The sequence below is a fragment of the Schistocerca nitens genome, chromosome 3 (genome assembly GCF_023898315.1).
Source record: "Schistocerca nitens isolate TAMUIC-IGC-003100 chromosome 3, iqSchNite1.1, whole genome shotgun sequence".
Lineage (NCBI taxonomy): Eukaryota > Metazoa > Arthropoda > Insecta > Orthoptera > Acrididae > Schistocerca > Schistocerca nitens.
In genome coordinates, this window is record NC_064616.1 from 55,461,468 (window position 1) to 55,605,646 (window position 144,179).

Consider the following 144,179-nt stretch of genomic DNA (forward strand, 5'->3'; position numbering starts at 1 on the left):
CAAAAATATTGGCATACTTGAAGCACTGAGATTTCATAGTGCATATAACAAAGGAAATGCTAATACATAACTAATTCCAATCACAAAGCACATTCAAATACATGTATTATTATTTTCCTCCTCTGTTGAATTTTCAAGTTGGCAAGTTAAAATTTCACCTGGAAAAAAATCTGCTGAAACAAGTTTCTAAGTCCCAAATCTGCAAATCTGTAATCACTCGAATGAGGCTGTACACAAATGAAAGACCAAATTAGATGTATGTAAATGCAATACAAGTGATCCAACTTCTAAATTTAGGATTCTCTCTCTCTCTCTCTCTCTCTCTCTCTCTCTCTCTCTCACTCACACACACACACACACACACACACACACACACACACACACACACCACTTGTAAGTAAAAAATTGACTATCAGTATGTCTCAAATTTGAGTTTATTCAGATTGGTGAGTTGCATGTGTTTATGGCAGTTTTGTTACAATATGTTCACACCTGGTACAATTAATTAAAAATAAATTGCCAAATCACAGTGTGATTTGGATTCCATGACTAACAACCCTCCATGTTTCTTGTCGAAAAGTGGACTTTAGCTGGAGCCAGTAACAGGGACACTATAATGTCTTTAACAGGACCACGATGATTAAAACGCACATTTACATTTTCAGGGATAGCTTTACAGACAGGCACATTAATCTGACAGCAGTGGCTGGTTCCCAATAAATGTTTTATTTCAACTAACAGCTTTTTATTATATGTAAAATTGCTTTACAAATTGAAGAGTGTCAGTTTTTTTAAATTTGAAATCAATAAATTAATGCACAATATAAATATTTTTAAAGATAATCGGAAGCTGTGATTTTATTCATTTGGTCTTATAGTCTAATTTCTTAAGAGCTTTTATTTTATTTTTACTGGTTTAAATTCAAAATGTTCGGCTTGTAATAAAATGCATGTAGCACCACTATAATTCCATACACGTGCAGGAAAAGTCAACAGATTTCAACTGATAATTCCTGTTTTAAAACAGGTTGTGAATTTGAATGAGAATTGTTTTCTTTCATAAAGATATACATTCTGTTTAACTAGTAATAGTTGTCACCAGGCTTTCAGAGACCACAATAATCAAAGAGGATTGAAATGTGAATTTGTGACAACTGAAATACAGGAATTGAGTACATTAAATATTTTACATGATATGTAACTTATCCAGTAATTTTAAGGAATGGTTAAGCAAGCTGGCTGCCTACATTACTTAGTGCACAGCTCTTTTTTTATGTTGTTAGTATTCTACAATAGTTGTCTATTTGAACATACATTTGAAATAACACCATACATTTTCTTAGATGATAATTGGTGTTTCCAAGAGGAGGTCACTTGCTGATTCTATATACACTTTTTTTCGGCTATATAAATGTAGTTATGTCCTAAAAGTCTCTATGATTACATTCCTGGCTAAAAGTCTAATTGCAGCCAAGTTCTGGTGCTACGTTTAAGACATCTCACTTAAACGTGTATTTTGACCTGTTATGTATCCAAAATTCATTCACTGCTCATTGCCTTGTCCTACACACGTAACATTGGAACTAACAACCAAATTCAACAGTTTTAACTGTTCTTCAGAGGCAACGATGTGTTAACAGCTCCAAGTTTCATTTTACTACATATATGATTTGTAGAAGTCATATTTTTATGTATGGACAAAATGATTTAAATGTCAGTTAATGACAATAGTGACTCTGCAGTGTAATAAATGGATATCTGACCATACAAGTATGGGTTGACGTATGTCATTAGTATCTGTACTTTTTAATAAACAAGTAAGTATAAATGAGAATAGTTTTGATGTCTGATTTAATTTACTATGTAGTAGTATATTTACTAAAATAGATATTTTTCAACTTAGTTGTACACAATGCAATGTCAGCAGAAGTTATGTTTAAATCATTAGATCCTTATAGTAAACACAAGGTGAGAAAAAGTAATGGAAGAATATCTTACCATTTAGCTTGTATTTGGAATAAAATGTAATTTCAGTTGCATAGAGTTTTGAATGAACATAACTTTAGTATTTTATAAAATGTTTTCTGTGAATTAAACCTTTAAGTACCATAAGGCATTGTCATACAATTTTTTTTTTAAGTACAACTACATTCATCACTTATTTTAGATTACAGGAAATGATTTCCCTTATATGTTATTTTGAGATTCTTGTGCCACATGATACCTTCTCTTAAGTCATTTGGCCAGTGACTAATACAGCAAACTTTGTTTATGGCATTAGTGTAATCTATTAATTTTATATTTGTTACAAATATTCTATAGTATTCTATATATGCAATATATAGCTTTTATTATAAACATAAATCAAACCTCAGCATGCATTATGATTCACATTTTAAAACAACAACAATTCACTGAATTCTCAATGAAAAATATTTATCACAAAACAGACACATTCTGTTCACATGCGGCAAATACAATCGGGTGGTCGCCTGTTGCTCTCTCTGTGGAGTCGGCGAGTGGTACTGTCTCCAAACTGTATTCCTGAGCCAATTCTTTCTGGATCCACTTCCCCTGAAAAAGTGTTAATTCAATATGCTATCTGCCAAAATTTTCTCTCTCTCTCAAAGTTATCTGTTCATTCTTCTGAGTCTGTAGTACTTTCATTAATTGAACTTAAGCAGTGGTACAAGGATTCACATACCTCCGGAAGGTAGACCTACCCCTGGGCATACGTGAAGATATCTCAACAGGTATGACAAACTTAAAATAAGCAATATACATATTCATTTAATTATGCACTAAATATACATTCTCCTTTTCATGATTTAAAACTGATTAATATATTGCTGTGGATTAAGTCATTAATGCAATTAACATCCAGTTAAGCTGATGCATCACTGGGGATACAAAACTGAGTATGAAAGTGGTATGTGAAGAAGAAAGAAATACTGACATTTTTCCAACTGTCTGCATTCTGTTTCACTGAAAAGGTGTGAGGATGTCCATTAATTAAAAATAATTTGAATCTAGTCTTTAAACACTTATTCAGCCACCTATTTGTGTAGAAGGTAAATATATTGTGCAGAAAATTATATTACTTTTTATTTGCATACAAATCATACCCATGCACACAAACCTGTTTACATTTGACAGCCTTTGAAAAATAGCAGGTATAGTATTTCACAGACATGAAGTATTATTCACATTCACACATTGGTGCTTAAGTCTCACAGTTAAGCCTATCTTGAGCCATCACTGTAAACAGTCTGCAACCACATTTGCACCGCTCTGGACAGCTGGGAGCAACAATTGAAGTCTCCTGGTCCCCAACACATTCAATTCGAAGTTGAAATATTTGATTGTTTTACCACCGTGAAATCATTGTTGACTACGGCACTCGTCGTCTCCTGTCCTCACTGTTGTTCTGATATTTGCTTTTTACTGAGTGCCAATAAGTAGCTTTTAGTTCGGTTCTTCATCCACACTCATGAATAGGCATTTACTTAAAATAGCAAACTTAAGTGTCTGGATCAGAATGCCTGAATACCCAGTAGCATGGGATTGGAAAAATCATATGACTGGATTATAAGTGGTTGGTTGGGGACCAAACTACTAGGTCATCAGTCCCTCCATCGTCGGACAGACTAGTCTATGTGACAGTACATTAGAGATGGTTGGTTGGTTTAAAAGAGGGGGACAGGGACCAAACTACGCGGTCATCGGTCGCTTGTTCCTAATAAAACAATGCCACAAGTGTGAGAATAAAACAGGTGAGACATAGAACAAAATGGAAAGAAAGAAAGAAACGAACACTGAAAGGAACAAAACAGGACAAGAAAACAACAGAGAGATGCAAAAAACAGTTAGAAGAGAGTAAAACAAGAAAGCAGATTCCAGTGGCTGGCCAACCACAGAAATAAGAAGGAAAAGCCAGCCACTCTGCAACACATTAAAACCTCCACCCTAAAACCTATAGGGTGGAGGACACAGAGGGACAAAGGACATGCGTTAAAATGCAGATAAAATGATAAAACCCACCCTCACAGATGGAATGTAAAACCAAATCAGATGATGAGGCGTTGTCTGCTAAAATCAATGAAAACGAGTCTGGCAACCAAAGGTGAAGTCTCAGGACAGCCAAAGAAGGACAGAGCAGAAGAATATGGGTCACTGTCAACAGGGTGCCACACCGACACTGAGGTGGGTCTTCACAGCACAGGAGGTCCCTGCGATAGGCCCTCATTGAGGACTTCCACACATTTGTGGTCCCATTAATGGCTCTTAAGTTTGTTCTGCATAATGATATTTTGTCATTCCATTTCCCAAAGCTGAAAAACCTTGCAGTGTAATAACGAACGCAGGTCAGTTGCAGGGATGCCCATCTCCAGAAGTGGTTTCCATGTAGCCTGTTTGGCCAGCCTGTCAGCAAGTTCATTTCCTGGGATTCCGACGTGACCAGGGGTCCAGACGAACACCACTGAATGACTGGACCATTCCAGGGCATAGACGGACTCCTGGAAGGACGCTACCAAAGGATGACGAGGGTAGCACTGGTCGATAGTTTTCAGGCTGCTCAAGGAGTCAGTACATAAAAGGAAAAGACCCCCCAGGGGCATGAACAGAGATACTGAAGTGCACAAGAAATGGCTACATACTCTGCAGCCATCAGGTAAGGAATGCTGTTCAATATGGCCGCCGTCAACATAGGCAAAGCCTACATGACCATCAGTCATTGAGCCATCAGTGTAAACCACTTCAGAGCCCCGGATGACTTCAAGAATCAAGAGGAAGTAACAGTGGAGAGCCGCAGGGTTAACGGAGTCCTTATGGCCACGTGACAGGTCCAGACGAAGATGCGGCCAAGACATATGTGAATGGATCGCAAGTAGAGGGGGTAAAGTGAAGGACTCCAGTTTAGAGAGAAGGGACCGCACACAAACCGCAATCATTAGCCCAGACCTGGGCCACTGATGTGGGAGATGGACTGCCGCAGGCAGGAAAAGGAGACAGCAATTCGTATGCTCAGGAGAACTATGAATGTGTGCTGCATAACTGGCGAGCAGTTGCACACGTCTGATCTGCAATGGAGGGACCCCAGCCTCCACCAGTACGCTGGTCACCAGACTCCTCCTAAAGCTCCTGTCGCTAGTCGAACCCTGCAGTGGTGCACAGGGTCGAGTAAATGCAATGCTGAGGGCACTGCCAAACCATAAACCACACTCCCACAGTCAATTCGGACTTTTTTTTTTTTTGGGCGCAAAACTGCTATGGTCATTAGCGCCCGGTCTGTGGCTTAGGAAACGGTAAAAAACGAAAATGGAAGGCAGCAGCAATGGGAACGAAACTCAAAAAATTGGAGAAACTAAAAGCAGAAGGAAAGCTTAAAAATCCACTACAGAAAGGAATTGGTTGTCCCCAGAAAGAGCTTCAAATGACTGACGTCATCTCACTGGCACTAATGAACTCGAGAACGCGATCGGCCGAGCACGTGTCATCCGCTAAAATGGACGATATATCAGGCGACAGCTGTAGACGGGCGCGTAACGGAGTAAAATAGGGGCACTCAATTAAAAGGTATCTTACCGTCCACAGATGAGAGCAGTGGGGACAGAGTGGGGGAGGATCGCCACTTAAAAGATGTCGATGGCTAAAAAGACAGTGCCCTATCCGGAGTCTAGTTAAAATTAGCTCCTCCCGACGACGCGTTCGGGAGGAAGAGGTCCAAGCACAGGGAAGAGCTTTCACGTCCCGCAATTTATTATGGGGAAGTGTCGACCAATGTGCGTGCCATAAAAGAACAACACAACGACATAAAACACTCCGTAGATCGGCGAAGGGAATCGATCGAATAGCTGGCCGAAGAAGAAAGACTGCAGCCTTGGCCGCTATATCGGCTGCCTCATTGCCACAGATACCAACATGTCCTGGGAGCCAGAGGAATGCCACACACAGAGACGCCCCCCAAATGGAGCAAGTGGAGGCAGTCCTGAATCCGGTGGACCAGAGGGTGGACAGGGTACAGAGCTTGGAGACTGAGTAGAGAGCTGAGAGAATCTGAACAGATAACATACTGTATCTGCTGATGGCGGCGGATGTAGTGGACAGCCTGGAGAACAGCGTAAAGCTCCGCAGTATAAACCGAACACTGGTCGGGAAGCCGAAATCGATTTGGGGTGTCACCAACAATATAGGCACTCCCTACACCTAATGATGTTTTCGAGCCATCAGTGTAAATAAATGTGGCTTCCTTCATTTGTGCACATAGAGCATCAAATGCCCGACGATAAACAAGTGAAGGGGTACCATCGTTGGAGAATTGACAAAGGTCACGGAGCAGGCAGATCCGGGGACGGAGCCAAGGCGGTACTGTGCCCCAAGTTGTCAAGAAGGTTTTAGGAAAGCGGAAGGAAAGAGAATGGAGCAGTTGACGGAAGAGGACTCCCGGTGGTAGTAGGGAGGAAGGGCGGCCTGCATACCCTACATCCAAGGAGGCATCGAAAAAAATGTCATGGGCCGGATTAGCAGGCATGTAAGACAGATGGCTAGCATAACGACTCAGAAGGACAGCTCGCTGATTGGACAGCGGAGGTTCAGCAGTCTCAGCATAGAGGCTTTCCACAGGGCTGGTGTAAAAAGCTCCAGACACTAAACGTAATCCACGGTGGTGGATAGAGTGGAGACGCCGAAGAATAGACGGCCGAGCAGAGGAGTAAACTATGCTTCCATAGTCCAATTTCGAGCGCACTAAGGCGCGATAGAGGTGGAGAAGGACCACTCGGTCCGCTCCCCGGGAGGTACCATTCAGGACATGGAGGGTGTTGAGGGATCGCAGACAGTGAGCCGAAAGATAGGAAACGTGGGAGGACCAGCACAGTTTTCTGTCAAACATAAGACCCAAGAATCTAGCGACGTCCGGAAACGGAAGGTTGACAGGTCCTAGATGTAAGGAGGGTGGAAGAAACTCCTTACGTCGCCAAAAATTAACACAAACGGTCTTACTGGGAGAAAAATGGAAGCCGGTTTCGATGCTCCAAGAGTGGAGGCGATCGAGACATCCTTGAAGACGTCGTTCAAGAAGGCTGGTCCGTTGAGAGCTGTAGTAGATTGCAAAATCATCCACAAAGAGGGAGCCTGAGACATCAGGAAGGAGACAATCCATAATCGGATTTATGGCAATGGCAAACAGTACAACACTCAGCACGGAGCCCTGGGGTACCCCGTTTTCTTGGGAGAAAGTACGGGAGAGAGTGGTGTTCACCCGCACTCTAAATGTGAGCTCTGCCATAAATTCATGAAGAAAAAGGGGCAGCCGACCTCGAAAGCCCCAAGAGAACAGTGTGCGGAGGATGCCTGTCCTCCAACAGGTATCATATGCTCTCTCCAGATCAAAAAATATTGCTACTGTTTGGTGTTTCCGGAGAAAATTGTTCATGATATAAGTGGAGAGAGCAACAAAATGGTCAACTGCAGAACGATGCTTTCGGAAACCGCATTGGGCAGGTGTTAAAAGACTGCGGGACTCCAGCCACCAAGCTAAACGGCAATTCACCATACGCTCCAAAACCTTACATACACTACTCGTGAGAGAAATGGGGCGATAGCTAAAGGGGAGATGTTTATCCTTTCCAGGTTTCGGAACAGGAACGACGATAGCTTCCCGCCATCGTCTGGGAAAAGTACTATCGGTCCAAATTCGATTATAAAGGCGAAGGAGGTAATGCAGACTATGGTATGATAAATGCAGCAACATTTGGATGTGGATACCATTCGGTCCTGGGGCAGAGGAGCGAGAAGAAGAGAGTGCATGTTGGAGTTCCTGCATGGAGAAAACAGTATTGTAGCTTTCGCGATTTTGAGAGGAGAAAGCAAGAGGTCGCACTTCCGCTGCACGTTTCTTCAAGAGAAACGCTGGCGGATAATTTGAAGAGCTCGAAATCTCAGCAAAGTGTTGACCCAATGAGTTAGAAATTGCGACGGGGTCCACTAATGTATCATGTGCGACAGTGAGCCCAGAGACCGGGGAGAAACTAGGCGTGCCTGAGAACCGTCGAATCCGACTCCAAACTTCCGAGGAGGGAGTGAAGGTGTTAAATGAGCTAGTAAAGAATTTCCAGCTTGCCTTCTTGCTATCGCGGATGACACGACGGCATTGCACTCGGAACTGTTTATAGCGGATACAGTTGTCCAAAGTAGGATGGTGGCGGAAAATGCGAAGAGCACGTCGCCGCTCACGTATTGCGTCACGGCATGCCGCGTTCCACCAAGGAACTGGGGCGCGCCAGGGCAATGCGGAGGTGCGTGTATTGAACGTTCTGCAGCTGTAAGAATAACGCCTGTAATATGTGTGACCTCATCGTCGATGCTAGGAAAGTGACGGTCGTCGAATGTCGCTAGAGACGAAAAAAGTGTCCAATCGGCTTCGCCAAACTTCCAGCGTCGCGGGCGCATATATGGCAGTTGAGGCTGCAGTCTAAGGACACATGGAAAGTGGTCACTCGAGTGTGTATCATCAAGGGCGAACCATTCGAAGCGCCGAGCTAGCGGAACAGTACCGACCGAAAGGTCCAAATGAGAGAAATTTGTCGTGGAGGCAGACAAAAATAGGGTCCCCAGTGTTGAGGCAAACTAGATCCGCCTGGTGGAAGACGTCTAGCAATAGTGAGCCACGCGGACAAGGATGTGGAGATCCCCAAAGCGGGTGGAAGCTGACCAAGAAGATGAAGATCAGCTCGTGCCATTGGTGTGGACGATGGAATGTATACAGTACAAAGAGAAAAGGTATATTCAGGAAGGGAAAGACGGACAGCGACAGCTTGGAAGGAAGTGTTTAAGGGGATTGGGTGATAATGGAGAGTATCATGGAGAAGAATCATGAGTCCTCCATTTGCTGGAGTGCCTTCAACAGAGGGGAGATCAAATCGGACGGACTGAAAATGGGGGGGAACAAAGCGGTCATGGGGACGCAGCTTTGTTTCCTGAAGACAGAAGATGACCGGCGAGTAGGATCGTAAGAGGATCGACAATTCATCCCGATTGGCTCGAAGGCCGCGGATATTCCAGTGGATAATGGACATAGGGTGAACAGAAAATGGAGGAATGTGACCAAGGTTGCCGTCAACTCAGCGACTGCTCAGAGCTTGCGACCGACAGCATGGAATGGCATTCAGCCGAAGGCAGAAGATCCTGATCCATAGGTTGTTCAGGAGCAGCTCCTGCCACCAGCGATCGGCAGGTTGATCGGCCGCCAGCAGTGCACCTCGGCGACACAGAAGATGGCCGAGGGCGATTACCGCCAGGTGGTGCTGTAGATGAGACACGCCTTGGCAGAGAAGGAGATGAACTGGGTTTCTTACTAGCCTTCTTGGAAACATGATGTTTAGATGAAGGAGGAACCGATGGTTGTGAAGTTGGGGTACGTAAAAAAATCTTCACGAGTATGCTCTTTTTTCGAAGTCTTGGTGTCTGACTTTTGGGCTCGAGATTTAGCAGAACCTGATGAAGGGTGAGCCATAGAGTGAGCAGGCAAAAGTGGGGAGGTTGAACGGGCGATCTTTGCGCTGGCCGATCTGACGACCGTGGCACTAAAGGTGAGGTCACAAGTCTGCGTGGCCGCCTCCTTTGTTGGCCGAGGAGAGGCAAGGACAGTGCTGTATTTTCCTGTCTGAGGCACGGTGGGCTGTCGACTGGCGAATAATTTTCGAGCAGCAAAGGTCGACACCTTTTTCTTCACTCTGATTTCCTGAATGAGCTTTTTGTCTTTAAAAATGGGGCAATCTCGAGAGGAAGCAGCGTGGTCACCCATACAGTTGATGCAACGAGGGGATGGAGGTGGACAAGCACCCTCATGGGCATCCTTGCCACACGTAACACATTTGGCCGGATTGGAACAGGACTGGCTGGTGTGATTGAACCACTGACACCGATAGCAACGCACAGGGTTTGGGACGTAAGGGCAAAAGGAAATTATCTCATAGCCTGCTTTGATTTTCGATGGGAGTTGAACTTTGTCAAATGTCAAGAAGACAGTACGGGTTGGAATGATGTTCGTGTCAACCCTTTTCATGACTCTATGAACAGCCGTTACGCACTGGTCAGACAGGTAGTGTTGAATTTCCTCGTCGGACAATCCGTCGAGGGAGCGTGTATAAATGACCCCACGTGATGAATTTAAAGTACGGTGCAGTTCCACCCGGACAGGGAAGGTGTGTAGCAGTGAAGTACGCAGCAATTTTTGTGCCTGGATGGCACTGACTGTTTCTAACAACAAGGTGCCATTTCGTAATCTGGAACAAGACTTTACAGGACCTGCAATTGCGTCGACAACTTTCTGAATAATGAAAGGGTTGACCGTAGAGAAGTCGTGACCTTCGTCAGACTGAGAAACAACAAGGAACTGTGGCAACGATGGAAGGGCTGTCTGTGGCTGAGAATGATTGAACTTACGCTTGTGAGCTGACATAGTAGAAGATGAGGAAACCATTGCGAAAGTATCCCCCATGATTACCGGCGTCTCCGATGGCGCGCTCCTTCCTTGTGGGGCCCCCCCTCTGAGGGCACTCCCGCCTTATGTGATTGTTCACACCTCCCGCCAAACGGACGGAGGGACCAATCGGCACTTTTGGAAGGTATCAGCTCGGGTAATCACCCCTCCCTGGGCCTGGCCGGTACCAGGGGGTACGTACGTGTCCTACCTGTCTACCCGGGGCGGGGAATTATGCGTTACCCCGTCACCGGAAATGCGTGGGTCGGCCGTCAGACACGCACAGGGAGGAAAAAAGAGAAAGGGAAAGGAAAGGAGAGAGGTCTCAAACACCGCAGCGGAGAAACGGGCAAAGAGAAGAGGTAAGCAAAAGAGAAGGACAAGGGAAGGATGAAGACTTGCAAGCGGAGAAAGCAAAGAATTTGTTACAGCTTCAAGCGTCCGTCTCCAGATGTAGGCACAAAACATACTCCCAGAGGGGGAGAAAGGGAAGGAAAGAGGCGGAGGTGAGGGGGGGGGGGGGGGGCGCGAAGATGGGGGATGGGGAAGGATGCGGAAAGGGAGGGTATGCAGCCCGGAAAGGAAGGAAGGCCACATTAGCTCAGGGTGCCGTGCTCACTACGCACGTATCCACAAAAGAGTTGTGGACCCTCTGGGGGGGAATTCGGGACTGGACAAGGGCTTTGTAGAGCTGCAGCAGCGTAGAGCAATCTGCACCCCAATTGTTGTTGCTCAGGCAATGGAGGGCATTGAGGTGCTGCCAGCACTTCTGCTTGAGCTGAAGAAGATGAGGAAGCCAAGTCAACCAAGTGTCGAAAACCAGTCCTAAGAATCGATATGTCTCCACTACACTACAGTGAGTGGATCGTCATGAAGGTAAAGTTCTGGGTCCGGATGAATGGTATGCCACCGACAGAAGTGCAAGACGTCTGCATACAGAGAAGATGAGATGGATGGCCTGACAGCTGCTGCTAGACCATTAATGGCCACTAAAAAATAGACACACACTCAATACAGAGCCCTGCGGGACTCCATTCTTCTGGATATGGATGGAACAATGGGAGGCACCAACTTGGGCATGGAAAGTACTGAGCAACAGAAAGTTTCGGATAAAAATTGGGAGTGGGCCCCAGAGACCCCACTCATACAATGTGGCAAGGATATGATGTTGCCAGGTCGTGTCATATGCTTTTCATAAATCAAAAAAGACAGCAACCACGTGTTGGCATTTGGAAAAGGCTGTTCGGATGGCAGACTTGAGGGACACACGATTATCAGTGGTAGAGCGACCGTGGCGGAAGCCGCCCTGACAGAGCCAGTAAGCCACATGACTCCAGGACCCGACCCAACCCAACCGCCGACACACAATACGTTCCAGCAGTTTACAAAGAACGTTGGTGAGGGTGATGGGCCGATAGCTATCCACATCAAGTGTGTTTTTACTGGGTTTGAGCACCGGAATGATGGTGCTCTCCTGCCATTGCGATGGAAAGACGCCATCACACTAGATCCGGTTGAAGATGACGAGGAGATGTGGCTTGTAGTCAGATGAGAGATGTTTAATCATTTGGCTGTGGATCTGATCAGGCCCAGGAGCTGTGTCGGGGATTATGCAAGGGCACTGAAGAGCTCCCACTCTGTAAATGGGGAGTTATAGGATTCACTGTGGCGTGTAGTGAATAAGAGAACGTTCCCTTCCAGTCACCGTTTGAGAGTGTGAAAGGCTGGAGGGTAATTCTCCGATGCAGAGGCTTGAGCAAAGACTCGGCAATTGCGAACGCGTCAGTAAAGAACACACTATTTCTGGTCACACCGGGAACACCTTTTGGGGTCTGCAACCCAAAAAGACATTTGAACTTTGCCAAGACTTGGGAATGTGACGTATGGCACCCAATGATAGAGATGTATCTCTCCTAACACTCCTGCTTCCGTCGTTCAATAAGTAATTGCTTCAACGACTTCCGGCGACCACCAAGGGACGTTCTTACGACAGGGGCACCCTAATGAGCAATGGATCGTGTTTTCTGCTGCAGAAACAATTGTTGTAGTCACCTGCTCAACCATCACACTGATGTTACCATGTGGGGGAGATTCAATGGTGACAGCAGAGGTGAAAGTTTCCGAGTCCGCCTTGTTTAAAGCCCATCTGGGCAGGCGTCCGTGGGCCTGACGCTTGGTCAGTGACAGGAAGACAGGGAAGTGGTCACTATCACACAGGTCGTCATGTGCTCTCCAGTGGATAGATGGGAGAAGACCTGGGCTGCAAAGTGATAAATCAATGGCCGAGTAACTACCATGAGCCACACTGAAATGTGTGGCAGCCTCAGTATTTAAGAGGCAGAGGTCGAATTGAGGCAGTAAATTCTGGCATCTCTGCCTCCGCCAGTAAGCACGGTGTCACCCCACAAGGGGTTATGGGCATTAAAATCTCCCAAAAGTAGGAAAGGTTTAGGGAGTTGATCAATCAGTGCAGCTAACACATTCAGGGGTATTGCACCATCTGCGGAAAGATATACATTGCAGACTGTTATATCCTGCGTCGTCCTTGACAGCCACAGGTTCAAGAATGGTTTGAAGGGGTACAGTTTCACTACAGACTGAGTTTAGGACATAAACGCAAACTCCACCTGACACTCGATTATAGTCGGTATGGTTCCTCTAATATCCCTTATAGCCAACAGACGGCAGGGGTCTGCATTGCTAGGAACCAGGTTACCTGGAGGGCAATGCAGATAGCGTGTGTAAAACTTAACAGGGGAGGACTTCACTGGTTCAGTCTCCGGGACTGAAGATGAGTGTGAAGCCCTACGACCAGCTGCTTTTGGGCTCTTCAGCCACTGGCGGGTGTTGTTTCCTCACTAGCAGAAACCTGGGAAGGGAGTGACCCAAGGGACCCCTTGCTAGTGAGAGAAGCCAAAGAAGGCCTATCCTTCTCCAGTTTAGAAGTGGGGACGGACGTCCCTGATGGTTGGGGGGGGGGGGGGGGGGGGGAGTGTTGCTACCGAAGTAGGTGGCGCAGACGATGTCATACACACAGGATGCAGGTGTTCAAATTTTCTCTTAGCCTCAGTGTAGGTCAGTCGGTCCAGGGAGAATCCTGCAGTCTGGCGATCAAGGCGTTTGGTGCTCTCTGCAGTTGACACAGATGGTAGGTGGGGCACATGGAGTATTGGGATGCGATGGGGGGTCCGCAATCTTGACATGTGACGCTCTAAGTACAGCAGGAAGACATATGGCCGAACTTCCTGCACTTAAAGCACTGCATCAGGGGAGGGGCATAGGGTTTTACATCACAGCACTACACCATCACCCTGACTTTCTTGGGCAATGTATCACCCTTGAAGGCCAAGATGAAGGCACCGGTGGCAACCTGATTATCCCTCAGACCCTGGTGGACAAAATGTACACCTCGCCACTCTAAACTGGTGCGCAGCTCATCATCAGACTGTAAAAGAAGGTCCCTGTCAAATATGATACCCTGGACCATATTTAAGCTCTTATGGGGCCTGATGGTTACAGAAACATCCCTCAGGTTGTCACAAGCAGCTCCTGTAACTAGACAGAGGATGCTGTTTTGATCAAGACTGACCCAGATCTCATTTTGGACAAGCCCTCCACCTCCCTGAACTTGACCTCTAAATGCTCAACAAAAAGCTGAGGCTACATCGTCATGATAGATTCTCCATCAGCTCTTGAACATACAAGGTAACAGGGCAAATAAGATCCGCTGCCATCCTTAGCCTGACGTTCCTCCCATGGTGATGCCAGGGAGGGGAACGATTTGGGGTCATGCTTCTGTGCGTTGAATTGAGCTCGTGAATGCTTAGAGACTGTTGGTGTTTCACCACAATCAAGAGATGATGGACTACACATCATCGATTGTTATTTGCCCTGCTGCCACCCACTCTGACCAGGGGCCCTCCCCATGGGCACCACCCAGCCACAGCAAAGGCCACCTGGCATGATGGCCATTGCCAGGAGTCCCGGTACCCCAGGGGGATGGGCATCTACCCCTTGGCATACGTGGGGAGTTAATGGTGCAGGCATCAGTAGAGTGATCCCTGTGTGATTAGGGGGCTACAACCAATAGGGTACATGGTAGCCCCACCACAACGGACTGGCTACTGTGCTGGATATCTGGTGCAAAAAAGTCCGGGGTCATCGTTGACGCAGAAAGCGACACTGCATAGTCCATGGTGGAAAATGCACCCGGGAATGTGTCCTCACCCAAGAGATGGAGAATGGGTGGGACTTCAGTTTGACGATGAGAAAGTGGGCCAAAGATCTCAATGCATGATGGACACAATGCACCATGTAAGGGGCCATTCCCCAATTGGCTCGCTCTTCGGGACAATTTTGAAAAATGGAGGTCAAACCCTAGAGGGACTATCACATAAAGGCCGAAACATGTGAAATTCCTTTTAGTTGCCTCTTATGACAGGCAGGAATACCTCCTGCCTATTCTTACCCCCGGACCCGCAGGTGGGGGGGCATTACAGATGGCTACTGTCAAAAATCCAGGAGAAGAAAAGTAAGTTCTACCAAATCTGAATAATGCCTAGGTAAGGGACAGGGAAGAAGGGAGACATAGGAAGAAAAGCAGTTGAGGTGCCCATCTACGGAGCAGCAGGAAGGCCCTCGAAAGCATTGAGCAACGAAGGGACATAAACCATCCCCAGCCCCGACACACAAAGAGGTACACCACTCACAAATTGCTGCCTTGGAAAGACTATCAACACAGACAGGGCAAGAGAAGCACAAAGAGACAAAACGTGAACAAGTCTTCAGATGATGTGAGAGGGGGAAGAGTAGATAGGATGAGGATCAGGTAGGACCAGCTGCAGCCCGGTCTGGGCAGAAGTGGCAACAGAGTGTTCTGCCAACCTCTCAATGGGCCGATATGGTTAGGAGGCCTTCCCTTAAAGAGTGCTAGAAACCCCTTCACGAATAAAATGTAAAACTAAGTGAGCTGGAGATATTGTCTCCTAACACTGGGAGTAGTGATGAATCAGGGAGTTTCAAATGGTTCAAATGGCTCTGAGCACTATGGGACTCAACTGCTGAGGTCATTAGTCCCCTAGAACTTAGAACTAGTTAAACCTAACTAACCTAAGGACATCACAAACATCCATGCCCGAGGCAGGATTCGAACCTGCGACCGTAGCGGTCTTGCGGTTCCAGACTGCAGCGCCTTTAACCGCACGGCCACTTCGGCCGGCCAATCAGGGAGTTTATAAGTGTGTGTTGCAGGGTGGTAGGTTGACACAGTCCAGTAAAATGTGGACCACCGTCAAACGGGAACCATAATGACAGTGGGATGGGTCCTCACGATGGAGGAGATGACCATGAGTCAGCCAAGTATGGCTGATGCAGAGTTGGCAAAGGACAGTAGAGTACTTGCGAGAGACCTTCATGGAGGGCCTCTATAAATTCGTAGACTCCTTTACTCTCCATAGTTGTTTGGTGAATTCAGAGTGAGCCATTCCATATTCCAGATCGCTAAAACTTGATGGCATAATACCGATCTCAAGAGTCGGCCTACTGGTAGCCAGTTTGGCTTGGCTAATCAGCGACTTCATTCCCCGGAATCCCAACGTGGCCCAGGATCCTGACAAATGTCAGAGTCCACATTGTTCAAGGGCATACAGGGAATCCTGGATAGCCATGACCAAGGGACGGTAAGGGCTTGCAAACGGCTCAAGGAGTCACTGCAGATGGGAAAGGACTCACTGGTGCAGGAATGGATATGCTTGAGAGCAAGAGAGATGGCTACCAAGACTGCATTGAAAACATCATAGCCATCCGGCAAGTAGTGCAGTTCAGTATGTCCCACGTGAGTATTCGGGATGAATCAAGTCTTTCAGCCCTTGTGATAAGTCCTGATGAAACTGTGGCCAAGGGATGAACCACAGAGACATATGTGAGTGGGCCCAGAGGAGAGGTAAAGGAAACAACTGGAGTTCAGAGAGGAGGGATCGGATGCAGATTGCGATCATAAGCCCCAATCTGGGCCGCTGTTGCTCAATCTTTGGAAAGAGATGGCTTTAGTTTGGATGCTTAGGGGAGCTACAGACATGAGTAGCATAATTGACTAGCTGTTGTTGGCACCTGATCCACAATGGAGGGACCCCAGCCATCATGAGTAAGCTGTTCACAGGGCTAGTTCAAAAGGCTCCTGTTGCGAGTCAACCCTGCAGTCGTGTATCGATCCAGTATCCACAACGCTGAGGGCAATGCCGAACCACATGCCAGCCTACCATAATCAAGAAAGGGTTGAATCAGGGCTTTGTAATGCTGCAGAAGGATAGTGTGATCTGTGCCCCAGCTGCTGTTACCCAGGCAGTGAAGTATATTAAAGTGCAGATAGCACTTTTGCTTAAGCTGGTGAAGCTGGGGAATCCACATCAGCCGAGCATTGAAGACCAGTCCTCAAAAGCAATGAGTCTCCTTCACATCTACTCTACATCTACATATACATCCATACTCCGCAAGCCACCTGACGGTGTGTAGTGGAGGGTACCTTGAGGACCTCTATCAGTTCTCCCTTCTATTCCAGTCTCGTATTGTTCGTGGAAAGAAGGATTGTCAGTATGCCTCTGTGTGGGCTCTAATCTCTCTGATTTTATCCTCATGGTCTCTTCGCGAGATATACGTAGGAGGGAGCAATATACTGCTTGACTCCTTGGTGAAGGTATGTTCTCGAAACTTCAACAAAAGCCTGTACCAAGCTACTGAGCGTCTCTCCTGCAGAGTCTTCCACTGGAGTTTATCTATCATCTCCGTAACGCTTTCACGATTACTAAATGATCCTGTAACGAGGCGCGCTGCACTCCGTTGGATCTTCTCTATGTCTTCTATCAACCCTATCTGGAACGGATCCCACACTGCTGAGCAGTATTCAAGCAGTGGGCAAACAAGCGTACTGTAACCTACTTCCTTTGTTTTCGGATTGCATTTCCTTAGGATTCTTCCAATGAATCTCAGTCTGGCATCTGCTTTACCGATGATCAACTTTATATGATCATTCCATTTTAAATCACTCCTAATGCCTACTCCCAGATAATTTATGGAATTAACTGCTTCCAGTTGCTGACCTGATATATTGGAGCTAAATGATAAGGGATCTTTCTCTCTATGTATTCACAGCACATTACACTTGTCTACATTGAGATTCAATTGCCATTCCCTGCACCATGCGTCAATTCGCTGCAGATCCTCCTGCATTTCAGTACAATTTTCCATTGTTACAATCTCTTGATACACCACAGCATCATCCGCAAAAAGCCTCAGTGAACTTTTGATGTCATCCACAAGGTCATTTATGTATATTGTGAGTAGCAACGGTCCTACAACACTCCCCTGCAGCACATCTGAAATCACTCTTACTTCGGAAGACTTCTCTCCATTGAGAATGACATGCGTTCTGTTATCTAGGAACTCTTCAATCCAGTCACACAATTGGTCTGATAGTCCATATGCTCTTACTTTGTCCATTAAACGACTGTGCGGAACTGTATCGAACGCCTTGCGGAAGTCAAGAAACACGGCATCTACCTGTGAACCGGTGTCTATGGCCCTCTGAGTCTCGTGGACGAATAGCGCGAGCTGGGTTTCACACGATCGTCTTTTTTGAAACCCATGCTGATTCCTAAAGAGTAGATTTCTAGTCTCCATAAAAGTCATTATACTCGAACATAATACGTGTTACAAAATTCTACAACTGATCGACGTTAGAGATATAGGTCTATAGTTCTGCACATCTGTTCGATGTCCCTTCTTGAAAACGGGGATGACCTGTGCCCTTTTCCAATCCTTTGGAACGCTACGCTCTTCTAGAGACCTACGGTACACCGCTGCAAGAAGGGGGGGCAAGTTCCTCCGCGTACTCTGTGTAAAATCGAACTGGTATCCCATCAGGTCCAGCGGCCTTTCCTCTTTTGAGGGATTTTAATTGTTTCTCTATCCCTCTGTCGTCTATTTTGATATCTTCCATTTTGTCATCTGTGCGACAATATAGAGAAGGAACTACAGTGCAGTCTTCCTCTGTGATCCACCTACCGCTTTGACATAAGACCAAAATTTCTTAGGATTTTCTGCCAAGTCAGTACATAGAACTTTACTTTCAAATTCATTGAACGCCTCTCGCATAGCCCTCCTCACACTACATTTCGCTTTGCGTAATTTTTGTTTGTCTGCAAGGCTTTGGCTATGTTTATTTGGTTATTAAAGTACAGTTATGGTTGTGGGTGAAAGGCACAACATCGACAGAAGTGCACGATGCGAGTCTTGGCAGCTGAAAACCGAAAGCCATGGGCAATTCCCCATGCCCATGCCTTTTATATGGTGCCTTGCAGTTCACATTCAGTGACATCCCCACCAGAGGAGCAGTAGTAGAGGCAAAAGTCTTCAGCATACAAGGAGCGTGATACTGAGGACCCCACAGCTGCTGCTAGACCATTGATAGCTGGTACATAGAGGGTGACACACTGTACAAAGCCCTATGGGACCCCATTCTCTTGGATATGGCGTGAGCTGTGGGTGGCATCAACTTCAACATGGAAGATATGATGAGACATGAATTTCAGTAGTGGAACAGTCTTGGCAAAATCCACCCTGGGAAGCAGCCAGTAGACCTAGAGACTCAAGGAGCTACTAGCTCACCACTCTTTCAAGGCACATACAGAGAACAATGGTGAGATGAATTGGGCAATAACTGTCCAACTCTAGAAGGTGCTTACCCAATTCCAGTACTGGGACCATGATACTTTCTTGGCACTGCTATGGGAACTCACCCTCGCTCCAGATGCGATTAAGAATGGGAAGGATATGATACTTACAATCCACCAATAGGTGTTTGAACATTTAGTTGTGGATGCAGTCTGGCCCTGAGGCAGTATCAGGGGAGTGGGCTAGGACACTGACAAATTCCAACTTGCTGAATGAAGCATTATAGGATTCCAGATGGCGTGTAGTAAAAGATAACTACTTTCACTCCACTTACTGTTTTAGGACGTGGAAGGCAGATCGATAATTCTCAGATGCAGAGGCTTGAGCATAACACAGAGCAAAATGTTTGGTGACAGCATCTGGGTCAGTGCAGACAGTCCCATTGAATGTAATACATCTACATCTATATTTATACTCCGCAAGCCACCCAATGGTGTGTGGCGGAGGGCACTTTATGTGCCACTGTCATTACCTCCCTTTCCTGTTCCAGTTGCGTATGGTTCGCGGCAAGAACGACTGCCGGAAAGCCTCCGTGCGCGCTTGAATCTCTCTAATTTTGCATTCGTGATCTCCTTGGGAGGTATAAGTAGGGGGAAGCAATATATTCGATACCTCATCCAGAAATGCACCCTCTCGAAACCTGGACAGCAAGCTACACCGGGATGCAGAGCACTTCTCTTGGAGAGTCGTGCCACTAGAGTTTGCTAAACATCTCTGTAACGCTATCACGCTTACCAAATAACCCTGTGATGAAACGCGCCGCTCTTCTTTGGATCTTCTCTACCTCCTCCGTCAACCCGACCTGGTACGGATCCCACACTGATGAGCAATACCCAAGTATAGGTCGAACGAGTGTTTTGTAAGCCACCTCCTTTGTTGATGGACTAAATTTTCTAAGGACTCTCCCAATGAATCTCAATCTGGTACCTTCCTTACCAACAATTAATTTTCTATGATCATTCCACTTCAAGTTGTTCCGCGCACACACTCCCAGATATTTTACAGAAGTAACTGCTACCAGTGTTTGTTCCGCTATCATATAATCATACAATAAAGGATCCTTCTTTCTATGTATTCGCAATACATTGCATTTGTCTATGTTAAGGGTCAGTTGCCACTCCCTGCACCAAGTGCCTATCAGCTGCAGATCTTCCTGCATTTCACTGCAATTTTCTAATGCTTCAACTTCTCTGTATACTACAGCATCATCCGCGAACAGCTGCATGGAACTTCTGACACTATTTACTAGAGTTCAATTCTTTTATCTTGGCGGCTCGCGCATGCCCGCCCAGACGCGGGAGACTGCTGTGTTGCCAGTTGCACACGACGCACGCGCCAAGAGAAGCAGCGCCATAGTATAACTTAGTCTGCAAGCTTACGTTTAGGGGGGAACGCGTAGTTCATGAAGTAAAGCCACCACGGCCGCATTAACCCTTTCGCTGCTACAGAGACGTGCTCCCCGCATTCCGCGCTGTGCGCGATTTTGTCACTGCACTGCTTGCTTGTGCTGACACATGGTGTTCCGACTGCTTTGACACTCTTATCATTCGATTCCACAAAAACTATTTGGCCCAAAAATTATATTCTTACCCATCTTCTTGACTGATACCTTCCCCCCATAAGTGACTTAATTTTGTTTCGATGTTCAACACAGTTATTATGCAGCATTAAATACAATAAACCATTGCACGAAATTTTGAAGAGTTTGCAGAGGCAAAAGTCTATAGAGTATACTTTCCGTATGGTCGATTTTAGTTGCCACAATGTTGAGAATGAAATGTGGACAAGATACCTAAATTTCATATAAAATTTACTGTATACCAATATCTCATTTAATTTAAGTACCACATAGGTGTCGTATGTAATATTGAGTAATATTCCGTCTTTCATTGATTGAAGTGCTTTAAAATAAAGCCAAACGTGCCTGGTGTAAATAAAACTTTTATTACAGTCGCGAAAGACGGAATATTTCTCAATATTACATATGACGCCTATGTGGTACTTAAATTAAATGAGATATTGTTATACAGTAAATTTTATATGAAATTTAGGTATCTTGTCCACATTTCATTCTCAACATTGTGGCAACTAAAATCGACCACACGGAAAGTATACGCTATGGACCTCTGCAAACTCTTCAAAATTTCGTGCAATGGTTTACTTCATTTAATGCTGCACAATAACTGGGTTGAACATTGAAACAAAATTAAGTCATTTATGGGGGGAAGGTATCAGTCAAGAAGATGTGTAAAAATCAAATTTTTGGGCCAAATAGTTTTTGTGAAATCGAATGATAAGTGTGTCAAAGCAGTGGGAACACCATGTGTCTGCACAGGCGAGCAGTGCAGTGATGACAAAATCGCGCACAGCGCGGAATGCGGGGAGCATGTGTCTGCAGCAGCAAAAGGGTTAATGACGAGACAAAGCACTAGAAATTTCAAGAAACTACATTCAAACGAATAAAATTCGTAAAGTAAGACACTTCGATATTGTTTTTAAATAAAGAAAATTTTACGCACCACACAAGGTTTGAACTCTATACCTTTAGCTTATAAATCCATCGCCTTAACCGTTACGCTAACACAGCTCACCGTGCAATGTGACTACATGAGGACCCTAACATGTCACGCAAAATTCTGACAAACATTGTTGGTATGACTATGAATTACTCACACTTCGTCGAAGTACAATAGGAAATAAACAATTACCGCTGTTCTTTATTGCCAAAAAGCGGTTCTTGAAATTGATACAAACACCTTTCCTTGCTATCGCCTGAATTAGGAGTCGTATTGCTTGTTTGGTTTAATTAATTAATAGAATATGAAGCAATTGGTATAAAGAATGCTTTTTCCAAACTTTCTATACAACAAAGTCTGCTATTAAGACATTGCTTTTGTTCTATTGCTTTATTTATGACTGAACGTTTCTAAAACTGAAGACACTCGTCCATGCTCTGCTCTGCAGTCGAGATCTAGCAACGTCGTTCTCTGTTCATTGGCTGACTGTTTTTTGTGACGTCAGATGCGCAGAATGAACCTAAACTCGGCCGCCAACATAAATGATGCGCACTTTAGGTCATTTATATATATTGTGAAAAGCAACGTTCCCATAACACTCCCCTGTGGCATGCCAGAGGTTACTTTAATGTCTGTAGATGTCTCTCCATTGAGAACAACATGCTGTGTTCTGTTCGCTAAAAACTCTTCAATCCAGCCACACAACTGGTCTGATATTCCGTAGGCTCTTACTTTGTTTATCAGGCGACAGTGCGGAACTGTATCTAACGCCTTGCGGAAGTCAAGGAAAATGGCATCTACCTGGGAGCCTGTATCTAATATTTTCTGGGTCTCATGAACAAACAAAGAGAGTTGGGTCTCACACAATCGCTGTTTCCGGAATCCATGTTGATTCCTACAGAGTAGATTCTGGGTTTCCAGAAACAACATGATACACGAGCAAAAAACATGTTCTAAAATTCTACAACAGATCGACGTCAGAGATATAGGTCTATAGTTTTGCGCATCTGCTCGACGACCCTTCTTGAAGACTGGGACTACCTGTGTTCTTTTCCAATCATTTGGAACCTTCCATTCCTCTAGAGACTTGCGGTACATGGCTGTTAGAAGGGGGGCAAGTTCTTTCACGTACTCTATGTAGAATTGAATTGGTATCCCGTCAGGTCCAGTGGACCTTCCTCTGTTGAGTGATTTCAGTTGCTTTTCTATTCCTTGGACACTTACTTCGATGTCAGCCATTTTTTCGTTTGTGCGAGGATTTAGAGAAGGAACTGCAGTGCGGTCTTCCTCTGTGAAACAGCTTTGGAAAAAGGTGTTTGGTATTTCAGCTTTACGCGTGTCATCCTCTGTTTCAATGCCATCATCATCCCGGAGTGTCTGGATATGCTTTTTCGAGCCACTTACTGATTTAACATAAGACCAGAACTTCCTAGGATTTTCTGTCAAGTCGGTACATAGAATTTTACTTTTGAATTCACTGAACGCTTCACGCATAGCCCTCCTTACGCTAACTTTGACATCATTTAGCTTCTGTTTCTCTGAGAGGTTTTGGCTGCGTTTAAACTCGCAGTGAAGCTCTCTTTGCTTTCGCAGTAGTTTCCTAACTTTGTTGTTGAACCACGGTGGGTTTTTCCCGTCCCTCACAGTTTTACTTGGCACGTACCTGTCTAAAACGCATTTTACGATTGCCTTGAACTTTTTCCATAAACGCTCAACATTGTCAGTGTCGGAACAGAAAATTTCATTTTGATCTGTTAGGTAGTCTGAAATCTGCCTCCTATTACTCTTGCTAAACAGATAAACCTTCCTCCCTTTTTTTATATTCATATTTTCTTCCATATTCAGGGATGCCGCAACGGCCTTATGATCATTGATTCCCTGTTCTGCGCTTACAGAGTCAAAAAGTTCGGGTCTGTTTGTTATCAGTAGGTCCAAGGTCTTATCTCCACGAGTTGGTTCTCTGTTTAATTGCTCGAGGTAATTTTCGGATAGTGCACTCAGTATAATGTCACTCGATGCTCTGTCCCTACACCTGTCCTAAACATCTGAGTGTCCCAGTCTATATCTGGTAAACTGAAATCTCCACCTAAGACTATAACATGCTGAGGAAATTTATGTGGAATGTATTCCAGATTTTCTCTCAGTTGTTCTGCCACTAATGCTGCTGAGTCGGGAGGTTGGTAAAATGAGCCAATTATTAACCTAGCTCAGTTGTTGAGTGTAACCTCCACCCATAATAATTAACAGGAACTATCCACTTCTACTTCATTACAGGATAAACTACTACTAACAGCGACAAACACGCCACCTCCGGTTGCATGCAATCTATCCTTTCTAAACACCGTCTGTGCCTTTGTAAAAATTTCAGTAGAATTTATCTCTGGTTTCAGCCAGCTTTCCTTAGCTATAACGATTTCAGATTCGGTGCATTCTATCAGTGCTTGAAGTTCCGGTACTTTACCAATGCAGCTTCGACAGTTTACAGTTACAATACCGATTGCTGCTTGGTCCCTGCATGTCCCGACTTTTCCCTGCACCCTTTGAGGCTGTTGCTCTTTCTGTACTTGCCCGAGGCCATCTAACCTAAAAAACTGCCCAGTCCACGCCACACAACCCCGGATCTTTCAGACTGAGGGGCAACCTCTGGAACAGGACAAGCAGCCATGTCCGGCCGAAGATCAGTATCAGCCGGAGACAGAGCCTGAAACCGGTTCGTCAGACAAACTGGAGCCTTCCGTTCAGCCCTCTGGAATGTCTTTCACCCCATGCCACACCTTGAGACGACCTCCCACTCTACCACAGGTGAGGGGTCGGGCTCAATGTGGGCAGTATCCCGGGCAGCCACAGCCGTAGTCTGATTGGGGGATGCATGGGACGAGCTGGCCGTCCCCGACAAACCCCCATCCAGACCTCCACAGTGATGCCCATTGGCAACAGGTACACCTGCAGGGTCTGCTATGTGTAGAGACATCTGACCTTTGGCAAAACCTGCAAAAAAGAGGTACCTGGTCCGATGGTTGAAACGTACTATTCCCAGCAGTCTCGCTTCTGTTGTTTTATTAGGTGGCAGACCTGGGCACAGAGATGCTCCATCGATGGATGCTGCTTATGACGTTTTAGAGACTGCCTATGATCTCAAATGGCCTTTGTGATTTCTGATGACTGTCTTCCGTTGGAGTGGTCGCTAAATCAGCTGCCGAAAGAACGGCTGTAGTTGTATTCTGGACTGCTCCACTGGTATCTCCATGTCATGGGGAGCCAAGGGGGACAGCAGAGGCGAAAGCACCCAGTTAACACTGTTGAGCCTGTCTGAGCAGGTGTCCAGGAGAGTAACGCTGATGGAGGGACAGGAAGATTGGTTGGTTGGTTGGTTTAAAAGAGGGGGGGAAGGGACCAAGCTACGAGGTCATCGGGCCCTTGTTTCAAAGGAAACAATGCCACAAGGGTGAGAATGAGAGAATGTGACTTACACCACAAAACATAATGAAAGGAAAAACCACAACAATGGCTGAAGGGCAACATACACGTAAATGGACAAAAGAGGACAAGAAAAACACAAAGATGGAAGAAACAGGTAGAAGAGGTTAAAACCAGAACACAGGTTACCATGGTTGGCTGACCATGAGGATAAAAAGGAAAAGCCAGCCACTCTGCAACACATTAAAACCTCCACCCTGAAAGCACTAGGGTGGAGGACACACAGAGACAAAGGGCATGTGCTAAAACTTGATAAAACTCACCCTCGCGAATAAAATGTAAAACTAAAGATGCTGTTGAGGCATTGTCGCCCAACACTGAAGGTAGGGTGCTGGGAAAGTTAAAAGTCCACCGCAGAGCAGCAAAAAGTGGGCAGTCCAGCAAGAGATGGACGACCATCATTTGTGAGCCACAGCGACACCAAGGTGGGACCTTTTGATGGAGGAGGTACCCATGCGTCAGCCACGTGTGGCCAATGCGGAGCTGACAGAGGTCCACAGAGCCCCTGTGAGAGGCACGCCCTGAGGTCTTTCACACATTCGTAGTTTCCTTAATGGCATGCAGCTCGTGCGTACTGCGGTTATGCCATTCTGTCTCCCAAAACCGCCAAACCTTGCGGTATAATACTGAATGCACGTCAGTTTCAGAGAAGCCTATCTCCGTAAGTGGTTTCCGCGTAGTCCATTTGGCCAGTCTGTCAGCAAGTTCATTTCCTGGGATTCAGACATGACCAGGCGTCCAGACGAACACCACTGGATGACTGGACTGTTCCAGAGCATAGATGGACTCCTGGATAGGTGCTAGCAAAGGATGACGAGGGTAGCACTGGTTGATAGTGTTCAGGTTGCTCGAGGAGTGAGTAAATAAAAGAAAAGACTCCCAAGAGCATGAACGGAGATACTGAAGTGCACGAGAAATGGTCACAAGCTCTGTAGTGAATACAATGCAGCCATCAGGTAAGGAATGCTGTTAAATATGCCCACCGTGAATGTAGGCAAAGCCTACATGACCATCAGCCATCGAGCCATTGGTGTAAACCACTTCAGAGCCTCGGATCACGTCAAGAATCATGAGGAAGTGACAGCAGAGAGCCGCAGGGTTAAAGGAATCCTTAGGGCCAAGTGAAAGGTCGAGGCGAAGGCGAGGCCTAGGTGTGCACCATGGAGGTGTTTGTGAATGAACTGCAAGTATAGGTGGTAAAGGCAAGGACTCCAGTTTGGAGAGAAGGGATCTCACACAAACTGCAGTTGTAAGCCCTGACTATTGACCGCCGATGAGTGGGCGGGAAAAGGAGACGGTAATTCGAATGAGCAGAACTACAAATGAGTGCAACGTAACTGGAGAGCAATTCCACACGCCTAACTTGCAATGGAGGGACTCCGGCCTCCACCAGAACGCTGGTCACCGGACTTGTCCTAAAAGCTCCCGTTGCTAGGCGAATGCCACAGTGGTGCACTGGGTCGAGTAAACGCAACACTGAGGGTGTATGAGGAGATCAGAGCCACAGGACATAGGCACTCATATTTTCTCTTAGCCGCAGTGTAGGTCAATCGGTCTAGAGTCTCGTATTCCATGCTCTTCCTCACTTCCTGTAAAATCCTACAGTCTGGCGAGCAAGGTGAATGATGTTCTCTGCAGTCGACAGAGATGGGAGGCGGGGCACATGGATTATTGGGATGTGATGGATGTCCACCATCTCGACATGTGATGCTGGATGTACAGCGGGAAGACACATGGCCGAACTTCCAGCACTTAAAGCACCGTGTCGGGGGACGGATATATGGCTTGAAATCACAGAGGTAGACCATCACCTTGATCTTCTTGGGTAAGGTGTCACCCTCAAAGGCCAAGATGAAGGCACTGGTGGCCACCTGATTATCCCTCGGACCCTGATTGATGCGCCGCACCAAATGAACACCTCGCCGCTCTAAACAGGCGCGCAGCTCATCGTCAGACTGAAAAAGAAGGTCCTATGGAAGAAACCCCCCATGGAAGAAACCCCCCATGAACCATGGACCTTGACGTTGGTGGGGAGGCTTGCGTGCCTCAGCGATACAGATGGCCGTACCGTAGGTGCAACCACAACGGAGGGGTATCTGTTGAGAGGCCAGACAAACATGTGGTTCCTGAAGAGGGGCAGCAGCCTTTTCAGTAGTTGCAGGGGCAACAGTCTGGATGATTGACTGATCTGGCCTTGTAACATTAACCAAAACGGCCTTGCTGTGCTGGTACTGCGAACGGCTGAAAGCAAGGGGAAACTACAGCCGTAATTTTTCCCGAGGACATGCAGCTCTACTGTATGATTAAATGATGATGGCGTCCTCTTGGGTAAAATATTCCGGAGGTAAAATAGTCCCCCATTCGGATCTCCGGGCGGGGACTACTCAAGAGGACATCGTTATCAGGAGAAAGAAAACTGGCGTTCTACGGATCGGAGCGTGGAATGTCAGATCACTTAATCGGGCAGGTAGGTTAGAAAATTTGAAAAGGGAAATGGATAGGTTAAAGTTAGATATAGTGGGAATTAGTGAAGTTCGGTGGCAGGAGGAACAAGACTTTTGGTCAGGTGATTACAGGGTTATAAATACAAAATCAAATAGGGGTAATGCAGGAGTAGGTTTAATAATGAATAAAAAAATAGGAGTGCGGGTTAGCTACTACAAACAGCATAGTGAACGCATTATTGTGGCCAAGATAGACACAAAGCCCATGCCTACTACAGTAGTACAAGTTTATATGCCAACTAGCTCTGCAGATGATGAAGAAATTGATGAAATGTATGACGAGATAAAAGAAATTATTCAGGTAGTGAAGGGAGACGAAAATTTAATAGTCATGGGTGACTGGAATTCATCAGTAGGAAAAGGGAGAGAAGGAAACATAGTAGGTGAATATGGATTGGGGGGAAGGAATGAAAGAGGAAGCCGCCTTGTAGAATTTTGCACAGAGCATAGCTTAATCATAGCTAACACTTGGTTCAAGAATCATGAAAGGAGGCTGTATACATGGAAGAAGCCTGGAGATACTGACAGGTTTCAGATAGATTATATAATGGTAAGACAGAGATTTAGGAACCAGGTTTTAAATTGTAAGACATTTCCTGGGGCAGATGCGGATTCTGACCACAATCTATTGGTTATGAACTGCAGATTGAAACTGAAGAAACTGCAAAAAGGTGGGAATTTAAGGAGATGGGACCTGGATAAACTGAAAGAACAGAGGTTGTAGAGAGTTTCAGGGAGAGCATAAGGGAACAATTGACGGGGATGGGGGAAAGAAATACAGTAGAAGAAGAATGGGTAGCTCTGAGGGATGAAGTCGTGAAGGCAGCAGATGATCAAGTAGGTAAAAAGACGAGGGCTAATAGAAATCCTTGGGTAACAGAAGAAATATTGAATTTAATTGATGAAAGGAGAAAATATAAAAATGCATTAAATGAAGCAGGCAAAAAGGAATACAAACGTCTCAAAAATGAAATCGACAGGAAGTGCAAAATGGCTAAGCAGGGATGGCTAGAGGACAAATGTAAGGATGTAGAGGCTTGTCTCACTAGGGGTAAGATAGATACTGCCAACAGGAAAATTAAAGAGACCTTTGGAGAGAAGAGAACCACTTGTATGAATATCAAGAGCTCAGATGGCAACCCAGTTCTAAGCAAAGAAGGGAAGGCAGAAAGGTGGAAGGAGTATATAGAGGGTTTATACAAGGGCGATGTACTTGAGGACAATATTATGGAAATGGAAGAGGATGTAGATGAAGACGAAATGGGAGATAAGATACTGCGTGAAGAGTTTGACAGAGCACTGAAAGACCTGAGTCGAAACAAGGCCCCGGGAGTAGACAACATTCCATTAGAACTACTGATAGCCTCGGGAGAGCCAGTCATGACAAAACTCTACCATCTGGTGAGCACGATGTATGAGACAGGCGAAATACCCTCAGACTTCAAGAAGAATATAATAATTCCAATCCCAAAGAAAGCAGGTGTTGACAGATGTGAAAATTACCGAACTATCAGTTTAATAAGTCACAGCTGCAAAATACTAACGCGAATTCTTTACAGACGAATGGAAAAACTGGTAGAAGCGGACCTCGGGGAAGATCAGTTTGGATTCCGTAGAAATGTTGGAACACGTGAGGCAATACTGACCTTACGACTTATCTTGGAAGAAAGATTAAGAAAAGGCAAACCTACGTTTCTAGCATTTGTAGACTTAGAGAAAGCTTTTGACAATGTTGACTGGAATACTCTCTTTCAAATTCTGAAGGTGGCAGGGGTAAAATACAGGGAGCGAAAGGCTATTTACAAATTGTACAGAAACCAGATGGCAGTTATAAGAGTCGAGGGGCATGAAAGGGAAGCAGTGGTTGGGAAAGGAGTGAGACAGGGTTGTAGCCTCTCCCCGATGTTATTCAATCTGTATATTGAGCAAGCAGTAAAGGAAACAAAAGAAAAATTCGGAGTAGGTATTAAAATTCATGGAGAAGAAGTAAAAACTTTGAGGTTCGCCGATGACATTGTAATTCTGTCAGAGACAGCAAAGGACTTGGAAGAGCAGTTGAACGGAATGGACAGTGTCTTGAAAGGAGGATATAAGATGAACATCAACAAAAGCAAAACAAGGATAATGGAATGTGGTCGAATTAAGTCAGGTGATGCTGAGGGAATTAGATTAGGAAATGAGACACTTAAAGTAGTAAAGGAATTTTGCTATTTAGGGAGTAAAATAACCGATGATGGTCGAAGTAGAGAGGATATAAAATGTAGACTGGCAATGGCAAGGAAAGCATTTCTGAAGAAGAGAAATTTGTTAACATCGAGTATAGATTTAGGTGTCAGGAAGTCGTTTCTGAAAGTATTTGTATGGAGTGTAGCCATGTATGGAAGTGAGACATGGACGATAACTAGTTTGGACAAGAAGAGAATAGAAGCTTTCGAAATGTGGTGCTACAGAAGAATGCTGAAGATAAGATGGGTAGATCACGTAACTAATGAGGAGGTATTGAATAGGATCGGGGAGAAGAGAAGTTTGTGGCACAACTTGACTAGAAGAAGGGATCGGTTGGTAGGACATGTTTTGAGGCATCAAGGGATCACAAATTTAGCATTGGAGGGCAGCGTGGAGGGTAAAAATCGTAGAGGGAGACCAAGAGATGAATACACTAAGCAGATTCAGAAGGATGTAGGTTGCAGTAGGTACTGGGAGATGAAGAAGCTTGCACAGGATAGAGTAGCATGGAGAGCTGCATCAAACCAGTCTCAGGACTGAAGACCACAACAACAACAACAACATGGAAGATAATACCTTGGACCATATTTAAGCTCTTCTGTGGCGTGTTGGTAACAGAAACATCCCCCAACTTGTTACAGTAAAGTCTGTGACTGGGCAGAGGATGCTGTTTTTATCACGACTGACTCAGATCGCATTTTGGACAAGCCCTCCAAGTCCTCAAACTCAGCCTCTAAATGCTCTACAAAAAAACTGTGGCTTCATCGAAACAAAGGAGTCCCAATCAGTTCTCATACATATGAGGTTCCGGGATGAATAAAGTTTGCTGCCATCCTTAGTCTGGCGTTCCTCCCATGGTGTGGCTAGGGAGGGGAATGATTGAGGGTCGCACTTTCTTGCATTGTACTGAGACTTGGAACGCTCAGAGACTGCTGGTGTTTGATCACCAGCAAGTGACTATGTGATACGCTTCATCGTGTGTCATCTGGTCTGATGTCACAAGGCCAACTGGCCGGATGGCCACTGCTTGGAGTCCTGATGCCCCAGGGCGACAGGCATCTACTCCTTGGCATATGTGGGGAGTTAAAGGTGCAGGCATCAGCAGAGTGATCCCTGTGTTGTCAGGGGGCTACAATCAACAGGGTACATGGCAGTTACACCACAATGTACTGGCTACCATGCTGGATATCAGGTAGAAAGAAGTCCATGGTCATCGTCGGCGCAAAAAGCGACACTGCATGGTGGAAAACACACCCAGGAAGGCATGTTTGCCCAAGAGATGGAGAATGAGCTGGACTGCAGTGCAACAATGAGAGAGTGGGCTATAGATCTCAAGGCATGATGGACACTATGCACATGTAAGGCGCCCTCCCCCAATTGGCTTGCTCTTTGGGAAAATTTTGAAAAATGGAGTTCAAACCAAACAGGGGACCATCACATAAAGGCTGAAACATGTGAGACTCCTTTTAGTCGCCTCTTACGACAGGCAGGAATACCTTGGGCCTTTTCTGATCCCCAAACCCGCAGGAGGTGGACATGAAGATTGTGATGTGATCACTACCGTACAGGTCATTGTCGACTCCCCAGTGGATGGATGGGAGAAGACAAGAGCTGCAGATGGAAAGGTTAAAGGCCAAGAAAGTTCCATGCACCACACTGACGTGTGTGTGGGCACCAGTATTCAAAGAGGCAAAGGCCACGTTATGCCAGAAAGTTTTTGGTCAGTGTTAATTGTTCCACCCCATAAAGGGTTATGGGCATTGAAATCAACCAAGGTTAGGAAAGGTGAGGGGGAGCTGAGAAACCAATGCAAACAATATGTTCTGAAACACTTCACCATGGGAGGGAGGTAAACATTACAGATGGTAATATCCTGAAATGCCCTTACCCCAACAGCCACAGCCTCCAAAGGTGTACTCAGAGGCACAAGTTCACTACATAGTGTGTCCAGAACATATGTGCAAACATCACCCGACACACTGCCAAAGTTAGCACAATTCTTATAATATCCCCAGTATCCAAGAAGGGCTGGGGTCTGCACTGCTGGAAACCGAAGTCTCCTGAAGGGAAATGCACAAGGCAGGAGAAGTGCTCAATAGATGTCATAGCTCAGCCACGTGGTGGAAGAAACCGCAACAGTTCCACTGGAGAATAATGTTGTCAATGTACTGTGAGGCCATGAAGGGACCAAGGAGGCAGGTTATACCCTAGTGGTACCTGCTGTCACTATTTGAGGGGTTATGGCCTCAATGTACAGAGGTTCCTGGTTCCATTGTGTGGTGCAAATCAAGGCCTCATGGGCCACCAGAATCTCAGCCTCAGCCACAGCAGTGGAGGGTTTTTTTTTTATTTTATTTTTTTTTATTTTTTTTTATTTTTATTTTTTTTTTTGGGTTTTTAGGGCACTCAACTACTAAGGTCATTAGCACCCAGTCACAAATGTAAGTGCACATACAATCTGGTAAAACTCAAGGAGGGGGAACACCAGAAAGTTCTTACAAAGATGCAGATAAAATAATTAAAAGAGTTAGATGTCTTAGGACAAGTTCGTCAAAGTAATAAAACGAAGAACACGAGCAGCTGCTCGAGCGTCATCAGCTAAAATTTCCTGTAAGGTAGGTGGCAGAGACATGCCAACACGAGATTGATTAAAACAGGGACACGACAATAAAACATGGCGCACTGTCAATGCATGACCACAAGGGCACTGCGGGGCGGGCTCATCGGATAGCAGGTAGCGGTAGCTAAACCGACAATGCCCAATCCGCAACCTGGCCAAAATGACCTCCTCTCGCCAAGATGGTTGGGAGGAGGTTGTCCAAGGCTGTTGGGAACGGTTTTATGGCCCGGAGCATATTTTCTTGAAGTGACGACCAAGTATCCCACCATAATGACACAAGCCTCTTACAAACAACCCCACTAATGAAACTTCCTGGCAGATTAAAACTGTGTGCCCGACCGAGACTCGAACTCGGGACCTTTGCCTTTCGCGGGCAAGTGCTCTACCATCTGAGCCACCAAAGCACGACTCACGCCCGGTCCTCACAGCTTTACTTCTGCCAGTATCTCGTCTCCCACCTTCCAAACTTTACAGAAGCTCTACTGCGAACCTTGCAGAACTAGCACTCCTGAAAGAAAGGATACTGCGGAGACATGGCTTAGCTACAGCCTGGGGGATGTTTCCAGAATGAGATTTTCACTCTGCAGCGGAGTGTGCGCTGATATGAAACTTCCTGGCAGATTAAAACTGTGTGCCTGACCGAGACTCGAACTCGGGACCTTTGCCTTTCGCAGGCAAGTGCTCTACCATCTGAGCCACCGAAGCACGACTCACGCCCGGTCCTCACAGCTTTACTTCTGCCAGTATCTCGTCTCCCACCTTCCAAACTTTACAGAAGCTCTCCTGCGAACCTTGCAGAACTAGCACTCCTGAAAAAAAGGATACTGCGGACACATGGCTTAGCCACAGCCTGGGGGATGTTTCCAGAATGAGATTTTCACTCTGCAGCAGAGTGTGCGCTGATATGAAACTTCCTGGCAGATTAAAACTGTGTGCCCGACCGAGACTCGAACTCGGGACCTTTGCCTTTCGCGGGCAAGTGCTCTACCATCTGAGCCACCGAAGCACGACTCACGCCCGGTCCTCACAGCTTTACTTCTGGAACGTGGGAGACGAGATACTGGCAGAAGTAAAACTGTGAGGACCGGGCGTGAGTTGTGCTTTGGTGGCTCAGATGGTAGAGCACTTGCCCGCGAAAGGCAAAGGTCCCGAGTTCGAGTCTCGGTCGGGCACACAGTTTTAATCTGCCAGGAAGTTTCATATCAGCGCACACTCCGCTGCACAGTGAAAATCTCATTCTGAGCCCCACTAATGTCAGACGATGGGACACAAAGGGAGGCTGGCCGAGGCAGGAGGACTGCAGCCTTGGCCGCAGCATCAGCAGCCTCATTCCCAGACACTCCTACATGGCCTGAAACCCACATAAAGCTAACAGGAGAGCCATCATCAGCAAAAGAATGGAGGGATTGCTGGATCCGTTGCACCAAGGGATGGACCAGATATGGAGCTCCAAAGCTCTGAAGAGCACTGAGTGTATCAGAGCAGAGTACATACGGAGAATGGTGGTGGCGGCGGACATATTGAACGGCCTGAGAGAGAGCAAATAGCTCGGCTGTAAAGCTGGTACACTGGTTGAGGAGCCGGTATTTAAAGGTGACGTCCCCGGTGACAAAGGCACAGCCGACACCATAGCCAGTTTTGGTGAGTCGCGCACGAAGTTCGACAAACCGTGAGCAATACACTGCATCCAGAGTACCCTCCTTCGGGAGCGAGCTGAGGTCAAGATGAATGTGAACTAGAGCCTGGAGCCAAGGTGGTGTCGGGCTCTCACCCTCTCTGAAGGTGGTAGGGAGGGCAAAATCCAATTGTCGAAGCAGGCGACGAAAGTGGACTTCAGGGGGCAACAGGGCAGACACATACAACCCATACCGACGATCGAGAGAATCGTCTAAGGAGGACCGATAAGAGGGGTGGTCAGGCATTGACAACAGTCGACAGGCATACCGACAAAGCAGTACGTCGCGCCGGTAGGTCAATGGTAATTCGGCAGCTTCAGCATAAAGAATCTCGATGGGACTAGTGTAGAATGCTCCGGTCACAAGATGTAACCCTCGATGATGGATGGAGTTGAGACGGCGTAAGAGGGATGGCCAAGTAGACGAGGCTCCCATAATCCAGCTTTGATCGGACTATGGACCAATATAAGCGAAGCAGGACAGTGCGATCCGCTCCCCAAGAACACAGAGGACATTAAGGGAACGTGTACAATGGGCAGCCAAATAAGAGACATGCAGAGACCAACTAAGTTTCCTGTTCAATGTGAGCCCTAGAAACTTCGTTGTCTCCACGAATGGGAGAACAACGGGACTGAGATGTAAGGATGGTGGAAGGAATGCTTTATATCGCCAAAAGTTGATGCAAACCGTCTTCTCTTCAGAGAACTGGAAGCCAATAGCCACACTCCATGAGTATAGACTGTCAAGACAACGCTGAAGGCAGCGCTCCAGGAGGCATGTTCTCTGGGCACTGCAATAGATCGCGAAGTCATCGACGAAAAGAGAGCCTGAGATGTTAGGTGGAATGCAATCCATAATTGGATTGATCGCTATGGCAAAAAGGGCTACACTCAAAACGGAGCCCTGAGGCACTCCATTATCCTGGAGGAAGGCGTCGGACAATACGGAACCCACACGTACCCTAAACATTCGATCTGTTAAAAATGAATCAATAAAAAGGGGCAGGTGACCACGTAGGCCCCACCTATGCATAGTACGGAGGATACCTCCTCTCCAACAGGTATCTTAAGTCTTCTCAAAATCGAAGAACATAGCTACCATTTAGCGCTTTCGCAAAAAGTTGTTTATGATGAACGTCGACAAGGTCACAAGGTGGTCAACAGCGGAGCGGCGTCGACGAAAGCCGCATTGAACATTGGTAAGTAACCGTTGAGATTCAAGAATCCAAACCAACCGAGTGTTAACCATGCGCTCCATCACCTTACAGACACAGCTTGTAAGGGAAATGGGGCGGTAACTAAAAGGAAGGTGTCTATCCTTCCCGGGTTTGGGTATGGGAACAACGACGGCCTCACGCCAACACATGTGGACCTGACCTTCGGTCCAGATGCGATTATAGGTACGAAGAAGAAAGCATTTGCCTGCCGGAGAAAGGTGTGTCAGCATCTAAACGTGAATGGCATCTGGCCCCGGAGCAGAGGACCGGGACAGTGCAAGTGCACATTCGAGTTCCTGCATGGTAAAGGGGGCATTATAATCTTCCAGATTCAGCGAGTGGAAGGAAGGTCGCCGAGCCTCTTCTGCCTCTTTTCTGGGAAGGAAGGCAGGGTGGTAATGGGCGGAGCTTGAAACCTCCGCGAAAAAGCGGCCGAAGGCGTTGGAGACATCCATAGGGTCCACAAGTACCTCATTACCTGAAGTCAGGCCAGGTATTGAGGAGTGGGCCTTAATGCCTGACAGCCGGTGCAGGCCACCACAGACGACAGAAGAGGGAGTGAAACTGTTAAACGAGCTTGTGAAAGAGGCCCAACAAGCTGTTTTGCTGTCTCTGATGACTCGACAACATTGCGCTCTGAGTCGTTTGTAATCAATGGAATTCGCCAGCGTAGGATGGTGGCGAAAGGTGCGTAAAGCACGTCGTCGAGCATGGATAGCGTCTCTGCAAGCCTCATTCCACCAGGGGACTGAAACGCGATGTGAAGAAGAGGTAGTAGAGGAATGGAACGTTCGGCAGCATTGATGATAACAGCCGTGAGGTAGTCAACCTGACTGTCAAAGCTGAGAAAATCTTGGTCCAGAAAGGTCGCCAGGGAGGAGTAAAGTCCCCAGTCAGCTTTCGGTATGTTCCAGATTGAAGGACGTGGGGATGGGGTATGGTGCAGGAGACGAATGACACAGGGGAAATGGTCGCTCGAATAGGTGTCAGAAAGGACATAACCGACGGGCAAGAGTGGTAGAACAGATCGAGAGGTACAAGTGGGAGTAGGTATGAGTAGAGTCCGAGAGGAAAGTCGGGGCGCCATTATTGAGGCAGACAAGATTGAGATGAGAGATTGAGATTCGCAGAAGAGCTTCTGTAAAGTTTGGAAGGTAGGAGACGAGATACTGGCAGAAGTGAAGCTGTGAGGGCCGGGCGTGAGTTGCGCTTCGGTAGCTCAGATGGTAGAGCACTTGCCCGCGAAAGGCAAAGGTCCCGAGTTTGAGTCTCGGTCGGGCACACAGTTTTAATCTGCCAGGAAGTTTCAAGATTGAGATGGTTGAAAACACCCACCAAGAGGGAGCCTCTCTGACAGGATGCAGAAGAACCCCAAAGGGGATGATGGGCGTTGAAGTCGCCAAACAATAAAAACGGCAGAGGAAGCTGAGCAATCAGGTGCATCATGTCAGCCCGCCTAACTGCGGATGATGATGGAGTGCAAACAGTACAAACAGAAAAAGTAAAGGCAGAAAGAGAAATACGGACAGCTATTGCTTGGAGTGGGGTGGTCAATGGGCTGAGATGGTAATAGACATCGTCCCGAATGAGCAACATGACCCCATCATGAGCTGGAATACCATCCACAGGGGTTAGGTCAGATCGCTCGGAGGTATAGTGGGTAAAAGCAATACGGTCAGTTGGGCGTAACTTCGTTTCCTGGAGACCAATGACGAGCGGACAGTGCAGGTGGAGGAGCAGTTCTAATTCCTCCCGATTAGATCGAATACCTCTTGTGTTCCAATGTAACAGAGCCACCGCGAATCAGAGAAGGGGGAACAAAACGGGTGAAGAGCTGGTCACCTCAACGGCCGTGGAGGGCCATGTTTCGAGGAAACATCGCTACAACCGTCGGGAGGCGGATCCTGTTCCATCGAGTCGTCGCCAGCTGCGGCCACATTCCTGGGTTGCGCAGGAGGGGCAGCATCGTCCGCTGATGACAGGCCAGCTGAGCGCCTGGCAGCAGAGCGTCCCGGCGAAACTGAGGACGGCCGGGAGCAGCGACTGTCGGATGGAGCATCAGACGAAACACGCCGGGGTGGAGAGGGGGATAAAGACTTCTTCTTGGGGGATAAAGACTTCTTCTTGGGGGATAAAGACTTCTTCTTTGAGGCCTTCTTGGAAGACCAATGAGTCACAGGGATGGTGGGCTGTGGGGACTGGACCCGAAGAAAGTCCTCACGCTCGGGGTCCTTTTTGGAATGCCGGACCTCGGAAGCCGGGGTCCGTAACATATCCCCGATGGACGCCTGAGAAGGGGATCGCTTCTCAGGCAGAGGAGGAGGAGGAGGAGGAGGAGGAAGGGTGGCCCCTGGGGCAGGGGGGGGGGGGGGGGCAGGGGCTGCGAGGGAGGAGAATTTGGAAGGGAGGGATTTGGGAGATGGAGGCATAGACCCCGGATGGGGTGAGGAGGTGGAGGGGGGACAGAATAGGGGTGAGGATACTGCGGAAGGAGTGGACACGACCGAAGCAAACGACGTTGTCAGCATCACGGGATGGAGGCGGTCATATTTCTTCCTGGCCTCAGAATAAGACAGACGGTCCCAGGTTTTCAATTCTTGTATCTTCTTCTCCTACTGATATGCGGGGCAGTCGAAAGATCTAGGCGAGTGGAGGCCAGGATAATTGACGCACCGAGGTGGTGGGGTGCATGTATGTCCCTCACGAAGAGGACGTCCACAATCGCCACAAAGGGGCTCAGTTTCACACCGTGACGACATGTGCCCGAAGCGCAAACATCGAAAGCATTGCATAGGAGGCACCGCTAGCATATCACCTTTACCTTCTCCAGGAGAAAATCCCTCTAGAAGGCGAGGATAAAGGCCCCAGTGTCGACGCAACGATCTTTGGGGCTGCGCTGGACTCGCCGGACGAAACGCATGCCATGGTGCTCCAGGTAGGCCCTGAGCTTCTCATCAGATTGCAGCAGGATGTCTTGATGGAAAATAATCCCCTGCATCCTATTGAGCGCCAGATGTGGGACAATGGACACTGTGTAGCGGAGGTGGTCTTTATGAGAATGGACCCCGAACGCATTTTACCAAGAGCCTTGATTTCTCCGAAGATATCCTTGATATGCTGTACACAGAACATGGGCTTGGAGGTGGCGAATGTCCCCCCATTGGTCCGAGAACAGACTAAATAGCGGGGGAAGTATTTCGCCCCAAGCCGGCAGGCCTGTCCTTCCTCCCAGGGAGTGGCCAAGGGGGGAAAGGCAGAAGTACCAGTACCAGTACCAGTACCAGTACCAGAACCAGAACCAGAGACAGAGACAGAGACAGGACCTTTCCTCTTAGAAGACGCGGCCGCAGAGCGACCTGATGCATGTTGACGTTTCATCTGCGAAACGTCCACCCCAATACCACCCACTCCAACCAGGGGCTCTCCCCATGGGTGCCACCCAGCCTCAGCAAGAGTCACCTGGCAGGATGACCGTTGCCGGGAGTCCTGATGCCCCAGGTAGACGGGCATCTACTCCTTGGCTGACGTGGGGAGGGTGCAGCTCAGGTATCGGCAGTACGATCCCTGTGTTGTCAGGGGGCTACAACCTAGAGGGTACATGACGACCCCACCACAACGGGCTGGCTACCGTGCTGGATTTCGGGTGCCACGGAAAGTCCATCATGATCGTAGGTGCAGATGGGGACGCACTATGGGCATAACTTGTGCAACCCATCAGGTGTGTAGGCCCAAACTGATGAACAGTGGGTGCAGTTATGACGACGTTACGATGAGTGCCTAGGTCTTAGTGCACTGAGGACCGGTGATACACCACGTAAGGTGTCCTTCCCCAAAAGGCTCGTACTTCTGTAGAATTTTGAAAAATGGAGGTCAAACCCCAATGGGGACCATCACATTGAAGGCCGAAATGGTTGAAACTCCTTTTAGTCGCCTCTTACGACAGGCAGGAACACCTTGGGCCTATTCTTACCCCGGACCCGCAGGGGGAAGCAGGCGGGATCTGGTGGCATGAGGGCCACCAGAATGTCCTTGTTGGAGGGGGCCGGCCGCGGTGGTCTAGCGGTTCTGGCGCTGCAGTCCGGAACCGCGGGACTGCTACGGTCGCAGGTTCGAATCCTGCCTCAGGCATGGGTGTGTGTGATGTCCTTAGGTTAGTTAGGTTTAAGTAGTTCTAAGTTCTAGGGGACTTATGACCTAAGATGTTGAGTCCCATAGTGCTCAGAGCCATTTGAACCATTTTTGTTGGAGGGCTTTTTCTTGTCTTTCCTCTACTTAGAGGATTTCGTTGATTGCAAGGGTTTCTCTGAATCTATTTCAAGTAAAGATGATGACCACAAAGTGCTGTGCCGTGACCAGCAGCCTGTGGTTCCTTCAGCCACTGACTACTGTCCAGTTGCAGACTGGCAAAAACCTTGAAAGTAAGTGTCCTCGGGGACCCCTTCATGGTTAGAGAAGAAGCCAGAGGAAGGTGGTTCGTGTCTGGCTGGAGGGAACCAGCAAGAGGTGAGCCCCCAACCATCAGGTGGGCAGGCATGGTTGACCGACTCTGAGGCGGCCACTATAGAAGTTGTAACAGACAGGAGTATCATTGCCAAAGGCGGCGACAGCGACATAGCTGTAACATATGACACTGTTATACACGCTGGGTGCAACTGCTCATACTTCCTCCAGGTGTCTTGATAATTTAGTTTGTCCAGAGTCTTATATTCTTGAATCTTCTTCTCTCTATGTAAAACAGTGCAATCTGGTAAGCAGGGAGAATGGTGCTTTCCATAGCTGACACAGATGGAGGGAGGGGCACAAGGAGCATTCACATGCAATGGTCATACACAACCTCTACAGATGGGGCTAGCATTGCAATGCAAAGACATGCACAAATTTCAAGCACTTGAAGCATCACATGGAGGTGGTGGTGGGGGCTGGGGCGGGGGGGGGGGGGGGCAAGGGAGCTTGGGAACATACAGTTTCATATCGCATCAGTATATCATCAGCTTGACCTTTTCAGGCAATGAATCACCTTCGAATGCCAGGATGAAGGCAACAGTAGGAACCCTATTGACCCTTGGTCCCTTGGTCCTCTGTGAACACAGTGGACAAACTGCACACCCCGTCACTCCAAGTTGGCACATAGCTCATCATCAGATTGCTGAAGCAGGTGTCAGTGGGAAATGAGGCCCTGAACCATATTTAGACTATTATGAGGAGTGACAGACACCAATATGTCCCCAGCTTATTATAGACGAGCAGTGCCCAACTGGGAAGGGGATGCTGTTTTTATCAAAATTGACTCACTTTTCCTTTTAGAGATGGCTGCCACTTCCCCAAACTTGTCTTCTATGTTCTCCATAAAGAATAAGGGCTATGTGGTTCAAATGGCTCTGAGCACTATGGGACTTAACATCTGAGGTCATCAGTCCCCTAGAACGTAGAACTACTTAAACCTAACTAACCTAAGGACATCACACACATCCATGCCCACGGCAGGATTCGAACCTGCAACCGTAGCGGTTGCACAGTTTCAGACTGAAGCGCCTAGAACTGCTCGGCCAGTCCGGCTGGCTAAGGGCTATGTGGCCAAGAGCAAATACTCATCAGACCAAATATTGGGGGGGGGGGGGGGGGGGTATTTCTCTGCTTGCCACTGAACCCTACATTCCTCCCATGGTGTAGTCAGGGAAGGTAACTTTTTAGAACCGGATCTCTCTGCATTAAAAGAGGACTTTCCTTTCACAGAGACTGTTGGGGCAGTATAGCCACCAGCGGGAGATAACTTCATCTGCTTCATTTGCATTTCATATGCAATGGTCCCACCCCCTCCAAACGGGGCCTCCCCCCATGGGTGCTACTCAGCCTTAGTAATGGCTAGCTGGCCAGTAATCGATTGCTTGGAGTCCCTGTGGCCTCACAATAGGTACATACTCCTTGGCATATATGGGGAGCTTTCACCTCAGGCGCCAACAGTGTAATCCCTGGATGGTACGCAGGTACGAGGGTGGTTTGAAAAGTTCTCGCAACAAAATAAAAAAAAAAAGTACTTACATCACTGAAACTTTTTTTTGTTTTTCAATTTAGTCTCCTTGTAGATTAATGCACTTGGTCCAACGATGTTCCAGTGTCCTGACCCCATCTGAAAAACGTGTTTCCTCCAGGCCTGCAAAATAGTTGTCAACTCCAGCTATCAATTCTTTATTTGAAGTGAATCTTCACCACCAAGAAAAATTTTCAGGTTTGGGAAGAGATGGAAGTCTGACGGGGTCATATCAGGTGAATAAGGTGGGGGTGGCAACACTTCATTCCTTAGTTCGTGTAATTTTGCCTGGCGATCACATGCATTTTTTGATCCAGCGTCAAGAGTTGCGGCAGATAATTTTTTCATTTCTAATTCTTCAGTTAAAAGGTGATGTACCCTTTCAGATGACAACTAGCAAGCATGAGCAATTTCACGCACTTTCAATCAGCGATCCTCCATGACCATTTTGTTCATCATTTGCAATGATTTCTGGAGTAGAAACATCTGGGCTGACCATGCATGGATCATCATCTAAGCTCTCCCGACCAAATTTAAATTCACTTGTCCACTTGGCAACAGTTGCATATGAAGGAGCAGAGTCCCCCAGTGTATTATGGAAATCAGCATGAATGTTCCTTGCTGTCATACCTTTCTTTATGAAGTACTTAATCACTGCTCAAATCTCAATTTTTGCCATCTTCGCAAATCGCTACATGGGAATAACAACAGAGCCACATCACCGCCACCGCTCTCTTCCAAGAGCACTGATGTGGCATGTGTTTACAGGCAACAGTCCAATGAATATCACGAGAACAACTCGTCGCGCTAGTGCTGACCTCTCGTGGTGATTCTGAGAACTTTACAAACCACACCCTCGTACATGTTAGAACACTCCATCTTTTTGAATTTTGTATTTGCTAAAACATTCAACAACTTTAAGAGCTTAAATCATTAGAGATGTTCAGACAATGAAGAATACAAACAGAAAGATCAGCAGCTATTGCAACCAACAACAAAGGAAGCAATAAATAAAACTGGAAATAAAATTGGTAGCACTTGATGAGTATGAAACATGTTAAATCCATGTAAATTGAAAAAAAAGGGAAAAAATCTTCTGAAAGAAAATTAAATGGGAATCGCCAAAGACTTATTAGAAACCTCTCATGTATGTCACATAACTTTTTTAATATTATACAATACGCATTGGACTTAAACTGTACAGGTAAAGAAGTAAGCTAACATCTGCATTAGAGGTCTGGCACAGTACATTCTTTGACTTGTTATAGATCTTCCCTCTTTCTTATCAATGTAAACACTGGCCTAGTCCCCTGTTTCTTCTTAAAACACACACTGTGATATAAGAAATAAACAGTCAATGGTAAGTTACAGGCACCAATCTTTCCCAATAGTAAGTTCAGACAACTTACATTTAGAGTGTGCAAAAGTGGTACACATTGGTAGGCTCAGAAAAATTGATTATTATATTAAAATGCACAAATTTTTGTGGAAATTATGACACCAATTCATGGCACAAATTAGGTGCATGACAGTGCACAAATTATTAGAATTACACAACGATATATGATCTCCAATGTTGAGGGCCCAGAGTGGTGTGAAGTAATCACAGAGCCTCTAGAGGTCACACCAAATATATAAGACATTGACAATCTTAAGACACTCGCGTATGGTTTGTATGCGAGCCCGTCAAACCATCAACAGTGGCTGCTGGGGGACTGTGACGAACATGTTACCAATAAACCATATCCCACCCATGTTTGTTGGTTGCTATAACAAGTGAATATGCAAACCACAACAGCAATGGTGCACGATGTGTGCCTGCAAATTACCTGCTACACGTGGAAGGGCATCGCCCTGCAGAAATGCATATGGAATTTGCTGAAGGGGGCACACTATTTTGAATTATAAAACCTGCATATTGCTGTGGTTTTTATACAGATTGCTCTCAATATGTAAGACTCAAAATCATATGTTATAGCCAATCTCAACACCAAGCAATAACACTTTGTTTTCATCTGCTATGCCACTCAACAAGGCAGGCTACAAGACTGCAGTCACCATTATAGCAACAGACTGTCGTCACTACCACAGGTTAAAGCAGGGCTTGTCCAAAACACATTTTGCCACCTAAGCATGACATAAAAGATGTTCATTCACCAAATGAAGCATCTGTAGTTTCTGAACAATGGAATCTCATGCACTGGGAAGCATGCCACCAGTCTAATCTACAGAACATGATGTCGCACCGCCAACAAAGACACATCTATGGTAGTTGCAATACTTCAGTGTATGGTTCATTACAGGCATATAAAAAAGCAAACCATCATCCTATGTTTTGGTCAAATTTCAGGGTCAAATGCACATACTGTGTCTTTTGATTTCAATGGACCATACTGAACCTTGCTTTCATTCTTTCACTTTGTTTAGCAGTTCTTTGCAGACTAAGCCTGGTATAGCAATGGTCTTTCTGGCCACAAAAGAGAGAGCACAGGTGGGGGCCCACATTTATAAATGTCATCTCTCTGCAATCTAAATTACTTATTATTGGTGCATAGTTCCATCCATCTCTCAAGTTTGGATTCACTTGGGCCATTCATTCTGTATGTTCCAATCTTCTTCAAACATTGGTTTCTAAAAGTTTATGGTGCACTCTTAATCTGCCAGTGGTTAAGATGAATAAGCAGCTAGTGGAATAATGGCACATTTCTTATTTTGAATAGAAAAAGATGATTACATGTAACAGGCTTTTGTAAATACCCATTCATGTCTGCAATAAGAAGATTCTATGTAACAGGCTTTTGTAAATACCTGTTCACATCTGCAGGATTCGGTCGTGACATATTTGCTTAATTTCTTTGTAGAGAAGTAGTTCTGTGTCATACAATACTGGTACTGCAAACTTTATTAACACATATACACTTATAATTAAATCGAAGACTGTCACTGTTAATAAATCTTGAAACTTACTAACCTCACAACCCACTAGTTTTACTTCTGGAAACATACAAATTCTGATCCCTATCACTGATAACCTCTACCATCTGAAGCAAACAAGTAACATTAAAAATGTGGTTCCCATGCTAATTTTGTTGAATTTTTTTATCATGTGCTTTTATGTATGAGGGAATACAATAAAATTCAGGTGATCCATATAGACAGTTTAAAATGCTATGACAACATTATATGAATACATACCAGTCTCAATTTTTGCCAATATGGATTTTGAGCATTTAAGAAATGCTTCTTCAACATTTTCTCCTGTTCTGGCACTTGTTTCAAGAAACATCAGCTCTGAAACATTTCAAAGCCATTGTATTTTATTTGCAAAGCAGAAAATTTCTCACTTTTTCCTTTAACAAGTTATAATAATAATAATAATAATAATAATAATAAAGCATTATCACTGGCATGATAACTACTGAAAACTATTGAACTTCATTAACAACTAGAATCACAGTTGTACTGAAGGGGGGGGGGGAGGGGGGGAGGCTTGGCAAACTGGGCAATTGCCCAGGGCTGCAGGTTTTTTAAGGGGGGGCAGCAATATTTGGACAAAATTGTTTGAAAACCATGGACATCATACAAGTTCCTATACTTTAAATCTCCCACTCACATGGGTAAATTAACTGACACACATTAACAGTGCTGATTGGTTTCCATGCCACGTGCATATTCCTAAAATTTAAATCTCCCACTCACCAGGGAATATTAGTTGACATACACATGCAGAAGGGTGTTACATAGTGTCATTTATTCTCGATATTAGTAGCAAAGGTAGGAAATAGTTTGATATAGTTCTGTTAATTAGTTATTTTAATAACTTATGAGCGAATGTCCTCATATGTTTCATTTTTGATTGATAATTATGTTAAACTGTGGTTAAATGGAGTTAAGGTACATCCACACCAGTGTTAATTTGTTAACTTCATCTGAACAGAACATCAGTCTGAGATACCGCCATAGTTGACGTCAACAATGAAGAAGCTGAGTAATCCTCAGTTGGGTCCCGAATGGCGGCTGGTCAACAGCTCATTGTTGGCGCATTCATTGTTTTCCAGTAAGTAGATTTTTCGTTATTGTTGGTCTGTGAGACCGTGTTCTGAAAATGTGCATTCTCTTCCCAGTCTGACAGATCGGGTGATCCTAAAAGTGTCAAGTTTTTGCCAGTCTCTCTGACTGCGTGTTCCCAAAGGTGTCATGTATTTGTTGGTCTTTTTGACCAGTGTTCCCCTCTTCCAAGAGTTTTGTTTTCTTTGTTGCAACATTTCATCAATTTGATTGGAAGTTTTGCTTTTACACTACAGTTAATATTTTTGTATTCATAGCGGGACAAAAAACTGTAACAACTCCCATTTTAAGTTTTAAATTTAAGTGTTCCATTATTCACACACGTAATCCAATTTACTATGGAAACTTGCTACAGCAATAGAAATATCTCCATTAAAATTCATTAAAATACATTTTTCCTGTTTTCCATACAGTTTTACAATGGAAGGTCTGAAATATGTTTCAAATTGGTTGAAAAAAATTGTAGCCTTTGCACTCTCTCAAGATTACTTTGAAAAATCTGACTCGGAAGTAGATTCAGATGAGTCATACATTCCGAATGAGGACCTAACTATCCTAGATCCTCATAATGAAACAGATAATGATGATGACTCTCCCAATGATGATGATCATGGTGATGAAACTATTTGAGAAATACTTGAAGTAGAAAATACACCATTCCGCGAAGAAATCGGAGAACAATGACAGCCTGACACAAGTTCTAGCGGAAGCAGACTTATCACTCCACAGCTGCCTACTGATGTTTCCAGCTCATCTATGTGTTCAGACCATGACAATCAAGATGAGAGTTGTCTTCCAGTTTCTTACTATGGCAGAAATAAATGTTTCACATGGTCATCAGTTCCTGTACGTTCTAGGACATGAACAGCAGCATCCAACATCATAAAAGTACGGCTATCCAATACACAAGGTCCTGCCCTCGCTGTGGGAAAAAAAAACCAATGCCAGGTAAGTATGGCACCTTTTCTTTACCAACAACATGACAGACGACTGTAATTCATACCAATGAAAAGTTGGCGAAAATGTGTTCTGCTATTGAACTAAAGGAAAGTATAGCATACAAAGACACTAACTGAAGTGAATGCTGTGGTTGGACTCTCAGTTCTTTGCACCATATTCAGATCAGCAAGGGAGCCTATGAACTTGCTGTTTTCCACTTCAGTCTTGGGCAGGCCAATTTTTTGACCAATTATAACAGAAAAGTGATTAAGAGTATTGCTTAGAGCATTTCAATTTGATGAATCGGGCACGAAGAAACAGAGGGAGAAAAATGATCCAGCTGCTGCTATTACAAAAACATTTAACAAGTTGATTCGGAACTGTCAGCAAATTTATACCCCTGGAGCACATTTGACAGTTAATGAAACTTTGGTGCCTTTCAGAGGGCTGGTTAAATTCTGTATATACACTATGTGATCAAAAGTATCCAGACATCCTCAAAAACATACATTTTTCATATTAGGTGCATTGTACTGCCACCTACTATCAGGTACTCCATATCAGTGACCTCAGTAGTCATTAGACATCGTGAGAGAGCAGAATGGGGCACACTGCGGAACTCACGGACATCGAACGTGGTCAGGTGATTGGGTGTCATTTGTGTACTACGTCTGTACGCAAGGTTTCCACACTCTAAACATCCCTAGGTCCACTGTTTCTGATGTGATAGTGAAGTGGAAACGTGGAGGGATACGTACAGCACAAAAGCGTACACGCTGACCTTGTATGTTGGCTGACAGAGACCGCCGACAGTTGAAGAGAGTCGTAATATGTAATAGGCAAACATCTATCCAGACCATCACACAGGAATTCCAAACTGCATCAGAATCCACTGCTAGTACTATGACAGTTAGGCAGGAGGTGACAAAACTTGGATTTCATGGTTGAGCGGCTGCTCATAAGCCACACATCATGCTGGTAAATGCCAAATGACGCCTCGCTTGGTGCAAGGAGCGTAAACATTGGACCATTGAACAGTGGAAAAATGTTATGTGGAGTGATGAATCACGGTACACAATGTGGCGATCTGATGGCAAACTGTGGGTATGGCGAATGGCCGGTGAACATCAACTGCCAGTGTGTTTAGTGCCAACAGTAAAATTCGGAGACGGTGGTGTTATGGTGTGGTGACGTTTTCCATGGAGGGGCCTTGCACTCGTTGTTGTTTTGCATGGCACTATGACAGCACAGGCCTACACTGATGTTTTAAGTACCTTCTTCCTTCCCACTGTTGAAGAGCAATTCAGGGACGGTGACTGCATCTTTCAACACAGTCAAGCACTGTTCATAATGCACGGCCTGTGGCGGAGTGGTTACGCGATAATAAAATCCCTGTAATGGACTGACCCGCACAGAGTCCTGATCTGAATTGTACAGAATGCCTTTGGGATGTTTTGGAATGCCGACTTCATGCCAGGGCTCACAACCGACATCGATACCTCTGCTCAGAGCAGCAGCACTCAGTGAAGAACAGGATGCCATTCCCCAAGAAACCTTCCAGCACCTGACAACGTATGCCTGCGAGAGTAGAGGTTATCATCAAAGCTAAGGGTGGGCCAACACCAAATTGAATTCCAGCATTACCGATGGAGGGCTTCACGAACTTGCAAGTCATTTTCACCTAGGTGTCCAGATAGTTTTGACCACATAGTGTATATGTGCCCAAAACACCCACAAAACAGCATGAAAGTCATGGGTCTGGCAGATGTACATAATGCATATAGTTAAAATGCTCCCATCTACTGCAGCAAAGGATGTGATGGAGCCACACTTTCTGTAGCAGAAAAAAAATTTAGCATCCTCACTCAATCTGTAATCCGTCCATCTAAAGGGCTCTACGGCACAAAGAGAAATATCAGTTGCGACGACTGGTTTGTTCTTCAGAACTTGCTCAGGAGCCACTAGCTCACAATTTGACATTAGTTGGGACACTACAAAGGAACAAACCCCAGATACCAGCCGAATTTCAAGCAACAAGCGCTTGTGAATTACGGCTTTACAAAAGACATGACCGTGTTTTCTTATGTCCCCCAAAAAATAAGGCAGTCCTACTTCTATTGACAATGCATCATTCCAATTACACTGACATTGCAAATGGTAAACTTGAAATCATATCTTTTTATAATGGCACAAAAAGTGGAACAGACACACTAGATATGGAGTGCAGTGTTGATTCTGCTAATCGTAAAACAAGAAGGTGGCCGTTGACAATTTTTTATCACATAGTGGCCATGGCCAGACCAAACGCAAGTATTCTTTATGGACTTTTTGAAGAAACAAAAACCGTATCACGTTTTGATTTCCTGAAAAGAGTCTGCTATATTTGGTCCACAATTTCGTGAAATCCTGACTGGAAACCTCCAACCCGCCTCAAGAGCTACGAAATATTATTTCATCTGTAGAGGAAGATGCAGCAAAAGAAAAACAAATTGTTAGCCAATGCAATACATTTTTAGTTTTGAGTTGATAACACTTCATGTCCAACGGACATGCTTGAGAAAAGAAAAACTTGTCGATTTTGTCCATATCAAAAAAAAGAGGAAAACTGCATACAAATGTATTTGTTGTGAAGAGCCAATGTGCTTGGAGTGTTCATGAAAAGTGTGCAAAACTTGTGCCATGAAAAATGAATGTTAAATTTTGTTGCTGCATTACTTGTGAGTATTCAGTTTCTTTACAAGTAATTGTCATAATGTTAAACACAAAAAGTTTCCAAACAAGTAAAATGTAAACAACCAAATACTGCAGACTGAAGTTCTTTCCAGTAATAATTTTGTATTTGTTGGTAACATAACAAATTTTATGGTTTAAAAACTTAGTATTATGTTTATTTATGCCTTAAGGATTGATAAAAACGATTTGGAACAGCGAAAAGTTCAAAAATGGGGAGAAAAATGTAGTTTATAAGTTCTAGCGGTCTACGATACTGATGTTCCACCTAACTGCCGAATAAAAGATGTCCTAGTTAGAGGGTTAATAAACTCTAAACAAAAGATATTGATGCTTTTTTCCCCGTTCATAAATAAAACAATGTATTTTTGAAACTTTCCAGGCAGTTTTATAAACAGATATTTTTAACTTTTTGAGTCAAATGATGAAATAACTTATTGTAATTTTTTTTTAACTTTCTTACATCGCACATGCATGTATAACAGCAGCAAGTAGTAGATGTACTCTTTATGATTTTCATATGGATGACTAAATACAGCTTGCTTTAGTTCATTAAATCAAATGACAAGTGAATAAGAAATGTAATAGGAAAACAAAAAATTCTTTGATGGATCCGATTCAGACACTGAAGAAATTAATGAATCTGATGAGATGACGATATCCTTCCTTTTGATTTTGGATAAACTGATTGAACAACTGAACAAGAGAGTTTCTTCTTATAAGGACTTCAATGAACCATTTACATTTTTGTCAAACATGAGTAAGCTAAGTCCACCTGAAATCTGGAAAGTGTCATCCAGCCTTCAGCAAGTCTACAATTCAGTTCCTGAAGACTCAGTTTACACTCCAAAAGCTACATCTCTGATGTAAACAATAAAATATGAGTCATACTCTCTTCCAGAATGATGCAAGATGCTAAAAGGTAGCAACTTAGAGAATGTTTACCCAAATTTGAACATAGCTCTTCAAATATACTTAAATACTCCTGCTTTCAGTTTCTCACAGAAAGATCATTTTCTGCTGTAAAACATGTAAATAATTATTTAACATCACAAAAAGAGGACTGTCATAGTTATCTTTGTGTCCTTGCAACTGAACCAGACCTGACAACAAAACTGGACTATGAGGAAATCATATGCTTGTCTGGAAATGACAGGGCAAGGAAAAACACTTTGTTATTTCACTGATCAGTGTTTTGCCTGTGGTATCTTTCCAAGTGTAATGTAAGTTGTTTGCACTGCTTCTATTTAATTTTAATGAAAGGGCAATTATAGTGTTTGCATTTACATTTACTGTGTGACACTTTATTAAGTTTTAACAAAATTATGGAAAGGATAGTTGCTACTTGCATATAATGGAGATGCTGAGTCACGTACGGGTACAACAAAAACACTGCCAAAAAATGAGCTTTCGGCCAAGAAGGACTTTGTTGGAGATAGCGCATGCCTACACCCACACAAGCAATCACACACACATGACCACAGTCTTTGGCTGCTGAGGCCACAATGTTTTTTTTTATAAAAGCATGGTTTCAGGTTCGCAACTCATAGTTAAGTATTACACACACAAAAAACATCCCCACATGTTAGACAAACTTTTATAAATATCTGTATTTCAGGTGTTTTTTATTTTTATTTTTTGGAGGGGGGGGGAGGACAACAGAGATTTTTGATCAGGGGCATCAGGAGTCCTAGAGTCAGGCCCTAATCAATGACAAAATATATTGACTATAACAGGAAGAGGGGAAAATCTGATGGTAAAAGGTTCAAATGGCTCTGAGCACTATGTGACTTAACTTCTGAGGTCATCAGTCGCCTAGAACTTAGGACTAATTAAACCTAACTAACCTAAGCACATCACACACATCCATGCCCGAGGGAGGATTCGAACCTGTGACCGTAGCGGTCGCTCGGTTCCAGACTGTAGCGCCTAGAACTGCACAGCCACTCCGGCTGGCTGATGCTAAAAGATTCTTAAGTATATCTTTGAATGATACACTGTAACACACGACCAATAAGGATACTTACTACAACCCTGTGTACAGACTATTACTCGAAATATGCTGAAGTCCCCATAATTTAAAATCACACAAATTCAAAACAACGACAAAGGCACACTCTTTTCGAAAAAATTCACTAGCTAACAAATTTCTGTTTCATTCCATTATTATTAGAAATACACACAAACTATATAACTCACTTGGACACTGCAAAACTGTTCTGTACATACACACATCAGTACCATAATTGCCAGTAAAGCATGCACAGAACTTTTCAGTCTCTCTACAGTCAAATAGAACATATCTGTTATCCACCACCATCACGTTTTTCAGCCTTATATGATTTGCTGTTTGTTACAAATCTACTGTTATACCACAACAGCTATTACATAACAAATGATACTTTTTGCATACGGAAAATTGGCCTTTGACTGAGAAAACTAAATATTTGACACAGTAACACTGTTGACGCACAAACCAAACAAATCCAGGTTTTTCAAATAGCAAATTTAATTCAATTGTTCACATATGCACAACATGTTTTCTTTAACCACAACTGTACACAGCTGGAGGTTTGGTCATCTGTGATTGTGTAAAATGGTGTTAGTAAACCAGAAAGTTATTCACAACCTGATACAAATTAGTACATTAATACTGTGCAATATGTTCAACATTTAATACCTCATCTCTGGATTGGTCTTTGATTGATGTTCCTGTGGAGTTTCATCAGAAAGTACTAGAATTACAAAAGTGTGTAAGTAAAATTATCACTGTGGAAATACCAAAATTTCACTTCAAATTTGGTTTTCATACACATTTCTGTTCCTAAGTTAACCAATACACTAGTATTGGGGTTTATAACTGTATATACACCACATGATCAAAAGTATCCAGTAGACATTAATATGGCATGTATCCATCTTTTGCCTTTAGCTCTGTTGGGGAACCCTTTCAATGAGGTGTCTAAATGTCCACAGAGGAATAGCAGCCTATTCTTCCTCAACAGCTGAAACCAGAGAAGGTGCTGCGCAGTTTGATGTGTCACATCAGGGATCGCGCGGCCCCTTCCGCCAGAGGTTTGAGTTCTCCCTCAGGCATGGGTATGTACGTTGTTGTTAGTTTAAGTAGTGTGTAAGTCTAGGGACTGATGACTTCAGCAGTTTGGTCCCTTAGGAATTCACACAACACATTATACTAGCAGAAAAGGTAGTGATACTGCATGCTGGGCTCTTGAGCGAAATATATAACTCATCCCAGAAGTGTTCCATTGGGTTCGGATTGAGACTCTGGGCAGGCAAGTCCCTAACAGGATGTTATTGTCCACAAACCATTACCTCCCAGGTGCTGCTTTATGACACGGTGCAGTATCATGCTGATATAAACATTCATGATCTACAAATCGTTCCTCTACTGTACACAGTTCACAAAGCTGTAAAATGTGTTCCCTTCATTGCAATATGGGAACCACATCCTAACCAAGAAAGATAACCCCATCCTGTAACACCACCTACTCTCTACTTCACTATTGGAACTACATATGATGGCAGGTAACATTCTCCAGACATACGCCAAACCCAAACCCTTCTACTGTACACTATTCTTTTTAACTCCCGACGTGCAGTCATTGTGACAGCTGGTTTGCTGGTAGCACTTTGGAACTCACGAGTGACTCCTCCTGCTGATTTCATGTGATTTTTATAACCATACTCTTCAATGCTTTATGGTCCCTGCCTGGTCTTTGTTCAGTTGTGGTTGTTCCTTTGTGTTTATACTTCACAAACACATCAACGACAGTCAAACTTGAGCAGGTTTAGATGGGCTGAAATGTCCCTGATGGATTTGTTACTCAAGTGGTGTGTGTGTGTGTGTGTGTGAGAGAGAGAGAGAGAGAGAGAGAGAGAGAGAGAATGCATGTGTAAGAGAGAAATAGTGGAAAACCGTAAGCGGGCTAAGTGCACAGAGAATGTGGTTGGAGCAAATTTGGGAGGAAGCCATCAGACAGGGTAGCCTGTTGGTGACAATGAATAGTCATTATCAGCTATTCCACAATCACATAAGCAAGCACACCCCATGCACACATGACTGCTATCTCTGGCCCCTCTGGAGAATCTACGAGGCATGTTGGAACTCTATGTTAATGTTTAACAACCCAAGTCCAGGATAATGAACTTGTAAACACATCATGGCAAAATCCTTGATTAACTGTGGTGCAATAGAAACCTACTACTTATCACACTTATGCTGGCTTTCAAAGGATGGTCTGCAAGCAAGTGTGTGGCTGTCAAGGGGAAACTCTGTGATGATCATCAATTCTACCAATTAGTGTTTGATGGGGAAATACCTATCATGATCCCATCAGTGCGAGCGATTAATATCTTTCTAGCATGGTCAGTCTCCTATACGGTTGTTAGCTACAGTGCAGGAGTGATCTGAAGAACAGTATGAGATTTCTCATCTCATCCCACATTAGACCTCTGCCCTATTTAAATCACATGTGTGGGGACAAACCTGACCACATGAGAAAACTGGTCTGACCCTACATCAAGAACCCCTCTCTCCCCACCAATGACCTTTGGGATGTTGCCCTAGCTGCCTGGGAGGAGGTGGCAGAAAAAGAGTTTTATGACTCACCCTGCATACTTTTTGCCCTGGTGGAATGCAATGGTCATTTAAGTGGAAGGCTTCTGGACTGCAAATTAAGTGAAGAAGAAACCACATGCTGAATCCTTTTGAGGGCCAAAACAATCTTATTAAGAACCTTGAACTGTTTTTCCATCAATTTTGTATTTTTATGCATTAAACATATTAATCAAATAAAACAAAAAAATAATTGCCAAAAGTGGGGTTCAATCCAAATCCTGCTATTGTGCAGTTGTTTATCGGCCTGTTGACTATATCATCAAACTGTGAAGTCCATATACTAAGTACTGCAATATTGAGGTATTTCTTATTATCGATCTGCCCTTGACTTCACCTCACAACTTCATGTTCCTTTTCTACATTTGAAATGCAAGGAATGTCACCGAGAAGATTTTCTTGAGTCTTTTATAAAAGACTTGGCTTTCTGCCAAGTGTCAATAAGGCATAAACTCCTTCAATTACATACAAAATTACAGATTCCATTATGTTTATGAGCACTAATGTAAGCTCTGTAAAGTGATTGGCTAATGTGGTATGTGGAGGGCATCTACATCTACATACATACTCTGCAAACCACTGAAGTGCTTGGTAGATGTAGATGATGATGATGATGATGATGATGATTTGAGGTCAGGGGCGCTCAACATCGTGGGCACCAGCGCCCTGACGAAAAGTCAGCATGCCAATCCCATGAGTGGGGACGAAGGCTGTCCCCACATGTAGAGCAGGTTATAATATATTAAAGTCTGCCTCCCTTCCCCACCAATTTAGGGATAAGGCCTGACAGTTCACAAAATTTCACAACTTTTGTAACACTGGAAACAGTATCTGCATGGATGGTGGGCAGATCTCCATTAAGACTCAGGGCTGCCCTAATATCAGTACATAGGGCACACGTGGCCAAAATATGCTGAACTGAAACTGGCATGCCACAAACTTCACACAATGGTGGAAGCCACGTGTTAAAGGGCTACGGCCGATGCGCAGTCTGGTAAGCAGAATCTCCTTCCAGTGGTGGGGCTGACATGAATTCTGCCATGCCTTTGCAGTCAATTTGAGTGACTGCAGTTTGTTTTCTGTCATCTGCAACCATTCAGTCTCCCACTGACACATAATGTGTCCGTCAGAAAATGAGATGATGGCATGCAAAGGGATGAGATAGTGACGGACAGCACCATCCCGACATGCTTCCTTGGTGGCTTTGCCGGCCATGTCGTTTCCCTGTATCCTGATGTGGCAAGGTACCCAGCAAAAGTTCACCTCCTTGCCATGGTGTTGGAGCCACTGTAAGGAGTCATGGATGAGCTTAATCAGCTGGTCTACTGGATACAGTTGGTGCAGTGCTTGCAGTGAACTAAGTGAGTCGGAACAGACAAGAAATCTTGTATGGTGATGTCTGTGAATCCTTTCCAGTGTCATCAGAATGTCATATAATTCTGCATTATAATTTGTAAATTGTTCGGGAAGACACACTTTAAAAACCCAATCGGGGAAAACAGCAGAACATCTGAGGACATTCTCTTGCTGGGATCCCTCTGTCTAAACAATGATAAAACTGTGGTACGTACATAAAATGGACAAAAACAAAGCTATAAAAACATAATCTGGAGTACAAGTTTTTTTGTAGTGTGTAAAGTTTAAAATCACTTTGAGCCTTTGAAGACACCAAGGTAGCAATGTTGTTTCATCACTGGCTGTGTATTTTGATGTCTGATAGGTCCAAATCCTTGAGACAATCTGTAGCACATATCCCAAATGGCTTGGTTGCACAGGGCCAATTCCTGAACAACCATTCAAAGGTGGGTTGGACCACTGCACTAAATGCCAATGACTGAGGTGACACTGAGATTTTCAGTGCCTGTCAAGCCAAAAGGACACAGCGCCGAATCCAGAGTGGTGATTCACCAGCCTCTGCACACAGACTCTGAACTGGGCTGGTCCGGGAGGCTCCAGTCGATATCCAAATACCCTCACAGTGGACAGCATCTATTATCTTGAGGTAGGACGTATGGGCTGATCCGTAGACCACACTGCACGAGGTGGGACCCTCCGCTAAGGCACTACAAAATATCCAATGACTGGAAGCCCTTTGTTCATAGATCATTCAGGTATGGGAGCAAAGTTAATTTCAAGTCAAATAATAAACCCAAAAAGTGCACAGTTTCTTGAAAACGTAAACTATTGCCCCCCATTGCGAGCACTGGCTGGTTAAAACTTTGACTCCCACAGCACATTGTGTGCATTGAAGTCCACCACAAGGAGGAACGGGCACAGGAGTGCCTAGAAGAGTTCTGTCGGTGCTTCTGCATCCAAAGCATCATTAGGTGGAAGATACAAAGAACACACTGTGATATTAAAGGGTACTAGAACTTTCACAGAAATTTTTTGTATGGTTGTGGTAAGAGGGACAGGAGAGGAGAGCATCTGTCATCAATGAAAACAGTCACTCCATCTTCAGCTCTGTCTCCAGTAATATCGTCCTTCCTGTCTGGGTGGTAACCCCGCAATGCAGGTGTGTTGGTGACTTTAAGATGCGTTTCTTGTAAGAAGATGCAGAACAGTTTCTCCTGGACCAGGAGCTGTAATTCTTCCAAATGTGAGAACATTCATTTAAATTCCACTGAAACACAAAAGTCCTTGTGGAAGCCACTGTTTAGTGAAGGCTGTTTGTGTCTTTCTTCCTTGGAGGTGTTGACATACCAGGGAGGTCAACGGGAATGTTAGCTGGTTCCTGGCCCTCCAGTTACTCCGACTGGAAGTCCATATCCTAAAGAGCAAATGTTGGTTGGTTGGTTTTAACGAGAGGGGAAGGGATCAAACTATGAGGTCATCGATCCCTTGTTCCTAACAAAACAATGCCACAAGTGTGAGAATAAAACAGATGAGACATATAACACAAAACGGAAAGAAAGGAAAAACCACAAGAAGGCAGGAAAGCCAATGAACACTAAAAGGAACAAAAGAGGGCAAGAAAACAACAGAGAGATGCTAGAAACAGAAGAGAGTAAAACAAGACAGCAGATTACAGTGGCTGGCCAACCATGAGAGTAAAAAGGAGAAGCCAGCCACACTGCAACACATTAAAACCTTCACCCCAAAAGCACAAGGGTGGAGGACACAGAGGGACAAAGGACATGTGCTAAAACTTAGATCAAATGATAAAACCCACCCTCACAAATAAAATGTAAACCTAAATCAGCCAATGAGGCATTGTCAGATAAAATGAGTGGCAACGAGTCCGGTAAACCAAGATTTTGTCGCTGGTCAGTCAAAGTGGGACAGTGCACCAGAACATGGGCCACTGTCAACAGGGTGCCGCACCAACACTGAGGCGGGTCTTCAAGGAGCAGGAGGTAACCGTGGGTCGCCCAAGTGTGGCCAATGTGGAGCCAGCAGAGGACAACTGATTCCCTGCGAGAGGCCCGCATGGAAGACTTCTACACATTTGTAGTCTCTTTAATGACACGCAGTTTGTTCTGCATACTGTTATGCCATTCTATCTCCCAAAACCAAAAAACCCTGTGGTGCAAGTCAAAACGCAGGTCTGGTTCAGAGATTCCCATCTCCAGAAGCAGTTTCTGCGTAGCTGTTTAGCCAGCCTGGTGGCAGGTTCGTTGCCTGGGATTCCGATGTGACTTGGGGACCAGAAAAACACCACTGATTGAATGGACCGTTCCAGGGCATAGATGGACTCCTGGATGGTTGCTATCAAAGGATGACGAGGGTAGCACTGGTTGACAGCTTGTAGGCTACTCAAGGAGTCAGTACACAGAAGAAACACTTCCACAGGGAATGAACAGATGTGCTCAAGAGCACGAGATATAGCCACCAGCTCGGCAGTGAAAACACTGCAGCCATCGGGCAAGGAAAGCTGTTCAATATGTCCTACATGGACATAAGCGAAGCCGGCATGAGCATCAGCCATCGAGATGTCAGTGTAAACCACTTCATGGCCTCGGTACTTGTCAAGAGTCGAGGGGAAGTGGCAGCCGAGAGCTACGAGGTTAACTGAGTCCTTAGGCCATGTGAAAGGTCCAGGCGAAGCTGCAGCCTAGGTGTACACTATGGAGATGTATGTGAATGGACCTCAAGTATAGGTGGTAAAGGCAAGGATCAGAAAGAAGGGATCGGACACGAACTGCAATTGAAAGCCCTGACCTGGGCCGCCGATGCGGGAGTTGAACTGCTGTGGGTAGGAAAAGGAGACGGTAATTCGGATGCGCAGGAGAACTATGAACATGTGCAAAATAACTGCCCAGCAGTTGTGCATGCTTAACCTGCAATGGAGGCACTCCGGCTTCCACAAGGACGCTGGACTGGACTCATCCTAAAAGCTGCTGTCACATTAGGCGAATGCCACAGTGGTGCACTGGGTTGAGTTAACGCAACGCTGAGGGCGCCACCGGACCATAAACCAGACTCCCGTAGTCAAGGCAGGATTGAACAAGGGCTCTGTAGAGCTGCAGCAGTGTAGAGCAATCTGCAACCCAGTTGGTGTTGCTCACGTAGCAGAGGGCATTGAGGTGCTGCCAGCACTTCTGCTTAAGCTGACAAAGGTGGGAAATCCAAGTCAATCGGGCATCGAAAACCATTCCTAAGAATCGATATGTCTCCACTACAGTGAGTGGATCATCATTCAGGTAAAGTTCTGGTTCTGGATAAACGGTATGGCAACAACAGAAGTGCATAACACACGACTTTGTGACCGCAAACTGCAAACCATGTGCTAGAGCCTATGACTGCCCCTTGTGGATGGCTCCCTGTAGGCACTGCTCAGCAACACCAGTACCGCTGGAGCAGTCTGAAATGCAGAAGTCGTCTGCATAGACAGAAGGTGAGACGAACAGCCCTACAGCTGCTGCTAGACCATTAATGGCTACTAAGAATAGAGAGACACTCAATACAGAGCCCTGCCAGACCCCATTCTCCTGGATATGGGCAGAACTATGGGAGGCATAAACTTGGATACAGAAAGTATGAAGCAACGGGATTGAGCCTCGGAGACCCCACTCGTATAATGTGACAAGGATATGATGTCGCCAGGTCGTGTCATACGCTTTTTGTAAATCAAAAAAGACAGCACTGAAAGACCCAAGTCGAAACAAGGCCCCAGGAGTAGACAACATTCCATTTGGACTACTAATAGCCTTGACAGAGCCAGCCCTGACAAAACTCTACCATCTGGTGAGCAAGATGTATGAGACAGGCGAAATACCCTCAGACTTCAAGAAGAATATAATAATTCCAATCCCAAAGAAAGCAGGTGTTGACAGATGTGAAAATTACTGAACTATCAGTTTAATAAGCCACATCTGCAAAATACTAACACAAATTCTTTACAGACGAATGGAAAAACTGGTAGAAGCCGACCTCGGCGAAGATCAGTTTGGATTCCGTAGAAATGTTGGAACACATGAGGCAATACTGACCCTATGACTTATCTTAGAAAATAGATTAAGGAAAAGCAAACCTACGTTTCTAGCATTTGTAGACTTAGAGAAAGCTTTTGACAATGTTGACTGGAATACTCTCCTTCAAATTCTGAAGGTGGCAGGGGTAAAATACAGGGAGCGAAAGGCTATTTACAATTTGTACATAAACCAGATGGAAGTTATGAGAGGTGAGGGGCATGAAAGGGAAGCAGGGGTTGGGAAGGGGGTGAGACAGGGTTGTAGCCTATCCCCAATGTTATTCAATCTGTATATTGAGCAAGCGGTAAAGCAAACAAAAGAAAAATTCTGAGTAGGAATTAAAATCCATGGAGAAGAAATAAAAACTTTGAGGTTTGCCGATGACATTGTAATTCTATCAGAGACAGCAAAGGACCTGGAAGAGCAGCTGAACGGAATGGACAGTGTCTTGAAAGGAGGGTATAAGATGAACATCAACAAAAGCAAAATGAGGATAATGGAATGCAGTCGAATTAAATTGGGTGATGCTGAGGGAATTAGATTTAGTAAATGAGGTTTGCTATCTGGGGAGCAAAATACCTGGCGATGGTCGAAGTAGAGACGATATAAAATGTAGACTGGCAATGGCAAGGAAAGCATTTCTGAAGAAAAGAAATTTGTTAACATCAAGTATAGATTTAAGTGTCAGGAAGTCGTTTCTGAAAGTATTTGTATGGAGTGTAGTCATGTATGGAAGTGAAACGTGGACAATAAACAGTTTAGACAAGAAGAGAATAGAAGCTTTCAAAACGTGGTGCTACAGAAGAATGTTGAAGATCAGATGGGTAGATCACATAACTAATGAGGAGGTATTGAATAGAATTGGGGAGAAGACAAATCTGTGGCACAACTTGACTAGAAGAAGGGATCGCTTGGTAGGACATATTATGAGGCATCAAGGGATCACCAATTTAGTATCGGAGGGCAGTGTGGATGGTAAAAATCATAGAGTGAGACCAAGTGAAGAATACACTAAACAGATTCAGAAGGATGTAGGTTGCAGTAGGTACTGGGAGATAAGGAAGCTTGCACAGGATAGAGTAGCACGAAGAGCTGCATCAAACCAGTCTCTGGACTGAAGACCACAACAATAACAGTCTACTTTTACCAGCCACTATTTATTTATACCCACAATATGTTTCTGAGGGACCAAAATCTCTGGAATCCACAATAAGAGTTGCTGCTGCTGCTGTTGTTGTTACTTTAGGGTGCAAAACAGTTGAGGTCGTAAGTACCCATGTCATATAACTTTAAATAGTAAGTTACCAGATGCAGTTGATACTCAAGGCCTAATACTCAGAGCCTAGTCAATGAGAGTAGAGGGGTAGCTTAAAACAATCACTTCCCCTTTGAGGAGGGTGCTCAAACGGTTGAAAACTAAATTTCCTTCACCATATTACTCTGACAAATAAAAAGCAAAATGTGATCTACAGCTCATGCTGTATCTGCTAAAACATCTTAATTCAGATTACAAACATATATTAAAACATAAACAGTTATTAAATTTGCATTGGGTCAGAAAATAGCACACTGTCAATGGTTGGTTGCAGTAAGCACAGAGTAGTGCAGCATCTCCATTTAACAAATGACAGTGACTGAAATGACAATGCTGAATACACAGCAGAGCTGAAAGTATTTCCTCATGACAGAAGGGGCGAGAGGAAGTCATCCAAGCTGTTGGGAGGCATTTAATTTCCCAGAGATTGTTCCCATATGGAGAAGACCAGTGTTCATGCCAGAGGGACACAATGTTCCTACGTGCAGCAACACAGAGATCATCTGAAGGGACAGAATAGCTAAAAGGCCTAGGTAATCAGACTGCAGCTTTGGTAGCACCATCGGCAGCTTCATTCCCCGACGCTCCAACGTGACTAGGGACACAAGTGAAAATTACATTGGCTCCATAATCAGCGAGCGGCTGGAAGCACTTGCATATTTGTTGTGTAGGACACAGAGGCTCTGGAGGGCAGTAAGTGAATTTGAACATAATACACAATTGAGAAGCCTATGTCATCGGACGTACTCAGTGGCCTGATAGAGGGCAGAAAGTTCTGCAGTAAAAATTCAGCACTGGTCTAGAAGCCAGTATCTAAAATGTTTGTTGCCCATGACAAAGGCGCATTTGATACCACGGAGGATCTTAGAACCATCAGTGTAGATGAAGGCGCTGTCTCCAATTTGCGTGCAAACTTTGAGAAACTTACAGTGATATGTCGAATCTCGAATAATGCCCTTGGGAAGCAAATTAAGTTCAAGATGAACACAGACCCTGCATGACGCCAAGGTGGTGAAGGGTTTTCACCCATAGAGAAAGTGACAGGTAATGTAAGGTTAAGCTTCCAAAGCACTATATGAAAGCGAAACCTGAGAGGCAAAAAGGAGTTAAGCTTACCCCATATTGGCAGTTGAGGGAGTCATCAAGAGAGGAGGCATAGGACGGATGATCGGGCATAGAGGACAGACGGCACGCAAGCACCAACTCGAACCCAGAACACATGGTGCGGTAAGAAGTTCTGGATAAAAATTGGGAGCTTTTGGTGTTGCAATGTGGTGTCATAAGCCTTTTGCAGATTGACACAGACGCCTATGAAGTGTTGACGTCAGGCAAAAGCTGTTTGGATGGCAGACACCAGGTAAACCCGATTATCAGTATCGGAACAGCCTTGGTGAAACCACCCTGGGACGGAGCCAGAAGACCCTGATAATGCTTTCTCATCATTGCAATCTGAACTCACCTTCGATCCAGATGCAGTTAAAAAAAGGCACAGATATGAGGCTGACAATTCACTGGTTGGTTCTTGATCATTTGGTCAAGGATGCAGTCTGGTCCTGAGGCTGCAGGCATCAGGACAGTGGGCTAGGACATTGACGAATTCCCGCTCACTGAATGGAGCATTATATGGCTCCAGGTGAGGTATAGTAGAAGACAACTGCTTTAGCTCCACCCGATGGTTTAGGACAAGAAAGGCAGGTTGATAATTCTCATATGCAAAGGCTTGAGCACAACGCAGAGCAAAATGCTCAGCAATGGCATCTGGGTCAGTGCAGACAGTGCCATTCAAGGTATCAGGAGCACCTGCTGTGCTCTAGCATCTGTAGAGATGTCTGATCTTTGCCCAAACCTGCGAATGGGAGACACATGGTCCGATGGTTGAAACTACAATTCCCAGCATTCTTGCTTCTGTTGTTTTATTAGGTGATGGACCTGGGAATAGAGCCATTTAAAAGCAATGAGATGCTCCAGCAATGGGTGCCATTAATGGTACTGGACAGCTCGCTTACAATCTCTAATGGCTTCTGAGATATCAGATGCCCACCAAGGTACTGTCTTTTGTTGAGGCAGATCCAATTAACAGGGGATCAGCTACCGAAAGTGGCGGAAAGTCAGCGCCGGCATGCCAGTCGGTAACGACAGAGAAGAGAAGGCTCAGAAGAGGTCAGCCAATTGCACACTGACCGACCTCCCTCCAGGATAACAATGCAACAGCAGCGGCCCCTAGGTGAAGACAACATAAGCGCCGCACCTGACTGGTGGCAGCCCACTTCGATAGCAGCTTCAACATTAGCCACTATGATAGCAGCTTCAATGTTAGCCACTTTCATAACCGACGCATTGTAGCTTCTTCAGTAGTAATCTCCGCGTAGCTCAGTTAGAGCTCAGCAGTCACTGCAGTTCAGTTTACAGATTTTGTTAGTAGCCGTCACTAGGGCCAGAAGTGTTACTTGTGTTTGTCTATTCTGCATAAGACAATATTTCGTAGGTCGCCTTTTGCTTGCGAGACATCTGTGTAGTTACACTTGTGGATGATCAAGTACAAAGGACTACAAGAATTCTCAGATCAAAGTTAAGTATTTGTACTTGTTGTAATGAAACTCATTAATACGAGTTGTTTGATTGATTGTCTAGCGAACCGAGTATGTAGGACTCCTAGACACAACACAAAGAATGGCTGTAGTTGTATTCTGGACTGCCTCACTGATCTCTCTGTGCAACAGGGAGCCAAGGGCAACAGCAGAGGTGAAAGCATCCCAGTCAACACTGTTGAGAGCCCATCTGGGCAAGCATTAACAGGAGAGACACTGAGTGAAGATTGAGAAGTGGTCACTACCACACAGGTCATTGTGGACTCTCCAGTGGATGGATGGGAGATAACAAGGGCTATGAATGGAAAGGTTAATGGTCAAGAAAGTTCTGTTTACCACACTGAAGTTTGTGGGGGTACCAATACTCAAGGGGGCAGAGGTCACATTGTGCCAGTAAGTTTTCAAGGTCTTTACCACAGCCAGTGATCATTGTTCCACCCCACAAAGGGTTATGGGCATTTAAATCTCTCGAGATTAGGAAAGGTGGGGGGAGCTGAGAAACCAATATATGTTCTGAGACACTTCACCATCAGGAGGGAGGTAAACATTGCAGATAGATGTCTTGAAATGCCTTTACCTCAACAGTCATAGCCTCCAAAGGTGTATTAAGAGGCACAAGTTTGCTATAAAGAGTGTCCAGAACCTATGTGCAAACTCTGCGCAACACCATGTCATAGGTAGCATAATTCTTATATTATTCTTGGTATCCACAAATGGCTGTGGTCCACGTTGCTGGAAATTATGTCTCCTGAAGGGCAATGCACAAGGCAGGTGAAGTGCTTACAAGCTGTCATAGCTCATCCGGGTGATGGAGGAATCCACTACAATTCCACTGGAGAACGATGTTGTCGATATACTGTAAGGCCATGAAAGGACCAAGTGGACAGGTTATGCCCTATGATCACCTGCTGCCACTTTTTGAGGGGTTATGGCATCAACACATGTAGGATCTGGGATCAGTGAATTGGGGCATCAGGGGTCACCGGAATCTCTGCCGCAGCTGTGGAACAGGTGGGAACTGGTGGCATCAGGGCCTTCTTGGAAGACTTTTTCTTGTCTTTCCTCTACTTAGATGATTTCAATAATTGTGAGGGCATCTCTAAATCACTTTCAATGACATATGATGATCACGACGTCTTGTGATCAGCAGCTAGTGACTCCTTCAGCCACTGGCTGGTGTCCAGTTGTAGACTGGCAGAAACCTTCGAAGAAAGTGTTCCAAGGGGCCCCTTCCTGGCAAAAGAACCCAAAGGGAGGTGATCTGTCTCCAACTGTGATGTGGGAACCATTGTCCCTGGTGGGTGGGAAGCCATCAATCCCAAAGTAGGTGTGGGGGAAGCAGCAAGAGGGGACCTCCCAACCATCAGGGGGACAAGCATGGTTGAGCAGCCCTGAGGGCCTACTGTAAGAGGTGTAAAGGGCAGGAGTACCATCACCAAAGGGGGCATCGTCACCATAGCTATAGCAGATGACACTGTTTTACATACTGGGTGCAACTGCTTGTACTTCTTCTTGGCCTCTTGGCAAGTTAGTTTGTCCAGAGTTTTGTTTTCTGGTATTTTCTTCTGTCTCTGGAAAACATTGTAACCTGGTGAGCTAGGAGAAAGGTACTTTCCACACTTAACACAGATGGATGCAGGGGCACAAGAAGCATTCGTATGCAGCTCTTATCTACAATCTCTACAAATGGTGCTAGCATTGAAACATGTAGACATGAACCCAAATTACAAGCACTTGAAGCAGCTCATGGTGGGGAGGAACATATGATTTCGCACTGCATCAGAATACCATCACCTTGACCTTTTGAGGCAATGAATCTGCCTCAAAGGCTAAGATGAAGGCACCAGTAGTGACATTATCGTCCTTTGGCCTTCTATCAACACAATGGACGAGATTAACAACCCATCGCTCCAAGTTGAAGTGTAGTTTGTCATCTGATTGCAAGAGAAGGTCTCAGTGGGAAATGAGGCTCTGAACCAGATTTAGACTATTATGGGGAGTGACAGTCACCAGTACGTCACCAGTTTGTTACAGGTGAGCAGCACTCTTGACTGGGAAGGGGATGCTCTTTTTATTGAAACTGAGGTACTATTACCAGTACAGTCTTTACAGATGACAGCATTCTCCTCCTTGGTAGCAAACATGATCATGAGCTTCAAGAAGACACAAATGAAGGTACAAACAAGTTGGCTGATTGGTTTCGCAGAAATAACCTAATAATCAACACAAAGAAAAGTGCCTTACTGAAGTGTCATCTAAGAAGCAGGCAAATCGAGCCAAAGATGAAAATTCATGGCAATAGAAACAAGATTTTCCAGCCTGTGGATACAGGGAAACTGAAAATGAAAGCACACATCAGCAAAAACAAGTAGAGAGCTGAAGCAGCATGTTATTCCGAGGCACACTCTTGTACAGCAGAAGCCTGGAGACTGTTCGCACTGTTTCATGGTGTAACGCAATACAGTCTCATATTCTGGGGAGTCTCTCCATGTAGCTCAGACATTCTCCTCACTCAGAACAGAGTTGTGAGAGTGAGGCATTATACGAAGCCAACAGGAACACACAGATTTCTCTCCAAATAACTTCTTGGCAGCGTTTAAATATTGGAAATGTGTAAGATTATTAAAAGTAGCATTACTAAATTATCAACAATGTGAATGTCTACAATAATGGTGCAAGACATAAAATAAAACTATGTTCAAACAATGTGAACATCTGTCTTCAAAAATTCACCCTTTAACCATTAAGTTTCTGTCCTTGTATCACAAAAATCTGCAAGCATTCACGCTTGATCATTGTCTCTACATTGTACCAGAATTTTTGGCCAATGTGTATTCAGAGAAACACAAAATCAAATGCAGACATAAATAAAGCTGAAATTGAATTGTGTTCGGAGCAAATGGACAATGGCAAAATTAAGGATATATACTCATATTTTGCAGTAATAGTTCCATGCGCTTTGCGAAGAATTCAAAAATCAGTGAGTTTAGGTCAAAAGTATAAGTAGGAGTATATAAAACAGACCTTTCATGAAAAAGCAATTCAAATAGTGGTACAACTTTTTCATTCCTCTGCTTGCAAACAGCATCATAAATGCATTTATCTTTTACAAGGAGATGCAAAACACTGACAAAAGGAAAAATGAGAAATATAACTTCTCCAAGTTGTATATAGAATTAGGAAATTCTCAGGGTTGCAACACAATCAAGATACAGAAGTTTTTTCTTTCTTAGGTCTGCACAGATTTAGTAGCAGGCATTTTGCCACAAAAACTCACCACCTATTGTGGAAAAACTGCAGCACCAGACATGTGCCTGCCAATGTAAGAAAGAACCACAAAGGAAAAGTGTTCTGAAAAGAAACGTCTTTGTGGTGTCCAAATTATGATGATGTTCTCTGTATGCCAGAGTGTTTCAAAACACACCACGTAGAAGCATATTATGTGCAAAATGTCCAGCATATCTCTTGATGCTTGTTAATTAAGGTTACTGTATGGCAGTAAGTACTGTAACTTATTGTTTCAAATATGTATTTATACAGGATCGTCAAAACAGTCTGAGATGTCTGTAAGGGTGTTGAAGGGTAGCTTGTGGTGAGAAATAACTTTAGAAAAAATTTTGAAATGTTGCACCATATCTGAGTTAATTAGCCACGAAATTAGTCAAGCAGGATGTTAAGCGTGCAAATTCATGCAGCCTGGCAGAGACAGTGTTGCCAAATGCGTTCTTCATTTGGTTTCTCTAAAACCAAACAAGGCAGCGATACAAAAATTAGACATGGGAAATTAGCAAGGATCAAACCTGAGCCAAAGGCTTAGCAGTCTTGTGCACTATCATCTACAATATGGGAACAATTCAGACTGACTGCATCTGGTAGGCCGCTTGAATTTGCACGTATATCAGCTTGACTGGCTAATTTCAATGCTAATTAACTCAGAAATGGCACAACATATCAATTTTTTCTTAACAACTGCTTCTCAGCAGACTGTTTCTGACCACCCTGAAAATGTACGCATGTATTAATGTTGTACACTGAGGCTGTTATTCCCCTGGGCAGCAATATCTGTGATTATGTCTGGTCAATGCTGTTAAGTTGGCAGTACGAGTGGTATCGCTGACTGATGAAAGTTTTAACTGTAACTTATGTTTAAAATAGAACAGGAAGCTGCTCAGTAACATGACTGATTAAAGTAGACTGTGTACGTATATATATATATATATATATATATTTCGTGAAATATATTCACAGGAACCAGTGCTGTGTGTGTAACTTTTTCTTAAAATGCTGAATGTTGAAAAAGTCTACATTCTCTGATATTTCTCAAGTTGGCACCAGTCAAGTGCTGACAACAGCATTGTTCTATTCATCAGCTTTGTACTGCTAGCAGTGATTACAGAAAGGGCTTTCATTACTCTGAGTTTAGTGGTTTTAAATTTGGGGATGCTAGGGACGGGAGGGGGGGGGGGGGGACTAAATGTAACTAGACATTGTATAGAAAACTATACTATATTTCAGACTTCGCATTCATGAACTTCAGTTCATCTAACATCATTTCATTGTCATGGTCACGGGAGTTTGCATTTGGGTGTCTGTGTGGTTGTGCATGTGAATGCATGTACTTTTACTAGAAAAGACCAAGAGGATGAAAAGCAGTGCAAATAATGTCTCCCATTACATGTTTCTACGCTCCACACATCAGTCTGCTGTAAGTGAGTACTTGGCTTCCCCTTATTTTATGTACTCTTTTACCTAATTTTTAATCTGAGAAGGTGAATACCAACTCTCTTTCATGAAGTTAAATGATAAACAAAAGTTCTTATCAGAAAATGGTTATTTGATATAATTTGGAGTGTCATGAAGTAGTTAAATATATTTTCAACAAACTTTGTAACAGATATGTTATGCGACATCATTAATTTTTAAGGTTCACATGAACTATTATAGTGCCATGAGCAAATGCCAAACTTACCATTCTCCTGAGCAAAACAGCTGGCTTCCAGGAAGGTAACTTCTCTTTCAGCATCAAGGTCCTTCTTATTTCCAACAAGCAAAATAACTATGTTTGGACTGGCAAGTGATCGTGCATCTGACAGCCAGTCTGCCAAAGCATTGAACGAATCACGATTTGTGATATCGTATACAAGAAGAGCACCAGCAGCACCACGGTAATAGCTCCTTGTAACTGATCTAGAAAGAGATACAGTTTGTTGGTTTCATATTTCAAAAGTAAAATGAAGCTGATTAACTTAAATACAGGGCGTTACAAAAAGGTACGGCCAAACTTTCAGGAAACATTCCTCACACACAAAGAAAGAAAATATGTTATGTGTACATGTGTCCGGAAACGCTTCATTTCCATGTTAGAGCTCATTTTATTACTTCTCTTCAAATCACATTAAGCATGGAATGGAAACACACAGCAACAGAACGTACTAGCGTGACTTCAAACACTTTGTTACAGGAAATGTTCAAAATGTCCTCCGTTAGCGAGAATACATGCATCCACCCTCCGTCGCACGGAATCCCTGATGCGCTGATGCAGCCCTGGAGAATGGCGTATTGTATCACAGCCGTCCACAATACGAGCACAAAGAGTCTCTACATTTGGTGCCGGGGTTGCGTAGACAAGAGCTTTCAAATGCCCCCATAAATGAAAGTGAAGAGGGTTGATGTCAGGAGAGCGTGGAGGCCATGGAATTGGTCCGCCTCTACCAATCCATTGGTCACCGAATCTGTTGTTGAGAAGCGTACGAACACTTTGACTGAAATTTGCAGGAGCTCCATCGTGCGTGAACCACATGTTGTGTCGTACTTGTAAAGGCACATGTTCTAGCAGCACAGGTAGAGTATCCCGTATGAAATCATGGCGGTGAATCGAGGAAGTACAGTACATACTGACAAAACTAAAATGAGCTCTAACATGGAAATTAAGCGTTTCCAGACACATGTCCACATAACATCTTTTCTTTATTTGTGTGTGAGGAATGTTTCCTGAAAGTTTGGCCGTACCTTTTTGTAACACCCTGTATAAGTACAGATTGAATTAGAACCGCTGAAATACAATGAGTGAAGTTAATATGAACGAAATTAAGGATGATGCACGAGGAATGTGATCTGCACATGGATGTCAGGATTGTGGCTAGGAGAGATGCTTCCAGTGGCTAGCTGTTAACAGGAGCCCAGATGTGTGAAGGTGAAAAAGAGTCCTGTGCAGGTGAGGACTAATTTAATGGGAGATAATTTATTCTCTTATGGAAGTTTTTGAGAGACAGAAGTGAGCGATTATTATGCACGAGAAAGAGTTTTAGATGGGAGTGTTGAAAAAAATGTTTTACTGTAGTTTCTGACACTACAACCACAAGTTCTCTGAAGTATTTTATGGGAATATCACCAGTGAGGGAATGGATTATATGGAGGACTGTGGCTTACCCTTCCATGTATACTAACTGAACTAAAATCACTGAAATGGAATGAATGAAGCCAATGGAGATTAAACTAATGAATACGCAATGGCATGAAATCCATTCCAAAAAGGATGAATGCCTCTAATGATTCCTTCCTATTACTTCTGAATACTGTAGTCAGATACTATCCCACACGATATGCAGAAATTGTACCACCGCGAATGGGCTTTAGAGCAGACTCAGGAATGTTAATATCTCAGGAACATTAACACCTCAAACAAATCTGTTCAACCAGTGACGCTATTTCCACATACCCTGTGAGAGAACCTCTTCTTATAGTTTACTTTTTGATCTTCTAAGAAATTGTCTTCAGATCTTACATTCCTTCATCTACAATAAGAATAAACAACTTAAATGTGATCGTGAATGTGTGAACTGAAACATGTTACAATATTATAGAGATCGCTGTTTTTCCTGGAACAATGTTCCAAATCATTTCTCTGCTTGAAGTATTTGGAAGTAATAGAAAGTAACATCTGTGTCACTGAAAATTCGAAATGGCATTATAGGTGTGCCTGGAACAACTAAATGGTTACAGCAACCACTTGAAATAAACGGCACAGCGACCACTTGAAATAAATGGCAGAGTCCTGGTCTGCCACAAATTTTTGGGTGTCATCACATATTGAATAAAATTTCTGAAATTTTTTCACTGATTCCATTTCACACAACTGAATCTTAATTATATTTCATTCCCTATTGACTCAGCCTGCGAAACAACTCTACTACCACCAATGTACATCTCATGTAAGGATCATGAAGACAACATAAGAGAACACAGGACTCCTGTGGAAGCATATAAACAGTTGTTCTATTTGTGAGTGGAAGAGGAATGGAGCTGGCTAGCAGTGGTACAATGTACCCTTGCCATCCTCCTATGATCACTTGTGGAATACATATGTAAATGTAGAATAAATGTTTACTATCAAACAGTTTATAGCAGCTAAGTAAGTCACTAGGTGGTGGAACATGTTGCTGAATACAATACTGATGACTGTTTCCTTAACAGTGTCTGTTGATCCTTCTTCAGCCAAATAGCTACTTTGAAACGCACACGATGGAGATGGAAGATAAAAACGGACAATCTGATGGCTTTCTAAGTGTAGACACGGAAAGAGAGCAGGTTACCTGACTCGCCGAGGCCAGCGTGAGGCAGCTTGAAGCAGCATGGAAAATTTCTCTCTCTCATCTAATGAGGCAGCACACAATGGCAGCCAGGTGGCAGCGCCAACTGGTGCAGAACCGTGCCTGCCGGCAAGCCAGAATGTATGAAACATTGTTTGCCAGCCATTGGTGCCACAGGTTGGTGATGCTCTGCACTAACAGAATCATGGTGTACACCCTGCAACATTTCTCAAACAATTTTACAGAAACTATTCAGGGTAAACAAATGATTTTCATGTTACTTATAGCTTTGTATGTCAGCTTCATGATGAAGTGTCTATTATTTCATTAATGATCATAATTATTGTGATTTTTCACATTTAAGTAAAACAATGAACAAATTCTAAAAGTTTGTAATGAAAGGTCACGATGATTTTGCATTAGGTGCATATTACATCATACATTGCTTTGTATAAAATTTAGCTAACATACCAAATTTTTCTTTAGAACTGGGAGGAGGTTTCTATCTCCAATACCAAGAAAATTTGTTATATGTAATACACTCAGTCTCAAGCACATGCGCCCGTTGTTTGGTTGGTTGGTTTAAAGGAGAGGGGGCAGGGACCAAACTGTGAGGTCATCGGTCCCTTGTTCCCAGTAAAATAATTACACAAGGGAAAGAAGAAAAGAAAGGAGACGTACAGCACAATAACAGGAGAATGGAAGAACCAAAAGAACGACAGAAGGACAACCAACACTACTATGGACAAAACAGGAAAAGAAAACCACAGAGAGACGCAAGAAACAGGTAGAAGGGATAAAAACAAGAGAGCAGATGACCATGGCTGGCCAACCACGAGAATAAAAAGGAAAAGCCAGCCACTCTGAGACACATTGAAACAGCCAGCCTAAAAGCATTAGAGTGGACAACACAAAGGGACAAAGGACATGCGCGAAAACTTATAAAACGTAAAACTAAATTAGCCAATGAGGCGTTGTCAGCTAAAATTAATGGCAACGAGTCTGGTAACTGAAGAGTTCGTCGCAGGGCGGACAAAGACGGACAGCTCAACAAGATATGGACCACTGTCAGCCGGGTGCCGCACCGACCTCAGTAGCCATGTGTCACCCAAGCGTGGCCAATGCAGAGCTGACAGAGATGCCCGCGTAGAGGATTTACACACATTCGTAGTCTCCTTAATGGCACGCAGTTTGTTGTGCATACTGAGGTAATGCCACTCCGTCTCTCAAAGCTGCAAAACCTAGCGGCATAGTACCGAATGTAAGTCAGTTGCAGAGAAGCTGATCTCCATCAGTTGCAGAGAAGCTGATCTCCATAAGCGGTTTCCACGTAGCCTGTTTGGCCAGCCTGATGGCAAGTTCAATGCCCGGGGTTCCGATGTGACCTGGGGTCCAGACAAACACCACTGAATGACTGGACTGTTCCAGGGCATAGATGGACTCCTGGAGAGTCGCTACCAAAGGATGACAAGGGTAGCACTGGTCACCAGCTTGTAGGCTGCTCAAGGAGTCAGTACACAGAAGAAACGACTCCCCAGGACATGAACGAATGTGCTCAGGAGCATGAGATATAGCCACCAGCTCGGCACTGAAAACACTACAGCCATCAGGGAAGAAATGCTGTTCAATATGTCCTCCACGGACATATGCGATGCCGATGTGATCATAAGTCATTGAGCCGTCAATGTAGTGTAAACCACTTCATGGCCTCGGTACATGTTAAGAATCGAGAGGAAATGGCAGCGGAGAGCTGCGGGGTTAAATGAATCGTTAGGGCCATGTGAAAGGTCCAGGCAAGGTCGCAACCTAGGTGTTGCTGATGCAGGAGATGAACCACCAATTGGTGGGAAAAGGAGACTGTAATTTGGATGTGCAGGAGAACTACAAATGTGTGCAACATTACTGGCCGGCAGTTGTGCACGCCTAAGCTGCAATGGAGGGACTCCGGTGTCCACCAGGACGCTGGTCACCAGACTTGTTCTAAAAGCTCCTGTCGCTAGGCGAATGCCACAGTGGTGCACTTTGTCAAGTAAACGCAATGCTGAGGGTGCCGCCGAACCATAAACCAGACTCCCATAGTGAAGGCGGGATTAAACAAGGGTTCTGTAGAGCTGCAGCAGCGTACAGTGATCTGCACCCCAGTTGGTGTTGCTCAGGCAGCGGAGGGCATTGAGGTGCTGCCAGCACTTCCACTTAATCTGACGAAGGTGAAGAAGCCAAATCAATCAGGCGTCGAAAACCAGTCCTAAGAATCAATATGTCTCCACTACAGTGAGTGGATCATCATTCAGGTAAAGTTCTGGTTCCGGATGAATGGTATGAAGCGAACAGAAGGGCATAACACACAACTTTGTGGCCGAAAACTGGAAACCATGGACTACAGCCCATGACTGCCCACTGTGGATGGCTCCCTGTAGGCGCTGCTCAGCAACATCACTACTGCTAGACCAGTACGAAATGCAGAAGTTGTCTGCATAGAGAGAAGGTGAGATGGACGGCCCTACAGCTGCTGCTACACCATTAATGGCTACTAAAAATAGAGATACACCAGAGCCTGCCAGACCCCATGCTCCTGGATATGGGGGGAACTATGAAAGGCACCCACTCGTATAATGTGGCAAGGATATTATGATGCCAGGTCGTGTCATATGCTTTTCGTAAATCAAAAAGATGGCATCCAGGTGTAGGCGTCTGGAAAAGGCTGTTTGAATGGCAGACTTGAGGGACACAAGATTGTCAGTGGTAGAGTGACCCTGGAGGAATCCACCCCAACATGGGGCAGTAGGCCACGAGACTCCAGGACCCAACCCAACCACCGACACACCATACATTCCAGCAATTTACAAAGAACGATGGTGAGGCTGATGGGCCAATAGGTATCCACATGAAGCAGGGTTTTACCAGGACTGAACACCGGAATGATGGTGCTCTCCCACCATTGTGATGCAAAGATGCCATCGCACCAGATCCAGTTGAAAATGAAGAGATGTCGCTTGTAGTCATATGTGAGATGTTTAATCATCTGACTGTGGATCCGATCTGGGACAGGAGCTGTGTCGGGGCAATGTGCAAAGCCCCTGAGGAGCTCCCACTCTGTAAATGGGGCATTAAGAGGATTTACTGTGGCGTGTAGTGAACGAGAGGACTTTCCCTTCCAGCTGCTGTCTGAGAGTGCGAAAGGCTGGGGGGTAATTCTCTGATGCACAGGCTCGAGCTCAGCAAAGTGCTCGGCAATCGCAATTGTGTCGGTAAATAATACACCATTTATATTAACACCAGAAACATCTATTGCGGTCTGGTACCCGAAAACAAGTTTGATCCTAGCCCAGACTTGGGAAGGTGACGTATGGCACCCAATGGGTGAGACGTATCTTTCCCAGCACACCTGCTTCCTTGTTTGATAAGTTGGCGAATGGGGGAATGGAACCATTTAAAGGCTATGAGGTGCTCCACGGAAGGGTGCCACACACTGCTGTAAAGCTCACCGACACTCCTTAATTGCTTCAGCGACTTCCAGCAACCACCAAGGGACTGCCTTTTGCTGGGGGCACCCTAAAGAGTGGGGGATCGCGTTTTCTGCCACAGAAACGATTGTTGTAGTCACCTGTTCAACCATCACATCTATGTTCCCGTATGGGGGAGATTCAACGGAGACGGCAGACGTGAAGTTTCTCAGTCCGCCTTGTTTAAAGCCCATCTGGGCAGGCATCCATGGGCCTGACGGGCAGTGACAGGAAGATGGGGAAGTGGTCACTACCACACAGGTTGCCATGTGCTCTCCAGTGGATATATGGGAGAAGTCCTGGGCTGTAAATTGATAAATGAATGGCCGAGTAACTACCATGAGCCACACTGAAACGTGTAGCGGCCCCAGTATTTAGGAGGCAGAGGTCAAACTTAGACAGTTACGTTTCAACATCTGTGCCTCGGCCAGCAAGCACGGTGCTACCCCAAAAGGGGTTATGGGCGTTAAAATCTCCCAAAAGTAGGAAAGGTTTAGGGAGTTGATCAATCAGTGCAGCTAACACATTCAGGGGTACTGCACCATCTGGAGGAAGATATACATTGCCGACAGTTATTTCCTGTGTCGTTCTTATTCCGACAGCCACAGCTTCAAGAGGGATTTGAAGGGGCACAGTTTCACTACAGACTGAGTTTAGGGCATAAATGCAAACTCTACCTGACACTCGATTATAGTCGGTACAGTTCCTGTAATATCCCTTATAGCCGCAAAGGGCAGGGGGTCCGCATTGCCGGGAATCAGGTTTCCTAGAGGGCAATGCAGAAAGCAGGTGGAAAGCTTAACAGTTGCCGTACCTCAGCCAGACGGTGGAAACACCGACTTATTGCCTGAGCAGTCTATATCCATTGTGTCTGAGGGTCTGGCGAGATTTAGGTTCTCAGCGGATGCCAGAATCTCCACCTCGCCGCTCTAAATTGGCACACAGCTCATCGTCCGACTGCAAAAGAAGGTCCCTGTGAAATATAATACCCTGGACCATGTTTAAGCTCTTATGGGGTGTGACGGTGACAAAAACATCGCCCAGCTTGTCACAAGCGAGTAATGCCTGTGACTGGGCAGAGGATGCTGTTTTGATCGAGACTGACCCAGATCTCATTTTGGACAAGCCCTCCATCTCCCCAAACTTGCCCTCTAAAATGCTCAATAAAAAACTGAGGCTTCATCGTCATGAAAGATTCCCCCATCAGCTCTCGAACATACAAGGTACCGGGGGTGAATAAGAGCTGACATTCCTCCCATGGTGTGGCCAGGGAGGGGAACGATTTGGAGTCGTACTTCTGTGCGTTGAATTGATGGGCATCTACCCCTTGGCACACGTGAGGAGTTAATGGCGCAGGCATCAGCAGAGTGATCCCTGTGTTGTCAGAAGGCTACAACCAAAGTGTACATGGCGGCACCACCACAACGGACTGGCTACTGTGCTGCATATCAGGTGCAACCATGAAAACAAGTCCATTATCATCAACAGCGTAGAAAACGATACTGCACAGTTGATGGAAAAATACGCACCCAGGAGGGTGACCTCGTCCAACAGTTGGAGAGTGAGCAGAAGTGCAGACCCACGTGGACAAGGATGCGATAGGTCTCGGCGCATGATTGACACAATGCACGTGTAAGGCGCCCTTCTCCAATTGGCTCGCTCTTAGGGAAAATTTTGAAAAATGGATGTCAAACCCTGCAGGGGACTATCACATGAAGGCCAATACATGAGAGATTCCTTTTAGTAACCTCTTACGATAGATAGGAGTACCTCGGGCCTATTCTAACCCCCGGACCTGCAGGGGGACATGCGCCAGTGATAAACCAGAATGAAATATTGATAACATCCCTCATATCTCACAAATGATCTGAGATATGGAAATTATAGCTCTCGTATGGTTCATGTGTGAGAGTTCATTATCTGTTGGCGTATTGAAGTAACTATAGATTTTTTCAATGAAATAATTTAATTTTTAAGGACCATCGATAGCTGGTGAAACATAAGTGAAGAAATTACACGTTTATTTTTACACCAAGGATGTGCTTTTTCATAAGCTGTTGACCTGGTATGGCCTTAGTTCCTCACTCAATAAACCGCTGTTTCAGGATTCTGCCACAATTGCATCTGCACTAGCATGTCAGCGAGGTGGTGGTGTGTAAACTCCACTGTATTTTGGCTCAAGAAGTAAATTTTAACATGCCAACAAGAAAAATGTAGGTTTTTAGTCCAAACTCACTACTGATGACATCACTCAGAAGGAGAAAACTGGTAAGAAGTCTGGGACAATTAAATCACTTCTGTTGCAATTTCAGTGGAATCCTGTAGCCCGGTGTGTTTTTTGTAATGAACAGCTGGTGCGGAAACTCAAAGAATTTTCTTTCTGCACTTCAATGATCTGAGAAATAAGAGAATAACAAAATTCACATCAAATAGCACACCATTGTTGTTACGGTGTAAAGTGAAGCACCGGCTCACCAGTCGGGAAAAATAGAGCAGAAAGGGCTGTGAAGAAGACTTCAGCCAACTGCACGCTGATTGACACCTCTCCAGGACAACAACGCGATAGCAGCGACTTCTATGAGAAGAGAACATACGCACCGTGCCTGACTGGCCATGCCTCAGTTCTACAGCAGCGTCAAGACTTGCAACTAGGACAGAAGCGTCAAAGCTCATTACTTTGCTCGTACATTTTATGTAGCGTAAACTTGGAATTATTATACTGTAGAGATTTCTTATTTTGTTTGTCGCCCTTTGCTTGCAACAAATCTGTTTAAAACTTAGGGAAGTATTGTATTTTTTTTCTTTTGCAATAAAATTCGTGAATACAATTTTTTTGAAAGTTGTCTTGATCTGGGAAAGCAGGTTTCCTGGACACCCCATATTCGATAAGGAGGCAGTATTCAACAACTGTTTTGATCCTATGAGTAAAGGATTAAACATATTCACCTTAAATATCTTTTAGTTAATCAAAGATACTGATAATCTATTTTCCGCTTGACAAGTAGTGAACAGGATTCTACAGGTCATGAGAGTGACCACAACTTCAGAGTTATAAATGTATTATATTAACAAAAACTACTATTCCAGAGCCAAAAGGAGAATAGTTATATTCATAAGACATGGTTAATTTCTTTTATGAGCCATGTGCAACTACTCACCAACATGAGAATAGATAATATCCTTAACATATCAAAAGATATTTGAGATGAAACAGCTCAGCAATCACTTTTAATGGGGATAAGAACAAAAAGATTGTGCACCATGTACTGTGAATTCTTTTCATTTTTCTCAGAGCACGGATGTGTAGAAAGAAAATACCTTGATAAATTTCAGTACCAGCTGCTCATTGTTAAAAACGCACTAGGTTACAAACATCTGAAAATCCAACAAAAGCAGTGATTTGTTTTTGCCTGACTTGTTAACCTTTTTTACTTAAGGGAAGTGGCATTAGTGGTCAATTTTGAGTAACACCTACATTTTTATTTTCTTGCTGCCATGTTACAATTTTCTCATTTTGCCAAAACACAGCAGTGTTTACAAATATTCATCACACTAGCAATCTGATGTAGTTTAAATTGGGACAAAAGTGGCCACCACAGCAATTTTTGTTTCACCAGCTATCAATAGCCCTTAAAAATCACATTGTTTAATTGAAAAAAATCTATAGTTATTTGAATAATGAGGCAGATAACGAAATTTTAGAAAAATACTCTCCTCTTTGTATACTATCGTTTTCCACAATTTTGTTTCAATACCTCAAACATTATGTGATACAAGGGATGTTATGAATATTTTATTCTGGCTTTATCACTGGTGTGTGCACGTGCACTCTAAACTGAGTGCGTGACAAAAATCAATTATCTCAATATTGGAGACAGACACCTCGTCCCAAGTCTAAAGAAATATTTTCAATGTGTCAGCTAAATTTCATATGCAGCAACATATGATGTAATATGCACCAAGTGCAAAATTATAGCAATCCCTATTTTTCATTGTAAACTTTTAGAATTTCATGCAGTGTCTTACTTAAATGGGAAATATCACAATAACTACAACCATTAATGAAATGATGGGCACTTCACCATGAAGCCAAATATAAAGCTGTAAGTAACATAAAAATTATTTTTTACCAAATAGTTTCTGTAAAATTGTGTAAGAGAGACTGCAGAGCTACCTGAATATGTGCACCTTTCTACTCGTAATGGCAATGCTGCACTTTGACTCTCAGGCTAACCAGCCTTCTCTGTGTACAACCGTAGGAGTGTATAACTGCACTCGACAGAGCAGCGAGTCAGCATGCAGACTACTGACTTACTTTGTGTTCTTGCACTAACACCTAAATTCAAGGAACCCATTTGTCATGATGATCTGTTTTATCCCGTACTACACACTCATCCCTTTTCTACTCTTCCAATTTTTCCTCTTTCTTGTTTTCCTCTTTGCCTTTCCTTTCACCCTTCACCAATTTTTTTCCTTTCTTGCTATCAGTCATCCTTCCACAAGAGAACAGTCATGGGAAGTGAATACCAGAATCAGCACAGGACTCCCAGCATGTAACAAGTATTTATAAGACAAGTGCAGGGCTCTGTGGTTTCACCTGTGTTTAGGCTCTCTGGGGAAAGAGTTTGATACAGAAAATCATGGGAGGGGGGACGGTCAGACGAGCAGCAGTAACAGTTTAGCTCATAACCTCAACTACACAACTGAGGACGATGTCAAGCAGATTACTGAGAATGCTCTGCATCCTCATGTGAAGCAGAGAGAGAGAGAGAGAGAGAGAGAGAGAGAGAGAGAGAGAGAGAGAGAGAGAGAGATGCCAAACTTTTGATGATGTGTTCTGTTGAATGTGTAACAACAACATGTGCGTGTGAGTGACCCGTTACCTCTCAAGGTTAGTCCAAACACTGCAGCACAGACTGCAGCTGAATGTTACTTGCATTACTAATTTGCTGAAGCATTCAGAATAATATTCAAACAAATGAAAATGACTTATAAGGAAGTATTGGTAGAGGTAAATGCGCACACACAAAATTAAATGCTATGTGTGAAGTTTTTAAGCATCAAGATGGATAAGAAACTGAAATAGCACCAGTAAGTAGGTAAGTTAACCAAGAAACTTGGTTATGTCTGCTTTACACTTAGAAATCTCTCCGATCATGTTGACTCGCAGATGGGATTTGCTAGCACACTTTCACGCAATACTATGTGATGGCATAATGTCCTGAAGTGATGCAGCTAAAGTAAAAAAGCAGTATGTACACTACAGAAGTGTGTAATTAGAATATTGTTTAAAGTTGATAACCGAACATCTTGCAGAAGCCTTTACAAAGCTGTTGGGATTCTTACATTCATGTGTTAATGCACTTACTCCCCAACGGTCAACTGTATTTGTGGTTAATAACATGATAATTTATCATGAACTATGAAAATCACAGCCACAATACTAGAAGTGAAATTAATTTCCACTTAGATTGTGTGTACCCGTAATGTTCAGAATGGTGTTTAAATTCTGTGGCAAGTAGACAGGAAATTACAAATCACCAGAAAACCAAAATCGAGTAAAAGAGTATCTTATTAATAACTTGTATGACTTATTAGTATATTTGTACCTGAGATTGCAAATTCCAGCTAATACTAACATTCGTATTATACAGATTTTTAAATTATCCAGTATATAGACTGTCTGTAAACAGTAACGTCACATAACTCCTTAGCATGAAGTAGTAGATGAAACACCAAGTGAGTAATGCAAGAGGACGTAACTTGAAGTTGTTTACTTGTTCCACAACCCTGAAGGCTTTGCTTCATTATGGGATTTGTGCACGAATTAACTAACTGTAAAGACACTTGCCCTCCTCCTGTCTTGCACACTGTCATCATTTCACTGTGCTTCTCTAGCCAATATTCTCCTTGTAGACATGCTACCTCAAACCACCTGGTTTTTATATTCTCATATTACTGGTTTAGGAAAACCTCAGAAATACTTCTCTTTTGACGACGTACCATCCAGATCATCAGTTATACATTTAGATTTAGATTTTTATGCATAGTTCAATGAAAGGTAATATTTCTCTTGCGTGGTGAATTTTTTTCTTCTTCAGTTAAATAATTTAATTTTAATTACAAAGGAGTGGCAATAGTCTCACAAAGTCCCACGTGTAAAAATTAAACTGAAAATAATTTTTGTTTCAATTAGGTTCAACTTTCCACAAATATGATCACTGAGGAAGATGGTAGAAACGTGAGAGAGACAACCAATTTCCCACGCATTCTTAGAATAGTATGGAAGTTGTATTTCAATGTAGAATCCTGTTAACTTTGGATTGCGTTACAAACTATCTGCCATAAAAAATTAGTAGCTCCGATGTTACGGCATTTTTACACATAAATAATGGAATAAAATACATTACGAATAATATTTATTTCTACTGTTGAGGATATATACTATGCAAACAACCCTCAGTAAAAACAGTTAGTGTTACTGAAATATTCTTAGAGTATTGTACAATACCTGATTTACAGAAACTAGACAAGGAGAGCTAGAAAACTGAAGTACTGTTACAAAAATAATACTTAAATGCTATGTTTGTGCAGCAATTCAGATAATTATTTCACCTGAATCTTTCTTGACCTGCAGTGTCCCATATTTGTAGCTTCACAGATTTTCCTCCAACATTCACTATTTTAGATCCAAACTCAACACCGATCGTGTGACTACTTTCATCCTTAACTGAAACAAATTTTATAATTATATTCTGAAACAGAAATTAAATCTCAAACATTTCTGTATGTGATGTTTATTGCAGTCACACTATAGTAACACTTGTATTTGTTTACTGATTTTTTAAAGACACTCTGAAAGGGGAGATCATGAAATATATGATTTAGACAGTCCAACCAGAAACAATTTCCATAGTTTCCCCGAATAAGAAAACTGAAATAAACACTTCTTTTTGCAGGAAATATCATAAGAGGAAAAAGAATGTGGTATGCATTGGTAATCAGAAAATTTTTGTAAGTGTACATGGTACTCTGGGCCAAAGATTAAACAGCACTGTTTCAATGTTTATATTTTCTGTTCTTAGTAGTCAAACAGTGCTTCAACTAGGAAATTGGCTACCATTAATAATCACCACTGAAATCATGAACAGACTGCTACCTCCTTTTTCAAGAATACTTTTACAATTATCACTATCCACTTCCACTGGAAATGATGTCAATAGTGAACACTTATCATGCAGCAGCAGTAACAAAACAGATATATAAGTTGCTGGATTTACTTTTACTCAAATTGTTATTGAAATAAAATTCATCACTGTAGGTGTAGGAATTATTAGTTCCACAAGGACTTAAAATGACACTACAGTGCAATTATAACAACCTGCAACTTTGGACGTTACAGCCTGGTGGACAGGACAGGAAGTTATTGCTGACAGAACACCAACAATGACCCAGCATCCCCAACTGACAAATCAGGAAGTTATGCACACGCTACACTGGGGTGACTAAAGTCATGGGATATCTCCTAACATCTTGCCTGACTTCCTTTTGCCTGGCGTAATGCACCAACTCGACATGGCATGTACTCAACAAGTTGTTGGAAGACCCCTGCAGAAATATTGAGCCATGCTGCCTCTGTTGCCATCCATAATCATAAAAGTACTGCTGGCACAGAATTTTGTGCAGGAACTGACCTCTTGATTATGTGTCATAAATGTTCAATGGGGTTTGTGTCTGGGTGGCCAAATCACTCACTCGAATTGGCCAGAATGTTCTGACATGCTGCTCTCTCACCCTTAAAAATTCCATTGTTGTTTGGGAACACAAAGTCATGAATGGCTGCAAATGGTCTCCAAGTAGCCAAACATAACCATTTCCGATCAATGATAGGTTCACTTGGACCAGAGGCCACAGTCCAATCCATATAAACACAGTCCACACCATTATAGAACCACCACCCGCTTGCACAGTGCCTCGTTGACAACTTGGATCCACGGCCTCGTGGGAATTGTGCCACACCTGACCCCTACCATCAGCTCTTACCAACTGAAATTGGGACTCATCTGATCAGCTCACAGTTTTGCAGTCATCTAGTGTCCAACTGATATGGTCACAAGCCCAGGAGAGGTGCTGCAGGCGATGTAGTGCTGTTAGCAAAAGGCATTTGCTTCGGTCATCTGCTGCCACAGCCTATTAACGCCAAATTTTCCCACACTGCCCTAACTGATAGGTTCATCATAGGTCACACACTGTATTCTGTGGTTACTTTATGCAGCATTTTCTTTTTTTCCTGTCAGCACTGATGACTCTACACAAACACTGCTGCCCTTGGTTATCAAGTGAAGGCCGTCGACCACTTTGTTGTCCACAGTAAGAGGTAATGCCTGAAATGTGGTATTCTCGGCACACCTTGGAATACTAAACTTCCCAACAACTGCCTAGCTCCAACTACCATTCCATGTTCAAAGTCTGTCAATTCCCACTGTGTGGCCATAATCATGCCAGAAACCTTTTCACATGAATCACCCAAGTGCAAATGACAACTCTGTCCATGCTCCCCTTTTATACCTTGTGTGCGCGATACTACAGTCATCTGTATATGTGCATATCAATGTTCCATCATTTGTCACTTCAGTGTATTGCACGCCACTATTACACAGTACTATGTAGGGTTGAGTATCTGGTGCTTTCATGCTCCTCAGCTCTCGTGAAATGTACCATATTGTGAATTCATCAGCTGTTGCTGTGACCTAGTGTTTTTATATTAGCACTGTGTGGTGTGCGTACTGTAAGACCTTCAGTACACACACCATCAGATTATTTGACTTGTCGCTCTAACGAAGTAGGCGAGTGTCAGCAATAGGTCTCATGGTCTTATCGTGGCGTGTTTATCTTCTGCCGTTAGGTCAGATGATAGAAATGCCACTTGCACGCTTAGAGTAGCAGATTGACGGTGACCAACTTTAAACAGAACTTGATTAATTTTCATACACATTTATTAAAATAATAACAATCATAAACCTTACTTAACTTGATTCTGGATGCTATTTACAATTGACAATCTGAAGTTCCTTTGGTCTTGGTACGTTAATCTTATTCTCACATATCTCTGATACTTGACAAAATGTCTATACATTTATCTTCATGGCTATGTACAGGAATATGATAATCTTATTAGGTGCAGACTGAAACTTGGCTACAGACTAATGCAGACTGACTACTCTGAGGTCTGTACAGTCATTATAATACCTCGCGCGTTCAGGTATCACTGCGTGAGTGTGATCCGAGATGAGAAAAGGTTCTACGTTAGCAGCAATCTCATTGGCTGCGTGACATATTAATACGCGGATTGGCGGAAGCAGAATTTAGTTCGTCTCTAAGACAGTGCCATCTTGTAATGCGAAGACGGACGAGTGCTGCACCTGCCCTGTTGTGCTTAGCGGGGCACGCTCTAGTGGAAAAGTTGTGTACGCACTGACTACGCAGAACTATGTACACAATACACTGTTTTAACAGTAATTTTGTCAAGTCCCAACACCAAGTTTTGTCATAAAAAAGATTATCTGAGAACACATTTGCCAGCTTCTACAGGTATTGAGGGGAGTCCCTTTCCACAGAAAAGGGTGTGAATTTGTGTGCTCTTAGACTGAGCACTGCCAACTGGAATACAACAGTGGGGTGTTCAATGTTAGAAGTTACAAGAGTACTGGACAGAACAGCAACTGGACATAACATTCGTAACTCCACAATGCTGAGAAGAGGAAATAATCAGGAAAGGAAGAAAGACGAGAATGATGAAGCATCATCAGACCATTCTCTCCTGGAAGCACAGAAAAACAAAGAAAAGGATAAAACAGGTGGGTAACCAAGAGGAACACATTCAGTACAATGCAACATGAAGACATGTATAGAATCATCATCATCGCAAGGAGTACCCTATGTTAAACAAACTTCTTTTTAGCCTCAAAGAAACATAGTTGTTTAATGAGATTAAACTTGTCTCTTCAAAAGTGTCTTCACTGGCTTGGTTCTTAGAATAAAAAGATTACCATCAAGAAAACTGACAGACAGGCCTGGTGATACCTGTATCTGCATGCTGTGAGGAGCATTCTGTTCAAAGACATCGTGTATCTTGACAGAAAGCACAGCAAAAGCAACGACCAAAGCACTGTTAGGAAAGCATGGCATGATAATTGGGCTTTACGCTACCTCAGCTCATGGCTTCATTCCAAACTGTTTATTAAGGTTCTATTCTGGGAAATGAAATGAGTATTGTGAGAAAATGAATACCACAGTCTTTTACGGACTGGCTTTTTCATTTTCTGTTCCAAAATATCCCCCCCTCCAGCATCAATGATGGGGTATTTTGTGGTTAGGGCAACCACAGTTTAGTCTATACATTATTACTGTAAAGAAATTTTCAAAAATTCTGCAGAATAATCTTAAAGATTCGTTTGAAAAAAATTGTGAAAACGAATGAAATTTATTCATGGTCACATTAGTTGTATACGGGATCTTTTATTAGGCAATGCACCATTATGGGAGCATATTCAGGTGAGAATCTGTGCTGGCCGCAGTGGCCGAGCAGTTCTAGGTGCTTCAGTCCGGAACCACGCGGCTGCTATGGTCGCAGGTTCAAATCCTGCTTTGGGCATGGATGTGTGTGATGTCCTTAGGTTAGTTAGGTTTAAGTAGTTCTAAGTCTAGGGGACTGATGACCTCAGATGTTAAGTCCCATAGTACTTAGAGTCATTTGAACCATTTTGGAGAATCTGTATTGACTATTTCTTTTAAATGAAAGGAAATAGGTACAGGTTTTTACTCACAGATTTTTTCTTCATAAGCCTAGAGAGAATGTACGATGTGCCAATGTTCGAGTTGTGAACAGATTAATTGCATTAGCTCTTAAAAGGTGGATCACTGAGTGGCTAAACTCTGAATTTATAGGATCACTGAATGGCTAAACTCTGAATTTATACACCATAATGCGAATGGTGAAAGTGTCAATAATCACACTCAAATAAAATACCTTGGAAACATGAGCAAATCCCTGCAAAGTAGAATATACGGGACAGAAACAGTGGTAATTGATACTCCTGCTCCAATAAAATGCTTATGGAATGAGAAATAGTAGTAACAGACATTGTATAGTGAAAGATATCACTGATTCAAGGTCTAAAAAGTTGACTCATTATTAAACGTAGCCCTAGTGAAAGAGGATTGCAGCTAGCACATACGAGATCTCCGCCAGGTGGATACAAACAGTTTACATAAATGATCTACAGACAAAAATGAACTGGAATTTTTTTAAACCGACTGTAGTCCAGCATAAACAGAAAGAAAATGGGGCAGCAAGAGAACACATGTTAACCAGGAAGAATTGATAAGAAAAAACTTTTCAGAAAGTTACCAATTTAACTGTGCTAAACCTCTCAGCACACGGAACATGTTAGCTAATACCGATGTGGCGCTCTACGAATTTTATGACATAACTTCCTGCTATTTCTTGTTGAGGAGCCATTTTGTTATGTGAAACACAAAATAAGTTCTGCAATAGTTTGCCAACATAAAGTAGAACCAACAGGAAGCAAGAACGCTCCCAACACCACAAGCAGAAAGCAAGATGCCATACTGTACTTGCCATATTGAGTAGATGCCCATATTCGCTCGGTATTACGTTATATGTTACTCCCTATAAATATGTGCTGTTTCTAACCAACAGCACTTTGAATGTCACTAGAATGAGTGATTATTGGTACAATTTGCTGTATTAAAATGACTGGAAAGGTCATGTAGATGGTTAAAGGACTTTCATATTTAGTTATTTTCGCTTTGTAACTCGTGTATCATGACCCACTGAAGACTCATTAAAACTTGTTGTTCTTTAAAGATTTGTTATAATTAAATGTCAATGACATTTCAATGATCACAGCATGTAGAAAACAGTTATAAAATTCGAGGTCACTGAAAGCTGAGTTTCACCGTAGTGTACTTGGTTGAGGCATCACTGCACGGAACCGATGGTGGAACAGTACAGGGTTCACATCATCCTGTATACAATCCCCCCTCTTCACATTTTCTAAAAGGTTGTGGGACATTCCTATGAAATTAATAGAAATGATTTGTGTAATATTTGATGTTATGTACGTGTAAGGGCACACACTGTCAGGCACGAGTTCGTTCGATTTGGTGAACTTTTATAAGCTGATATCCTTACCGAATAGATATATATCTTTTATTTTTGTCTATTCACAGATATTTAAGTTTTTATTTATATATGTTACAGACAGAACAACATAACTAGCATGTTGTCAAGAAAGGAAATGTGTGTTTTAATAGAGCTAACATCGGAATTCTACATATGTTGATTATCATTAACAAACTGCATAGTTTGTGAGCCAAATAAAGCTGACAACTGCTGTTGGACTTCACAAAACGATGTTAACCAGTTTGTTCCCTGTGCCGATGGCACTGTTGTCTCATGACACTGGATATCGTGTTTGCAAGCATGTCAACGTTAGCTGCCTCATCCCCTGTGACAACAGCTTTATCTTAAAGCTGTTGTCACAGGGGATGAGGCAGCTAACGTTGATGTGATGAAGGAGCTATGAAAGTTTAAAGTGGTCATATAATGATAGGTTCTTGCATCAGGCTATTGAGAGTCCATCTTGTATGGTATCCATTACAGTGAGTTATTGTGACAGTCACGTGGTAGAAGAGGTCACAGAGAGGTACTAATATGAACTGAACACATGCTGAGCAGGCATAACGTGACACAGCACACAGAACAGAATGCCATTTACTCTGTGAATAACTGAAAACTGAGAATCATATTACAGGATTAAATTATAATACACAAAGCAAAAACACTGTGGTGATTGAATGAATTTGAAAGTATAAACAGTATGAACTTTTAAAAAAAATTTTTTTTTTGAAAAATATTCATTGTTTCTATATTAAGCAGGCTTTAAAACATCAATACATATCTGGTATGCAAGATCTGAAGATGGCCAATTTCTGGGAGTTTGGGCAATCAAAATTAGTCAAAATACTATGGTGTTTCAACTCAGTTTGGTTTATCAAGGTGTGGGTGGGTGACTGCTTCAAAGATCTCAATCTGCACTTCTAAAATGTTTAAAGTGTTCCCTTTGTTTTCTTTAAATGTTGTAGTAGTTGCATATTCAGTCCAAAGACAGCTTTGATGCAGCTCACCATGCTACTCTATCCTGTGCAAGCCTCATCTCCGAGTGACTACTGTAACCTACATCCTTCTGAATCTGCTTACTGTATTCATCTCTCGGTCTCTCTGCACGATTCCCCCCCCCCCCCCCGCCCCCTCCCTCCACCGCACTTCCATCCAGAACTAAATTGGTGATCCCTTGATGCCTTAGAGTGTGTCCTTCCAACCAATCCCTTCTTCTAGTCAGGTTGAACCACAAATTTCTCATCTCCCCAATTCTATTCAGTTTCTTCTCATTTGTTATGTGATCTACCCATCTAATCTTCAGCATTCTTCTGTAGCACCACATTTCAAAAGCTTCTTTTCTTCTCTTGTCTAAACTATTTGTCGTGTATGTTTCACTTCCACACATGGCTACACTCCACACAAATACTTTCAGAAAGGACTTCCTGAGATCTAAATCTATACTCAATGTTAACAAATTTCTCATCTCCAGAAACGCATTTCATTATCCTCATTTTGCTTTTGTTGGTGTTCATCTTACATCCTCTTTACGTAAAACTTTTAAATTATTCTCCATACCAGAAATTGTGTGTGCTGTTTTGTGGAAACGCAAAGCAATGGCAGACTTTGGAGTTGGCCAAACTGTGACATACCGTGTCATGTATCAGCTTATAGTTACTGGGTGCCAGTGGCCATGGCAAAAAATTGGTCATAAATATGGGTGGGTACAGCACTATCTACTTCCAATAATGTGGTTGACACATACATTTGGTTTCACAGGTTTTATTTCTATAACTGTCAGGCACCCCTCACTGAATTAGTTATGGACAGTCCATCTCTTAATTAAGTAATTAAGTCTCCTTTGCTAGATACACACATTCTGCACCTTCTAATTATATTATGATAGATAGTCAATGTGCAGTATAGCATAACTAACCTACAACAGTCTGACACACATTAAACGATACATGTGGCACTTATGTAAAAAAAAAAAGTTAATCAGCAATCATTGTTAATTGTCTTCCTTCACAGTCCATTTACTTATTCACAAAACTAAATCATTGCACCATTAAATCTTGGAACAGACTGACTTTAAAATGCCTTCAGGCTCAGTGCTTATATAGCGTAAAAAATGACTACTAAAGTTTCAGATTGGTAAATACATAATTTTGATAATTTACAATCTGAATTTTACATCTCAAATTAATTGAATAGGGCAGAAAAACTGGTTTTGGTCTGAACATCATGTTACAATAAGAGTTTCGACTAAAATAAGCCTTCTTGATGACGAAAACTGCAAAAATAGCTAAATAAACAGTACCATACATAAAAGTGTTAATTATCCAGAAACCAATTAAGTGCTGATGTTCCTACCATGCTTTGAAAATCAGCTACATGAATACTTTAATGATTTCTATGGGTTTTTTCCTAACTTTATTAGCAATATAGTAATTCATCTGTTTACATGCAAACAATGCAACTAGAATAAGAAATAATTACTGTTCATTAACTGAACTGATCTTTAGCAAAACTAGTTACTTGAAATGGTCCAAATTAATTAAGAACTTATTGTGACTAATGTCTAGTCTTACACTCTGAATTACAGAATGGTGGCTTTATCTTACGGAACATCTCTTACTAAGACTAGTGATAATTAAAAGAAAAAAAAAAATCATTTAAGGATGCAAACAGCAAAACAAAATTGGAATGGATCCCAGCTTGCTTTCCTACAAAACTTAAATACTCTTTACAGTACACATTTAAACTATGCCCAGTTTGTGCAATATGCTTATGTGGACAGTTGCCGCACGTAGGTCAGTAGACTCTTGTCCCCTAGAGCTGGTTAAAATTTGAATGTTCTTTGTGTCTGTATCTGGTCACTACATTTTTAGGAATTAAAAAAGACCGAACAATACTTTTCCCATTAAGTTGCTTTCCCATCTACTCCGATAATTTACCAAAGTATGGAATTTTACATCTCCTAAGGGACCAAACTGCTGAGGTCATCAGTCCCTCGACTTTTTTTTTTTTTTTTTCATCAGTCTACTGACTGGTTTGATGCGGGCCGCCACGAATTCCTTTCCTGTGCTAACCTCTTCATCTCAGAGTAGCACTTGCAACCTACGTCCTCAATTATTTGCTTGACGTATTCCAATCTCTGTCTTCCTATACAGTTTTTGCCCTCTACAGCTCCCTCTAGTACCATGGAAGTCATTCCCTCATGTCTTAGCAGATGTCCTATCATCCTGTCCCTTCTCCTTATCAGTGTTTTCCACATATTCCTTTCCTCTCCAATTCTGCGTAGAACCTCCTCATTCCTTACCTTATCAGTCCACCTAATTTTCAACATTCGTCTATAGCACCACATCTCAAATGCTTCAATTCTCTTCTGTTCCGGTTTTCCCACAGTCCATGTTTCACTACCATACAATGCTGTACTCCAGACATACATCCTCAGAAATTTCTTCCTCAAATTAAGGCCGGTATTTGATATTAGTAGACTGCTCTTGGCCAGAAATGCCTTTTTTGCCATAGCGAGTCTGCTTTTGATGTCCTCCTTGCTCCGTCCGTCATTGGTTATTTTACTGCCTAGGTAGCAGAATTCCTTAACTTCATTGACTTCGTGACCATCAATCCTGATGTTAAGTTTCTCGCTGTTCTCATTTCTACTACTTCTCATTACCTTCGTCTTTCTCCAATTTACTCTCAAACCATACTGTGTACTCATTAGATTGTTCATTCCGTTCAGCAGATCATTTAATTCTTCTTCACTTTCACTCAGGATAGCAATGTCATCAGCGAATCGTATCATTGATATCCTTTCACCTTGTATTTTAATTCCACTCCTGAACCTTTCTTTTATTTCCATCACTGCTTCCTCGATGTACAGATTGAAGAGTAGGGGCGAAAGGCTACAGCCTTGTCTTACACCCTTCTTAATACGAGCACTTCGTTCTTGATCGTCCACCCTTATTATTCCCTCTTGGTTGTTGTACATATTGTATATGACCCGTCTCTCCCTATAGCTTACCCCTACTTTTTTCAGAATCTCAAACAGCTTGCACCATTTTATATTGTCGAACGCTTTTTCCAGGTAGACAAATCCTATGAAAGTGTCTTGATTTTTCTTTAGCCTTGCTTCCATTATTAGCCGTAACGTCAGAATTGCCTCTCTCGTCCCTTTACTTTTCCTAAAGCCAAACTGATCGTCACCTAGTGCATTCTCAATTTTCTTTTTCATTCTTCTGTATATTATTCTTGTAAGCAGCTTCGATGCATGAGCTGTTAAGCTGATTGTGCGATAATTCTTGCACTTGTCAGCTCTTGCCGTCTTCGGAATTGTGTGGATGATGCTTTTCCGAAAGTCAGATGGTATGTCGCCAGACTCATATATTCTACACACCAACGTGAATAGTCATTTTGTTGCCACTTCCCCCAATGATTTTAGAAATTCTGATGGATTGTTATCCATCCCTTCTGCCTTATTTGACCGTAAGTCCTCCAAAGCTCTTTTAAATTCCGATTCTAATACTGGATCCCCTATCTCTTCTAAATCTACTCCTGTTTCTTCTTCTATCACATAAGACAAATCTTCACCCTCATAGAGGCTTTCAATGTATTCTTTCCACCTATCTGCTCTCTCCTCTGCATTTAACAGTGGAATTCCCGTTGCACTCTTAATGTTACCACCGTTGCTTTTAATGTCACCAAAGGCTGTTTTGACTTTCCTGTATGCTGAGTGTGTCCTTCCGACAATCATATCTTTTTCGATGTCTTCACATTTTTCCTGCAGCCATTTCGTCTTAGCTTCCCTGCACTTCCTATTTATTTCATTCCTCAGCGACTTGTATTTCTGTATTCCTGATTTTCCCGGAACATGTTTGTACTTCCTCCTTTCATCATCAACTTACACACTACTTAAAATACCTTATGCTAAGAACAACACACACACCCATGCCCGATGGAGTACTCGGACCTCCGGCAGGAGGGGCTGCGTAATCTGTGACATTGTGCCTCAAACTGCGCAGCCACTCTGTGCGGCTGTAACATAGTTGAGGACAAATTGGCGATTCCTTGTGAAGTGGCAGGATGGGTAGATTTCCTTTTTTTCTTTTCTTTTTTTTTTCTCTCTCCATATTAATCTTGTTAACATAGTTCGCACTGTAGCCACTTGAAAAGGCAACATATTGGATGACTTGGTATTCCCGTTTAAAGGCTTCCTGCAAAAGCACTACGCTATTGAGTTGGTACAAGAGCAACCCAAATGTGGCCTTTTTATATTTCCCCAGATGATTAGATGTCTGGTGCAGTGTGTTGTTAGTGAATGGTTTGCAGACAGTATCATAAAGGAAGTCCTTTAAGGTAATGAATAAACTGAGGTATGAGAGCATACCCTCCACATTATGTGCAACGGTAAATTGAATATTTTCCTGATAGGAACATAACTGGTTAACAAAAGTGTCACAATTCACATATGAACCATTATACAACATAAAAGCATCACCTACATAACGCTACCATGCCATAATCTTTTCTGTACACAGAGGGGACAGTTGTACATAGCCACATTCGACGTCAGTCATATAAATATTATCGAGACAGTATGCCAGGGTTAAGTGTAAAGTGAGTCCCTTATCCCTTTCTTAGAGAAAAGATGGATTTCCAAATTTGAAAAAATTATGCTTTAAGACTAGGTCAGGCAGTTGTAACACCTCATCTACGAGGGTAATCCCTAAAGTAAGGTCTCCTATTTTTTTTATAAGTGCAGAACTCTGTCTGTGTGGCAGTTGGTCACACTGTTATGAAGAGTGCTTCACGCACTGTGTGTAAACACGTGAACGTCGTGCTGAGGCGCTCAGTCTTGGATTGGCAGTCGTTAAGAATGGAGCTCTCATTGGATGTTGCTGCCAAGTGCGAATTGCGCGCAGTTATTTGGTTTTTGAATGCAAAGGGCACTGCGCCGATTGAAATCCATTACCAATTGATGGAAGTGTATGGTGAGTCGTGCATGGATGTCAAAAATGTTTGTAAGTGGTGTAGAGAGTTTGCAGCTGGTCGGACCGAAATTCATGACAAACAAAGGTGCAGGAGACCACCAATTTCTGAGGAGACAGTGTTGAAAGTTAAGCAAATCATGCATGAAGATCAGCAGATCACCCTGGATGATCTCTGCATGCTGGTTGCTACACTTTTGGTCATATATTCAGTACAGATTATCACCTGAAGCTGCATCAATAATGGTGTAAAACCAGTTGTGTTGCCTAATAAAAGAACCTATACACAGCTAATGTGGTCTTGAATAATTTTTATTCATTTTCAAAAAAAATTTGAAATGACTTTTCATGATTATTTTGGAGACGTTTTGGAAATTTCTTAACAATAACAATCAATGACAGAAGTGGACAATGGACCATACTGTTCCATTGTGTTAAATAAAGCTCTGAAAGTGCAAATGAAGCAAATAGAAACTAGATACAATGAAAGTTTGGAGCATACTCAGACTTCATCCATAACAAGCCTATTTCAGTTGAATTGAACTTCAATGGGCCGAGGAGAAAAATAGTGGCAAGGAACAATAAAATGTTTATTCTTAATGAGACAGAAATGCTGACAAAAGAAGCTATTGGTAATGTCACCCCCGCATGACTCATCTCAAACTGTGAACATACTAAGAAGGTGGTTGAGAAAACATCAATCCATGAAGGATTGCTGGAAGATGTACGAGATGAACATTTCTATCAGCTCCAGCACCAGTACTGATCGGAGAAAGAACAGTGATGATCTGTCCGAATTGTGCAGTTTTCACCATAATCTTGTGTATTTACGAAATACTCATTGATGTAAATGTCCTACTTGGTTATTAGTTATCCATGCCTCATTGATGTCCAGTTAATGACCATGTGCCAAAATATAACCATAAAAAAAAATGCTGGCACGAAGAAGACAAACAAGCATATAATAAAAGGACGGAAATGAGACATACAGTATTGAACTGGCAAAATATTCATTGTCTCAAGTTCATCTATGGCATGTAAAGAACTGCTTAAAATCTACAAACAGCATTCAGATAAAACTTATATAACGTGTTTATAAATATGAATCCTTTGTTTGCAGATATAGTAAATAATGAAAGTAATGTATGTATTAATCATTATGTGTGGCACTCATGATTAAATTACAGACTTTTCTCCTGAACAAGGATAATGTGAACACTTTGTGGAACAGAAAATGTGTATTTCTGCTGAATGTTGAAATATAAACAAATGAAGCTTGGTTGACTGTAACACAAATGAAAAGCACCTTTTGGACTTTTAGGTAGTCTTTTTGTTAGGAGAGTGAAGACTATATGGAGGCCTGCATGCTACCATGAATGTACTATACATATGAGGGTAAGACAATTATTATCCACAATGTAGTTATATTTTTGTTTATTTTGGTAGTACTGTCATTTTACATTGATGACACATGCTTTGTTTATTTGTTGTTATATCTTTGCAATTTTCAAGCTGCTAGGTTAGTTTCGTTATTGCTGTCATGCTGTTAATCATGGCTGCTCCGCTGTCTATTTGCACCAAAGAAGAGCAACATTCAGTGATCTGCTTCTTGTGGTCGGAAGGTGTATCAGGGGCTAAAATTCATCTAAGACTTTAGGTACAGTACGGGAACAGTGTTTTGCCACAACGGAGTGTCTACAAACAGATTCAAAAATTGCGAAATGGTTGCACAAGTGTTACGCACAATGAAGGAGCCGGATGACCATTTTCCACCACAAATGAAGAAACCAGTGTTCACGTGAAATGATTCTCTTAGACAGATGATTAACTATTGACAAAGTGGCACATCGTCTGCAAATTAGTCACAGTTCTGCCTATGAAATCATTCCCAACAGACTTGGGTTTCATAAAGTTTGTTCAATGTGGGTCCCAAAACAACTCACACAGTTGCATAAACAAACACACTTGGACATCTGCAAAAAACATTTGGATCACTATGGTAATGAAGGGGACAACTTCTTAGACAGGATCATTACTGGTGACAAAACATGGATCCATCATTACGAGCCAGAGAGTAAACGGCAGAGTATGGAATGGATACATCCAAATTTGCTGTGCAAGAAAAAGTTCAAGATCCAATCATCCACAGGAAAACTGATGCTTTCGGTTTTTTGGGATTCACAAGGTCCAGTACTGGAATGTTATGGGGAAAGGGGCACAACAATAAACAGTGTATGTTACAGTGAGATGCTTACTGCCAGGCAAAGCTTGCAATTCAAAGCAAATGCAGAGGATTGCTGTCAAAAGGTTTTGTGTTGTTGCACGACAATGCCTGTCCACATACTGCTGCCCACACTGCTGAAACGCTCCAGAAACTCAAATTTGAAATACTGGATCATCCTCCATATAGTCCTGATCTTGCCCCTTCTGAATATCACTTGTTTTGTCCCCTCAAACAGGCATTAAGGGGAGTTGGAATGCCCTATCTCGCCAATGTTAAATTTGCTAACTTTGTGTACCTTTTTCTTTGGAACTATTATCTTCAGAACTTTGAAATTCTGGCAGAGGTTTTCAGCATATATTGTGAGCCCACTGAACTAGAACCAATGTTTTCTTTTTGTTGGTATAGTATTTATGAATTTTTTACCATTAAGCCATTTTTTATTGGAAAAAGTATAACATAAACTTCCCTAGTTCAGAGAATAAGCCAGTTCTTGTCATGATTCTAGTTCAGTGGCCTCTTTGAACTGTTTTGCAGCATTTCTGAAAATTTGAATGTTGTTGGTTGAGTGGTTTATGAGATAAAGGTACATGTAACACTAAAAATGTCAAATGCCAGAAAATGCGATTAAAGTAATTTATTATGAAAATTCACAAATACCTTTTATTCTATTATCAAAAGTGTCCAGCAGAGTAATCAGGGTCATCTTCTAGTTCTTCTTCTTCACCTAGAAGCTTTCTTCTCCTTGCTGCCCTTGCTTTTTTTGTATTAAATTCAGCTGCATACTGAGCCTTCCTTACTCGCACGCTGTCCAGAAGCTGAAGACCTCTGATGGTGTTGATACCAGGAGCAATGCCGAGCCTTGCCATGACCTTTAGCCTACCCATATGACCATCATTGAATGAAATAACAGCATCACTGACTCCCCATTTCAATGTTTTTATCCCAACAAATACATTCTTAGGTACACGAGTCCAAATGAGGTTGTTGAACGACTCGTTTTGATTCTGGGTACAACCATGAAGACATTTTCGCAGAAGATCAGGATGCCCCAAGTCTCTATATATTGGTTTAATTACTTCCATAACAGCCAATGGAATATAATTTTTATGGTGATAAGGATCCCCAGTAGCTTGAGATTTTCTATAATTGCACCATGACTGAGGACCATCTGGACAAGCAAAATGTTGAGGATTATCATCAGTTGATGATCGATGTAAATATGTGGCCCATACAGCTTGTCTCATTTCCTGCAAATTATTTGCATTATTTCTTATTGCCATACCATAGTATTGTTGTAATTCATTTATAATTTTATCTGACAGGCGACCTCTAATGGTTTTACCATCTGACAAAATTTTGTCCTTCAGATTCTGTTTCAGTTTCCTTAGACGAGTGCCCATTCGTTTCTGAACATGACCGACACATTCTAGTTTAGTTATTGTCTTATTGACATATGGCATGGATTCTGTAACACTTTTGTATGCCTTGGAGTCCCCATCTCCAAGGAATTTTGTGTAAAATACTCCCCGTTCTTTTTCTGATCTGCTAAACATTTTCACAGCAGCGGCAGCCTCCATGCCTCCACTCGTACCTTCATAATTCTTGCTACATATGTGAGCTGCTTCTTTCTTACCAGATGCACAATGGTAACAATGTTTAGTGAGCACTTCATAGTCCAAAACTTTACCGCTGTCCACACTAGTAACAGTAGCAACAGCATTTTTGGATGTGTGACCCCTTTTCTGCCAGGTTCCATCAAAAGCAACAGGGATATCTGGGTTTCCTTCATTTATATATTTTGCTTCACTGGCAGCAGCTTTCATTGATAAATCTGCTACAGACTGAACAGCATCTCCTATCACTTCAGTGTAATTGTCAATTTTAGCAGGTGGAGGTGGAAGATTCATTATGGCACAAAATGTTTGAGCAGCAGTATGTCCTTTACCAATTGCTCTCATTGCATACATTAGCCTGATATTACTCTCAAACAAATTGCTACTGCATGTTTTAGAGCTCCAAAAACAGGTCTCATTTTCACAACTGGCACAAACTATAGCAATTTTGCAGGAAAGTCCTATAGAGTTTGTTATGTTCATATCAAAAGAACCTCCACAAAGATTACAACACAAACATTTCTTCATAAACTCAGTAAAAACAGGAAAGTCGACTAAAACATATTGTTCATTAGAAGCTTCATCTGTAATTTCACTTGCACAGTTTGATAACTTCTTTTTTGATGCACTGGTGGGCGTGTCTCCTTCACACATCTCAGCTGTACAAACGTCAGAACTTTCACCAGCATCAACAGGTGCTGAAGCAGAATCACTTGAACAAACGTTATTTGTAAATCTATTACCGCGAAACTTTCGCTTTTTAAATAATGATGCACTCCTAGGCATCGTAGAAACTACGCACTCACCACTGAAAGTCAAAACAAGACAGATAACAAACTCCAAATGAGCGACAAACTAAACTCGAGGCTCAAAACAAACACTCACAGATCAAAAACTGAACAATAAACACAGCTAGTCGTAAAAACAATGGTACCTATGGAAGGATCAAAGATTCTACAACTGAAGAGTGAAATCCACAGCCTTCTAAATGTAATGTTTTCGGAAATGCGAAGATTTAAATGTGTACAAATCACAAGATGGGTAACTTTGCTGGGCGCACATGTAATTTTGAAAAATTAAATAAAAATACTTCCAATTGGAATTTCTTAACAAATTTTGCACCATTTTAAGCAGAAAATTTCAAATTAAGTTATAAGGTTAAAAACTGAAAATGTGAATTTTTTCCATTTTCCGGCATTCCAACTCCCCTTAAGGGGCCGTCGGTTTGCCTCGGACGAAGCAGTGAAAGAAGTGGTACATTCCTGGCTTGCAGCTCAACCAAGAACCTGCTTTTATGGGGACATCAGAAAGGTTGTACAACGATGGACCAAGTGCGTTGAAATGCAAGGAGACTATGTCAAAAAATGATGTTCTTGGAAGTTTCCTATTTGATTACAATAAAATTTTATAACTACTTTGCAGACAATAATTCACTTACCCTCATATAAACATTTGCAGTCTGCAATGGCAAATCACGCATTATATCACAGTTGTTTATGTGGAAAAAGTGAAGGGCATCGTTCTTAATGGTATCCTTCATGCACAGCAACCCTACAGTTATGTGCAATGTCAAAATGTACCATATTGAGTGAGATGATGGATTGTTGACAGAAGTTCACACGAGTCAAATACCAGTGATTGTGACTTTTCAGTGTGGCTCTAACGAAAAGTGTAACATTTTCTATTTAGCTCCTCTATTGATGATTAACACACGTGCTGTAGACCTACATCAGAAAAGTATTATTTTATCTCTTGCAGGACATAATACATATGAAGGAGAAGCATAGGATAGACAACCCAGCGAATGGAAAATGAGTATTATGAAGGCTCATAGAAACAGTGAGAAAAGCTAAGACAAAGTGTTTAAATGACACTCCTGTGTACAATACGCGTGTGTGTGTGTGTGTGTGTGTGTGTGTGTGTGTGTGTGTGTGTGTGTGTGTGTGCGCGCGCGCGGTAACATCTTAGAAAGGAAAGAAGATTAGAGTTTAACATTGTACTGAAGTCGGGGTTATTAGATACTGAGCACAACCTCAGATTGTTCATAGGATGTGCAAATACGGGGTGGGGGGGTCTTCCTTGATATTCATAGGGCATATCCTGAATTTGGAGACACATCACATTCCAACAAATGGATCCTCCATCCACCCTCACCCCCAAATTTTACTATTGTCCTTGTGTGTTGTTAGGCACTGCAACAAATTAGATTTGAGGCAAATTTCTCCAGCAGAATGCATTCTCTTTTGGGGATATATCTAGAGAGGTTAGTATAGTTTCTGAATAAGATATAATTTGTGTGTAGGTAAATGTTGAGGATGGGTCAAGCATAGTAATCTAGTACTTTTACAGACTCCTCACCACTGTGGCAATAGAGGCAGAACATTTGTGGGAAAATTTGGAGGACAAACAAAAAATTTCTGAATATTACCATATTAGAGAGAAATTTCATCCTACTAGCTACAGATTGGTGGGTGGTACAGACAGGTATTCATTTGAGAAGAGATTGAAAAATCAGTCAACCAATTGCAAATAAAGGTTTATTATTCCTTGACCATGGTTCCGATATTTGTAAAAATACCTTCTTCATAAGTATTGGTCTTCTTACAACACATGATGCAATAGGCATCCCCAGATAAAATATTTGCGCAAGTTACATGTACTATATCTAAGGGACTACAGCCAACGGCCTTCTGAAGAAAGATATTTTAACAAATATTGAAATCATGGTCAAGGGATAATAAATCTTTAATTGCAACTGGTTAGCTGATTTTTAATCTATTCTGAATTACACACCTGCTGTTTCGCAGCAATGTTTAAGATTTTGTATTCATTTGATATTTGACCTATAAGTTGTATAGCAAAATTACTTTGGGCCATTTATCAGACGACCAAACTTTTTGACTCCGCTACTGCAGAGCACGGAACCAGTGGTCATAAGGCTGTTACAGCATCTTTCGTAAATGGAAATGGAAATTTTAAGGGTAAAAAATATTTCTGCAACCAGAAACAGAATACAGATTACCTGAGCAGTTAACATCACACATCCATCTGAGAGAGTGAAAATGTTAAGTACAAATGAACAAAATTCAAGAGTATTGTATAATAAGCCTTACACGCATGCTATGAGCGAACTTGTGGGGGGTTTGAAACGACTTTTTACGATTTAATAACCATCTTAGAAAGTTTCTCCAAAAGCACAGATAGCTTCACCACAGATTTAAAAGTAACCAAAGCCTTGTTGAAAAACAAAAACTATATGAAGCCAAAGTGAGCATAAGGAGAGCCACACAAAGTGTTCCACGAGTGACAACATAGAAGGATGGAAGAGGATTGGTGTGTACCATACTAATAATTAAAGTGATTCATCGACTCGTCTGTGTAATTCACAGCATGCTACAAGACAACAGAGTAAGAAAGATTTTTTATTTTTTTGCTTTGTGGATATCGTAACAAATACCAGCAATTGGAACAGTATTGTGAATTGTGGTTTATTAATCTCATAATGTACATAGTCTAAATCATTTGATTCGGGTGCAGGAGATATGTCAAAGCCATGGTAAAATTTCAACATAAACATAGAACAGCTGATGTTAACAAAATCGTCATCCCCATATCCTGTGGAGTCTGTGTATAATTTCAACTGGTGCATGGCTAGCATAAAATTATTTTTATAACTTGTGTTACATGTGTGGTTAAAATGATTCTCCTCAAATAATTTTTGTCTGATGTATAGGAAGATTACAATTTCATACATGTATAGTGTGGAAACAGTTAGGATTTCTAGTTTCTGAAATAGTGGGCGACAAGATACTATTTGTTGTGCAGTACACATGTATCTGATAATTGTCTTTTGCACTTTCAGTACTTGAGGTACACTATTTGAACTTCTCCAGAAAATTATACCATATCTAATGACAGATTCAAAATAACTATGATATGCTATTTTTTGTGTACTCAAGTAAAAGGAATTCACTAGTATTTGCACCGCAAATGCAAAACTGCTTCAATTATTTGACAGGAAGTCAATACGTGTATTCCAGCTTAAGTTCTTGTCCACATTTAGTCTAAGAAATCTGATCGTGTCAACAACTTCCACAAGTTGATTGTTATGTCGCATTTTAAGTTTGACCCATTTCAAATGTTTGGTTTTGAAATGTACCAAATGGGTTTTTGCAATGTTCAGTTTCAACCCATTTAACTGGAACCAGTTTCCTAATGTATCCAGGGTGGTTACAATGCAGCTCGGAACTTTTTCTGCACCGTCGTCTTCAATTAAAACAGAAATATTATCTTCAAACAGAACTGATGGGGTATTTACATATTTGGGTAAAATGTTTACACAGAATAGGAACAGGATTGCCCAAAATGGGGCATTGAGGCACATCTTGTGATACTGTACATAATTTAGAATAATAATTCACTGTATTTGAAGTGATAGCTACCCTTTGTTTCTGTTGTGCAAGTTGCCCTTAATCCCATATTTATCTAGTTTGTATATAGGCATGGCATGGTTCACAGAGTCAAACACTTTTTGTAAGACCACATAAGATACCAGGAACTTTACTCCCCCGCTCCAATCATCGGCATAACTTTTTTGAAAAGTTATTCACTGCATCCATAGTGTTTTTTTCTGGTTGAAATCCAAGTTAGTTACTTATAATTATATTTTTTACAATACAATTTTTCATCTGGTTTGCAACTACTTTAACATGTTCGACAGGACTGGAAGAGTACAAATAGGGTGACAGTTTCTCATGCCTTCCCGCAACCCTTTCTTGAACAGAGGTCTGTCTTTGGCATACTTCGTCACATCAGGAAAGCATCCCTGCTCAAAATATTGATTATTTTAGTTTGGAGAGGTGGTAGTATGTTACACAGTGTTTTAATCCCTGTAGTGGGTATGCCATCCCACCCAGAAGAATTTTTATTTTTTAATGATAATATAACATTTTTCACATCCTTTATTGTGACTTCTTTTAAAATCCGTGAGATACTTAGCTTCTTGGTGAGTAGAAAGGGATTTACTTTACTCTGATGTATCAGCCTCTGACTTGCCACCTTTATGAAAAATTCACACTCTGATATTTGAGCTGGGTTTACAATAAGGCTACCATCTGCTTTAATACTTGATATTTCATTACACCTAACTAAGATCTGACAACAGACCCCACTGCTTTTGTCTTATTTTTATATTATACAATGAAGTCACTGTTTGCCATTTGTTTGGCTACCTTCATAACTTTTTTAAATATGGGATTAAAATGTCAAACATACTCAGTAAAATGTCTGTTTTTATTATATTTTAGTTCATTGTGGAATTGCCTCTTCCTGGTAACAGAAATTGTTAAACCCTAAATTATCCATTTAAGTTTATTAGTCATTTTGTTGCATGTGGTTCTAAGTGAAGAAGTAAGTATCATTAAAGATTTCAAGACAGCTACTTAAAAATTTGCAAAGGTATTACTATTTGAAACACAGCTGTTGTAAGGCAATTCATCCTCTCTTAACTTATTAATAAATGTAGCTGAATTTTTTTCAGCAAAGTTCTTTTTCATATGGCTTTTGTTACATGAAATTTCTTTGCTAATTTTTGGTAGTTCAATGAATAATGCAGAGTGGTCCCACATGCCTAAATCTATGCAAAATTTATAAACATCTTCAAATAAATAATTTGTTAAAATATTATCAATAAATATCACTGACTATTACAGGCTACTAAATCTGGTTTTGATAGAATGGCATGTAATGAAATTCCTGCTTCAAGATGCTGAGACACTTAACATTTTCTGAAGATTCAACTCCAACACACAGTTCTCTCATAGCCTCTGTCAAACATTTGTATCGACTTATTTAGGAACAATAAGCTTCACAGTTCTTGACTACTCTCCCTGATGCTCTGCTCCCCCCCTTCCCCTTTCCCCTCCTCTCTGAACCAAATCTCACGAGTGACGAGTCATCAGCCTAAAGCACCTAATTTCAGACACATGAAGTGTCTCGTGGTGATGCATGTGCCTATCTGCAAGCAGTTATAAACAAGGAAAAGAAAGAAACAAACAAAAAGTGAGAGATTTAATGAGTAGTACTGAGAGTAATGAATTATTTTGAATAATAATAATAATAATAATAATAATAATAATAATAATAATAATAATATATTGGAAGCGCAGAACTTTCTTACTGATCTTAACATACTTCTCACTTTCCAGTACAGTATGTGTCTGCAGCACTTGTGGGAGATATGGGCTAAATTGCACACATTTACTGTATGTAAAATTTTCTGAAAGTTTAATAGCCCGCTGCTGGGCATTAATGAAATTAGCAAACTGGACCAAAAAGTGGTCACTCCACAAGAGAAATCATACTAATGCCATGTAGCATCACTTCTAGCCTTAATTTGGCGAAGAACAGAGTCCTCAAGTTTACTCGAGTATGGACCATTGATAATTACATCCCACAGAGTTACCTCATTGCACGGATGTTGGTTTCTATGTTTCACTTGTTGTTCCAAATAGCACCAAACATTTTCTACAGTATTAGGAACGGAAGATTTACTGGGCCAGTCGAGGTACAACACAGTACCTGAATGTTTGTCAAACCAGGAAGCTATTTGTGCAGCCCTGTGGACCCAGTAGTTATCTTGGAAGACAGAAATATCTGCAGCATACTCATCATGAAGATGTTATAGAAAGCACAACACTGTGACCAACCTAGTCGTCATTTGAGGAATAACCATAACACAATTAATGCACTGCAGGTTAACTGTATCATTGGGCTGACAGTGCAGTGCAATCAAAATCTTCCAACATTTTACAAGGCACAAAATTGTGACTGGTAGGATCCCATTATATTCCTCCAGTCAGCAACTTCCCAATTTCTGTGCTGTCTGGCCCAATTATGACATCTACATCATACTCCGCAAGCCACCTAATGGTGTGTGGCGGAGGGTACTTTCGGTACCACTATCTGATCCACCCTGTTCCACTCGTGGATAGTGCGTGGGAAGAATGATTTTCAGTAAGCCTCTGTATTGGCTCTAGTTTCTCGAATTTTCTCCTCGTGACCAATACACGAGACATATATGGGGGGAAGTAATGTGCTGTCTGACTCCTCTTGAAAAGTACGGTCCCGAAGTTTCATCTGTAACTCTCACCATGATGCACAATGCCTCTCTTGTAATGTCTGCCAGTGGAGTTTGTTTAGCATCTCTGTAATGCTTTCTCATCAGCTAAATGATCCCATGACGAAACGTGCTACTCTTCGTTGGATCTTCTCTATCTCCTCTTTCAGTTGTACCCGATAGGGATCCCAGATAGATGAACAATACAAAAATCGGGCGAACGAGTGTCTTGTAAGCCACTTCTTTCATGGCTGAGTTACATTTCCTTAAGGTTCTTCCAATGAATCCGAGTCTGGTGTCTGCTTTTCCCACTGTTTCTGTCTTAGTTGAAGATCAGGATTCGGAAAAAATTCCCAAATCTGTGATCAGCACCTTAGAAACTTGGTTTCAGCTAAATGGGTTGAACTAAACATATTTAAGACCCACATGATGCATTTCAAAACCAAGCAGTCAAAATGCGAGCAGATTACGATTGTACACAACAACCAAGAAGTTGACTCGGTCAAATTCTTAGGTTTAAATGTAGATAAAAATTTGAGCTGGCAGGTAGGTACACACTGAATACCTAGCAAACAAACTGAGCAGCTTTGCATTTGCAATGCAAACATTATCAACTGCAACTGACATGGACACATGAAAAGTAGCATATACAAGCTACTTCGAATCCATTATTAAGTATGGTATTGTTTTTTGGGATAACTCGACAAACATAATGCGGATACTAAAAATACAGAAAAAAAATCATTCGAAATATATGCATCGCAACAAATCACAAAGAAACATGATGACCATTATTTAGAAAACTTAAAATATTAACTCTGTCATCCTTATACATATATGAGATTATTATATTTTTGTACTCCAGATATGAAGTATTTGAGGGAAACCATTTTGTCCATTCACATGATACCAGAAACAAAGAAAATTTGAAGCTCCCCACCCACCGTCTCAGACTATATGCCCAGGGACCTCAATACATGGAAATGAAAATATATAATAAATTAAAAGGGAACTAGTTGATGCAGATGAATTTAGGTTCACTTAAAAGAAAGCTATATGAGGTACTGACACTGAAGTGTTATTACTCAGTGGATGAATACATGCAAGACAAACTAAAAATTTGAGCTGGATACAATGTGTTACATACTCCAAGAAATATCCTTACAGTGTTATTATTTATTGTAGTGCTATTATTTATTAATGTAAAAATCATTGTAACTGTATCATAAATGTATCACATGTCTCCTGTGTGCAAACTAGATGGATTGTAAATTTAAGTTATGAGATGAATAAAACAAATTCGCAGAAATTCACAAAACTATATGCTCATTACACTTAAGGTCGCTTCGGATAGTCCCGCGTGGATATTTTACGGCAGACACTGTCTCCAGCTGTTTACCATCAATAGTGTAGCTGTACAGTAGTGGATTTCTTTTCCTATGTTTGTGCAATATGTTACATTCATTTATGTTCAACTTTATAGGCTTCTGTGAGCAATGGCCTTTTGCAAGGCACCCAATGGGCATTGTATGCAGTTCCCTTTGCCAATGTCCATCAGAAAGTAGTAGAGATGGACCTGCATTCACTGGCAGAAGTAATTACTGTCGGGTTTGCAACCACTTGTCATTGATAAGGCACGAAACTTGTCTCTGGTCCTCGTCAGTTAGGATTTTTTATAACCACTGTTCGCATTCAGTGTTTAATGGCTGTGAGTGACACACCATTCCTTGTAGACAAGTTGGGAAGGCTAAATTGATAGAAGCCTCTTGAGGGACCTAAGGATTCTTACATTTACATGCCAACACACATATTTCATAATGTTGTTTGTGGTTAATAACAAGAATGAATTTAGGACGAACTTAGCATCATAAGTTTGAGTACATTATTTAAAATTTGTTGTCAGTATGCTTTACAAAAGTAGCCAGCCATGGTTGCTTCTGTCAATGTACAACATGACTCATTCACATCCCATTATTACAGAACACAATGTGTGAATGAATGAATGGCTAATACCCAACAAATAAGACAACTTCATTCAAGGCATGTCACAGTCATGTCTACATCTATAGTCTGAAACCCACCTCGCAGTGTGTGGCCGGGGTACTTTGTATTTTTGTAACAAGACCTGTAGATGACACAAAATTGTTTAATTTTAGATCCCAGATTAGTTCCTTCAATTGGTTTGATATGTTTGCTAAAACAGAACATTTGTCAGCTAACTGTGTTTTTGAGAATTTTTTTTCAATATTCAATACTTTGTTTGAAATGATTATTCCGCAAAGAAAATGTAAAATTAAAGTTACTGCCAGTGAATCTAAAATCAAAAAGAGAAATAAAGAGTGGTTTACTCCCGAATTAGCCAATTTAAAGAATAAAGTTACATTGTTTTTTGATCTAAATAAAAAGATTAATACTCAGCAATCCAAATTTTTCTTTACAGAAGCTAAGAAAAAATACAGGGCAGCTATTATTGAAGCAAAAAAACAACATAACACTATAAGTATCGTGGCATCAGAAAATAAATGTAAAAAAGCTTGGGATATAATAAACTCAGTCGCTAAAAATAACAAACCAAAAGATGTAGCTGTCTCGGCAAATGATTTTAACAATTTCTGTGTACAATCACTTAGAGATATTCAGAAAAATATCATTAAACCCACAGAAACTGCTGATCAAATGATGGAAAATTGTAATTTTGGGTTTAGGCATGACAGACATAATTTTGTGTTCTCCGAAGTGACGCAGCAGGAGGTTTTAAATATTGCAAATAAGTTTAAGTCTTCGAGCAGTGCCGATATATACGGCATATCCTGTAAGATATTGTAAAATGTTATTGAATGCATTGTCGGCCCTCTAACTTGTGTTATAAATAAGTTGCTGACACAGGGAATTTTCCCCAATGTACTGAAGTTATGCAGAGTTGTTCCTGTGTATAAGAATGGAGATGGAAAATGTCCATCTAGTTACCGCCCCATATCCCTCACTCCCGTTTTTCTAAAGTATTAGAAACTGTTATATACAACCAAATGTGTAACTTTCTAGATAATAATTCCATTATTTCCAATGAGCAATTTGGTTTTAGGAAAAATAGATCGACCACCCACGCTATTGATTGGCTCGTTAAAAAGGTTCTCCAGGTATTCGGTATTCGAAGATAAGGAGTTTGCTCTGGTCACCTTTGTGATCTGAGTAAAGCATTTGATTGTGTGAATCTTAAGTTACTTCTGCATAAATTAGAGATTTTAGGTATTCAAAACAGTGGATTGTGTATTCTTAGGTCTTTTTTGGAGCACTGCAAACAGATTGTTTGTATTAATGAAGATAGATCCAATGTAGCCGATGTCCTGTGTGGTGTGCCCCAGGGCTCGGTGCTTGGCCCACTGCTTTTTCTGATTACGATTAATGATTTACCATCTAATGTAAGTTCCCATTCAATATTATATGCTGACGATACAACCTTTATCGGCAATGACCCTGACATGGAATTGTTAAAAAATATAACAGAAAATATCATCAGTGAAGCATCAAAATGATTAAGAGGAAACGGTTTTTTATTAAATGAAAATACAACACAGTTCATGTTTTTCAGCTTAAGAGATACCTTATTTCTGAATGTTTCAAATAATATTAAATTTTTTGGTATGTAGTAAACTTAATTGGAATTACCATATAAACTATATATCTGCTAGGCTTTCTAGAGTAATCTATTTGTTGAGAAGGTTAAAAGGTTGTGTATCAGATCAGCATATTTTGCCTTCTTTCAGAGCATTATTTCTTATAGTTTACTATTATGGGGAAACTGTAGCCATGTACATAATATTCTTCTACTGAAAAAAAAAAAAAAAAAAAAAAAAAAAGGTTGTAATAATTATCACTGATTCTGGTAGACTAGATTCCTGCAAGCCATTGTTTGTGAAACTTAAAGTTATGACTGTTGTTAATCTCTCTCTCTCATATATATATATATATATATATATATATATATATATATATATATGTTCTACATACCATGAACAATTTACCAAACCAGCAATTAAAAGAAAATATACATTTGTATAATACGAGAAACAGGAAACACATCAATGTACCTTTTCAACGTTTAACTAAGTCTTTAAAAAGCTATCATGTAATAGGTTCCAAATGTTGCAATAAATTTTCTCTTTGCAAATTCGATTGTCCTATTGAAAAGATCAAGCCAAAACTGTATGAGTGGCTGGTTGAGCATCCTTTTTATTCCCTTGATGAATTTCTTGATTGCAGTCAAAAACAAATAATATTATAAACTTTGGCTGCTCCCAATATACTATATTAATTATTTCATTAGCAGTTCTAGTTACCTATTTGTTAGTGGCTCTGAGCACTATGGGACTTAACATCGTTGGTCATCAGTCCCCTAGAACTTAGAACTACTTAAACCTAACTAACCTAAGGACATCACACAACACCCAGCCATCACGAGGCAGAGAAAATCCCTGACCCCGCCGAGAATCGAACCCGGGAACCCGGGCGCGGGAAGCGAGAATGCTACCACACGACCACGAGCTGCGGGCTATTTGTTAGTACCTAGTAATAAGCATTAATCTGTTTTTCTCTGCACAGTTGTAAAGGGCAGTTATTATAATCTGATGTAATATTTCTTTGTATATAATATGTTTTCCTGTCTTGGTATTCTGTATTCTGACTTTTTCTTGTTTTTTGTACTGGTACATTCCGATTGATTTGGTTGTACTACCTCACTTTATATATTGTATCTCCTGTCTATTGACTATTTATAAAACTACTGTAATATTGTACTTATAACTCCTGCAAGTAATTTTGTTTATATTTTGTAATTTGATGTTGTCTATTGCTTCTGTAAGCTTAACGAGAATAAAATATTATTATTATTGTATAATTGTATACCACTGTCAATTCCCCCCCCCCCCCCCCGCCCCTCCCCATTCTTGTTCCATTCGAGAATGGTTAGCTGGAAGAACGATTGCTGGTAAGACTTCATCTGGGCTCCAATCTCTTATTTTCATGGTCTTTTTGTGAGATATACATAGGAGGAAGCATTATATTTGATGGCTCTTCTAAGAATGTATGCTCTCAGAACTGTAACAGCAAACCATGCATTGACTCTCTCTTAGCATCTGCCACTGGAGTTGGTTGATCATCTTCATGGTACTTTCATGCTCACTAACTTAATCTGTCACGAGACACACTGCACTTCTTCAGATCTTTTGTATTTCCTCTATCAATCCTATCTGGTACGGATCCTAATACTAACGAGTATTATTCAAGTACTGGTTAAATGATGGTTTTGTAAATTACCTTCTTTGGTGGTAGACTACATTTTCATGAAGATTCTTCCAATGAGTTTCAGTCTGGAATCTGCCTTTCCTGCAATAATTTTTAAGCGGTTGTTCCACTTTAAATCGCTCCATATGCACACTCCTGGACATTTTATAGACATAACTGCTTCCAGCAATGTATCTGCAATTGCATTATCATACAGTAATAGGTCTTTCTGTCTATGTATATGCAATAACTTACATTCCTCTGCAGGTCTTCCTGAATTTTACTACAATTTTCTAGCATTATGATTGTTCTGTACATAACAGCATCATTTGCGAAGAGCCTCCTGGAACTTCTGATGTTATCTCATATATATTTTATTGTGGAGATTATGGACCTATAAAACCCCCCTCGGATACGCCTGAAGTCACCTCTCCCTGGAGAATGGCATGCTGGGTTCTGTTTGCTAGAAACTCTTCAGTCCAATCATACATTTGGTCTGGTATTCAGTACACTTGTATTTTGTTCATTAGGCAGTGCGGGACTGTATCCGGTACCTTACAGAAGTGAATCATCCACCTGGGTGCTGGTACCTACTGCCTTCTGGGTCTCGTGGACGAACAGAGCGAGATGAGTTTCACACAACTGTTGTTTTCAGAACCAATGTTGAGTCCTACAGGGAAAACTTGATAGTCCTCTTTACTGATCTATCATGTCTCCACCTTACTGAAATGATTGCATACTACAGACTGGCACATACAAACCATTTCACTGCCATGACTTACGTCTGGGGTGGTGGGTTAAATAATTGCCTGGTACCAGTACTGCACCATCTATACTGGTCCAAAGTGACCAACATGTTTTTAAGGTGGTGAGGCGAATACTGACCAGTGGAATTGTTTTCAATAATGAAGATGAGCAACTGAATTGAATACTGTCCTGCATTAAGAACTGTCATAGAATTTGTTTATTTTGGTGACAACAAAAATCCATATTAAAATTAGATTGGCATCTGAGTTTCATTTCTCCGAGATATATATCCTATGCCCCACTGTTTTCATTTGGTTGCTTTTGCAGATACTTTAAAAAAGTTATTTTATGCACCTGAAAACACGGAGGAGGGTGGCACAGAGGGGACGGAGAATGCCAAATGGCGATGACTGGCTCTTTGAAGTTACTTGATACCAGAAAAAGAGAGACAGCATTAATGGGTTACATACCGCTTTAAAAGGCAGTTTTGTTATGCAACGTAAAAACGTGTGGGTTGAACCTACTGATACCAAGCACTGCCTTGTTAATGTAGCATGTGGTGACATGCACAAACAGCCAGAAGGTACCACTAAACATTTTTATTTTGCTTCTATATCATTTCTGTGCACTGCAGTTCGCTGTGACAGTGTGATCTGTAGTGCAATTTGAGTTGTAGGTTACACTGTAAAGTGACTTTTCATTAGAAGTTGGCAAAGCCAACAAATATGGTGTCATGAGAATAACTAAAATTCGTGCTGCGGAGGATATTTTGTGCATATTTGATTCTGATGAGTGGTCTGCCTTTTGACCATGACTTAAAGCAGACGTATGATATTACATGTTACAGGAAACAAGGCAATTTATTCAAAAAAGTTTTCAATCACCACACTGAAAAAACTTTTTAATTGAAAACCTTTGAACACTACAATGATAATATTCATGCTATACTTTCTGATATATAAATTGATATTTATAAAGGACATATTAATATCAACAAATTGTTAAGATAATGAAATATTTCTATACCAGTGTATTAGACCCATTTACGACAAGACACTAGAAGGCCTGACAACTCTCTAACAAACCTGCAAGCATTTTTTAATCCTAATTAATATCTAGATATGTCACTTTGATGGCAGCATTTGTGTGTTCACTGTATGAAACCTCCTGCATTGAACAGAAATTGGGCGTAAGAGTTATATAGTGAGGTCCCCCTCCCCTCACCTACAATATGCACCAAAACAGTACCTGAAGATTTGCCTACCATGTAACACCAATTTTATGAATTGTAGTGTTACATACTTGTGATGAAAATTTGTTTTCTAGAGAACAAACATACACCTCTGACCATGGTGCAGTTCAATCTACTACCACAACCTATATTTCATATTCACATTAGTTCACTTTATTAGCTCTCAATCAAATTGCCACGTTTCACTCTAACCCAGACCTCCAGCTACACAACAGATCAGTCTGTCATCACAATCAACATTTATAGGGGAATGGCTGGGTACAATCACTCATTCGAGCCAAATGGTTGGCCTGGGAGAATGTAAGAGGCATCCTGACAATGTACTTAAAAGAAAAAGATCCGTCAGTAGCACAACATGGTAATTTTATACCGCAGAAATGAATATTTAGTGTGTATTTGTCACTTCATCCATTATATACACAAAATAATGTGCTTTAGAAATAGAGCTATTTTCTCCAAAACACACACACATTAGTATAGTTGTTTATGAATACTTACATTTACATTCTATGAACTGGTGCAATAAACACGATTTTCCTGAACCAGCACTGCCAATAACTAAAAATTTAAACAGGAAATCTGAAATAAAAATCAATTTTAATAAGTAACCAGGGCTTAGTGGTATATTAATGGAATATGCAACACTGAAATACTGGATCACCTACAGGTGAAAATGTCTCTTTCATTATGAACGCATATTGGTAGTAAATTTTTTTCCAGAACTTAGTAACAGGCAAAACATATGCAAGTGTAAAACATTAGCATTGTTATACAGCTCTCGGTCTTACTTTACGTGACGAATGTTTTCCCCTCAGACAATATAAACATTCATCAAACAAATACAATAATTAAGGCTGAAACGTAAACACCGCCAACGTTCGTTTATAACATAATTTTTTTAAAAAATCCATAAGTATTGCGTGCTCAATCTAACAAAAAAAAGTAATTTTCATTTCTCGTATTAACATTCACACAGAAAAGAATAAGATAAAGTGTTGTCAATAAATGTAGAAACAACGCTATCTGTTTCCCTTACCCAACCATGCAGAGTCATGACAAATGAAAAACATCGCCTAATTACACGAAGTAATGACATTTGTTTGTTACAGTATAATTAATGTAATAATTACCGTATGACTCTGACATCGTTCAACATTGACGTGACTATATTTAATTTCAAACTTCTGTAGATCACATATTTATTACGCCTTTGCCACAAAATTTACTCCGACACATTTATTTCTCCAGAGCTGTGTTCGATTTCTCCTCCAACAACACTTCACATACGTCAGACGCTACACTCAAACTAAGCACCAATCAACAACTTCCAATAATTACAAACACACGGAAACAATACAAAGATACTACAAAACAGAAACTTCCCCGAATTTCCATAGAACTTCATGGTTGATCGTGGACACATTCGACTTCATTATTCACGTCAGAAATTTTTCATCAATACTACAAAAAAAAAAAAAAAAGAAAAAATGAAGGACATTGTACCCAAACATCTAAACGCTTTTGTAGCTTCTGTCTCAGAAGAAGTGTCGAAATTTTATTATTTAGAACAAACATAAATTAGAATCATCTCGATCGATTGACGGATTCAAAACTATTCGTAAAATAGTCCTTTTTTAAAGGTGAACACATGAAAACATAATGTTTTGTTTCACTATCGGCGTTCTGATACCGTTAGTTTTCTCTATTTATTTGTAGTATGAACAGCAGTTATAGTCTTTTGATTGATAAAGATTTTATATCACTTTGGACGTAGTCAACTGTCTAAAAAAATAAAACTAGAGGAAGATAGTGTGTAGGTTCAAAAGTTGCGTACAACCTGCAGCTCAACAAGTCTTATAACGTGCATTTACTTACTATTAAGTTTTCAGCATTGGTAGGCATCGTTTCAGTTCAACAAAATCTTTTATTTAGTGCGGAAACGACTTTAGATACAGTAAAATTTTCATTCTTTCGTTGCTGCTCCTAAATGTTTTCCTCATTTCTCGCCCAGACACATTTGTTGTTTCAGATGTAAACAGAGCTGTGGAACTAAACCCCTTGATCAAGTTTCTCGTATCGAAAGCAAATGTTACTATTTTTACCTTATTATTTAAAGACAGTAGCAAGTTATTAATGTAAAGGAAAAAGATCAGTGGTCCAAAAGTCAAGTCCTGCAGAACTCAATACTATAAGTTTCCCCATTCTGAACATATTATTACCCCCAATGCTTTAGTTGGATGAAAATGGGTGGGAATGACTTACCGGAAATATTCATCCGAAACCATGTCAATATAATTTTTTTGCCATGAACAATCACGAAATTAGCTGAGTGCAAGGTAACATGTGTTTTCCAATGACCTCAGGCTACAGCTACACTGGAGCTAAACTTGCAGCACAAGTGTTAACTCCATTTTCATTGGACACAGAAATGGTATTTGATCGGTATTTGTGAAACACTAAAGCGACACTAGCGGCACTAGTGTTAATTCCACTTTCGTTGACGGCCAGAAGTGGCATTAATACTTTCATTTGCAAAGTGACCCATGTGATGATTAAAGAACAAGTAACTTTACCTTCATATTGTGTTTTTATTTTGCATCATGGATTTGATGAATTGGCTGAAGAAAAGAGCAGCCGGAGAAGAAACAGGTGAAAACAGTGCATGTGTTAGCGAAAATCAGTGTTCAGTAGGCGTGACTAACAATGATGAAAGTGATCTATATGTGGTGACTTGTGAAACATCAGGTTTTTCTAATTGTTACAAGAAAGATCAGTACAAATCTAAAATTCATGGCTTGAAGTGAAAAAAAAATCTAGAATGTCGTTTTTGCTATGAAATCAGTGCGCTTGGCATGGAAACACCAAGATGTACAGGAATTAAATTTTTAAAGTAATGGGTGAAGTATAAAATTAAGTGCAATGACAGCAACAAAATGAAAGAACAGCCTAGTTTGAGGAAATTTATATACACAAGACTTCAGCTTGACATATTCCTTGCCATATTCCTTGACTTCCGGAAAGCCTTTGACTCGGTGCCCCACTGCAGACTCCTAACTAAGGTACGAGCATATGGGATTGGATCCCAAGTATCTGAGTGGCTCGAAAACTTCTTAAGTAATAGAACCCAGTACGTTGTCCTCGGTGGTGAGTGTTCATCAGAGGTGAGGGTATTATCTGGAGTGGCTCTATGGCTCTAAGCACTATGGGACTTAACATCTGAGGTCATCAGTTCCCTATCATCTGGAGTGCCCCAGGGAAGTGTGGTAGGAGCGCTGTTGTTTTCTATCTACATAAATGATCTTTTGGATAGAGTGGATAGCAATGTGCGGCTGTTTGCTGATGATGCTGTGGTGTACGGGAAGGTGTCGTCGTTCAGTGACTGTAGGAGGATACAAGATGACTTGGACAGGATTTGTGATTGGTGTAAAGAATGACAGCTAACTCTAAATATAGATAAATGTAAATTAATGCAGATGAATAGGAAAAGGAATCCTGTAATGTTTGAATACTCCATTAGTAGTGTAGCGCTTGTCACAGTCACGTCGATTAAATATTTGGGCGTAACATTGCAGAGCGATATGAAGTGGGACAAGCATGTAATGGCAGTTGTGGGGAAGGCGGATAGTCGTCTTTGGTTCATTGGTAGAATTTTGGGAAGATGTGGTTCATCTGTAAAGGAGACCGCTTATAAAACACTAATACGACCTATTCTTTAGTACTGCTCGAGCGTTTGGGATCCCTTTTCAGGTCGGATTGAGGGAGGACATAGAAGCAATTCAGAGGTGGGCTGCTAGATTCGTTACTGATAGGTTTGATCATCACACGAGTGTTACGGAAATGCTTCAGGAACTCGGGTGGGAGCCTCTAGAGGAAAGCAGGCGTTGTTTTCGTGAATCGCTACTGAGGAATTTTACAGAACCAGCATTTGAGGCTGACTGCAGTACAATTTTATTGCCGCCAACTTACATTTCGTGGAAAGACCACAAAGATAAGATAAGGGATATTAGGGCTCGTACAGAGGCATATAGGCAGTCATTTTTCCCTCGTTCTGTTTGGGAGTGGAACGGGGAGAGAAGATGCTAGTTGTGGTACGAGGTACCCTCCGCCACGCACCGTATGATGGATTGCGGAGTATGTATGTAGATGTAGATGTAGACGTAGACACAGAGCTTGCGAGTCAACAAAAAATATTTTGAAAACACTATAGATAACATCCGGAACCCTAAACATTTGGTAACTAGAGTTAGAATATATATATATATATATATATATATATATATATATATATATATATATATATATATCCGCAGCTCGTGGTCTTGCGGTAGCATTCTCGCTTCCCGCACACGAGGTCCCGGGTTCGATTCCCGGCGGGGTCAGGGATTTTCTCTGCCTCGTGATGACTGGGTGTTGTGTGTTCTTCATCATCATTTCATCATCATTGACTCGCAAGTTGCCGAAGTGGCGTCAACTAAAAAGGACTTGCAATACGGAGGCCGAACTTCCCCTCATGGGGCCTCCCGGCCAACAATGCCATACGATCATTTCATTTTTTTTCATATATATATATACACTCCTGGAAATTGAAATAAGAACACCGTGAATTCATTGTCCCAGGAAGGGGAAACTTTATTGACACATTCCTGGGGTCAGATACATCACATGATCACACTGACAGAACCACAGGCACATAGACACAGGCAACAGAGCTAGCACAATGTCGGCACTAGTACAGTGTATATCCACCTTTCGCAGCAATGCAGGCTGCTATTCTCCCATGGAGAAGATCGTAGAGATGCTGGATGTAGTCCTGTGGAACGGCTTGCCATGCCATTTCCACCTGGCGCCTCAGTTGGACCAGCGTTCGTGCTGGACGTGCAGACCGCGTGAGACGACGCTTCATCCAGTCCCAAACATGCTCAATGGGGGACAGATCCGGAGATCTTGCTGGCCAGGGTAGTTGACTTACACCTTCTAGAGCACGTTGGGTGGCACGGGATACATGCGGACGTGCATTGTCCTGTTGGAACAGCAAGTTCCCTTGCCGGTCTAGGAATGGTAGAACGATGGGTTCGATGACGGTTTGGATGTACCGTGCACTATTCAGTGTCCCCTCGACGATCACCAGTGGTGTACGGCCAGTGTAGGAGATCGCTCCCCACACCATGATGCCGGGTGTTGGCCCTGTGTGCCTCGGTCGTATGCAGTCCTGATTGTGGCGCTCACCTGCACGGCGCCAAACACGCATACGACCATCATTGGCACAAAGGCAGAAGCGACTCTCATCGCTGAAGACGACACGTCTCCATTCGTCCCTCCATTCACGCCTGTCGCGACACCACTGGAGGCGGGCTGCACGATGTTGGGGCGTGAGCGGAAGACGGCCTAACGGTGTGCGGGACCGTAGCCCAGCTTCATGGAGACGGTTGCGAATGGTCCTCGCCGATACCCCAGGAGCAACAGTGTCCCTAATTTGCTGGGAAGTGGCGGTGCGGTCCCCTACGGCACTGCGTAGGATCCTACGGTCTTGGCGTGCATCCGTGCGTCGCTGCGGTCCGGTCCCAGGTCGACGGGCACGTGCACCTTCCGCCGACCACTGGCGACAACATCGATGTACTGTGGAGACCTCACGCCCCACGTGTTGAGCAATTCGGCGGTACGTCCACCCGGCCTCCCGCATGCCCACTATACGCCCTCGCTCAAAGTCCGTCAACTGCACATACGGTTCACGTCCACGCTGTCGCGGCATGCTACCAGTGTTAAAGACTGCGATGGGTCTGACACACCGGTGTCAATGTGTTCTTTTTTCCATTTCCAGGAGTATATATATATATATATATATATATATATATATATATATATATATATATATATATATATATAGGGATGTTTCAGCAGATATTTTCAATGTCGTTTATGCAAACTGTAGCTGGAGTCAGCCTAAATAAATACAGCTAATCATGTCTTTCAAGCGTTTCCCAGTGTCAACAAAGCACCTCGGTTTTTTTCTCGTCACAAACAAAAAGATTTTTAATGTGCAATTTGGTGTGCGCAATCGATAGAGTGCTTCCAAATTAGTCTGGCGAGATATTCACTTTAGAGATCAGCATTAAAAGGAGCAGCAAACGTAAAGAACTTCCTCTATCTAATGTCCCATGCTGTCTTCAACTGCCCATATTTAACAGTCAGTGTTAGTACATTTCAATAAATTAAAATATCGCACTAGACTAATTTGGGATCACTCTATCGAATAGGAAAGTAAAATTTTACTTTAAAAATTATTTTGTTTGCGGTGGAAATGAACCTGCGGTTCATGTTGATTCTGTGCAATGCATGAAATATGTGATGAGTAATATTTGTTTGGGCTGATTCCAGCTACACACTACAAAAACGAGATTGCAAATATCTGCCGAAACATCGGAGGAAATGCAACCTGACGACCCTCAGAGGAGACACCCTTATATATATATATATGTGTGTGTGTGTGTGTGTGGTGTCCCATTTATATTGACCACTCAAAATAACTGTTTGTCCAGATGCAAATTACAAAATGTTTCAAGCAAATGTTTTTTAGCTGTCAGGGGGACATCAATCAGCATGGTTGCCTTCGATGTAGCTTTGTTTTTTTTACAAAGATATGAACATTGGTATGACTTTTTTTAAATGGCACACTGTATTTTTTATATGGTAATTCATTTCCTCTGATAAAGACATATTTAAAAATGTATCAATGAAAGAACGCCCCTTGTAGCAGAATGGTCAGCGCGACGGAATGTCATGCCTAACGGCCCACGTTCGCTTCCCGGCTGGGTCGGAGATTTTCTCCGCTTAGGGACTGGGAATTGTGTTGTACGATCATCATCTTTTCATATCCATCGACACACAAGTCGTCGAAGTTGTGTCAACTCCAAAGAGTTGCACCAGGCGAACAGTCTACCTGACAGGAGGCCATAGCCACACGGCATTTCCATTCCATTCACTGAAACACAACATTATTAATTACATAACACAACATTGACTTTGAGCCCGGAATCACAAACTCGTCCACTTGCTGGAGTTGTCAGAAAACAAATGCAAACCAAGGAAAAACGTAACAAGGAATTGACTTTGACTCTCCTGTACCATTGCCCAGGAGTAGAACATTCAAAGGTGCTCAAAGTGGTGACCCTGGACCCCGATACGCTGGTGCACTTGTTGCATGAAAGAATTATTTACTGCTTCCAGTGTTGCCTGCTGAAGAGAATTACAAGCAAGCACGATACGTTCCTGCGTGTCCTCTGGAGTTGTTGGAATATAGCCATAGACAACTTCTTTAATGCATCCCCAAAGATAAAAGTTCAGAGGATTTAAATCAGGAGACGTAGCAGGCCAAGTAATTGTTTCTCCTCGACCAATCCATCTGGCAGGATACCTTCAGTTTAGAACACGACGTGCATGCAAGGCATTATGTGCAGGAAATTCATCGTGTTGATACCACATAAGCATTCTGGTTGTTAGTGCCACTTCATCCAGAAGAGGAGGAAGAATTCGTCTGAGAAAGTTGGCATATGCTGTGCCGTTTAGACTACCATTGATGAAATAAGGACCACTACTTGTACCAAGCATCCCACACCAGACGTTAGCTCTCCATTGACGCTGATGTTCCCCCTGTCTAAGGCATCGTCGGTTGTCGCTGGACCAATAATGCATGTGCCCACTGACAGAACTGTAGACGATTCTGGAAATCATTACCATGCAATTCTTGATGTAGGTGTACATGCTAAGTATGGAAACGATGACGTGTAAGAATACGATGTACGCTGGTTTTGGGAATGCCAGTCTCGTGTTCAAGCTTTCGTGTGCTCACATGTGGATTCATAGCAACGGAAGCGAGAACAGTAACTTCGGCAGCTTCGTTTGTGCGAGTGCTACGACGATTGCATTGTCGTGGGCTTAAACTTCCCATTTCCTGAAGCATCGCAACAACACAAGAAAAAAACCATCGGGAAGGTGGGTTCTTGTCAGGATATCGCTCTCTGTACAGTTTCGCTGCCTGCGTAGCATTTCGCCTACCATCAACAACAACAAAAATAATAATAAAAGAAACGTAATGTCGATGCAGTTTGTAGGAAGGACATTCTTTAGTGTATGACTACTCTACACAACAGTATTTAAAAGGACTAAACTACTGCACTAAATGTACCCAAACATAAGAAGACAGTATGGCAAATACTTACATTCCCCATAGATGAGTAGCATTTCTACCTTCTATTCATTGGTGTACATTCTATTCACACAACTCTTCAACTGACGATTGTTGTTGGAATGATGGGTATGCAGTCTACTTATGTTTACATTTGTCCTCTGCCAGTGTCAGCACGTGGATGTGATCCATTACCCAGAGTACGTGCACTAAGCGCTGGGAGCATCAACGTCAATGTTGTGTTATGTAATTAATAACATTGTGTTTCAGTGAATGGTACACAGTGATCCATTTTTGAATAGGTCTTTAGGAGAGGAAATGAATTACCGAACAAAAAATACAGGGTGGTATTTAAAAAAGACGTACCACTGTTCATATCTTTGAAAACAACAAAGCCACAACGAAGGCAATCATGCTGATTGATGTCCCACTGATGGATAAAGAACATTTACTTGAAACATTTTGCAATTGTAACTGTGAATGACAGAGAGCAAGAGGAAACTGCAGCTGTAATTTTTCCTGAGGGCATGCAGCCCAACTGTATGGTTAAATGATGATGGCATCGTTTTATGTAAAATATTCTGGAGGTAAAATAGTTCCCCATTGGGACCTCTAGGTGAGACCACTCAGGAGGATGTCATCATCAGGAGATACAAAACTGGTATTGTACAGGTCAGAGCATGGAATGGTAGAGCCTGGAATCAGGTAGGTAGGTTAGAAAGTTTAAAAAGGGAAATGGGTAGGTTGATGTTAGATATAGTGGAAATTAGTGAAATTCAGTGTCAGAAGGAATAGGACTTCTGGTCAGAAGAATACAGGGTTATAAATACAAAATGAGATAGGGGTAATGCAAGAGTAGGTTTAACAATGTATAAGAAAATAAGAATGCAGGAAGTCTACTATGAACAGCATAGTGAACATGCTATCGACACAGGCACTAAGCCCACACCCACCACACTAGTACAAATTTATATGCCAGCTAGCTCTGCAGATGAAGAAATTGAAGAAATGCTTTATGAGCTAAAAGAAGTTATTGAGAAAATTAAGGGAGTCGAAAATTTAATTGTGGTGGGGAATTAGAATTCGATAGTAGGAAAAGTAAGAGAAGGAGAAATAGTAGATGAACATGGACTGGGGGAAATAATGAAAGAGGAAGTCCCCTTGTATAATTCAGCACAGAGCATAATTTAATCATCGCTAACACTTGGTTTAAGAAACATAAACGAAGGTTGTATACTTGGAAGAGACCTGTAGACACTGGACAGTTTCATATTGATTATATAATGGCAATACAGAGATTTTAGAACAAGATTTAAAACTGTAAGACATTTCCAGAGGTTGATGTGGCCTTGAATCGCAATTTATTTTTTAATGAACTATAGACAAAAACTAAAGAAATTGCAAATAGATACGAAATTAATGAGATTAGAATGGAAAAGTTGAAAGAACTAGAGGTTATTGACAGTTTCAGAGGGAGCATTATGCAACGATTTATTAGAACAGGGGAAAGGAATAAAATTTTTTTAGGTTTTGGTTTTGAGTGCAGAAACAGCTGAGGTCATACTTAGAACACTAATAAGTAAAATAAGTTAAAAGCAACAACACGTTAAGCCCAATCAGTGGAAGGAAAGAGATAAAAAAACAAGGAGTAAAGTAGAAAAACAATGAGTAGCTTTGAGAGATGAAATATTGAAGGCAACAGAGAATCAAATAGGTAGAAAGATAAGACCGAGTAGATATCTTTAGCTATCATGTGACATATTGAATTTATTTGATGAAAGGACAAAATACAAATCTGCACCAAATGAAGCAGGCGACAGGGAATAAAAAAGTCTAAAAAATGAGATTGACAAGAATGCATAATGGCTAAGCAGAGGGCATATGTAAGAATTTAAAAGCATACTTCACTAAGGATAAGATGGATACCACCTACAGGAAAGTAGAGAGGCCTTTGGAGAAAAGAGAAGTAACCGTACGAAGATCAAGACCTCAGATGGAAAACCAGTACTAAGCGATGAAGGGAAAGCTGAAATGTGGAAAGAATACGTAGTGTGTCCGTACAAGGGAGACGAAGCTGAATGCAATGAGGCTCTTGCAGAATGTTTACGGAGACCTAACAGTGACATAAGCGCGTGACTGCGTGTGAGATCGCTCTCTAAGTTTTCATCTATTTTTAGGTTTCAGATATATATTTTAACTATTTTTGTGATAATATTTACTATATAAATGACTTATTAGTGGTTTCTTCATTCACCTCTGCATTTCTTGTGTTGTTGCCAGATATTTGTGAGTGTTTCGTATCGAGCAACTTAACCTCTTACCCGTGTTTACATTCCGCACTGACCAGTTGCAGCTGTAGCGGCGCATCGAAAGCTAAGTACTAATTAATTGTTTGTGTATAGTAGTTTATTTAGGAACTTTAGTAGTCTTCAACCGGTGTTCTTGGTGTTTTCCGGTGAAATAGCTTCAGAAGAAATTTTTGCGAACTGCTTTCAGTTTCGTTACTGTCATTAGACGTTTGATTTTCTTTCTGTGTTAGTATTTTGTTATATTCTCATTTGTTGTTGATTAATACTGTCAATAATAGTAGTTACTTCCCTTGTAGAGCAAGTTTGTGATTATTGTAGTCAGTTTTTAACATCTTCTTATTGTAGTAGCGGAACTTAGATAAAATTGTTTTCTTGTTTCAATAATTGTAAAATTTTACCATGAGTGAGAAGTGTGGGCTTTGCCGTAGGTTCGTGAGTAGTGGATTGCGGTGTGAGACTTGTTCGAAGTATTTTCACTGGGGGGAATGCAGTGGGGAAGCCAGTGGGCATTCTGGTGAGATCCTCTCCTGGAACTGCAGGTTATGTAGCAAGAGTAAGTTGATAGAGGAGCAGGAGCGTAAGATCTGTGCCCTTCAGGTGCAGTTGAAAAACGCACAGGAGGAGCTAGATAGGATGAGGAGGGAGAAGGGGGTTGGGGAATGGGAGCTGGCTGTTGGCAAGAGATCTGCTAGGAGAAGGAGATTTTCAGATAGTTTTACTATTGGTGTTTGTAATAGATATGACCAACTGCCAGAGTCTAGTGGGGAGGAATCCCTAGTAGCTGTAGATGTAGGAAGTATGCAGCAGACCTCAGCAGTTACGGTGGCTAGGACAGTTGCAAAGTCTAAGAGAAAGAAGAAGGTTCTGCTGTTAGGTAGTTCTCACGGTAGAGGTGTAGGCCAGCAGTTGCAGGAAGTTTTGGGGAGTGAGTACCAGGTCACCAGCATTGTGAAGCCTAATGCAGGATTGGCTCAGGTGACTTTTAACATAGGGGGGTTATGTAGGGATTTTACTAAAGAGGATCAGGTAGTGATTGTGAGTGGGGCTGGTAATAGTATTGATAGGGATGGGGAGTATGACATAGATGGTGACCTGGAAAAGATAGCCACTCAGACTGGCAACACGAATGTGCATTTCGTGGAAGTGTTTCAGCGTCACGATCGGCCTCATCTTAATACAGCCGTCAGGCGTAATAACATGAGACTTGGGGGTGCGCTGATGACAGAAGGCATGAGTCACATTTCAGTGGTGTCGGTGGAGTCTATCAGCAGGACGGGTTTCACTAGACATGGCCTGCACCTCAACAGGTATGGGAAGGGGAGGTTGGCAAAACTTATAGGTGACAGCATAGGTGGGGGTGGTGGGATCACTCATGGGAAAATTCCGGTAGTTGTGGGTGTTAGAGCTGTACCTTTTTTAGATTGAAGTCAGCTGATAGGTATTCCTGCTTAAGGGAAGTCTCTCTAACAAAGAAACCACTTTCTACAAAGCTTGGGTATCTGATTAATGAGGGAATTAGTATATTTCATCAAAATATACAAGGTATTAGAGATAAAGTTAGTGAACTGCTTATAGATGTTGACTCTGAATTTATTGGTATATCTGAACACTTCTTAAATAAGGAGATAATTCAGAGGCTTCCTTTACCAGGATACAGGTTGGCTGGCCGCTTTTCTAGGAGCTCTTTGCGGTGTGGGGGAGTAGCCATGTATGTGAAAAACGGTATCCCATTTGAGTCAATTGATGCTTCAAAGTACTGCACTGAAAAGGTGTTTGAATGTTGTGCAGGTGTGGTTAAATTTAGTGGAGCTAAACTTCTTACTGTTGTTATTTATAGATCCCCAGACTCCGATTTCACAACATTTTTGCTAAAGCTAGAGGAGGTTCTTGGTTCACTTTATAGGAAATACAAAAAGTTAATTATATGTGGTGACTTCAATATTAATTGTATAAGTGATTGTGCAAGGAAAAGGATGCTGGTAGACCTCCTTAATTCATATAATCTTATGCAAACCGTATTCTTTCCAACGAGAGTGCAAGGGAACAGTAGAACAACCATAGACAATATTTTTGTTCATTCGTCATTATTAGAAGGGCATTCTGTTAGCAAAAAGGTGAATGGCCTTTCAGATCATGATGCACAAATTTTAAGTCTAAAAGATTTTTGTGCTGCAACACATGTTAAATATAGTTACCAACTTTTTAGGAAAGCTGATCCAGTTGCTGTACAGACTTTTGTAAACCTTATCAAGGAACAAGAGTGGCAAGATGTTTATAGTGCTGATACAGTAGACGATAAATATAATGCTTTCCTCAAGACTTTTCTCGTGCTCTTTGAAAGTTGCTTTCCGTTAGAACGTTCAAAACAGGGTACTAGCACAAACAGGCAGCCTGGGTGGCTGACTAAAGGGATAAGAATATCTTGTAGAACAAAGTGGCAATTATATCAAAACGTTAGAAACAGTCACAATCTAAATGCAGCAGCCCATTACAAACAGTATTGTAAGGTGCTTAAAAAAGTTATTAGGAAGGCAAAAAGTATGTGGTATGCAGATAGAATAGCTAAGTCTCAGGATAAAATTAAAACCATATGGTTAGTCGTAAAGGAAGTGGCTGGTCTGCAGAGACAGGTCGAGAATATAGAATCAGTGCGTAGTGGGGATGTCCGTGTTACTGATAAGTCGCATATATGTACAGTACTTAATAATCACTTTCTGAATATAGCAGGTGAACTAAATAGAAACCTAGTCCCAACAGGGAATCATATAGCGCTCTTAGAAATGCTCCTCCATGATACTGACAAGAGGGAGATTGAGTTAACAATTAAATCACTAAAGACCAAGAACTCTCATGGATATGACGGGGTATCTAGCAGAATACTGAAGTATTGTTCCACATATGTTAGCTCAGTACTTAGCCATATCTGTAACTTTTCCTTTAGGAGTGGTCGGTTTCCTGACCGATTAAAGTACTCGGTAGTGAAGCCACTTTATAAAAAGGGAGACAGGGATAATGTTGACAATTATAGACCTATTTCTATGCCATCGGTGTTTGCTAAAGTTATCGAGAGGGTTGTATATACAAGGTTACTGCAGCATTTAAATTCACATAATTTGCTGTCAAATGTACAGTTTGGTTTTAGAAATGGCTTAACAACTGAAAATGCTATAGTCTCTTTTCTCTGTGAGGTTTTGGATGGATTAAATAAAAGGTTGCGAACGTTAGGTGTTTTCTTTGATTTAACGAAGGCTTTTGACTTTGTTGACAACAAAATATTACTGCAGAAGTTGGAACATTATGGAGTAAGGGGAGTAGCTTACAATTGGTTCGCCTCCTACTTTAAGAACAGAAAGCAGAAGGTAATCCTCCGCAATATTGAGAGTGGTAATGATGTTCAGTCCCAACGGGGCACTGTTAAATGGGGTGTTCCCCAAGGGTCGGTGCTGGGGCCACTGCTGATTCTTATTTATATAAATGATATGCCGTCTAGTATTACAGGTGATTCAAAAATATTTCTGTTTGCTGATGACACCACCTTGGTAGTGAAGGATCTTGTGTGTGATATTGAAACATTATCAAATAATGTAGTTCATGATATAAGTTCGTGGCTTGTGGAAAATAATTTGATGCTAAATCACAGTAAGACTCAGTTTTTACAGTTTCTAACTCGCAATTCAACAAGAACTGACATTTTAATCAGACAGAATGGGCATGTTATAAGCGAGACGGAACAGTTCAAGTTCCTAGGCGTACGGATAGATAGTAAGCTGTTGTGGAAAGCCCATGTTCAGGATCTTGTTCAGAAACTAAATGCCGCTTTATTTACCATTAGAACAGTATCTGAAATAAGTGACATTTCAACACGAAAAGTAGTATACTTCGCATATTTTCATACGCTTATGTCATATGGTATTATTTTTGGGGTAATTCTTCTGATTCAAAAAGGGTATTTTTGGCTCAAAAACGGGCTGTTCGAGCTATGTATGGTGTAAGTTCGAAAACCTCTTGTCGACCCCTATTCAATAGTCTGGGAATTTTGACATTGCCCTCACAGTATGTATTTTCTTTAATGTAGTTTGTTGTTAGCAATATTAGCTTATTCCCAAGAGTTAGCAGCTTTCACTCAGTTAATACTAGGCAGAAATCAAATCTGCATGTGGAATGCACTTCCTTGACTCTTGTGCAGAAAGGAGTGCAGTATTCTGATGCATCCATTTTCAATAAGCTACCACAAGAACTCAAAAATCTTAGCAGTAGCCCAAACACTTTTAAGTCTAAACTGAAGAGTTTCCTCATGGCTCACTCCTTCTATTCTGTCGAGGAGCTCCTGGAAGAGCTAAAAAATTAAGCAAATTCCAGTGTTACATTCTTGATTTTCTTTATTTAAACTAACGACTTGTCGCCTGAATATGTTTCTTATATTTCATTTCATCTGTTTCTACAATCGTGTTATAATTTCATGTATTGACTCGTTCCATGACCATGGAGACTTCTCCTAAATGTGGTCCCACGGAACAATAAATAAATAAATAAAAATAAATAAATAAATAAATATTATAGGTATATTGCTCTTCAACAGTGGGAAGCAAGAAGGTGCTTAAAACATGAGTGTAGGCCTGTGCTGTGATAGTGCCACGTAGAACAACAAGGGGTGCAAGCCCCCTCCATGAAAAACACGACCACACCGTAACACCACCGCCTCCGAATTTTACTTTTGGCACTACACACGCTGGCAGATGACGTTCACCGGGCATGCGCCACACCCACGCCCTGCCATCGGATCGCCACATTATGCATCGTGATTCGTCACTCCACACAACGTTTTTCCACTGTTCAATGGTCCAATGTTTACGCTCCTTACACCAAGCGAGGCGTCGTCTGGCGTTTACTGGCGTGATGTGTGGCTTATGAGCAGCCACTCGACCATGAAATCCAAGTTTTCTCACCTCCCGCCTAACTGTCATAGTACTTGCAGTGCATCTTGATACAGTTTGGAATTCCTGTGTGATGGTCTGGATAGATGTTTGCCTCATCGACTGTCGGCGGTCTCTGTCAGTCAACAGATGAGGTCGGCTTGTATGCTTTTGTGACAAACTGCCTATAGGCTTCTGTCTCGGGTTCTTCGGCCGACGTTCATCTAATGATTTTTCTGACGTTTCGCCAGCACGAGTGGCTGGCATTGTCAAAGCTTCACCCTCCATTGCCGGTGGTGAACTGGAGCCGAGCTCGCGGGCGCAGGCTATATGTACCTGGCGCGCCAACGTCCGAGGGCTTCTCCGCGGTCATTTCCGGTGCGGTTCTCCTCTTGCTACCTGCGACGGTCGTTCGCTGCAGTACGGGAAGCCAGGATCCGTTGACCTTAAGGCTTTCCTCTTTCTTGTTCAAACTGTTCGCGTGTTTTTGTATTTCTACAGCTTCTCTGAACAAGCGCGTGTGATAGTGCTTCTCTACAGCCAGAACTTCCGTGTCGGCGAATTTAATTACATGGTCGGTCTCATTCAGTGCGTGCTCTGCCACGGCCGATTTCTCCACCTGCCCCAACCTGCAATGTCGCTTATGCTCTTTGATCCTGGTGTTAATGGATCAAAGAGCATAAGCGACATTGCAGGTTGGGGCAGGTGGAGAAATCGGCCGTGGCAGAGCACGCACTGAATGAGACCGACCATGTAATTAATTTCGCCGACACGGAAGTTCTGGCTGTAGAGAAGCACTATCACACGCGCTTGTTCAGAGAAGCTGTAGAAATACAAAAACACGCGAACAGTTTGAACAAGAAAGAGGAAAGCCTTAAGGTCAACGGATCCTGGCTTCCCGTACTGCAGCGAACGACCGTCGCAGGTAGCAAGAGGAGAACCGCACCGGAAATGACCGCGGAGAAGCCCTCGGACGTTGGCGCGCCAGGTACATATAGCCTGCGCCCGCGAGCTCGGCTCCAGTTCACCACCGGCAATGGAGGGTGAAGCTTTGACAATGCCAGCCACTCGTGCTGGCGAAACGTCAGAAAAATCATTAGATGAACGTCGGCCGAAGAACCCGAGACAGAAGCCTATAGGCAGTTTGTCAACAAGTGGCCACGAAAGCCTCAACAATTTTGTATGCTTTTGTGTTGTACATCTCCCTTCCCGTTTCCGTTCACTATCACATCAGAAACAGTGAACCTAGGGATGTTCAGGAGTGTGGAAATCTCGCGTACATACATATGACACAAGTGACACCCAGTCACCTGACCACATTCAAAGCCGTGAGTTCCCCAGAGCGCCCCATTCTGTTCTCTCACAATATCAAACGACTACTGATGTCGCTGACATGGAGTTTGAGGTTTGCCAATGACACTGTAATTCAAACAGATACAGCAAAGAAATTGGAAGAGTAACTGAACAGAATAAACATCGTCTTGAAAGGAAGATATAAGATGAACTTCTGAAATTAGCAGAAAACTTAGGAGAAAAAAAGCAAGGGAAAGCTGATTAAAGTTACATGCTAAATGATGTATAATATACAGGGTGAATGAAATTCTCACTCTGCAGCGCAGTGTGCGCTGATATGAAACTTCCTGGCAGATTAAAACTATGTGCCGGACCAAGACTCGAACTCGGGACCTTTGCCTTTCACAGACAAGTGCTCTACCATCAGAGTGTTCAAAAAAGTGTCGAATACTTTGAGGGATAGTATTACTCATCAAAACAAGAAGTCCAATAAACATGGGTCCAGAAATGCATACTTTCTGCGACAAACATGTGCTTACAGGAGGTGTTCAATGTCACGTCCATTCATGACAATGCACCCACATCCTTCTGCCCTCTAGCATGACACACCCTTTGAAGTACACGCCATTGTTGCTGTATCTGCTGGTACGCATCTTCAATGCGAACCTGTAGTGTTTGCACTTCGTTGATTGGCGTGGTGTAGATCATTTCCTTCAAATGTCTCCATAACCAAAATGTAGAATAATGAGGCCTGGGGAACGAGCGGGCCAAGGTGTACCCCCCCCCCCCCTCATTACCAGTCAGGTGGTCCTGAAATGTCAGCATCACATGTTCGCACACATTGTGACAAAAATGTGCTGGTGTGGCATTATGCATGACCCACATTTGTATTCATTGCTGCAATGGCACAGCCCCCAGCAAGGTCAGCAATAAATTAATGAGAAAGTAAATATAATGCGCCCCAGATAATCTTTGTGGTAGCATGTATGGCCCTATTGGTGTTGATACCCTCTTTCCTGAATTTCTTCGGGACTTACATCTGCCGATGCATACTGGCTGTGGAAATTCACAACACCATCTCTTGTGAATCCAGCTTCATCTGTAAATAAAGTCTTGGATGTGAACAGTGGATATGTGGCACACTTCTGCAACAGCCATTCACAGAACCGCCATCTACCATGATGATCCTGTGGCCTTAGGGCCTGAATGCACTGTAAATGATATGTGTACAGCAACTGTTCATGAAGTATCCCCCACATAAGAGAGTAAGACACGCCTTCTGCTGCTACTAATCGGCGCACCATGGTCCCAGGGGTTTCTTCACCGAACGTAGCACACACCACCACATCAGGCATGCGTACTATGCAGGACCTCCCACTGTCAGTCTTCGAGGTGCAAGGGTAACTGTGTGCCTCAGACACTGGAAAAGTCTACTGAACAGCTTATCAGAGTGTACTCTACGCTGTGTATATTTTAAACTGTAGAGGGCATTGGCTCACAAGCTATGTGCATTTGCTAATCGATAGCAGAATATCATATCCGCCATTTCACTTGTCAAGTAGTAGGCTTCCATTGCTAACAAGTGGTGGAAGAGAGAAACAAACAATTTCGGTATCATTTTATCTATTTTCCTCATACCCAGTACCATCATAGCCTTTCTAATGTCAACTGTACTTTGATGAAGGATTTTCATTTATGTGAATTTTTAGTGATAATGCAAATGAGGTTTTATCTCAATTTATGGAGAACGGAACTGAATGCTTGATTTCATTATGAAATGAGTAAAACGTATAATACCATAGAAAATAATGGTGATTTATTCCATTGCTTCTGAATGACTAAAATATGTCTGATGGGGTACCAAGAGTGAAATATTGTTGCCTGGAAGCTGTAGATACAACAGTGAATTTTGTTGACAAACTCTTACAAGGGAACCTCCCCATCGCTCCCCCCTCAGATTTAGTTATAAGTTGGCACAGTGGATAGGCCTTGAAAAACTGAACACAGATCAATCGAGAAAACAGGAAGAAGTTGTGTGGAACTATGAAAAAATAAGCAAAATAAACAAACTGAGTAGTCCATGCGCAACATATGCAACATCAAGGAGATAGTGAGGCCTGGAGAGCGGTGGTCCCGTGGTTAGCGTGAGCAGCTGGTGAACGAGAGGTCCTTGCAAGTGAAAATTTTATTTTCTTTATTTTCCCATAGTTATGATCTGTCCATTCGTTCATTGACGTCTCTGTTCACTGTAATAAGTTTAGTGTCTGTGTTTTGCGACCGCACCGCAAAACCGTGCGATTAGTAGACGAAAGGACGTGACTCTTCAATGGGAACCGAAAACATTTGATCGCAAGGTCATAGGTCAACCGATTCCTCCACAGGAAAACACGTCTGATATATTCTATACGACACAGGTGACGACATGTGCGTCACATGACAGGAATATGTTGTCGACCCACCTAACCTGTACACTTGGCGAATGGGCAAAAAGATTCTTCTACCTTGCCCGATTTAGGTTTTCTTGTAGATGTGATAATCACTCCCAAAAAAGTGATGAAAACATAAAGAGTTTGTGACATAAACTGTAAATAAAAAATTAAAAGTTTTCACTCGAGGGAAGACTTGAACCAAGGACCTCTCATTCCACAGCTGCTCACGCTAACCACGGGACCACCGCTCTCCAGAGCTCACTATCACCTTATTGTTGCACATGGACTACTCAGTTTGTATATTTTGTTTATTTTTTCATAGTTCCACACAACTTCTTCCCGGTTTCTCGATTGATCTGTGTTCAGTTTTCAAGGCCTATCCACTGTGCAAACTTATAATTAAATCTGAGGGGGGTGCGATGGGGAGGTTCCCTTGTTAGTAACATCCTACCATGGCTATTTATTTTAATAGAAATATTAAACAGCCAATCAGTTGCAAAATGGGAAGTTCATTAAAACCCATTTCTCATGTTTCAACGTTTATAAAAACGTCTTCTTCAGAAGGAGATATTGACAACAGGATTACATATTGTGGCTGAAGTACGCTAATATAAAACCAAACGGCGTCGTGAAATATAAAATTTCACCTCCATAATAATTAAAACATGTGCAGCATGGTTGTTGTCATTTGGTACAGTATACAGTTTAAATTGGCGAGGAAATACCAAATGGCAACAACATTCATCTAGCTAGCTCGTTTCAGAATGTTACTGTTCACCTGTACTTCAGCTGACCGCCAGAAGATGTTAATGTTTCTACAGCACCTTACATAGATGTAAAAGTTGTAGTAGAAGAAGAGAATGTTCAGTGGGATAGGAGTTTGCAGTTCGCTGAGATGGAGTGGCATCAACTAAACAGCAAGCTGAAATACATCGAGGATTGGATGACACTAAATTATAACCCATTCCTTCAAGACTTCGATGCCTTCAGCAGCAATAGAAGCAGTGAATCTATTTAGAATATGTTTGGGGTACTATACTGAAGTTAAGATCTCAAGAGTTTGCACAGAGCATATATACAAAAGCATCCAAGTGTCGTGAACGTTCGTGGCTCACACACTTCAATATGGATTGCAGTAGACCACCCAATTTATGGTGAACACATGTTAAAGCGTTCATTGAAGATGATATTGGAAGATAAAATTCACAAATATACTAAAATAAATTTATCCCCAATGACCTAATTACGCTGTTAAACTATATCTTTTATGTAAATATGTCATGTCATGTTATTCAGTAATTGTTTTGTTGGACAAGAACTTCTTTGCGGCAATATATTATTTCACTGAACTAGTTTCAGGCGTTTCCCATGATCAGTGGTATCAGTATTACACAAAACAAACATATTTCTTATAATAAGTTAATTACAGTGTATGTTGTAGCGTTTTATGCATATGTGATTTTTTATTTCATTGTAATTCGACTTGCTTTATACATGATGTTCTCTATCATACCCCAATGACAATATTTCACAATGTTCATGAAATAATACGAGTACATGATTTGTATATACCGATATGTAATCAGCATGAGGAATTTTTATGAAATATATGCAGCACTCATTCGCAGTTGCTGTACATGCAAAGATTTCTTTTGGTCGACATCATAGAATATATATAAAGTTACTTCTAATTTGTATTATCTGTGTTGGCAGTACGAAATGGTTCAAATGGCTCTGAGCACTATGGGACTCAACTGCTGAGGTCATTAGTCCCCTAGAACTTAGAACTAGTTAAACCTAACTAACCTAAGGACATCACACACATCCATGCCCGAGGCAGGATTCGAACCTGCGACCGTAGCGGTCTCGCGGTTCCAGACTGCAGCGCCAGAACCGCGCGGCCACTTCGGCCGGCTGGCAGTACGAAGAAATGTGTTTTCCTTAAGGTACACTAGCGAGTTTTCGACGAATTTGTTTTTTTAGATAAATCTGTTTGGTTTAAAATAATGTCAGGATGTTTCGTTATCTACGTGAAAACTACTATTCCTTTCAAAAAAATTTCAGTATCTAGGACTGGTAGGCATTGTGTCATGTCACTGACTGTATGGGTTCATTCTTCTAAGTGTGTACTAAACAAAGACAGGTTCAGGCCAATGAGTTTCTTGTTTTCGAATTTCATCCAGTGTGTCTTATGTAAATTTCCTCACAATTATCGCCTTTTAACTTACAGAACCCAAATGAGTAAATTTACAGGATTGTTCTATATTATAACAAATTTGTTACAGCAATGAGTTTTGTGTTCTGTGAAATCTTACCCCAGTGTGGCGTGACTGTGAATTGTGTATGTGTTTGCTACAGTTTGCCCTTGTTAAGGTAATGCTGTCTTTTACGTTCTTTTCATTTGTGTGTAGTTGTCTGGTATAATTTTTGTTGATTATGGTGGATTGTAACCATTATGTTTTGCTGAATTTGTTAGTATCTTTAATTCAGATGCTATGTTTTGTTTACTAAATGGATATTTTATTGGTCTTTCTATACAGGTTCGAAAATATGCTTCTCTGTTTGCTTTTGAATGACAAGAACTAGTATGTTTGCTTTCTGTAGATGTTGAATTTGTGCATTGTTCTATTTCTTATAATTTCGTGATCAAGGAAATTTATTTTATTATTTAGTTCATTTTTTATAGAAAACGTGATATTCATCACAGCACACCAAGCATGAAAGGCGTTCTTGTCATCTCTTACCTATACTTTTATTCAATTCATGTTTTCATATTACTGATAATTATGTGTCCAACAAGATTTCAGTGACTTCAACGATTCCATCTCGATCACAGTAGTCTTTCTGCTAATGAAGATAATTAGCCCTCAAGAACAGTATGGCAGAAGGAGAAAAACTATACTGAGCTATGGCTACAACGTAAACGTGACTACATATGGGTTAAATACCTCCACACACAAAGGAACAATCGGGTTGACTTTGATCTGCATTGATCACCAACACCTACAACTATTACTCTCAACTCTGATGTGTCACTTGTATTGTAATGAGGTTAAAGGCTCTCCTTTCCCCTCATATCCTTCTCCAGTTACTGAAACATCGTCCCATACAAGGTTGGGTATGCCTGTAATCGTAACTTTTCTTCTCTTGCTGCTTGTGCAATTACTGTCGCCATATCCATCATGTGACCAACTCATCACATCAATAAAATCGTTATCATACCATTAAGTGACAGGACAAGCTTACCAACTAACCAATTATTTTCTTCATTATTTACAAATATGAGAGGAGAGACATTACCACTGTTGTTGTTGTGGTCTTCAGTCCTGAGACTGGTTTGATGCAGCTCTCCATGCTACTCTATCCTGTGCAAGCTTCTTCATCTCCCAGTACCTACTGCAACCTACATCCTTCTGAATCTGCTTAGTGTATTGATCTCTTGGTCTCCCTCTACGATTTTTACCCTCCACGCTGCCCTCCAATGCTAAATTTGTGATCCCTTGATGCCTCAAAACATGTCCTACCAACCGATCCCTTCTTCTAGTCAAGTTGTGCCACAAACTTCTCTTCTCCCCAATCCTATTCAATACCTCCTCATTAGTTATGTGATCTACCCACCTTATCTTCAGCATTCTTCTGTAGCACCACATTTCGAAAGCTTCTATTCTCTTCTTGTCCAAACTGGTTATCGTCCACGTTTCACTTCCATACATGGCTACACTCCATACAAATACTTTCAGAAACGACTTCCTGACACTTAAATCTATACTCGATGTTAACAAATTTCTCTTCTTCAGAAACGATTTCCTTGCCATTGCCAGTCTACATTTTATATCCTCTCTACTTCGACCATCATCAGTTATTTTACTCCCTAAATAGCAAAACTCCTTTACTACTTTAAGTGTCTCATTTCCTAATCTAATTCCCTCAGCATCACCCGACTTAATTCGACTACATTCCATTATCCGCGTTTTGCTTTTGTTGATGTTCATCTTATATCCTCCTTTCAAGACACTGTCCATTCCGTTCAACTGCTCTTCCAAGTCCTTTGCTGTCTCTGACAGAATTACAATGTCATCGGCGAACCTCAAAGTTTTTATTTCTACTCCATGAATTTTAATACCTACTCCGAATTTTTCTTTTGTTTCCTTTACTGCTTGCTCAATATACAGATTGAATAACATTGGGGAGAGGCTACAACCCTGTCTCACTCCTTTCCCAACCACTGCTTCCCTTTCATGCCCCTCGACTCTTATAACTGCCATCTGGTTTCTGTACAAATTGTAAATAGCCTTTCGCTCCCTGTATTTTACCCCTGCCACCTTCAGAATTTGAAAGAGAGTATTCCAGTCAACATTGTCAAAAGCTTTCTCTAAGTCTACAAATGCTAGAAACGTAGGTTTGCCTTTTCTTAATCTTTCTTCTAAGATAAGTCGTAAGGTTAGTATTGCCTCACGTGTTCCAACATTTCTACGGAATCCAAACTGATCTTCCCCGAGGTCCGCTTCTACCAGTTTTTCCATTCGTCTGTAAAGAATTCGCGTTAGTATTTTGCAGCTGTGACTTATTAAACTGATAGTTCGGTAATTTTCACATCTGTCAACACCTGCTTTCTTTGGTATTGGAATTATTATATTCTTCTTGAAGTCTGTGGGTATTTCGCCTGTCTCATACATCTTGCTCACCAGATGGTAGAGTTTTGTCATGACTGGCTCTCCCAAGGCCATCAGTAGTTCTAATGGAATGTTGTCTACTCCCGGGGCCTTGTTTCGACTCAGGTCTTTCAGTGCTCTGTCAAACTCTTCACGCAGTATCTTATCTCCCATTTCATCTTCATCTACATCCTCTTCCATTTCCATAATACTGTCCTCAAGTACATCTCCCTTGTATAAAGCCTCTATATACTCCTTCCACCTTTCTGCCTTCCCTTCTTTGCTTAGAACTGGGTTGCCATCTGAGCTCTTGATATTCATACAAGTGGTTCTCTTCTCTCCAAAGGTCTGTTTAATTTTCCTGTAGGCAGTATCTATCTTACCCCTAGTGAGACAAGCCTGTACATCCTTACATTTGTCCTCTAGCCACCCCTGCTTAGCCATTTTGCACTTTCTGTCGATCTCATTTTTGAGACGTTTGTATTCCCTTTTGCCTGCTTCATTTACTGCATTTTTATATTTTCTCCTTTCATCAATTAAATTCAATATTTCTTCTGTTACCCAAGGATTTCTATTAGCCCTCGTCTTTTTACCTACTTGATCCTCTGCTGCCTTCACTACTTCATCCCTCAGAGCTACCCATTGTTCTTCTACTGTATTTCTTTCCCCCATTCTTGTCAATTGTTCCCTTATGCTCTCCCTGAAACTCTCTACAACCTCTGGTTCTTTCAGTTTATCCAGGTCCCATCTCCTTAAATTCCCACCTTTTTGCAGTTTCTTCAGTTTCAATCTGCAGTTCATAACCAATAGATTGTGGTCAGAATCCACATCTGCCCCTGGAAATGTCGTACAATTTAAAACCTGGTTCCTAAATCTCTGTCTTACCATTATATAATCTATCTGATACCTATTAGTATCTCCAGGATTCTTCCAGGTATACAACCTTCTTTTATGATTCTTGAACCAAGTGTTAGCTATGATTAAGTTATGCTCTGTGCAAAATTCTACAAGGCGGCTTCCTCTTTCATTTCTTCCCCCCAATCCATATTCACCTACTATGTTTCCTTCTCTCCCTCTTCCTACTGACGAATTCCAGTCACCCATGACTATTAAATTTTCGTCTCCCTTCACTACCTGAATAATTTCTTTTATCTCGTCATACATTTCATCAATTTCTTCATCATCTGCAGAGCTAGTTGGCATATAAACTTGTACTACTGTAGTAGGCATGGGCTTTGTGTCTATCTTGGCCACAATAATGCGTTCACTATGCTGTTTGTAGTAGCTAACCCGCACTCCTATTCTTTTATTCATTATTAAACCTACTCCTGCATTACCCCTATTTGATTTTGTATTTATAACCCTGTAATCACCTGACCAAAAGTCTTGTTCCTCCTGCCACCGAACTTCACTAATTCCCACTATATCTAACTTTAACCTATCCATTTCCCTTTTTAAATTTTCTAACCTACCTGCCCGATTAAGGGATCTGACATTCCACGCTCCGATCCGTAGAATGCCAGTTTTCTTTCTCCTGATAACGACGTCCTCTTGAGTAGTCCCCGCCCGGAGATCCGAATGGGGGACTATTTTACCTCCGGAATATTTTACCCAAGAGGACGCCATCATCATTTAATCATACAGTAAAGCTGCATGTCCTCGGGAAAAATTACGGCTGTAGTTTCCCCTTGCTTTCAGCCGTTCGCAGTACCAGCACAGCAAGGCCGTTTTGGTTAATGTTACAAGGCCAGATCAGTCAATCATCCAGACTGTTGCCCCTGCAACTACTGAAAAGGCTGCTGCCCCTCTTCAGGAACCACATGTTTGTCTGGCCTCTCAACAGATACCCCTCCGTTGTGGTTGCACCTACGGTACGGCCATCTGTATCGCTGAGGCACGCAAGCCTCCCCACCAACGGCAAGGTCCATGGTTCTTGGGGGAAGACATTACCACTATAGACTCAAAATACCTATATTACGTATGATCCTGATAATGATCGAACCCCACAGATTTCTAATACCAAATACAAACACCAACAATAACGCCGTTATTCTTACTCCTCCAGGCACGAGATGTAAGGTAAAGTCATACCTTTCGTTCCACCAAACTCTGGTCAATCGATCCCGAGCAGGTCTTATAAACTGCTCTGTGTCGGCTATTCCATTCCTTATTTAGTGACATGCCAACAACATGCTGTGGTTCTTTATGGTTTGTTACAGTAGTTCTTTGCGCATTTATATCAGCACACAATATCCGACTCCTAATCCAGTCAGAAATGATCAAGTAATAAGATCCCATCAGAAACCAACTCTATTCACAACCTTTTATTCATCAACCACACCTCCTCAACTTTTTGAGGGAATTAATCCATAAAACATACTCCACAATAAATCTCACAAAAACATCTTACACAAATTCTCTCCAGTTCTTCTATAAAACCTCATAAACAAATTCTCTTAAGCATCTCTTCACTATACTAGCTACATTATCATCAATATCAACAAAAGTTTCCGCATTAGATCCACAGCATCTCTTTCCATAACTTCATCACAAATTAATCACTGTCGGGTTATTGCCCACTTGAGTCGTCGATCACAAGGGAAGACACTTTCTTGCACCGATTTTCATTCACGGTGAAAACTACTGAACACCATTATCTTATGCATAAGCCATCACAGCTCGAACCCACGCATCAGTCTACTAAATTCTCACGAATGATCACTTACACCATTATCAATACACTCACAACACTATCACTTCTCCCTTCGCCAAATGATCTTATAATGCCGTCATCTCCTGGGACGCCCAGCATACTAACTTCTTTCCCTCGTAATCACGCTTTCTCATACACTGGAGCTCAAAACTCTTTTTGTACAGTACTGTGGCGTACTGTTCTCTCTTACCCTTCACTAAGCTAGTTAACAGAACTCCCTACACCTAACATGCAAAAGTACATTAGCACTAAGCTATGTATAACCAGTCATCATCCTTCCCTTCCGCCAGTCATCCGAAACATACACCCATTACACCTAATTCTGCCGCGACCTGTTTTGAAAAGATACAGAATGTGCGGCTCTCCCCTGATACATTCCAGTCCCTTTTCTACCATAGAGGGTTCCATTCTCGCTGCTTTCATTAGTCAGTCTCCAATTTCTTCCTGCATGACAACCACAGCGACTCATTCTTTTTCCTGGCACTTTATGGATCACAACTCCTCCAGAATTTCTTGAAAAACTTCCAAACAGCTTTCATAATGCCACACCAGAAACTATTACCTATTGGTAACTGCTCATAACAAATCCTGATGATATCAGATATAGAAAGGGGGACATTGAGGAACTGATTATCAGCACCATCTCATCCAAAAACTTCATCGTATTGCCGTATCCTTATTCTACATACATGCTTATCGCCATGATGCCCTACTCAAATCACTCCTGCTTTTCTCGTGGCCAGTACTGGGCTAAAAATGCTCTCCTGAATTTCACGTATGAGGTGCAGAATAATCTCACTTCATGCATGTTCATAGTGGCATTGACATCAAGATAGTCTCATATCGATCCCAAATATTGCCTCACAGGTCAAGGAGGGGGAAAGAGCGATTGAACCGGTAAATCCAGGCTTTTGAATGTAATCCTCTGCTGTCATCTATAAAAGTTTGGAATTTTCGGATGAGCAGGTAATGTTCATGGTCAACTAGCTTTTGTTATAACGACAAGAGGGCAGGCTGTTGATTAACAGATGCCTTCAGCTCACTTTGCCCCATTCCTTGCATCTCTCTGAAAGCTTGTTCCATTGTTTCTCCATTCATAATTTTCAGGTGCGCTATCGTCTTGGATAATCACTATTCAGTGTCCACAGACTCCTGGTTCACCCTCTCTTCTAATTTCTATAATTGATTTGCTAGCTTTTTGATTTGGCCTCCTCATGCAATTTGTAACCTCTCAGCCTTGTCAATATGTTGTTGCAACTGGGAATTTGTGCCACTTGCGGGTCTAAAACCCCTAACCGTTCCTCGAGATTTGCCAATATCTTCTTTGTCACTTTGCCCATATTTTCAACCATTGTCCTTATTTCTTTCGCTTCTAGACCAATTTTTGTCACCAACTCATTTGTACCATCCTCCATACTCTTCATCATTTCAGCCATGACTTCAGACATTTTCTTCATCATGCTTTTAATCTGGTTGTCCATGTTCATCACACGATTTCTTCACTTCTTGAGCTTCACCCCGTGCTTTTCGAGTCACATTTCGTACCGCTATCTCTATCGCATCACATTGGCCTTCTCCGTTAAAAGAAAGGGCGGAAGACCTACCGATTATGCTCGAATGAGCCTCCAGAAGGGTGACAGACTCGTCCCTAATACTGCTCGCTACGTACAAAACTTCAGAGGATACACCCGCACTCGCATTCGAAGATTCTACCTTGTTCTCGTTCACGCGTCCCTCCATCGGAAACAACCTCTTCAAGTTCATTCTTACCTTCTGTCTTAATAGGTTCTACTGGCTCCTCCACATCAACACTTACTTCAACTATTCCTTCTATTTCAGGTTTATCACTGGTAGAATGATCCTCTGTAGTATACATCATTTGATTACCGATTAACTCACTTCGGTCAACGACCTGTTTTTTTTTCTTGATTACAACCTCGAGCACTTCCTCTGAGTCACCGTAATCACTAATGTTAATCTTCTCCATTCTCTGGTGTGGCAGGGTCTGCGCTTTATATTCATAACGAAACAGCTCGTCAGTCATGTGCAACTTACTAGGAATGTGACATTGCATTGAACGCATACTATACTGGCAAATCATGTAACCAACTACCACCATGAGGCAACCCACGATGGGAACACCAAAACCCTTGTTCACTATTACAAAGTATGTCAAGAAGGAAAACACTGAGTTGTGGTTTCTAACCTCTAGCTGACTTATCGGTGGCCTTGTCATTTTGCCCACCATGGTAATCACCCAGACACCGCGGCTTTCAAATTGTGGGCGACACTTATAGTACTCTAAAAGAAACTTTTTACTTACAATGATTACATTTTTATTCATATTATGCAATCATGCTCATCTTCTCCATTTCCTCTCATCAGGCTTCCTAGACCTCTGCAACAAACTGGCATACCTACTTCTTCCGTCTCATGGTCAACCATGCACATTTACCACAAACTCCTTACTGACTGCATACCGAACGAAACCTGACGTAAACTGATCGCGTTGTGCCCTATGCCTTGTCAGACTCCACTTTCCACACTAAATGACGTACAGACACCATCTGCTTCCCTGGAATTACTTCGAAATGCCTTATAAAGTTTCGCTAGTCCCTCATCGACGGGTTTGTCCTTCGACACCTGTTGCTGAGACATACTTATTCCTTCGTTACTTCGATTTCAAGTATATTCGCTTGGATGTCGTGTAATAAACTGATGTTCATACATCCAATTCTTCCGCAGCTCGTGATCTAGTGGCTAGCGTTGCTGATTCTGCATCATGGGTTCCTCGATTCGATTCCCGGTGGGGTTGGGGATTTCCTTGGCCCAGGGATTGGGTGTTTGTGTTGTTCTCAGCATTTCATTATCATCATCGTCATTCGTGACATTGGCTATATTGGACTGTGTAAACATTAGAGTGTGTAAAATTCGGGACTTTGTACGGGCACTGTAGACAGCACAGTTGAGTGCCCCACAAACTGAACATCATCCAACACCTTCAATTCAATACGCACAGCCTATCAACACTATCCCACAATTACGCTACACGTCAGAATATCCTCCCAAAATTTTGCAGCACTGTGTCAATGCTGTGCAGAACGCCATGTGGATCTGACACATACAATGCTGAAGAACTGTCAAAGCTGAAAGGAAACACATAAAATTTAAAGAAGTGCTGCTACCAATAAAATTATTTCTCTCCCTGAAACGTAATCCTTAAATAGCAACTCAAAATGCCCCATAATTGTTTGAGCATAACATCGTTAAATTCCCCATAATATCTTATATTTCACTCATCCTTCGCCAATTTTGAAACAAACTCCTCATTAACTTATGCATGCAGTGCTGAAGGCACCCCCACAACTTAAAATTATCATAGATACAATGTTCACCCCACCCCGTCTCGCCGGCCGAAGTGGCCGTGCGGTTAAAGGCGCTGCAGTCTGGAACCGCAAGACCGCTACGGTCGCAGGTTCGAATCCTGCCTCGGGCATGGATGTTTGTGATGTCCTTAGGTTAGTTAGGTTTAACTAGTTCTAAGTTCTAGGGGACTAATGACCTCAGCAGTTGAGTCCCATAGTGCTCAGAGCCATTTGAACCATTTGAACCACCCCGTCTCCCCTGTGACTCAGATGTATTTAATGAACTGCACACAATGGAAACAGATGGAAACGTGTTGGCGTCGACAAGTGAGTCGTGGGTGTGGTTCTTGTTGAAAGTAATAGTAGAAACGGGAATAATGGGGTTCATCTCTTTCTGTATACTGAATTAAAAGATCGATGGGGAAACAGATCATGATAAACAAATGTCGTAGTTAGCTCTTACACACACTGGAGGTGAATAGAAGTCGGAACATAAAATCCATATAATGAAACAGTTGACCAAAACCGAACAGCAAAGGCTGGAGGGAAGGCAGGAAAGTAGTCCGGTAACCAACTCATGAGGTGATTCAAGTAAATTAATTACAGGGTTTTGCACTGGACATGATGACTACGTTGTTCTGGTGGGATTAGGAAAATACATGCAGAAAGCCAAATAACTGAGACACGGTTAAGCCATCAGCTGTCAGAACCTGATTAAAAATGATTTCCCCCACGCTTTAACTGTAAACGTGCCTTCACCTGCATCACTAACACCACGTCTTGCTTTCCTGTCAGAACTTACTATCATTAATAGTCGAGGAGATGGGCTGCTACTTCAGCAACTGCAGATGGGATCTGCGATGCAACTGCTGCCCACGGCCAGCACAGAAGTAGGATCTCTCGCCACAGCAACGATCCAGCTGAAGATTACTGCTACTACTCGGTGCCATTCTGCTTCCTTCCGCACCTTGAAACTAGAATTTCTCTACTACGCATCCCAAAAAAGATTTCATCTTTTATTCACGTCCCACACCAGAGTACCTTAAAAATGATGCTCGTCTGAACTCTCTGCAGTAAGACCTCAAAAAGTACTGGCTGTCCAATCAAACAAAAAGTTAGAAACCCTGCTGATGAGAGGCCACAGAGCAAACATTTCTCTCTTTCTTCCGAAACGTTTATTGTTTCTTGAGCCAGTCTCTTAATTTTACAGTTTAAATAAGTTTACAACAATTTGGTGCAAGAACACCAGTCTGGAAAAAGGTGGAAGCTCGGACCATGCGAGAGAATTCGCGATTTTGCCTCTATGAGATGCGATGCCATTTCCCCCACTCTGCCTAATTGATGAGACACTGTCCAGTCAATAAGTGTTCTATTTCAAAAATTCGGTTCGATGGTCTGGCGGTGGTGAAACTCGGAAGTGGACCTAATGTGCGAGATTGCGCTCGACATCCTCTGCAAGATCTTACCTGCAGTCCAAACTACTGCCCAAAATTTTCCAGAAGCGTCCTCTTTGCTCGCCGGAACAGCGTTTTTCGCGATATGGTGAAATTTCGAAGCGAACCTAATGTGCACATGATTGCCCTTCTACGAGCTCCGCAATGTATTATCTGAACCAGCGCAAGTGCCCAGAATCTCTAGGCTCGCCAATGTGGAGCCACATGCAGTGAGTAGTGGGACAAAGTATGTGCTACCCCACATGCCATTGTGGCCAGATGTATCCAAGATGGCGGATTTTGGCGGGAAGTTTGAATTTTGGTGGGAAAATAGGTCAATTTTGCTACCTCCACTAACCTAACCCTCCAGAAAAAAATTCGCGCGAAATTCAAATTCCAACATGATAATGAGTCACACCACAAAAGAGGCGGGAAAATAGACCAATTGGCCTACGTCCACTAACCTAACCACCAACCCCTTAGAAAATGGCGGCAAGTTCAAATTCCAACACAATAATGCACCACACCGCTCTTATCTCTACTAAGCAAAGAAAATCGCACGAAAGTAGCTCATTTGGCCTACCTCCACTAACCTAAGTCACCTGCCCACCACCTCTTCCTACCAACTGGCACCAACATTTAATTTTTGTGGTAAACAAAATTCAGTTCCCATATGTCTTCTAAGCTAAAAAAAAAAGGCGTGAAAGAAAGCACACTTTACAAACCTCAGTCACCAGACTGCAGCACCTCCTAAGTATTTGTGGGAAAAGGACTTGAACGTAATACTTTATTTAAGCAATTCCATGCAGTTGTGTTCACCACAAGGTCAGGACTCCAACTGACTTAGTACACATCGCCACAACCAGAGAGCGCCCTTATCTGTGACGTAATCCAATATGGCGACACCCAGTGTATTCACCACTAGGTCTGGACTCCAACTGACTTAGTACATATTGTTATCACTAGACAGCGCAACCGTGACGTCATCCAAGATGACGACCGTGACGTCAGTCAAGATGGCTGCACCCAGTGTATTCACCACGTGGTGTAAGATTGTCCACTTTGCCTACCTCCACTAACCTAACCCCCTCCCCAAGAAAAATGGTGTGAAGCTCAAATTCCAGCACGATAATGGCGAGAAAAACGGACTTGTCTTTATTATTATTTAAAAAATATCATGCAAGTGTGTTCGCCACGAGGTCAGGAGTCCAACTGGCTTAGTTGATATCATCACCACCAGAGAGCGCCACCATGACGTCATCCAAGATGGCGGATTTTGACAGAAAGTTTGAATTTTGGCTGGAAGAAGGCCAACTGGACCACATCCACTCAACTACCGTTATACAAATGGCGACCTTTTTTTTTTTGCCACTCAGATGACCTGAATTTTCGGTGCACATTCAGTCTTTACTGAGCTGTCGTTGTCAAACCATCGTCATGTGTTCTATCATCGAGATGAATGTGAAGGGTAGAGCAGCTTTCAATAGATGCATTACATGTAGACATTCGAGGGAGGACTGTAGCCACAGTTCACTACATAACGTATGGAAGAGTATGATAATGGAGGAGTGTAGGAGGAATAAGTACAAGAATTCTGTTCAGCAGATTTCGGCAATGCATAGGGATGGAGACAGGATGCATATCGTAAACAGTGCATGCTCATATGCATGCGCAAACTGCTGAGATATTCATCATGAAGCATTCACTCTCCCAAAACGGAAGAGACGTCCAGTTGATGTCAATTCGCTTCAGTCTAAGCATATTCATATACCTCGTATATACCATTGAAGATCAGCTGTTCATCCCCCCATCCTTGTGGCTACACCTAATGTGTTCCATTGATGAGTTATTGGTGTTTGAGTGGGATGAGTTTAACAGCTATGTTGTTTGTAAGCATACAGTTGAAGAATGCCCCCATAGCCTCCTACATGCTGAATCGAAGCGCACATTAATTCTAGAACATATGAAGAGGAAGAATACAGTCCTGCAAATAAATGCATTGCAGCGAGATGCTTTAAAGATGCATTACCCATCTCATGGAAACATCTGCTATTATTGGAACTGTCTGCCTTTTCTAAAAGCACCATATAAGCTCCCAGCCCACAAGAGATGACTGCCTCCGATCCAGCAGACCGAAGAACTGATCTAGTTCACGAGCTCACTGCTAGAGGGCGCTTCAATAGGTCATGTTATCACACGATTCAGCCAATATGAACATGGCATCA

The 144,179-nt window shown here is 42.3% G+C and overlaps 1 protein-coding gene across 2 annotated transcripts; it reads right to left on the reverse strand.

Annotated features, from left to right (window-relative positions):
* Positions 1 to 416: 416 nt before the first annotated feature.
* Positions 417 to 112,032, reverse strand: LOC126248017 (ras-related protein Rab-4B). 2 transcript variants are annotated; one of them, XM_049948601.1, is made up of 6 exons: positions 111,796 to 112,032; positions 111,164 to 111,244; positions 80,871 to 80,985; positions 68,133 to 68,350; positions 44,669 to 44,764; positions 417 to 2,574 (listed from the first exon to the last, which is right to left on the reverse strand). In XM_049948601.1, the coding sequence occupies exons 1-6, from the start codon at positions 111,809 to 111,811 to the stop codon at positions 2,462 to 2,464; spliced, it is 639 nt and encodes a 212-aa protein (XP_049804558.1). In that variant the 5' UTR covers positions 111,812 to 112,032; the 3' UTR covers positions 417 to 2,461. The 2 variants fall into 2 exon arrangements, with proteins under 2 accessions (XP_049804558.1, XP_049804559.1); XM_049948602.1 differs by lacking the exons at positions 80,871 to 80,985; positions 111,164 to 111,244; positions 111,796 to 112,032 and adding an exon at positions 70,756 to 70,907.
* Positions 112,033 to 144,179: the final 32,147 nt, after the last annotated feature.

Bases quoted from the DNA above. Each gene is read 5' to 3' on its own strand.
- LOC126248017 (XM_049948601.1), bottom strand. The intron at 80,986-111,163 runs GTAAGTATTCAT...AATTTGTTTCAG, and splicing joins CCAGTTCATAGAATGTAAAT to TTAAGGATGAAAGTAGTCAC. The intron at 68,351-80,870 runs GTGAAATAATTA...ATCTCTTTCTAG, and splicing joins GCAGGTCAAGAAAGATTCAG to ATCAGTTACAAGGAGCTATT.